At 57.0% G+C, this 141,974-nt stretch overlaps 1 protein-coding gene across 1 annotated transcript; it reads right to left on the bottom strand.

Moving 5' to 3' along the window:
• Positions 1 to 38,481: 38,481 nt before the first annotated feature.
• On the bottom strand, positions 38,482 to 103,438 carry UMODL1 (uromodulin like 1). The gene is made up of 25 exons (XM_076008839.1): positions 103,363 to 103,438; positions 99,649 to 99,891; positions 92,114 to 92,275; positions 91,071 to 91,192; positions 88,383 to 88,569; positions 86,706 to 86,911; positions 82,388 to 82,658; positions 79,885 to 80,044; positions 79,536 to 79,660; positions 76,199 to 76,453; positions 73,707 to 73,819; positions 72,016 to 72,235; positions 66,788 to 66,925; positions 65,593 to 65,819; positions 65,250 to 65,448; positions 63,228 to 63,485; positions 61,212 to 61,324; positions 58,033 to 58,246; positions 56,194 to 56,331; positions 54,115 to 54,434; positions 51,222 to 51,367; positions 50,341 to 50,577; positions 49,939 to 50,098; positions 47,817 to 47,901; positions 38,482 to 38,663 (listed from the first exon to the last, which is right to left on the bottom strand). Exons 1-25 carry the CDS (start codon positions 103,436 to 103,438, stop codon positions 38,482 to 38,484), a joined length of 4,557 nt encoding a protein of 1,518 aa, XP_075864954.1.
• Positions 103,439 to 141,974: the final 38,536 nt, after the last annotated feature.

A 141,974-nucleotide genomic window follows, 5' to 3' on the forward strand; every position in this document is an offset into this window, starting at 1 on the left:
CACATGAATGATGGATGGATAGAGGAATGATGGATGGATGGATAGGTGATGGATGGATGGATGGGTAGACAGACACATGAATGATGGATGGATAGAGGAATGATGGATGGATGGATAGGTGATGGATGGATGGATGGGTAGACAGACACATGAATGATGGATGGATGGAGGAATGATGGAATAGATAGATGATGGATGGATGGATGGGTAGACAGATGATACATAGATCCTTAAACAAGTAAATGCCTAGCCCAGGGCCCTTCTTGCCAGGCTTTAGCTGACCTCCCCTCCTGGTCCAGCTCCAGCCGGCAGCCAAACTCTTCGTGGCGGCAGGTTTGCCAGCACTCGAGAGCCGCCTCCTTCAGGACTGGCTGCCTGGTTGTCATGGTCTAGGCTGTGTGATCTGATCACAGAAAGCGCCCTGGTTTCTCTGTGGCCGTGTGTCTCCAGCACCCCCTGCAGCTGTTCTCTAGCCACAGAGGAGCAGCCCCCGGCGAGGCCGGGCCCTCTCCAGGAGCCAGCGCGTCCGCTGCGGTGGCAGGTGGGGCAGTCCGCCCGCCTGGGGTGCTGTCGTGGCTGCATGTGGCCTCGTTGCTACCTGGACGAGTGGCTGCCGGGAGTGAATTGAAGTTAGAGGGTGCTTGGCCGGGGCAGGAGCGTGCCTCCTGGCCTCACTGTCCTCACAGAGTTAAGTGAGTTTATCCATATGGGTTCTGATGACACACTTAGACTGGCTTGTTTATGATCGCCGATCTGTTGTGTAAACTGATTTCCATGTTTCACACTTTCTCCCCAGCAGATGTCTGCAAACTGCTTCCACCACGAGGAAAATGCGTGAACACAACAACTACCTTTTGCCAAGCGCCTCCCCCACGCCGGGCACTTTACCCCTCGGGACCACCTAGGGCTGTGGTCATCATTTAGGGTGACCAGCGGTCCCGGCTTTGCCAGGACTGGGGCGGGGGAGAGGAGCTCCTGGCACGTGGGACCCTCAGTGCTAAAACTGGGACAAGTTGGTCACCCCAGCATCATCCTCACTTTACAGCCGAGGCAAATGAGGCACAGAGGGGTCACAGCTTGTCCAGGGTGCACGGCGGTGGGGTGGCCAGGGCCTGACCCCGTCCACTCTGAGTCCAGGGCTGTGCCCCGGCCGCTCCGCCTCAGGCTTTCCCCTGCAGGTTCTCATGTGCACGGACGGCAGGACACCTTCTGGAATCGTCGAGACGTGAGCACCCTAAGGCTGGAGTTAGTCCTGGGGATAACATGGAGCAGATGTGAGCCACGCCGGGCAGCCCTCCTATGGGGTACCCACACCCTGTGTTGCTGCCCCCAGCGATGAACACCTCCCAGTCTCCCTCTGGCTCTGACCGCCCCCCTGCACTGTGCCTCCCCTCTATGAGGATGACCCTCCCCTGCTCACGCCCTGCAGCTCCCTCTGAACCGGGCACTGCCCCCACCCACGCCAGGGCAGATGCCAACCCTGCCCAGCCCACCTAACGGCTTTTGGGCCAAATTTCTTGGGTCTCTTTAAAAAAAAGAAGATACATGTACATTATAACAAAATAAAGATATATGAAAAAAAATGCTTATAGCCTTTTTTACTCCCAAGAAACATATTAGATACTAATGCTAAAAATGTAGTGTATATCTGCTACGGACTGTGATGTCCCCTCGAATCCTTGTGGTGAAGCCCTGATCCCCATTGTGCTCGTACTTACAGCTGTGGCCTTGGGAGGAAATTAGGCCAGGAAGGCAGGGCCCCCGGGTTGGGATCGGTGCCCTTACGCCGAAGAGAAGAGGCACAGGAGGGCTCGCTCTCCCCCGCCATGGGAGCATGCAGCCGGAAGCCGGCGTTGGCACGCCAGGACGGGCCGGCCCCAAAACCCACCCTCGCTGGCGCCCGACCTCAGCCTCCCCGGCCTCCAGAGCTGTGAGCAATGGACGTCTGTGGCTTGTAAGCCACCCAGTCCGCGGTGCCTGCCGTAGCGCCTGGGCTGACGAGGACAGGAGCGGGGCCGGGGAGTGCGGGCGCCGCCACAGCGAGTTCTTAAGAGCACGGGTGTGGCTCCGGAGCTGTGACAGGCGAGAGCAGCTTTGGGTTGCAGGAGGAGGAGTTTCGAGGTCCACGCTGGGAAAAGCTGGGATGGCCACGAAGGGACGGCTGAAGGCAGCTCGGGCGAGGGCCGGACAGGGAAGAGGACACCCCGAGAGGAAGCCCGGGAGCGGCCATGAGCACATTGCCGGTGGGAGCACGGACGCCAAGGCCATTTGGGTGAAGTCTCGGGGGAAATGGGAGACGTGTTCTGAGAGGGTGGGGAACACATGGTTTTTGTTACAAAGCAGCAAAGACTTGGCCACGTCGTGTTCGTGTTGTAGGTGTAGCTTCGTGGAAGGGGGGACTTGCGAGCGAGGAGGTTAAATGTCTAGCCGAGGAGGCTTCTGAGCCAAGTGGTGAGGGGGCAGCCGGCTCCTCCTGAGGCTGGTGAGGAATTGCGAGGAGAGCGACGGAACTGAGGAAGCAACTGTGAAGCAAAAAGGCACCAGAGCTTAAAGATTTGGGAAATTCTCAGCCTGTTCACATGCAACAAATGAGACAGCGTGTTCAGAAAAGTCCACTGTGCAGTGCAGGGAAGGGAGTAGACGCTCAGGAGTTAACACACACACTCTACGTAACTCTCGGGTCAAAAAAGAAACTACATGCAAATTAGAAAGCATGTTAATATTTTAGCCATATTAAAACTACCTTAAGGCCGGGCACGGCGGCTCACGCCTGTAATCCTAGCACTCTGGGAGGCTGAGGAGGGCAGATTGTTTGAGCTCAGGAGTTCGAAAACAGCCTGAGCAAGAGTGAGACCCCGTCTCTACTATAAATAGAAAGAAATTAATTGGCCAACTAATATATATAGAAAAAATTAGCTGGGCATGGTGGCGCATGCCTGTAGACCCAGCCACTTGGGAGGCTGAGGCAGGAGGATCACCTGAGCCCAGGAGTTTGAGGTTGCTGTGAGCTAGGCTGACGCCACGGCACTCACTGTAGCCGGGGCAACAAAGTGAGACTCTGTCTCAAAATAAATAAATAAATAAATAAATAAATAAATAAATAAATAAAACTACCTTAAATCTTTAAGGATGTAGATAAAATATTTCTTAAAGAGATATTTAAAATATTAAAAAATTACAATAGAAAAGAGGCTAAACAACAACAACAACAACAACAACAAAAATGAATTAAGCTTCCAGTGTAAGGAGTTAGAAAAAGAACAAGCAAATAAGCACAAAGCAAACAGAAGGAAGAAAATATTAATAACAAACACAGAACGGACACGGAGATTGGAAAGCAAACTGCACCAGACACCGTGTGGACAGCCCAGGTCCACCCGGCTCCGTCTCGTGTGAGCTCAGCCAACAGTCGTGGGTGGGGGCCCTTCCCTTCCGGCTGCGGTCCTCCCCCTCCTTCCTCGGACCGATAAGTCAGAGAGAATCTTGTGCCTTCCTCAACATTCTCTCGGGATCGAGCACCAATTGCCCAGAACAGCGGCCAATATCTTAGCATCCGAGACGTGGAAAATGTTCATTCTTTCATGTGCACATACAACCACTTTAAATAACTGTAAATGAAGTTAAAATTTCAGCAAATTTTTAAATTGCCACCATCCAGAGCATTTCCTCTGACCTCAATGCAATTGTTAGAAATCAGCAATACAACACTTAAAAAGCATGTTTAGAAAACTAAAATGCTAGTTTTAAATGACTCTCATGTTAGGAAATGACACCAGCATGGTAAGAGACGCCCCTCCACCCGCGTGCATGGTAAGAACACGTCATTTTGTCCCAGCTGAATACCATCCCTAGAAGCAATAGGAAGAAAAGATCAACAAACTCCAGGGCTGGTTCTCTCTGAAAGCTGATACGACAGACGGTCCTCTGGCCCGGATGGCAGGGAGGGGAGGAGGGGAGAGAGAGAAAACAAATTATGACTAATAAGAATGGAAAGGGGATTTAAGTGCAGTGAATATTAAAGCATATCTAAGAGATACTGTGAATAACTTTGTCCAATGAATCTGAAAACCGCAGCAGAATGGGTCATCTTCAGAAAGTAAAAATCACCAAAACTGAATCAAGAAGAAATCCAAAAGCCTGAAAATAACCCATGACCATTACATAAATTGAACTGGTGATCAAATTTCTCCCATGCCCCTAGAGATCCCAGACAGATTTTCAGATGAATTTTATCAGTTCTTTAAAAAAACAGATAATCTTCATCATATATAAATTGTTTTAAAGACTAGCAAGGTTTTAAGATGCTAGCGTCAGCTTAACTAGGGGAATATATATGTAGAACTCAACCTAAAAGGCTTAATAACTAGCTTGACTATATAAAGAAATCTGACAAATCAATAATAAAAAGCAATCTGGGACTTTAAATGTGCAAAGTGTGGGAATAGCAAATTCACAGAAGAAGCTGAAACATCCAATAAACACGGGAGAAGCTGCTGAAATTGGTCAGCAAACATGGAGCCAGAGCGTACATGACAGACTGTCTCACCCTCACTCGCTCGCACGCTCGGGCACTGCGAGCCCGTCAGTAACGAGCATGTCCACGCGGCCGAGAAACAGGACTTCCGGCACATTCCGGTGGGGCAGTGGCGCAACCACTTAGCATGGCACATTGGCAGCATTCGGTGAGGTTGGAGATGCAAATCCTCTGTGACCTGTCCCTTCGAAATGGAAAGGAAAGGAGGCGGAGGGTGCCAGTCACAAGGTCATTTATGGCAGTGCCCAGCTCCATCCAAGCCTCTGCTCTGACCATTGGGCCACCCTGCCTCCCAACTAAGAGGCTTCATCATGCGAGGTGACCGATCCCTAATGGCACGTGGACGTTGTCACAAGTCCAGATTCATTTTTTTTACTCTAATGATTTTCTCATAACTCAAAAAAAAAGCAATTTCCAAAGTGTTTAATCCAAGTAGAAAACCTAGCTGTCAAATGTGAGCTCCTTGAGTGTGTCAATATAAGAGCTGTCAGAATTGCAAGCAGAAGGGAAAAAAAAAAAAACAGTGGGTGTATTTTTAGCTTTAATGTTAACACCGAGCATTCAGTGCAATCATGTGAGAATGCTTCCAGAAACGTTTAACCACTTAAAAACGGCCTGCTTTCTAAAAAGAAACCCAGTGTATTTTGCTGGAGGAAATCCATGTTTCTAAGAAGTCAAATTGGATTTTTCCATTATATCAAGACCTAATCACATAAGCGACTGCTTTTAGAGTCGTTCCTCACCAACCCTGCCTACCTGTGCTGTGGGGATTTTCAGCTGAAAGGAGCACAGGACTTATCATGCCCGGACTCTTTGTTTCCCAGATGCAGGAAATCACCTGGCATGTCTCCTGTTTCACTGTGAGTTCCTAGATTTTGATGATAGAGCCTCCTCGGCTACCTTTCTCGAATTTGGGGCAGCATACCTTCATCCCTGGGAGGGGACACCCCGGTAAGTCCAAGCTCCTCCCAGGAGGTGCACCAACACCTCAGTGTTGGGTTTGTATGTTCAGATCTCGAATCTTACAGCACGCACCACTTTGAGGTTCTAGACAGTAACATGCAAGCAGCTCCAATGTCTCCTGCTGGGACCGTGTGGCAGTGGGCAAACCCCCACAGGGCTCTGGGGCTGGAGGGGACTTAACAGCAGGCTTATTTGGGGGGGGCTATGAGCTTAGGACCTGTGAGGGTGATGTGCAGAGCGGGGAGTGAAAATGGAAGGAAAACATATTTGTAAATGTTGCAATAGGTCTTGAGCACATTGAAAAGTGTTTTACTCAGTGCCTGCTAGGAAGTAAGTTCCCGCTCAAGGTAGGTGCTGTGTGGAGTGCAAAGGGATGGAGAACTCGGCCCCCAGTCTCTAGTTGTACAGGCCAGTTCACAGAGCTAAGTCCTGTGCACACACGCACATGCACACACGTACACACGCACATGCACACACGCCTGCTTGTGCATCCAAAACATTACATTTAAGCAGCATTTGATCAAGCGTTGATGTTTTGAACTTGCTGTGAGATGGGGCAGCAGGATGCCTTCTAGAAGGAACAGGGAAGCGTGTCAGGTCTGTGTTGGAGTTAAATTCACAAGCATCACACACCCACCCCATGCAGGGAAGGAGCCACTGGGTGGTATGGCCGAATGACCAAGGATAGGGTCCCTAACTTTTTTTTTGGAGACAGAGTATCACTCTGTTGCCCTGGCTAGAGTGCTGTGGCGTCAGCCTAGCTCACAGCAACCTCCAACTCTTGGGCTCAAGCCATCCTCCTGCCTCAGCCTCCCGAGTAGCTGGGACTACAGGCATGCGCCTCCATGCCTGGCTAATTTTTTCTATATATTTTTAGTTGGCCAATTAATTTCTTTCTATTTTTTAGTAGAGACGGGGGTCTCGCTCTTGCTCAGGCTGGTCTCGAACTCCTGACCTTGAGCAATCTGCCCACCTGGGCATCCCAGAGTGCTAGGATTACAGGTGTGAGCCATCACGCCTGGCCGGGTCCCTAACTTCAAAGATCCAGAGCAGTTTGTCACTGCTTCATAAAGTCCACTTCAAAACAGTGGTTTGAGGTCATTCCTTATAAAAATCTCCAGATTAACACGTCCACGCAGCAGCCGAGACAAGGCACGAGAGCCCAAGGAGCTGGAATCCGTGAGAGGACACTAGAGTGATCAGGTTTCCGAGGCAAACAGGTGGCTTGGCTGAACGTGTGCAAGCAAGATCCGGAGGGTTGTTGGGGAAACAGATAGACGTGTTTGAGCTCATTGCCAGGAAGAGCAGGGACATGCACGGAGTTTCCCCTGCGGGAGGCATCTCCGACAGGTTGAAGGCCAGTCCGTTAAGGAATTCAAGTAGCTGAGGACAGTAGGCAGAAAAGTGGAAGCTGCCGAGACGCTCCAGTGGTAAAGCCCCACTACTGAGCAGCATGGAGGGATGACTTTGCTAAATCTCTGAGAATTCTCGAAGTCAAGTTTGAAGTGAATTGCTAGAACAAATGGGCTACATATGAGGAAATGAAGCCAGACTGGAAGTTAAATACGATGAAAGCACCAGCAACAGAGACAGCAGGCAACGAGGTTTTAAAATAAAACACAATGCATAGTGATGCATTTATATACTGAGACCCAGCCTTGTTCCAGAAAGGACTGGGGTGCTATTTATGGGCCTGTCAACAAACACTAAGGTAATTTAAGACATGAAACAAGGGTCAGAAGAACAGGATCTGGTGGGGTTTGTGTGTGCAGCACCATTTTCTGCCCTTCTGAAGTTTAACCAGCCCCCTCTCCTGGGAGGAATCCTTGTCCACCTGGTCCAGGTGGGGCTCACTTCTTGCCGACCATGTGGCCCAGCCCTGACCAATCAGGGTACCCCACCTCCCGGCCACGGTATTGGTTTAGGCTGCTCATGTGACTCACGCTGGGCCAATCAGAGTCCCTCCTGGGCATCAGGCACTGGAGCCAATGGGGAAAGCTCTCTCCCTCCCTGGGCCCCGTGAACCCAGCGGGGCTGGCAGCCAGGTGCGCCAGCCTCCTCTCCAGCCTGGTCTTGGCAGCACCTTTGACAGGAGGACAGGACGCGGGCAGCGGGGAGAAGACTAAGGGCATCACCAGAGCCCTGCCAGGGCCCACCTGTGTGCGCCCTGGGCTTTCCACGTACGCGGGCGCAGGAACCCTGTGTGTTGCGTGTGCTTGTTGTAGGAGTTGCATCTCAGAGTCCTGACTGACAGAGCCTTTTTTATAATGGGGTGTTAAATGGTGTTTTAAAGGAATTGCAGCTCATAATTCCCCAGAATAGAAACAGAAATAGCTGTTAATTCAGGCCACTGAGAAAGGAGGAGCTACATTGCAGAGGCACAGAGAAAGCTTTGCATTTATATATTATCTCTGCTTCTCCAATGCACACACCCTCTCTCTCTCTCTCTCTCTCTCACACACACACACACACACACACACACACACACACACACCACACTTTAGAGAGTGTTATGAGATGAAATCAAGTTTCCCAGGTGCTAGGATATCATTAAATATTCCAGAGTAGTAATTTACTAAATGGTACCTGATCATTTTGGAAGAGTTCATGGAACTTCTAAAACAATATCTGACTCACTTTCTTGGAGTAGTTTATGCACTGATTGAATCAGGTTGAATATTGCCAGAAAACTCTAAGCTCCAGGGGTGACAGCCTGTTTAAATGCAAAGGCAAGATTGACACTATCTTCTGTGGTGGAGTCACTGGGGGGTCTTTAGATGGTGATCTGGAATATTCTTCTGGAACGAATGTGCAGCTTCTCCTCCCTGATGAGCCATGCGGGGTGCTTCCTGAGGAAAAAGTCCTGCCCACATCCCCTGCAGAGGTTCTCCTAAATTTGCTGCTGCCATCCCTGTGCAACCTCTAAATTAGAGGTCACCTCACCTCTGCTTCCATACTGGGCAGCTTTGCACATGGGCTGGGGCCCAAAGTACCCGGAACGGGCTTTCTCATGGGATCCAGACCCTAGCCTGCAGGCTCAGAAAGGTTCTCAGATGGGGGGCCCCCTGGACGTTGGGAGTCCCAGCCACTCTGCCACCCAGAAGGGCTGGCAGTGCCTAAGCAGCCCCCCTCCTTCCACCCATACCCCTCACTGCCACGGTTCTGTGGAATCCAGGCCCAGCACAGAGTCGCAGAGCAACGACACTATGAGAATTCGAGTGTGATGGAGACGACATTGGCCCAGGAGTCAGAAGACCCCCTTATCGGGGCCTGATCTGCCCCAGCGGGCAGTGGGACCATGGCAAGTCACCAAACCTCTCTGGTCCACAATTTCTCCACGTCTAAATGAAGGCCGGTGGTTTTCCACTGCCCAAGGCTCAGAAGGCCACAGGGCCGGTGGTGAGAGGCAGAGCTGCAAGCCCCTCCCCCACTTCAGCCAGTGGTTCCTCTCCCGCTTAAACCACTGCACAGAGGGTCCCTAAGCTGCAAGAGGATGCTGGAGACCACGGTGCGTGCCCTCCAGCGCCCCTCCAGCTCTGTGCTGCTGCAGAAAGGGAAGCGCCCACACAGGGCTAATCCATCCGTGCACGGGAAGGACAAAAGGAAACCTAGAGCAGCTGGTGATCGCTTGGTGGGAACTGTCCCACCTTGCTTTGGGCATGTCACTGCATCGGCTTCTACCATAGCAATGAGTTACTCACCCCATCCTAAGTGCTTAATAAATATGTGTTAAATCGATGAAATACAAAACAGGAAGATTATTGAACTTAATTTTGATTTTACATTTGAAAGACAATTCTTTAGCTCTTTAAACAATTTTCTGTATGCCTTGAAGATCCCTCTTCCGAATAAGTTCTGTTCTGTAATAGAAGGTTAACACTAGCTGGAAAGAGGGGTAATATTATTTTTGGTTTTTTTACTTATTTATGTTGAAACTTTTATTAAAGCACATTGTGAACATTTTTCTAATCATCCCAGCATCTCAAGGATTAGAAAATGAGAGAAAGGTCAGCAAAGCAGAACGAGAGCCATAATGCCGTGATTGTTCTGAATTCAAAATGCTGGGAGAGGACTGTTTCCACATCCTCATCTTTAGGAGAACTGAGAACACAGTTGCACATTGTGAGATGGCTTTAACTATCGGGTTGCCACACAGCCAATTTAGAAAGCATTCGGTATATAGCCTTGAAGCTTTAGGCACGAAATTTCCACATCCCAAATAATTGATACCACCCACATGACTAAGCATTCAGTGCTCTAGGTCAGTTGCAGAGAAATCTTTGCATTCGATGAAGCTGCTCAGCTGCCTCTGTTTCCCCAGTGAGTTTGGGAACAAGCGTGGGGCTCTGGGCCACTTCCCAGGCCAGCCAGAACACAGACAGAGTGACCCATTGTCCGTTTCCGGACCCCACCTATATATAGGCACATTTGTTCACAACACAAGCACACCCAAGTCCAGACACAGCGACGCACCAAACGGGGCCACGCCCGGCAGCTCCTGGAAGGCAGCCAAAGTCAGAGTTCAGGCCGGTTGCGATTTGTCAGGTCTCTTTAAAACACACCGTGATAGTAGTAGGTGGCTTTCTCTCCCCTCTTGCCAAATCGTGAGTGGGAGGCTGTGTGCGAGAGCTGAGGACCGAGGGGAGAAGGCGCACAGAAAAGTCAAGTGGTGGGGTGCTCAGCTGCTCTGTCTGCTATGGCATGTCCCAGTCTGCATTTAGTATTTGTGTCCCGTGGTCCATCATTCCTTCATCCAGTACGTCAGCCAGTTGGCCAGTCAGGAAGCTAGCGATGGCACAACATTTGCTGAGCTCCTGGCGAGCGCCAAACATTGTGCTAAGGTTGTGAAATGAATAGATATTGTTTCTGCCTCAAGGACCTTATTGTCTAACCCAAGAGAAAGACAAATAAATAACAACAACATAAAAAAATGCTGCCACCCAAGTACAAACAGTGCACTCTGGGAGCAAGAGGAAGAGGCAATGCATTTGCTATGTCATTTTGACATTTTATGTTCATAATGTTTGTATTTAAAAAATATTTTTCCATTAAATTGTGATTTTAAAAGAACTCTTTTTAAAAATGATGACCATGTATTGTGGGATTTCTAACACGAGTAAAATTGAAATGTATGAAGACAACACTACAAAAGAAGGGGTGAAAAAAATGAAAATATACAGTTACAGGTGAAGGCTCTTATACTACCCAGGTGAAGAGACGTCCTGTTGTTTGAAGGTGGACTGTGACCAGTTCAAAATGCCCTAGAGCATGATCATAAGAAACGATAGAGCAACCACTAAATAACAAAACAAAAAAATACAACCCATAAGCTAATTGTGGAGCTAAAATGGAACACTAACGACACAATTTAAGTTTTATGTTATGTATATTTTACCATAATAAAAAAATACTCCATATTCAATTGCTCAAAATAAGGGAGGAAAAAAGGAAAAAGGAACAAAAAAATGATCCCACAAATGAAACAAATCTCCAGATGGTAGACCTAAATCCAGCCACACCCCAAATTATCCCAAATATAAATGGGCTAAGCACTCCAATTAAAAGGCAACTATTGTCAGACTGGATGAGAAAGCAAGACCCAAATATATGCTGTCTACAGGAAATCTACCTTAAATGCTACAATGACACAACTAGATGAAAGGTTAAAAGAAAGGGAAAAAATATAGCATGCATATAGTAGGCATGACATCAGCTGGAGTAGCTATATTAACATCAGGCAAAGTAGACTTCAGAACAAGGAACATTACCAGGGATGGAGAGGAACATTTCAGAGTGATAAAGGAAGAAATTTATCATGAGGACATAACAATCCTAAATGTGTATGTGTGTAATTATAGACACATTCAAAATAAATAAAGGAAAAGCTGACAGATCTAAGAAGAGAGATAGACCAATTAACAATTATAGATGGCAATTGAAATGTTCCTTTCTCAGTAATGGATAGAACAAGTAGACAGAAAATTAGTAAGAATATATCCCTTACTCAGAAACAAACTATCAACCAACCTGCCTAATTTACATTATAGACACCTCACCCAGCTACTGCCAAATATACATTCTTTTCAATTATACATGGAATGTTCACCAAGATAGACCGTATCCTTGTCCAAAAAAGCAAATCATCATCAGTGTAAAGTAGTTTAAGTTATTTAATGTCTGTTCTTTGATAGTAATACAATTAAACTAGATATCAATAGCAGAAAGATATATGAAAAATCTTGTAAATATTTAGAAATAAAATAACACACTTTGAAATCACCCATAGGCCAAAGAACAAATTACAAAGGACATTAGGAAATATTTTGAATTGAATGAAAATGAAAATCACAACATATCAAAATTTATGGGATGCAGCTAAAGTCACACTTAAAGGGAAATTTATGACTATAAATGCTTATTTAAGAAAAGAATAATGGCCTCAACTCAGTGATCTAAGTTTGCAGCTCAAAATACTGGAAAAAGAAAAGCAAATTAAACCCAAATTAAGAGGCAAGAAAGGAGCCGGATATGGTGGTTTACATCTGTAATCCTAGCATTTTCAGAGGCAGAGGCAGGAAGAGGTCAGGAGTTCAAGACCAGCATGAGCAAGAGCAAGACTCTACAATAAAAATAGAAAAATTAGCTGGGCATGGTGGCATGTGCCTATAGTCCCAGCAACTTGGGAGGCTGAGGCAGGAGGATCCTTTGAGTCCAGGAGCTGGAGGTTGCTGTGAGCTATGATGATGCCACTGCACTCTACTCAGGGTGAGAGAGTGAGACTCTGCCTCAAAAAATAAATAAATAAATAAAATAAGGAAGAAAATAATAAAAATAACGGTAGAAATCAACGAAAGACAAGACAGAAAAAGAATAGAAAAACCAATGAAAACATAACGAAGTTCTTTGACGAGATCAATAATACAATTAATAAATCTCTAACCAGAAAAATCAGAAACAAGAGGAGCAAAGACATAAATCACCAATATAAAGAATTATAAAGAAGATGTCACTATAGATACTATAAACTTTAAAAGAATAATACAAGAATTATGAACTTTATGCCAATAAATTTGACAAGTTATTTGAAAAAAAATTTCTTAAAAAACACAAATTACCATAACTCACTCAAGAAAAAAAAAAACCCTGAATATTCCTATATCTATTTTAAAAATTGAATTTGTGGTTAAAAGCCTTCTTCAAAAAAACTCTAGTCCCAGATGGCTTCATTGGTGAATTCTACTAAACATTTTAGGAAGAAATAATTTCAATTCTGTAAGACTATTCCAAAAGATTATAGCGTTCTTTTTTATAGAAACTTATACACTGATTTTAAAATTCAATATGGAAATGGAAAGGACCCAGAATAGCCAAAAAATTTTTTTGAAAATGAAATAATTAGAGGACTTACACTACTTAGCTTTAAGACTTATTACAAGGCTATAGAAATCAAGACATTGTATTACAGTATGGATGTAAACACAGACATAAAGATTCATGGAACAGAATGGAGAGTCCAGAAATACACCTTCACATATAAGGTCAACTAATTTTTGACAAAGATGTCAAGAAAATTCAATGGGGAAGGGATAGTCTTTTCAACAAACAGTCCTAGAACACCAGGGGTTCCATGTGGGAAAAAGGAAATGAACATTAAACCTTCATGCTCATTGAACTATACTCTTACAATGGGTGTATTGTTTTCATCATACCATTCGCTCGACTTTTCTGGGCATTTAAAATGTTTCCATAGTAAAATATTGGGGAAAATACAAAAAGAAATTAATGCACACCACACTAGTTATTCTCTTAAATGCCTTCTGTTAGTACTGTGATCCTGTGTATATCTTCTATCTCCTATAATTTTTACCCTGTGCATGTTGGAACACTTGTTTGGAACATAAGCATTCAGAGCTGGGACGTATTTTTTGTGGATTGCATTCTTTATTATTCTAAAGAATCCTGCTTGGTCTTGCTAGTGCTTTGCTATCGGAACTCAGCCCTGCCCGACCTCGACGGAGGAGGCCAGCCTTCCTTCTGCCTGGGGCTGCCTGTACTTTCGCCCACCCTTTTACTGATATTCCTCAAACTGTCTCGGTCACAAAGACGTAGGAGTGTCTCCTGCACAGGCACAGGGCTGAGGTTTTGGTCGGTCGGGTCATCTGACTTACATTAAATGGCCTGACCTGTGCTTGGTCTTGGCTCTCATGTTTGCATGTGACACGCTTTCTCTTCTTATGATAAAAAGATAAACATCATACCGAGGCCTCCCAGTAGTATGTTTGCTGGATAATTCCTCATTCAGCCCCACGTCCTCCACATCTCAAAACCAAAACAGGCTTGGGGACACACCCTCTGCCTGCACGTGGACCCCAGGTCCCCTGGTGCACACGAGAGCTCTCCCCTTAGCCATGGGATCCTTTCCCGGCCCTTTCTGAAGCCAACAGCTGCGGGACCCTTTCCCATTCCTTCCTGTGCCCTCGCTCAGTGAGCTCCGCTTTGATAACTCTCGCACCTCGCTCCCGGCTTGGGGTCGCAGGTGTAACCTGATTTGGGTAGAGATAGAGTTTGTATTTCTGTTCTTTTCCCTCCGTTGCTTTCTAGGCAATGCTGACTTTAGACCAACGTTTCTAAACCAGAGGTCTTGCAGCACATGTTAAATCAGCTCTGATCATCATTTATATTTTTCCTGCACTTTTTCCTGCTGAAGAAGAAAAACAGATGTTTTCCTCATTCAAAGACAGTCCAAAACCATTCTTTGGTATTGCTGCTACGCTTATTAAAACAAGATAGTCCATAGGTTAAATATAATAAGGTTGGTAACCCAATATTCTATAAGGAACACAACGTGAGTAAACATAATTTCTCAGCACAAATAAGTCAAACGGACATCGTAGACTCCAGGTTAAGAGTTATGTAAAATAAACCATCTTGGCTTAAGTAGCTTCTTTCAGGGAAATTTCTAGCAAATAAATGAGTCAGTGTTATGATAGCAAGATGCAAACTTAAAGTTAAATCTACTTTTGAAAGTACAATTCCCCAGGTAACCAAAGTTCTTTGTTGTCTGCAATGATCTGCACGTGTTTTCAGCTGTCCGCTTAACTGGACATCAGCTCTGCCCACACCAGGGCTGGCATTCTCAAAAGAGCTCATCTGCTACCTCTGCACCTGACCTTCTCATCTACCTGATGAGAAGCAACAACCAACAGGTCGCTGCACCCTCTGGGCTCTGGTTCCAGCTATAATTTTATCCAACACTGACCAAGGTCTGGGGGTCAGATTGGTCTGTTTCCTTTCTCTTCTTCTGCTCACAGCTGCCTGACTTGGGAGGGCTGCCCTTGAACCCTATGCCGGGCCTAGGGGCTGTCAATCAAAGAGCTCCACCCCCTGGCCAGGGGCAGGGCCTGGACACAGCCCGGCCAATGGGACTCTCTGGCCAGGACCCCCACACACCCCAGGGTGACGTCAGGATGGGGGTGCCAGTATCAAACCAACTCCTCCAGGGGCAGCGACCTGCAGAGGCCCACAACCTGGAACTGCCCTTTCCAGACTTGGATTTTCAGCCATGGCCTGAGGTCCCTCATGTCCCCTCCCCCATGTCACAGGCTGACCCATATGCTGCTGCTTGAGACCAACGACCCCCGGCTGGCTCAGCAGGCCACTCGCCTGCTCGCCCTTGGACTCAGAGGCCCGCTCCAGTGGCTGGGTCGGGCTTAAGGATTCTCCAGGTGGTCTGCAGGCTTCCCCATTAGGTGGAAGATGGCTTAGCAGTCAAGGACAGGAGGGTGGGAGGCTCGGCGAGAGGGGCTGGGAGAGCCCCAGTATCAGCCACACGAAGAGCAGCGGACAGGGGCCCTGCAAGGTGCACCCCCTGGGGAAACTGGCGGGCGGAGGAAATACAGGACTCTGTGTCATTTCTTTATAACTATGAGTGAAGCTACAATTGTCTCCAAATAAAAGTTGCTCACAGCAGAAGTCAGCAGGCTCCGGTCCTTCACGCACACACCGCCAGGCCCCTCCCTGCACCGAGGACGGAGCCACCTGGCGCACGTCTGTACCGGCTTCCACACGCCTCCATGGCCAGCGTGTTCCCTCCCTCAGCGCTGCCTCTCCCGCCAGGGTGGCAGGGCCCTCTGCTGACTGCGGCCCCTTTCCACTCGCCAATCCGGCATCGCTCCCCAGGCCCGTGCTCCTCCTCCCGCTCCCCGCAGCCCGCAACTCCCTCCTCCCCTCCTGCCTGGCCTGCCCGGCCTGCACACCGCTCACCTGCACACTGCTCACCTGCTCACCTGCACACTGCCCACCTGCCCACCTGCACACTGCTCACCTGCACACTGCTCACCTGCTCACCTGCTCACCTGCACACTGCTCACCTGCTCACCTGCACACCTGCACACTGCTCCCCTGCTCACCTGCCCACCTGCACACTGCTCACCTGCACACCGCTCACCTGTGTACCACTCACCTGCACATTGCTCACCTACTCACTGCTCACTGCTCACCTGCACACCACTCACCTGCACACTGCTCACCTGCACACTGCTCACCTGCACACTGCTCACCTGCACACTGCTCACCTGCCCACCTGCACACTGATCACCTGCTCACCTGCATGCTGCTCACCTGCACACCGCTCACCTGCACACTGCTCACCTGCCCACCTGCACACTGCTCACCTGCACACCACTCACCTGCACACTGCTCACCTGCACACCACTCACCTGCTCACCTGCACACCGCTCACCTGCGTACCACTCACCTGCACATTGCTCACCTGCTCACTGCTAATGCAAATGTTCCGGAGGCCAGGAGCATTCTCGGGGTTTCCTTCCTCTCACTGCCCAGTTCCCTGAGGAGTGATGGCTCTGAGCCTCACCCCACCCACCCCTGCCCGCCCCAGGCTGCCCCTCACCCCACACTGTCCTGACGGCTCCAGCGCAGTCTGCAGCTGTCCGTCCTCCGCTCGCTGACAGCTGGCCGCCTTCCACCCAGTTGGAATTCTGCAGCGGCTGGAGAGCAGCGTGCTGGGGCTGCACCAGCTGCCCCGGGCCTCACCAGGGCAGACCCGACCTTCTCCACCTCTGCCCTGTCTGCCCTCGGGCCAGTGAGGCTTCCTGGAGAACATTCAGCCGCCAGAACTAACCAAACTCCCAGCTCTGAGAGTCATTTAACAGGCAGGGACAGGAGGCGCCCCACCCACAGCCACCAGGGCTCCAGGGGAGGGAGTGGGGAGACAGAGGGTGTCACAGGTGCAGGGCAGGGGAGGAACTTGCAGGTGGCACCATTAAGATCATGCTGTGAAGAATTTTGTGGTGGCCTCAGGGCCTGGTCAAGGGCTGTCCTGGTGCCAATGGACAGGTGTGCAGACCTCAGTCTTCCATCTGTAAAATGGGCGTAGTCCTGAGCGTGCTCACACGGGCTGGTGCATAAGGAAAGGAAGGAAAGGGCTACCCCAGAGCCTGGCTTTGGAAGTTGCCAGCCAGCGCTGCCGTCAGCACGATGACCTGACTTGGCGTCTCTGGGACCCCATCTGGTCTCTCATCCACCCCCCACGCCACCTGCCCGACAGGGAGCTGCACCGCCAGCGTGGAGTGCATCAGGCCTGCATTGCCTCCTGCAGCGCCCAGAGCCCTGGCTGGGGTGGGAAAAGGCAGCCGCACAGGCTTCCACACCCGGCCCGACTGCCGGGGTCTCCCCAGGGGTCTGTCTCCCAGTTAACTGCCTCACCTGTTTGTCCTCTGAGCACACCTGGCAGCGGGATCTCAGCTCCCAGGACCGCCTTGGGGAGAACCGGGAGAACCCCAATCTGCCCTCTCTAAAACTGGGCCCGGGTCCCCCGTGGATCTGCAGAAAGAAACCCCTTTGTTGGGGTGTCAGGCGACATGGGGGCTGAGCGGGGTGTTCCGATGGCCCCACCCAGGCACCCAGAAGTCCTATGTGCCAGGACTGGCTCTGCTCAGAACCTCATGCCCTTCCCCTCCCTCCTCTGTTCCCTCTGCGTCCTGGGAGAGACCGGAAGGCTTTACCCGGGCAGGAACAATTCCAGCTCCTCACGTGGACGTTTATTAAGCACCTACTATGTAGGGACTGTGCTGGATTCTGGGACACAAAAGGAGAGATGTATGGTCTTGCCAACGAGGCAGACAGCCCAGCGGTAAAGACAGAGAAGTCAGGACAGTTCCCATGGGGTAGGATGGGGAAATGCCCAGGGCCACGAGAACACAGAAGGTCACCGCCCCAACCTGGAGTCAAGGACAGCCTCGTGGGGAAGATGGCCCCCAGGCTGTGCCCGAGCAGCAGGCAGGATCAGCCAGGAAACAGGACGGGGAGAACAGGATGGGCTCACTCCCTGCCAGGTGTGCTCGGAGGACAAACAGGTGAGGCAGTTAATTGGGAGACAGCCCCTGGGAGGACCCCGGGGAAGGCAGGCCGGATATGGAAGCCTGTGCAGGCTGCCTTTTCCCACCTCAAAAGAGCATGAGGATAAGCAAGGAGGATTCTGAAAAACGCAGTGGTGTGCCGGTAAATGTTTAACTACCAGCTCTCTGCAAAAAAGGTGTGTGTAAACAAGTGTGCCTCAGTGCACTCTCTATTTGCTCTAATTGCATTGATATAAAGGAAGCATGCGATTTATAAATAATAATAAAGTTACGGTACTTTTTATTTTGAATCCCATATAGCTGATTGAGTCACACAGAACGTTTTTGTTGATTTTTGCCCAAATCTTGCATTGGCAGCCCACCTACAGTTGCAGTTCAACCGAGATCTGACAACTGTTTGTACTATTCACAATGTCACAGTCACAAACACAGCACACTTTTAGGTTAATCTGCACTAACCTAATGTTTTTGCCAGCATTTTCTTAAGTCTAGACAATCAGTAAAATAGTAAATTAAGCCCTGCTCCGTAGCATGTGCCGACTTCCATGGAGTAGCTGATCCTACGATGGCCGATTCCAAGCTATCGACAGGACGTGGCTGGACACGGAGTTGGGAAGAGACTGCACAGTGGAATTTCTGGGACACGGATCTGACAGAGGTAAGTAACCATAAGAGCATAGATCGTGGTAATCAGGAAATGAGGAGTTTTGAGCATTTGTTACCTTCACCTTAATATATTTACTGATTGCAGATTCCCATGGTTTTTAATAGCAGCTGTTTAACACGGGCCCTCCCCAGGCCCTGCAAGCTGACAACAGCACACCGGCCGGCAGGGACTGGCCGTGGGAAGGCCGCCCGTCCAGGACACAGAGCGAAAGCCACGGAGAGCACAGACCTGAACGCGCCAGCCCCAGCGGAAACCCCTTCCACGTCCCAACCCGGCAAGCTGTGCTTACGTTATCTCACGTGGCACAGCAAAGAAGGCAGAAGGTGGAATAAAAATGCTAATCCACTGACCTTAAAATAGGAGATGATTCTAGATTCTCCTGGTGGGCCCAAGGTAATCACCGGGACCCTTAAATATGGGAGAGGGAGGCAGGAGAGAAGCCCAGAAGCATGAGATGCGAGGAGGCCCCACCTGCCGCCGCTGCCTCTGGAGCGAGGGCAGGCCCCGAGCCCAGGAGTGCGGCAGCTCCAGATGGCCCCCTGAGCCCGGGAACCAGCCCGGCCAGCGCGGATCTTAGCCCAGGGAGACCCTTGTTGGACTTCAGTCTCCAGAAGTTGAGAGAATAAATTTGCATTGTCTTAAATCACCACGTTTGTGGTCGTTGGTGACAGCAGGAAACCAGGACGGGACCCTCCATATGCCCATGTCCTGTTCTGTCACCGCTGCGCCCCTGGGCTGTGTGGGGTAAGAGGGTGGGGACTGGCTGACCCTGACCCTCGCTGACCTGCCCTGGGCCCTGGGCAGGCCTTAGCGTCACTAAAGGGGGAGGGTAAGTATTGGCCTCGTCAGACTGTGGCGGTTAAATAAGATTATGCACAAGCAGAGAGCAGCACAGCATGGGGGGGCTGTCACCGCCACAGAGGGGACAACGAGACAAAGGTGGGGTCCACAGTCTGTATTAAGCCAGCTTCTCTTGGAAGACGGGGCTCTCTTTTTCCAGAAACAGCAGTGATGAAAGCCGGGCTGCACCCTGGGACAAGGACTACTGCGCATTGTTTCCCGGCAGATGCGTCTGCATAATCCGCTCAATCCCCGAGGCGCGTGGCCCGCGGCCAGCCAGGCGGAGGGTGCCTTTGTGTCTGCCTTTGTCCCTCGGTGATTTGGGGGAAAGCCATCTCCGGGCGCTCTTCCCTTCCAATAGATCAACAGAGCAGCAAATGCCCCTTTTCTCGGCCACAGCTGGACCTTGGGTGTCAGGAGAGCCACATCCGGGGTTTCCAGTGGCTCCAGGTGTCTGCCTCCAGGTGTCTGCCCTGCCTTCTCACCTGGGGAGGCTGAGAGAGGCTGAGGGAGGCCGCGCAGGTAGAGCTGCGGTCAGGGCCGGAGGCAGAGTTGGGGACATGGATGAGCAGATTTCATCCTAGCAAAAGCACCTGCTGAGAGAATGAGGGAGAAAGACTAGAAACCAAGACCTTTGTTCCAGGTACCCCATCCTCTACCTTCTAGTCCCGGCCTAGATGGGGACCCCGGATCCTTTCAGGCCAAAGGGACGGGACTCGGAGCCCGGGAAACTCAGACTGGACTTGCTGCCAGGGGCCAGGCTGAGGGCAGTCGGGACCTGGGCACCGTGGAGTCCTGGCCCTCCTCCCCGACCTGGCCTGGCCTCTCCCCACAGTCCCTGCCCCACCCCCGTATGTAATCAGTAAGCATCAAAGCAGACCCGGCGTGGGTGGGGGCATCTTCTCGTCCCCCACAGGGACAAGCACTGTGACCCTGAGTGTGAGGGTCTGGGGCCTGCCTCCCCCGAGCCGGCAGGTCGGGGAACAGCCTTCTCCCCCAGGGCAGGTCTGGGCCTTGGGAAGAAGAGGAAACGACCATCGTTCTGAGCGACCCTCTGGATATCTCCTAAGCAGAAGCCATGCGCTGTGACCACAGGCCGGGCAGCGAGTGCCTGTGTTGGTGGGTCATCCGAGGTTTTAGGGCAGGGTTTCCGTGTGTCTGGGATCCCATGCACGGTGTCCGGGCACCCGGAATTGCAGGGGGACCCGCAGCCTCTGTTTCTGCAGCCTTGCTGAGCACGCAGAAGCTCGCTGCAGGCGGGAGGAGATGCCCCTCCTCCCTCTGCTGCCGTGGAGAAGGTGGTCACAGAGCGCCGGGAGACTCTGATACAGGGCAGCCGGGCAGAGAAGCCTCCTGTCGCCTCAATATGCTCCAGGTGCCTTGCTCGCTGTCTCCAGAGGGCAAGCTCAGGGACCAGAAGGGTCGTAGGTCGGAGTTCAACAGGGAGGGGGCCCGTTAGCAGGGCTGGGCCAGGTGCTCGGGACACCCCGCCCCTGCCCCCGCTGACACTCGACGGGCTGCCCCCCGCAGGAGTGCCTGAGCCCCCGGGCCTCACTGCTCCTGTGGCCCTGCTGCTCCTTGGCAGTGATCTAGTCCCACCGAGTTCTGGCCTCACGCCTGTCTCCTCCGCGCTCTGCGAGGTCTCGGGGAACAGGGCTGCATGTCCCAGGACGTCTGTCTTTGTTCTGGGCGCAGTAGGTGCTCGATAAATGTGACTTCCCCCGGCAGCCCTGAGATTCAGCCCACAACACCCCACAGAGGCGGCTCCAGAGAACAGGCCGCTGCACCTGCCACCTCCCCTTCCTGCCCTCTACAGCGCCTGCCGCCCACACCCTCCTGAGCCCCCGCAGCAATGAGGGTCCCTCTCGGACTTTGAAACCTGCAGAGAAGATTCCAGTCTTGCTTGGGGAACTGTGAGGGGAGCTGCCTGCCTTATAGCTCCCCCCAGACCGGCTGGGCACAACGGCTCACGCCCATAATCCTAGCACTCTGGGAGGCCGAGGCGGGAGGATCGCTCCAGGTCAGGAGTCCGAAACCAGCCTGAGCACTCTAGCCCGGGCAATAGAGTGAGACTCTGTCTCAAAAAAAAACACTCCACCCAGACACTTGTAGGAAGCATGGATAAACCAGCAACAGACGAATTGACAGAGAAATTGCATGTGCATACACCGTGGAATACTGTTCCTAAAAAAGAATGAAATCCTGTCATTCGCGGCCTCATAGACAGGCGGAGAGGACGTTACGTTGGGTGAAAGAAACCCGGAAAAGCAAGTTAAACCCGGCATGTTCTCACTTACACGTGGGAGCTAAAAAATGCTGATCTCATAGAAGTAGAAAGTGGAGCAGAGAACACTAGAGGCAGGGAAGGGGGGAAGGGAGAGATTTGCTAAAGGGTCCGAATCACAGCCGGGCGGCAGGAGTGTCCTCCCGTCCCGTGCCACAGTGGGAGGACCGCAGCCAACAACAGTGTGTCACCGAGTTCCAAATAGCTAGAAGGAGGATATTGCGTGTTCCCAACACCAGAAATGATAAATGTTTGAGATGCCGGATTGTGCCGATCTGATGCACTGTGTGTATTGAAACCTCGCTATGAACCTCATAAACATGTATATAATAATATAATGGCATAATTATTATTGTACATAATAATGCAACATAAATATAATAATTATATAATTATTATTAATATGTGGCCATTTAAAAAATCAAATTAAAAAGCGAGGGCTCCCTCCAGTTTACTGAATGAGAAACACCGGGGGGCGGGGCCGGGAATCTGCGTGACAAGCACCCAGTGGCTCTAGTTCTTGGGGAAGCTTGGGAAGACCCTTCTCATTCAAGGGTGTGATGTGGCCCAGAGTCCTGCTAAGAGTGTCCGAGTGTCATCACGTATATGAACCGTCCTTACTCTGCAGGCAGGAGAACCTGGCCTGAGGAGGAGGAGGGGCCCAAGCCCAGCGTGTCCTGCATTGTCCCACCCCCCATCCCCCCCCCCCCCCCCCCCCGCAAAGCCAGGACAGGCTCCTCCTGCTGCCACCTGCCTCCCTGCACCGCTGCACTGAGCTTATGGTCTCCGCGGCAACCGTGAGCCTGCCCTGTGGACGGCGGGACGGGGCACCGGTCCCCTGGGCCTTCTCCCAGGTTGCTTTCCCCAGGCCTCCCTCAGGCCCAGCAGCGTGCCCAGCCCTGACAACCACCAAGGGTCTCCAATAGCGACGCCCGGGCAGCCTCCCGGCACCCAGCCCCTTGCCTCTTCCTCCATATGGTCTCTGGGCCTCGAACTTTCTGGACTGAGTTTGATGAGGGTTGCAAACGGCAGGGAGGGAGCCGTGCGAGCTTGCTGCTTGGCTTCTCTGAGAATTCTGAAATCATTTCCACAAAGCATTTCTTCAAATGCTAGCAGCCACCCTCCAGCTAAGACCCCGAGACTGGGTGACGATGCAGGTTCCCATCTGAGCCCTTGGGTCAGCCGCTGGCCATGCCCTGCTGGGAGGCCCGGGCTCGCTGGCCACCTGCCTGGCAGGAAGCCCCCTTCCCTGTCTCCTCTGTGGAGTGCCCCTCCCCTGGATGCCAGCCCCACCTACGAAATGCACTGCCCCAGCCAGCTCCTGGGACAGGTGTCAGCCTTGGCCAGTGATAGTCAGAAAGTCAGTGCAGAGCGTGTGCAGGTGCAGAGGGCGAGGACAGCCACCCAGAGGCACCGACTCCACATGCAGGTGCTCGTTGCTCCAAAGTGGAGAAGTGAAGGCTGCACTTGCACAAGCAGAGACAGAGATAACCGAATCAGGGTTACAGGTTTTCCACGGGACACCAGTGCCTGCCTCGCAGGGGTGTGATGGTTGCAGATCGCTGCAGCCCAGGAAGATCACCCTGCCACTCAGCGAGGAGGGGCAGGGATCGGAGGCTCTTACCTCCGTCAGTCTTTGGCCTTAATTATTCACAGGAGAAAGACGGGCCGAGCAGAGGCGCGAGCCAGGGACTCGGGTGCACAGCCGCCATCTTCCTCTCGAGGCTCAGAGTCAATAACATGAAGTTCCAGCAGCTTCAAGTTGGGATTCTTGCAGGTTTGAATTATTTAACTTCACACAGGGCTGAGAAGGTTCGAAACTCGACGTCTGCATCTTCACGGAGGCAGGACGCCGGACCCGCCCACTCCCGGGCTGTCCCCTCACGCCTGCCCTGGCCGCACGCGCGGGCCGTGACGCGGGTGGGACCCGTCAGCGTCTGCTGGCGGCTGTGCACGCAGCTCCCAAACTCACGGATGCACAGAGGCCGGGATCCGGGGTAATTTCTCGCTGAACGTGCTGCATGTTGACTGTGTTTTCTGTCACTTTAGTTCCTTAGAGTCTTGTTGCTGTTGTTTTTCTCTCTCTCTCATCACAAAATCCCACAGAGCGAAGACTAAAGTTAGCTAGGAAATTTCGCAACATTTGGGCTTTTCAGCACCAAGTCTATGAAGCAGAAACCCAGATAGATCGCTGGCCCGGGCCTGGAGGAAGGAAGCCCAGGCCGCGTCATACTCCTGCCCCGGGTCCCCGGCAGTTACAGCCCCTGAGCAGGGCGTGGGACACAGCCCGGGGAGACCCGCTGGGCGCTGTGGTCACTATTGGGGCTTCAAGGCTATGGCCGTGAAGGTTTCCACCTGATCTATTCTGCCTTTTTTGTTATTTTTGGTTTTTTTAATTTTTTTTTTTTTTATTTGAGACAGAGTCTCACTCTGTTGCCCAGGCTAGAGTGCCGTGGCATCAGCCTAGCTCACAGCAACCTCAAAGTCCTGGGCTCAAGCGATCCTCCTGCCTCGGCCTTCCAGGTAGCTGGGACTACAGGCATACGCCACCATGCCTGGCTAATTTTTTTTCTATATGTTTTTAGTTGGCCAATTAATTTCTTTCTGTTTTTAGTAGAGACAGGGGTCTCACTCCTGCTCAGGCTAGTCTTGAACTCCTGACCTTGAGCAATCCGCCCGCCTCGGCCTCCCAGAGTGCGAGGATTACAGGGGTGAGCCACCGCGCCCGGCCTGTTCTGCCTTTAATCAAACCCCTGCACCCTCCTGCGCTCATTTCTGCCCACCGCTGGAAGGCCAAAGTCGCCATGGTTACCGACACGTTTGTGTTTGCCGGGCTGATGGTGATTTCTGCTACAGGAGAATATTTATAAACACCTTCGGAGATGTGTGACATCCATGAGGATTTTGGGCACAGCCAGAAATGGCGAGGACGGCCTCCCCAGCGGCACGCTCTGGCACTGCCTCCAGCAGGCGCGCGTGTGCCCGCACGGCCGAGCGCCAGGAGCTCTGTGCCGCGGCCCTCAGTCCAACCCTGCCTGGGCGTCCGGGGTGGGCCGAGCCCCCTGCCCTCGAAGAAACCAGGCTGGAGGCCAGAGGGCCGGCTCCCTGGCGGCCGACTCGTCCTCGCTGGAATGCAGTGCGCGGAGGCTGCTCCACACACACCCCCTTCCTGCCGGCCATGCGTGCTCTGTGCGGGGAGGGGCCGGCTCAGCGGGGCTGGGGTGTTCAGACCGCACCTCCCACAGGAGTGGCTCCTGCTGGGCCCTGGGATGACTTCCAGGCCCTCAGGACGTCCGGCCCGACAAGGGCATCTCTGCACACCCGGGGCCCTGCCCGGCCCCGACAAGGGGGTTTATGGTGGAGGCTTGGGGCTCCTGAGTCAGGGTGACCTCAGGGCGGTGGGGGCTGCGAAGCCGAGGACAGCCATGTGGTGCTCCCTGCCTATGTGGCTGACCCCAGAAAGAACTCAAGGCTCGGCGGGCTTCCTGGTGGCAGTGCTGTCACCACGAGACAAGCGCTGTCTGGAGACCCCCTGGGAGGGGCTGGGGGCTCTCGCCTGCTCTCTCCTGCGCCCCACCCGTGCGTGCTCTTCACGTGCTGCTTCTGCTCTGCACCCTTGCGCTGTAATAATCCAATAAACCACAGCCGCTGGCTCTGTGAGTCTTTGCAGAGAGTCTCGGCTCCAAACATGGCCCAGGGACCCTGGCACAACCCACTCTGGCCACAGACTGCCCCTGACTAGGGCCTGCGTTGGAACAGGGTGGAGGCGACTCTGTGCCTTGGTGAGCAAGAGGGATTCACGTTGTCTCATAGCAGCGGGCCGGGCAGGGGCCGTGCAGGGCTGAGGAAGAGCACAGGCTGGGCCCGGTCTCCACGGCCCTCCTCCCCTGCCCTGAGACCCCAGGGCCCAGCACAAGCAGCCCAGCTCCCAACCCCAGGGACTAGTCCCCAGAGGAGGGGTCACTGGCCCTCGTGTTCTGGGGCTCAGTCCTGAACAGCCGGTGCCCGGTCCTGGCCACGAGCCAGGTCGTGCTCCCCAGGGGCTTCTGCACTGGAGCTCCCGCGGCCACCTGGCCCACAGGCCGGGTTCAAAGCCTGCCCAGTACCACTAGCCGGTGACCTCGGGCAGGTGCCTGCTCTCCGTGCTCAGTCCCTCTGGCTGCAGGACGATGAGGGTAAGGGTAGGCCTCGAAGGGCAGACTGAGGGGCAGCCCTATGTGAAGCTGCCCAGCACATAATAAAACTCGATAAACATCAGCATTAGAAATCTTGCCTCCACCTGCATCAGGTGCTAAAGTCTGACTCCTGCGTCCCAGCCAGCCAGCTTGGCACCTCACAAGCGATGCCCTGGCTGGTGCCCCCAGCTGCCCGCCTGCCCAGTGAGCTCTGCTGCCGGCCCCCCTCCAGCTGGGGTGGCCTGGGTGCTGCGTGTGGGACACCCCCCTCTGCTGCAGGCCACCTTGTGCCCTCTGCCTAGGGTGGCCTTCTGTGCAGCGGCCACTCTGCTGTGGACTTGTCCTGCCCAAAACTGGGACCAGCCCCAGGGTCCACTGCGATATGGGCTGGTCCGTTCTGCCACCTCCAGATACAGTTAAGCAGGGCACCTGGGAGGGGCTGGGGGCTCGCGCCTGCTCTCTCCTGCGCCCCGCCCGTGCGTGCTCTTCACGTGCTGCTTCTGCTCTGCACCCTTGCGCTGTAACAAACCGCAGCCGCTGTGAGTCTATGCAGAGAGTCGCTGCTGCAGACATGGCCCAGGGACCCTGGCACGACCTTCTCCGGCCACAGACTGCCCCTGACTGTGTCCAACTGTGTCTGAAGTCACCACAGGCTGTGCTTCCCCGGGCTGATGTCAGGGGAGGGGGCCTGGCCTGGGGTCACAGCCTTGCCAACCTCTGAGGGATTCTGGGTGCCCATCTGTGGGATGGGGAGAGTAGCAGTCCCCAAACCACACTGCCACTGGGGCACAACTGAGTGTAAGCTCCTCAGCACAGGGTCTGGCACTGAGAGTGCAGCCGATAAACATCAGCCCCTCTGTCCAGGTTCTGCGGGCGCTAGTCACGCAGCCTGCATCGGCCCCTTGACATGTCCTGGCCCAGTTTCCTCCCCGTGAGACTGCAGGACGCCACTAGCTGCACAGTCTCCATGAGGACCAGCGAGCACACGCTTATGAAGGTCTCCAAAGCCCACAGTCCCGTACGGCCAAGTCACTGTGCTGTGATTTATCAACTCACGTGGACTGCCCAGGAGGCCGGGTTTTAGTTTAGCATGGGCCGTATGCTCTCTCCAGGAGCACAGGTAGGCCCAGGTCGGGGAGCTGGAGACAGGTGCCAAGTCAGGAGCAGCTCAGTGGACACACAAAAAGGACAGGAATGTCATAACCTGACGTCCATGTGGAAGCCACAGAGCTGGGCAGAGCACAGAGCGCACAGAGACTCTACCTCTAAGAGGCATGGCCCCTGCAGCTGGGAGGAGCTTGAAAATAAATGAGAACGGAATCAGAAAAGAAGTAGAGAATTCGAATCTGACCATTGGTGAAGCCCCCAGGCGACGGGCCTGGTCTAACCAGGTGGCAGGATCGGGGAATGACCCACGTGAACCAGGCGCACAGCCGGAGACCAGCCCCCCTGGGTGAGGCAGGGTTCTGTGTCAGGGTGAATCACAAAGTCCCACCATGGACATGACAGAATCATCTGGAAGGTCTGCCATCCCAGCCCTTAAATCCAGACTCACGCTCTGAGAGAGTAGCCCTGTTTGTGTGTCTGTCGTGGAGAAGGTTCTTGGCCGCAGGAAGGTTCAGCATCATTTGCAGAGGATAAAGTAAATCAAACCCATCGTATTAATACTCTCCTGCCAGGTTCCGGAACAGTCCGTGCGTGTGTTTTGCAGCGTTTGCAAGGCTGAAGAAAACGAGGCATGACGGAGGCTCCCGCAGCGCAGATGTTTCTAGTTTACTCCCACAGAATAGCCGATTCTAGTTTAAAACGCGCCGTTCTTTACCGACCAGTGACTCTAAGTTGGAAGGTGTGAAAGAGACAAGCTAGCTGTGCAAACGGAATCGAGGTGCCTGCCGGAATGCCTGCCGGCAAAGTGCCCTTGCTTCTCCCAGAGTCCTTAACGCATCGAGCACGTGGGTCAGGCAGCTGGGGTGTCTTAAAAAGAAAACCAAATAAATTAAATTTGTAAATTCAGTTTGAAATGTCTGAGGGAATTTAACAGGATTACTTGTTTACTAAGAGGGTTTTTATCACTCGAGTTGGTCGAACGTTAATCAAAGTTCCCTTTGAAGGCGATTGCCAAACGTTCCCAGATGAATACAGAACAAATACACAAGACTCACAAGTTGAATTTACTTAAGGAAAACGAGTTTTTTAATTAGCCTCAATGAATTGCATATTACATTTTCGAGCCGCCATGAAGGTGTCTGCTATGTGCAGTGGTGTCTCGGGACAGCAAAGCCCTGACCAGGGCCCCGCTTAGTGCCAGGCAGGTGCCAGGGCTGTGAGGTCATGGAACCAAAGGCTGAGGAGAGAGCAGCCCAGAAGTCCAAGGACGGTGGTGGCCTGAGTGGCGACTGTGACCCTGGGGATCCTCTGCCCCCAGGGTCCATCCCCTACCTGGCCGCAGGTGAGGCACCTGGCTGCAGGTGAGGCACCTGGTGGAGAGGACACAGCAGGCTCAGGGAGTGTCACTATGAATTCTGTGCCCTGTCAACTGCCCAGCACATGACAACAGTCAGGGGGTGTCACCGCGAGCTCTGTGATCTGCAAAGCCACCCATCGGGCACCTGGGGCTGCCCAGAGGAGGAACCAGAAGAATCGTCTCAGCAGCCAACGGCTCCTGCAGGGGACAAGGGCTCTCGAGGGCGCTTGGGGTCCCGTCTGCCCGCACGGAGCACGTGGCCAGCCGCTGTGAAACCAGGGAGGCAAATGTGTCTTCCAGGGAGAGAGGCCGGCCCAGAGGCTGCAGTGGGGAACGCTGTGCCTCCACGTGGGGGTGGGCAGGACGGTGGCAAGAAGTCAGATCACAAGGGACCCCAACAAAGCAAATGGGGAGAAGCAGCAGGAGAGAGGCCTGGGCCCTGGGGACAGCTGACCATGAGCACAGAGCGTGGGCCAGGGGAGCCTTGGGGACCGATGCCTCCCAAGGCAGCTCTGGGGCTCAGCGTGGTGACAGCAGGAGCCAGAGGCCCCAACAGCCACTGCAGTGACGCTGGCTTCCAGGAGGGTGTGAGCAGACACTGTCACCTCCATCTTCTGCCCGGGCTCCAGCCTCTGCCTGGGCTGCCCACCTCCCTGACCAGGGCTCCCACTGCGGCCAGGGGACCGAGGCCCTGGGGAGACAAGTCCCTGCAGGGTTGGGTGCTGGTGGCCACTCGAGAGAGGCCCGTTGTTCCTGGGTGCCTCCATCCCTCTGCCCAGCCCCTGGGAGTCCCACCCGGTGGTGGCCCCGACCCCACCCTGGAGAGGAGCGTCCCACACCAAGGGATGGCCGGGAGCCGACTTCGCCAAGCCCACGGGGCAGGGTGGGGGCGTCGTGTAGTCCAGGTTGTGTCACTGATATGCAGCCCCCGCCCTGAGCCCTGGAAGCTTCCCCCTGAGGGGCTGGAGAGTGAGGTCGAGTGCAGCGTGGCCAGGCCTGGGATGGGCCCGTCTGTCACAGAGCACAAGGGCTGGAAATCCCGCCATCGAAACATGATGGCCTGTCCCCACGGCGCCACTGCTCCCGAGACTGCTTGGGCAGCATTTGCGTGTCATCACCTGGGAAGCCGTGTGCTGGGCCAGCACCATCCTGCATCCTACCGGGCCTGCCACTCCGCCCTGCCCCCGCCAGGCAGGAGCACCCCGGGCAGGAGGAGCCCATTCCTGCAAGGAACAAGGACATGGCGTGGGACGGGACTGGGAGTTGCCAGCAGAAGTTTAATGTTCCCTCTCAGGGACAACACAGGGGCTGAGACCACAGAGGGACTGGAACCGCCCGCTCACGGCGGGAGGCAGGACCAGGAGGCTCCTCCCCAGCCCTCCTCTTTGCCACCTCACAGCGCCAGTTACCTTCCCGCATACCCACCGCTGGCTTCGTTTCTTATTCTGCTACCCTTGCAGGCTCTGCCACCCTCGGAAATAGACAGGCCACCCCAGCATTGGGGCGCCCCTCCCGCACCTGCAGGCCGACTCCTGAGCTGCGAGCCTCTCACCTGGGCTCCCCAAGCACCTGCTCCCAGAGCGCCAGGCCCCCACCGCCTCTCCCAGTCTCCTTCTCTGTCCGCCCCTGTTCTCCCCAAAATAGGAAGCGGGGAAGAGGGTGTGTCCCCGTCTGGGGAAATCCACATGGGAGAGCAGGCGTCCACCCTGCGCGGCCCTCACCCACCCCTGCGTCCCACGCTGCTAAATGACTCGCGTGGTCGCACCCTGGGCGAACAGTGTCACCCTCGGAGCTGTTTACAGGCCCTCAGGGGCGCCAAGGCACATAGGTGCCTCCGACCTAGTAGTCCTGCAGAACCATTTCAGATCGCATTCACGGGCAGTCCAGGGGCTCAAATGGAGTAGAAGAGCACACAGAAGCAGGGCTGGGGCTGCAGGGAACATAAGGGACCACTCAGCTCACAGCACGGACTCTGGCTTCTGTCGCCACCCAGTGGCCAGAGTGCAGAGCTGCAACCCGGGCCACAGGCCATGGGACAGCCCTGGTGATTGTCCCCCTTCCTCAGACCCTCCACCATCGACACGCCATCTACCCCTTTCCATCAGGCTCCTCCATAAGACCCTCCTCCATCAGACCCTCATCCATCAGACTCTCCTCCATCACACCCCTCCACCATCAGACCCCCCTCCATCAGAACCTCCCCCATCAGACCCCCCTCCATCAGACCCTCCCACATCAGACCCTCCTCCATCACACCCTCCTCCATCAGACCCCCTCCATCAGATCCTCCTCCATCAGACCCCCTCCATCAGACGACCTCCATCAGACCCTCCTCCATCAGACCCCCCTCCATCAGACCCCCTCCATCAGACCCTCCTCCATCAGACCCTCCCCATTGAGACCCTCCTCCATCAGACCCCCCTCCATCAGACCCTTCTCCATCAGATCCTCCTCCATCAGACCCTCCACAATCAGACCCTCCACCATCAGACTCCCCTCCATCAGACCCTCCTCCATCAGACCCCCCTCCATCAGACCCCCTCCATCAGACCCTCCTCCATCAGACCCTCCCCAATGAGACCCTCCTCCATCAGACCCCCCTCCACCAGACCCTTCTCCATCAGACCCTCCTCCATCAGACCCTCCACAATCAGACCCTCCACCATCAGACTCCCCTCCATCAGACCCTCCTCCATCAGAACCTCCACCATCAGACCCCCTCCATCAGAACCCCTCCATCAGACCCCCCTCCATCAGACCCCCCTCCATCAGACCCCCTCCATCAGACCCTCCTCCATCAGACCCTCCCCAATGAGACCCTCCTCCATCAGACCCCCCTCCATCCGACCCTCCTCCATCAGAACCTCCTCCATCAGACCCCCCTCCATCCGACCCTCCTCCATTAGACCCTCCTCCATCAGACCCCCCTCCATCAGACCCTCCTCCATCAGAACCTCCTCCATCAGACTCTCCTCCATCAGACCCCCTCCATCAGACTCCCCTCCATCAGACCCCCTCCGTCAGACTCCCCTCCATCATACCCCCCTCCATCAGACCCTCCTCCATCAGACCCGCCTCCATCACACCCCTCTCCATCTGACCCCCTCCATCAGCCCCTCCTCCATCAGACCCCCCTCCATCAGACTCTCCTCCATCAGACCCTCCTCCATCAGACCCTTCTCCATCAGACCCCCTCCATCAGACCCTCCTCCATCAGAACCTCCTCCATCAGACCCCCCTCCATCTGACCCCCTCCATCAGCCCCTCCTCCATCAGACCCCCCTCCATCAGACCCTCCTCCATCAGACCCTCCTCCATCAGACCCTTCTCCATCAGACCCCCTCCATCAGACCCTCCTCCATCAGTCCCTCCTCCATCAGACCCCCCTCCATCAGACCCTCCTCCATCAGACCCTCCTCCATCAGACCCTTCTCCATCAGACCCCCTCCATCAGACCCTCCTCCATCAGTCCCTCCTCCATCTGACCCCCTCCATCAGCCCCTCCTCCATCAGACCCCTCTCCATCAGACCCCCTCCATCAGACCCCCTCCATCAGACCCTCCTCCATCAGACCCTCCTCCATCAGACCCTCCCCTGCAGAGCAAGTCACAGGGATCCTCAGCCAGGAAGATCATGTTCTCAAGTGGTGTCTGAACATGAGAACCCCAGGAATGGAGGACCCCAGCATCCTCATGGAGCCCCTGATCCCTCTCTCCACACCTGGAGATAGCCTGAGTTCCCAGGGCTGCACGGCCTCCTTCCCATTCCACACAGTGAGCAGAGGGTGGCACAGCCAGATGGGCTGGGTTTAGCCTCTAGCCCCTCCGCTGACCAGCCGTTTGGCTTTAGACAAGCTGCACTGTCCCCATTTCTCCTACCGTGAAGTGAGAACCACCATGTGTGAAAGGCTTATACTTGGGATTGTACAGGAAATGTCTGCAAAGTCCATGCACGGCTCTCACACAATCTGCCCCCTCCACAGCCAGGACCCACGTTGCCTGCTTCGTCTGTGAAGTGATCTTCTGGGAGTCTCCACGGCCCTGTAATCTGGCCTCACAGGTTGTGCACTGCACAACCCCGGGGGTGATATCTGCATCGGAGGGAAACTACAGCTGTCCAAGAGCCAGCCTGGGTCCCTCCCTTCCTTCTGTGTCAGTATACTTGATTTCATGCTTTAAGCCGTGCCAGCAGAAGGAGTCTAGGATTGGAGGATTTGAGCTGCCAGCAATATGCAGACTGGGAGTGTTCCTACACAGCAGCTGTGACACAGCCGCATCCCAAAGCCCTCCCGTTGAAGTTATGTGGACACACGCACACACCCACATGCACACATGTGCGTTTTTCTGTTTCTTTCTCTCCCTCTCTCCTGAGACCTTCCTGGCTTTGCTGATCCACAGGGGTTTTTCTTCAGATAGATTGTGAATACTTAAGGGCGAGGACTCTACCTCATTCTTCTTGTCTCCCTTATGTCAGCATATGAACTGGCACTCAATAAACTTTCCTTGGTTGGATGGATGGATGGATAGATGGTTGAGTGGATGGGTGAATGGATGGATGAGTGGGTGAATGGGTGAAGGGATGGAAGGATGGATGATTGAGTGGGTGGTTGAGAGGGTGGTTGGAGGGAGGGATGGGTGGATGGACAAATAAATGGATGGATAGTTGAGTTGGTGGCTGAATGGATGGATGGATGGATGGTTGAGTGGATGGTTGGATGTATGGATGGATAGATGGGTATATAGGTAGATGGAGGGACCAGGTCAGGGGCAGCTCACAGCACACATGCACTCACCGCTCTCATACTTACCGTGGTTCCATTGTCTATCAATCTGGGCATCCCCTCCCCCACCAGACCACGTGCTCTTTGAGGGCAAGCCTCGGTCCCCCTCTCTTACCACTTGGTCCACAGCACCGAGCTCTGGGCCTGTGCACTGTGAGTGCTCAGTAGGTATTTATGGAAGAAGAAACGGGTGGGAGATGTCAGAAGAGGAAAGACAAGCTTTCTTTATTACAGAAACACAAGTGAATGGAGATGGCATGTTTATTAAAACTACGTGATAACTGTAGATGAAATCTGAAGGATGGGACTTTAAAATATACATCAACTACTTTATCTGAAGCCCAAGAAGCCACAGAGTCATGGGGTGCAACACCCGGGTTGATTGAATACGCCACTCTCTTTTTCAAGGCAAGGGTAAGGTCCTCGGCTGATATCGGAGCAGCTGATGTGACTCAGGAAGAACCCGAGACACATTCCTGGTCTTCCCGGAATGCCCAGCGTGGCACCAGCTCTCGGCAGATGCTCAGCGAGCGTGTGATGGGAACCAAGGCAAATGGAGCATCCAACGCAGCCAGCCACGTTCCAGATCATGTGCAGTTTATTCCACTTGATTAGCATTTGTCATCCCCACGTACCACACATTGCAATTCTTCACCGACTCTGAGAACATCCGGTAAATCAAAACACTCCTTTCCCCAAATGTTCTGTGTCAATGGCAGTTAATTACAGTCAACGAAATTAATATCCTGAATTAAAAGCCAAGACCACGTTATAATTCTAAGTTCATTGAGGAAAAACACTATACTTTCAGGTATGAGTTGTCTAATATAATTCTAATCTATTTCAAATAAAGCAAAAAGCATTGCCTCTTAGCTTAGTATAATGGAGAAAATTCTAGACAAAACTACTTAGATTTAGACCCATTTTCCCATTAATTCATTTTGTGACTCTAAGTAAGTAACCCACTCACTCCTCTGGTTTCGTTGTGTAATGGGAGAATGTACCTCCCCCGTGGCGAGACCATATGAACGAACGCATGAACACGCTTGAAAAAATGTAAAAGAGTGATATGTGTATATATTATTTTATTTCTACCGATTTAAAAGATTTCCATATTAATAGAGTACCTTTTTAGTCCCTGTTGTGTAAATAGAAATAATATCTTGGGATGCAGGAGAAAAGTTAAGGAGCATAATATATGTATCTACTAAAGATACCATCAGCAATGTGTTTATAAGGCTGACCTATTTTTAAAAGAGCTTCAAGAGCACTGTCCGTGACTCTGAAAATGTGAAACGTGATGTGTTTGCCAGCAGGTGCGTCGGGTGACGGAAGCCAACAGAGCGTAGGCCTGGGGCTGGGTCACGTGGCAGGTGTGGGAGGTCTGGGTGGGGCTGGCGGCAGAACCACACGTGTGCCAGGTCTGAGGATGCGTGTCTGGAGCCCAGGCGCCCCACACCTCCGACGGCCCCCTCATCCACCTGGCCGGACCTCCAGGATGGTGGACCTTCCGGGGCAGGTGAGGCTGTCGTCGTCCTCCCCAGGGCTCAGGCAGCACGCAGGTAGGGCAGACGGCTGTCATGGCTTGATGGACTGAGAACCGAGCTCGACTCACGGCGACCTGCACGGGGAAGGGGGTCACAGGGTCAGCCTGCAGGAAAGGCGAAGCTCACAGAGGAGCCCCAGGAGCACGGGTAGTGGAGGGAACCAGCAACCAAAGCAGTGACATCTGCGCTCACTGGACAGGGACAGATCACGCCCAGAATGAAAGGGCAGCGGCTCCCGGAAGGCACAGAGGAAGGGGGCTGTGCCTGGTCTCAGCGAGCGCAGCTCCGCACGCCAGCCGTGGTTGCTGCAGACTCTTGAGCCCACGAGCACGCCTGGGCCCTGCACCTGTCTGCAGAGAGCCCACGCGGGGCTTCTGCAAGCGCGGGCCTATCAAGGCGGGGCGGGGGCAGGGTGGGGCGGGCTGGCGGCTGATCTTCCTCAAAGAGCAGAGATTTGCAGGAACTTCAGAACCAGTGGTAGACAGTTTTCACTTTGAGAGAACGAGAAAAGACAAAAGGCCAGTTTTTCCTTGGACGTTTTCATTTCCGGGAGAGGGGCCGTCCAGCCTGACCTGGCCCCCACCCACCTGATTTCCTTAGAAATTTAGCAGGACAAGTGTTGGCCTTGTTGTTGGGGTTCACATTTTAAATACTAAGTAGGATTCACTGGAATTCCCTTAAACCCTCCCCGGGAGATGACTGGCTCCAGCCCTGGCCTGTCTGTGCTGGGAGGGTCTGGGACGCGGAATGATGGGCACGTCAGTTAACAGGGGTCCCCGGAGGAGACGGGGCTGAGATGAAGCTGACACCAGCGTCCTTCTCGCTTCTGTGGAGTCAGGTCCGCGGCGGGTGGCACTTGCTCTGATGAAGTCCCCGGCGTGGAGGGCGGCTTTCGGAGAAGGGCGCTGCAGCCGGGGCGTTTGCGGATGGGGCCAGCGTCTACCACACCTGGCTGAGGCTCAAAGATCCGGTGTCTCAAGAGCTCACAGAGCTGAGCCCAGGGAATATGGCCTTGGCCGGGGCAGCCTCTTGCCCCCTTGCCCAGCGAGGAGGAAGGGCACATTGCAAACCACTGCAGGGGCAGGCTGGTACTGACGGCGTCTCCTGGCGGGGCTGGGACGGAGCGGGGCCCGTGACGGGAAGGGTCCTCATGACCCAAACCCACAGGGCCCAGCCCAGAGGCTAAACGGCACCAAAGTGAGGAGGCTTATTTACTTTTCGTTATCAGAGAGTACGGGTGAACTGAACTCACTGCTGCCCTCCCGCCCCATGTGGGACCCTCAGGGGTGGCCGAGGACCCAGGCCAGGACGGAGCAGCACCTGCCTCCCTGGGACACTTTGGGTATCCTGCGAAGGCTCTCTCCTGACCACAGCAGCGGCACCCTGCCAGGGACGCCTGGCGCCCCACTGTGAAAAGTGAGCACCCCTTACGGCAGCGGTTCCCGACCAACCATTTTTGGCACCAGGGGCTGGTTTCGCAGAGGACAGTTTTTCCACCGATCGGGGTGGCTGCAGGATGATTTGGGTCATCACATCTATCGTGCAGTCAAACCTCTCCGCTAAGGACGATCTGTATTTGCAGCCGCTCCCCAGCGCTGGCGTCACCGCCTCCGATTCTCACCAGGAGCGCACAACCTGGATCGGTCACATGCGCGGTTCACAGCAGGGTCCGCACTCCCCTGAGAATCTAGGGCTGCCGCCGGTCCGGCAGGAGGGGGGGCTTGTGCGGTGATGCCAGCGACGGGGAGCAGCTGCAAGTGCAGATGAAGCTTCGCTCACTTGCCTGCTGCTCACCTGCCCTGCGGCCCGGTTCCTAAGAGGCCACGGACGGGGCCCAGTCTGAGGCCCAGGGGTTGGGGACTGCAGCCTTACAGAACTATTAAAATGCAAATTTCCCAGGTCTCTGATAAGCAGGAAAGCCAAGCGGTATTGTTCTAATTGCCTAGCAGTCACGTGCACACTAGTATAAAAAGGCACTGCACACAGTCGCTGAGAGGGCTAACCCCAGGGTCATATTCTTCCCATCCAGTCCCTGCTCTGCCACTTCCAGGTTACGTGAACCAGGAAACCCACCCTCTCTGCTCCCATCTGTCACATGGACATGACAACAACAAGGCAAACTGGTGGGACTGTCGGGCAAGTTAAATGCACTGATACACGCACGGTGCTAAGAGCAGCGCCCAACACGCACGCCGTAGTCAGCACTCTCGGGGCGTTTGCTATTATCAGTAGAAACACAGTTTCCTTCCCGAGAGCCTGTACTGAGGGGACAGAGAGAGACCTCAATGCAGTGATGGGGGAAGGCGCTGGGGAGGAAGCGGCTTGCGTGTGGCAGGTGCAGGTGGGAAGCCCAGCAGGAGCACACCTGGCCTCCCCCGGCGTGGTGGCACCGCTTGGATGCACCACCCCTTCAGCGACCCACCCTTCCACCATTAGAAGGCATCTAGAACATTCTTCTTTTGAGACCTTGGCGTGGAGGGTGTTTCCTGGGGTGGGGTAGAGGGAGGCCACCATGAGGTTGGTCGAGTCCAACGGAATTTGGCGGGAAAGCCGTCTGCTTCCGCAGGGAGCAGGTTCCCAGCGCTAAGGGAAAAATCTCTCCCCAATCTGCAACCTCCACGGCTCACAGGGCGGGAAGAGACTGGCGTTGCCGTGCCGTCACTGGGGAGGGGCCGGGAAGTTGCTCTGTGGCCGTGGCAGAGACGGGCCAGCATGGCGGACCCAGAACTAGGGGACATGCCCCCGCACTGTCCTCGGTGTGGCGGGGAAGCCAGGCCTGAGGAGGAACGGAACGCCCGTCTTCCCCGCCTGCAGCTCCTGTGAGCAGGCTCTCGCACAGAACGGCGTTTGCAAGCGGAGTGGGGCGTGAGCACGAGGAACGGGAACCGGCGCCGTCTGCGAAGAGACACTGCCCGAGGACGCTGACGGCATGTTCCCTGCTGCCTCCCGAGCCGCCACTCCCGCCAGGTGAGACGCGCACAGGCGAGGGGCTGGCACCTGGCATCTTGGACCAGCCCCAGCCCCCAGAGTCCACGCCGGGCGCCGTTGCCGCCCCGGCCACTGCACCTCTGAGTGCGCCTGGAGGAGCCACACAGCACTGCCACGCGTGGCTCACGGTCTTCCTTCTCCTTGTCTCTAAGCCTCAAAATCTTCACCAAGACAGCAGTCTTGGCGTTTCCCCCTGAAGGTCTACGCTAACAGTGCCGTGCTCTCAACTGCGTGCCACTTTCCCAGTGAGCTCTACGGGCCCGGGCAGTGACAGTCTACGGGGCACCTGGAAAAGCATCTTCATGCTCAGAGCTCTGAAAGCGTGGCTGTGGCGGGCAGCCAGGGCCGCGCGCGGGTGGGGCGGGCGCCCTGCGCGTCCACAGCGGGCACATGACCGAGGACAGCCACAGGACTGGTGAGCGTTCTCGGCGTGCCAGCCACCCTGGAAGGGCCTTTTGCGCATCTCCTCCTGTGGTTCTCACACGGCTGTGTATGATGTGGACTGTCATCACACTCTCTCCTTGACAAGTGAGTAAATTGAGGCAGTGAGAGGCCTAGGACCTTGCCCAGCAAGTGGGTGTTGGAGTTGGGATCTGAGGCAGGGCCCGCAGCCCTGCCCTGACCCCGTGGCGCTGCCCCTGGCTCTGTGGCACACAGTGGCTTACACAGCCTGTCATCAACCGGCCACCTGTCATTCTCCCTCCTCCACTGCTCCTGCTGCTTTCTCGGGAGGGAGGACGCACCTCCAGCAAGGGCCGCACGATGTGTGCCAAAACCCGCTCTGCCGTCACCCGGGGCGGCCGAGGCAGGGCGCGGACCAGACACCCTCCCTCCAAACCCACCTCCGAGCCGGCCGGCACTCTCATTCGGAGAACACTCGGTAGCTGAAGTTGTTGGACCTGATTCTGAAGCTGTATTTTCCATTCATTCTCTGGTAGCGCACGATCAGAAGGGCGGCTGCCACTGCCACCAGGATGAGGACGGCCACCGCAATGAGGACGACGTAGCCGGCGCCCAGGCCTGGCTCTGCACCCGGAGACTCCCCTGGAGGGTGGACAGGCACAAGGTGAGAGTCTGGCCAGACCAGGAGGAACGGGAACAGAGCAGGCTCTCCACCTGCTATCCGGATGTGGCTGGCCCCAAGTACCGGGAAGTGAGGCCCACGTGTGTGCCCATGTCCCTGAGGGTTACCAGAGATGACAGGGCAGGTGTGTGCCTGTGTACCTGTGGGGTACCAGAAATGACAGGGCAGGTGTGTGCCCATGTACCTGAGGGTTACCAGAGATGACAGGGCAGGTGTGTGCCCAGGTACCTGTGGGGTACCAGAAATGACAGGGCAGGTGTGTGCCCAGGTACCTGTGGGGTACCAGAAATGACAGGGCAGGTGTGTGCCCAGGTACCTATGGGTTAACAGAGATGACAGGGCAGGTGTGTGCCCGTGTACCTGTGGGTTACCAGAGATGACAGGCAGGTGTGTGCTCATGTACCTGAGGGTTACCAGAGATGACAGGGCAGGTGTGTGCCCAGGTACCTGTGGGGTACCAGAAATGACAGGGCAGGTGTGTGCCCAGGTACCTGTGGGGTACCAGAAATGACAGGGCAGGTGTGTGCCCAGGTACCTATGGGTTACCAGAAATGACAGGGCAGGTGTGTGCCCGTGTACCTGTGGGGTATCAGAGATGACAGGCAGGTGTGTGCCCGTGTACCTGTGGGGTATCAGAGATGACAGGGCAGGTGTCCAAAGCCCAGGAGAGCACAGCAGTGAAGACAGCTCAGCCTGCCCAGCATCCTGGGACAAGCCTTGGCCAAGAGGGGTCATTCCACCTGGCTGTGTCCTGCTGACCTGGGACACAGCTGGGGTATGAGCCAGAGCAAAAGTGTCCGGTCCATGACCTGAAGTACCCGTGGCCCCACACACCTTATTTTCTTGTTAGGAGGCCTGGTTCAGAGTAACTGAAGATCACTTACGGCTCACAGGCCCAGGCTGGCGTGGTTCTCTGTTTGGGTCACTGGGGACCATGTGCTTGGCTGATGAGTGGGTGGTCAGGAGCACCCCAAAGGGACCACCAGCCCACTGTGGCTCCAGCTGACCTTCAGGTGTTGGTTCTCCGGGTTTTAAGCAGTGCCCAGTCTCCTGGCTTGGAGCCACTAGTTAGCATGTCGCCTGGCTGGGTTACGTATGAACGACCACCCTTGCCGGGGGCAGACAATCTCAGGCTGTTCCTGCTGAGAGGCCCCCCAGGGTGGTTCCCACACAAAAGTTCAGAGGGGCTGAGAGCCACCTTGCTCCTGGGGCCCACCTGAATTCTCAGCAAGGCAAGGCACAGTACTTTGTCCCTGGTTACGTTAGTTTCTTGATTCACACTCATGATGTCAATCAAAAATCTAGTCATAGTTTATTAAAATCTGGGGCACCTGAGCCGGCACCCCAGGAGCTGAAGGGACCAGCAGCGGGAGGGGCCGCTCTGATTGCACCGTCTGCAGCCAAAATCAGCCACAAGCACCATCCCAGCAGGTTCAGGGGCAGCTAGAAATCTACACTGACGCCTAATTATTTTGTACCCGAGAGCCAGTTCACTGTTTCTCCAAGTTCAGCGTTTGGCCTTTTCTGTTCCTGGCGCACCAGTCTTCCCGCCTGCCTGGTGTGGTTCCTCTTTGGTTTTCCTCCCCGAGGTATGTCTTCTAGAACTCTCTCTCTCTCAACTTCCCTGCTCACATCCCACGACATCATCTTCCCATCATCCCTCCAGCAAGCAGCAGGTGGGGTTCTGGCAGAGAGCAGACCTGGGACACCCTAAAGGGTGGCCTTAGATCCTGAGCACACCAGTTTCCCCGGGTTCCACATTTTTGAGCCGGCAGTACGGAGGTGTTGTAAGGAGACAAAAGTCAGCAGCAGTCGTGCTCCAAAACGGCTGAAACTAGGGTTGAAGACCCTCCTTAGCTTGAAGCTCTAATGGGCACAGCCTGAGTTGGGGGAGAAATTCCTGGTTTTCACAGGCTCCACCTGTGCCCTCCCAGGGCCTCCAGTAGAGCATGGCTCAGGGCTGACGTGGTCCAGAGGAAAGGCCAGGAGGGCAGGGCCACTTGCCAGGTGCAGGCATGTTCTGGAGGCTAAAAGGTCACTTGAGCCTGCAATGTAGAAGATCTAGACCCGGCAGTGGGAGAGCAGAGCGCATTCCAGAAAGAATTTCTCATCCCCAATATCAAAAAATCCCAGCCTGTCTCTGCCTTAATTGTTACCCTGGGCCCCAGGTAGCAGATGTTAATTACTGGTTCTAATTCTGGGAGGTTTGGGGAGCCCTGGGCTCCTACTGGTCTCTGTCTTCTGCATGTAGCCCGGCCAGTTGCAGGGCAGCCTCCCACCCCTGCTCCAGCTTGGGCCCTTCCTCCAGCCGAGACTTAGCCTGCTGTTTCATTCCATGCATTTTATTTCCCTTTTATTGCTCTTCGGTCTGAAAAACCCCATAGGCTACTTCAGCCAGGTGAGATACTGGCAAGGTTGAGCCACTTTCCGATTTTTGTGACTTTTGCTCGGTACCAAGTACTTTGACCAATAAAGGTCATAAGTTTTCAGGGTTCTCCAGGTCTACAACTGTGTGCTTCTAAAATTCTTTCTAGAAAGGCTAATGGAGTCTCAACTGCCTCCTGTCTTATTTCTATGAATCCACATTAGTCCAGAAGGTTGTCTGTTTTCATTTGATTCCCTTGTGGGGACCTGCCATAACGGAAGTTGCCCTGCTGGGAACAGACCAAACTGGGCACCTTGGCAGGTACTGGAGGGACAGGCCACGTCCCCAGGTGCCCTCAGAGAAGGAGGAGAGTAAGTCAAAGACTTAATTTAGGCAAAGAAGTTATGAAGACTTGCTATTCTGAGTAATGTAACACCTTTTCTAAGTTATGTAACTATAATAGAAGTTTAGAACACATCTGCATAAAGATGTCAATTAATTAGGTCTCTCTAAAATACCAACATCCCAAAGTAAAATTTGTTGACATGACATCATCTATTATTAGGGAGTACTGAATAAACCTTCAACATCAATCCTTGGACCTTCAAATAATGATCAAGATGAGGCTATTTTAAAAACCATATAAATGGTCTCAAAATATTTGATCAAAGCAGAATCACAGGTCATTGTAAAATAATAGCAATTCATTTAACCAAGAGTGATGATCAAGACTTCAAAGGCAACACAGAAAGGTAGATGCGTATAAAAACCTTAACTTTTTAAAGCTCAGTTTTCCCAAGTAATCAAAAACCTAATAAGAGCATAGGAATTATCTTGATAAAACAAAAATCTTTGTTTCTTAGGCCAGTTACCAAAAGGTAAAGAAAAACATTCTTCACTTGAATTAATCAGACATAAGAACAGTGTGTGGACATTATGAAAGGAGCAAGAAACTAGAAGACTAGGACCTTGAACAGAGGAAAGGTGACTCTAAACCACCTTATAATTTTTAGGAAAACTTCATTAATAATCATTTATATCATTTGCATTCACCTAATTTAATAGTTTAGATTACTTACGAAAACTCAAATGTCAGACAAATCAAGTTATTTTCCTATTAACTCTTTTGGTAGGTTTATACAATGAATGTGAATAATTGTGTCTTTAACAAAATCATTCAATGCCTATACAAATTCAATATCTAAACACCTTCATAAATAAAATTGGGGGAAAGAATTTCAAAACACAGACCAAGAAACAATCACAAAATACAGGTGTAATTACTACTTTTAAACCTAAAACCTACCAAGAAAGCAAACATAAGCATTCAAGTAAGCTCAGAACATTTTCCAACTTATGTGTAGCAAGACCAAAGGCATACCTGAAGCCTCTGCTTTGATTTAAGCTCTTGTGACTACAGCTCCCAAGGCAGCTCTAAATCCCTAACAGCATTGTTAATATCAGATGATAGAGAGCTTATCTACCAAAGATTACTAAATGCATGTGCACTGAAACAGCATTTGGGCTTATTTACTTAACTTATGAGTGCTCTTTCATAAGCCAAGTTGGTACCATGTAGACATAACATTAGACACATGCACATGCACACAAAGTTTCAATAGCTTCTATCTCGGAACACCAGGCATGAGACCCGCTGCAGTTCCACATAACCCTATATACATTATGTCTCCATCCCTCTCTTTCCCTTTCCAACCGTGAGCATCTCTGCATGTCAACCAGGTTGCCTCCATGGATGAGATGTCTATCAATCTCCTAGGCCTCAGGACAGAGATGTCTTCTAACCTTCCAGATCTTAGGACAGAGATGTCTTCTAATCTTCCAGACCTTAAGACAGGGGGGTCATTTAAACTCTCAGACCTTAGAACAAGGCACAAGAGAAAATACCACTGAAGGTATCTTTCAACCTCCTAGACCTTGGGCTGTGAACTTAGCAACAGCAAATTCAAAGCAAGCAGGAAAGAAAAGAGGGACAGAGAACTTAGCAGGCCCTACATTGACATAACACACACCAACCCAGATAAACACCCAGTATAAAGAGAGGCTTCCAACAAACCGCACTCCCCACCACCCACCAAGTCCTGGGCATGCCAACTCAAGACAGATCAATTTCCACTCTCACACATGGGAGCTCCCCTCGGAACCCTCCAATCTGAGAGGGCACCTCTGCCTGGGTGGCACCTGCAAGGGTCACTCGCCCACCCAGACCCACAGCCGAAATTCAGAGATCCAGTCCTCCCAGGCAATCGGGGATGCACGTGAAGCTGGTGATGACGCCGAGCCGGTGGGAGAAACCGAAAGCCACCTCTGGCAGAAACACCGCGGGCAGCGCCGGGAGGCCTGAGGGATTCCCCCCACTGTGCCCACACCAAGCCACCAGCAGCACAACCCCGGATGAGCCCCCCAAATTGTTACCAAAGCCCAAAAGGGGTCCGGCCTAGGTCCCTTCACTCTCCGCACAAAGAGCCAATGATTGAGACAACGAGGACCGCCAAGGGAGAAAGGAAATTTAATGCAAAAGGCGTCTGTCGCGGGAAGGGGGGGAACAGTCTCAAATCGTCTCCCCGAGTGGCTGGGGGTGCGAGGGCTTCGATAGCGGGTTGTGGGATGAATGGGGTCTGCAACAACTTCAGGAGAACTTCAGAGGGTCCTGTGGCCAGTGTCTGAGATGAAAGGTGTCTTAATTATTGAGCTAAAAGCAGGGGTCGCTGGGGTCTGGCGTCACAGGGTCTGCAGGGGCTGACTGGAGAGCCAGCCGTGGATGAGGACGGTGAGCCCGGGCGGGGCCGGTTAGGTCTGCTCGCTAGGCTTGACTGGTAAAGTCTGAGGGAACAAAAGCAGACAAAAACATACGCTGGGGAAAAGAATCCCTTTTCAATAAACGGTGCTGGAAAAACTAGATAGCCACCTGTAGAAGGCTGAAGCAGGACCCACACCTTTCACCTCTCACCTCAAAACTCACTCACCTGGATAACAGGCTTAAACCTAAGGTATGAAACTATTAGAACTCTAGAGGAAAACGTTGGAAACACTCTCCTAGACATCGGCCTAGGCAAAGAGTTTATGAAGAAGTCCCCAAAGGCAATCACAGCAGAAACAAAAATAAATAAATGGGACATGATCAAACTAAAAAGCTTCTGCACAGCCAAAGAAATAGCCATGAAAGTAAACAGACAACCTACAGAATGGGAGAAAATTTTCGCATCCTACACATCTGATGAGGGGCTGATAACTAGAATCTACTTATAACTCATGAAAATCAGCAAGAAAAAAATCAAACAACCCTATCAAAAAATGGGCAAAAGGACATGAACAGAAACTTTTCTAAAGAAGACAGAATAATGGCTAACAAACATATGAAAAAATTTTCAACATCTCTAATCATCAGGGAAATGCAAATCAAAACTACACTGAGATATCACTTATTTCCAGTAAGAATGGCCTTTATCAAAAAGTCCCATAACAATAAATGCTGGCGTGGATGAGGAGAGAGAGGAACACTCCTACACTGCTGGTGGGACTGCAAACTAGTTCAACCTCTGTGGAAAGCAATATGGAGATACCTTAAAGCGATACAAGTGAATCTACCATTTGATCCAGCAATCCTATTACTGGGCATCTACCCAAAAGATCCAATGACACTCTACAAAAAATACACCTGCACTCGAATGTTTATAGCAGCACAATTCACAATTGCAAAGCTGTGGAAACAACCCAAGTGCCCATCAATTCATGAATGGATTAATAAAATGTGGTATATGTATACCATGGAGTACTAATCAGCTCTAAGAAACAATGGTGATATAGCACCTCTTGTATTTTCCTGGGTAGAGCTGGAACCCATTCTACTAAGTGAAGTATCCCAAGAATGGAAAAACAAGCACCACATGTACTCACCAGCAAATTGGTATTAACTGAGCAGCACCTAAGTGGACACATAGGAACTACAGTAATTGGGTATTGGGCGGATGGGAGGGGGAGGAGGGGATGGGTATATACATACATAAGGAGTGAGATGTGCACCGTCTGGGGGATGGTCACGCTTGAAGCGCTGACCTGGGGTGGGGGAGGGGGAGCATAGGCATTATTTGAATAAATTTGTACCCCCATAATATGCTGAAATAAAAAGAAAAAAAGCTGACCTCAGTCATTGTTCTGGACCCTCCCTGCAGGGGCATTTGAGCACTCCACAGACCCAAGCCTCAGACCCTCTACCCTCTGATGAGTGTGACGCAGGGTCGTTCAGTGGAGCAGCCATCACGGAGATTTCCAGAAGCTCAGCGCGAGACTGCCGGTGCTGACATGTCACGTGTCGGCAGCACACGCTCAGGGAGGTGCCCGGACTGCAGTGCACACTATCACATGTTCAGTTGGGTTTCCCCAAAAAAGATGTGCTGAAATTCTAACCCCCGGGGTGTGGCCTTATCTGGAAACAGAATGGTGTGGATACGATTCATGCAGATGATGCCGAACTGAAGCCGCCGGGCCCAGCGCAGTGTGGCCGGCGTCCTGCGGAGAGACGGCTGTGCGAACACAGAGACACGCAGGGAGAGGCCAAGTGAAGACAGAGGCAGAGGCTGGACACCAAAGATCGGCCACGACCCGCAGAGCCTGGCAGGAGGCGGGGGCGGGGGGGAGGGTCCTCCCTGCAGCGTTCAGGGGACCAGGGTGCCACCGATACCTTCATTTGGGACCTCTGGCCTCCAGCATGGTGAGAAGATAAATCTTTGTTGTTTTAGGCCAGCCAGATTGTGTCCTGGGCTGTCCTGGCAGCCCAGGACACCGCACACCTGGTGCGAGGGCTCAAAGCAAAGTCAGCCCAGCCCGTTGGGGACAGAGGTGACGGTTATAAGCAGGTGGCACCTGCACTAGAGACCCCCGGTCCAGGTGCAGCTGCGTGAGCATACGCCTCCCACCCCCACCCCCAGATCTCCGAATTGTCCTCATCTCTTCCCTAGCGTGGAAGGGACGGCGATGGTGGGGACAGAGTGTGGGTGCACAGGGCTGGGCAGGGGCCAGGTCCTCCTGAAGGGGCCTGTCTGCCAGCCTCTTCCCGCCCTGCCGTCCCCAGCAGTGTCTCTGTTAATATGCTACAAAAGCCCCTGTTAATATGCTAGCGAAGCCCCGCCTACTGGGAGGTTCCGCGTGTGAACGATCTTTCCGTGTGTTTGCATGACGGCACGGATCCAGCAGCAGCCACGGCACAGTGAGAAAGAATGATGAGCAAACGAATGATTCAGTCCTCGTCCTTGAGCCTGACCAGTCACGCCTTAGCACCCTGGCGTCCCCTGCACTGGTTATGCCGGCGTGGCCCTTGCTGGTTGCAAAGGACAACTGACACACACCCGGTGACGCCTACGGGGCAGGCCTGTGTGAAGCGGGAATTACCACTGTCCCCAACTCATATACGAGGCAAACGGGGCGCAATTCACACGGAGCATGCCCAAAGTCGCACGATCACTATGAAGTGTCAGAGCCAGGTTTGGAGTCCAGGGAGCCTAGTTCCAGCCCCACGCATCTTAGCCTCGCAAGGACTCTTATTTGCTGTGACCATGTTGGGCACTCACAGGGACACCATGAGGCAGGCAGGGGACATTGCAAAGGAACAGGGGAGCTGCTGACACATACCGTGCTTCCCTGAAAATAAGACAGGGTCGTATATTTATTTTTCCTCAGGAAGACACCCTAGGGCTTATTTTCAGGGGATGTGTTATTTTTTTTAAGTATGGTACAACTATCTACATTTATTCAAATATAGTTAAGTCGTCTTCTTCTGGAACATCACCATAACTCTCTAAAGCCCGAATTCCATCCTGAATTTGTTGCAATTCTATTTCCTTTAGAACCATCGGCCCCAATCTCTCATGTTGAGCAGTAGAGCTCTCACGGGTCGGATGAGAAGGGCTGCTCGTCTTCTTTCCCACTCCGCGACGACATGCACGGGTTGTGCAGACGTGCTGCGTAGCCACGCCCAGCACTAGGTCTTATTTTCAGGGTAGGGCTTCTATTGCACACTTGCTTAGACATCCTGCTAGGGCTTATTTTATGGGTAGGTCTTATTTTCGGGGAAACACGGTAGTAGGTGGAGGACTATGGCAGTGTCCGTCTGAATACCTTAAGCAATTTCCTTCAAACCAATACTTTTTCCAAAGCAATTGGATGGATCATATAGAAAATGAAATGTTTTCCTGGAAAATCAATTCTGAGTTTTGGAAACACATGCAACATAATTGGCTGGTGGAAGTTTTCTACTGAAGGGGGAACAGAAATGCCATTTTTCGGCATCTTCTGAATAAAACAGCTTTTCCGTGCACCCGCACACACACGCATGCCCAGAACTTGACACTGCCTGGTTAGGGCTTCAGGTGCCTCCTCTTAAGAACCCACTCGATGTGTTTATGCAGTGTCAGAAAAGCTCACTGGCTTCATGTTACGCTGCTCAAAGCATTGCATTAAACTTGCACTTGAGCTGTCAAAGCCTCAGTCTTCTCATCTGCAACATGGGATAATAACGGGCACATCACATCCTGCACGTAAAGAACTTAGCACACACTGGCACGTACGGCTCTCGACAAATACTGGCTACCGTCATTGCCACTATTACAAGTCATTTAAGAAAATCTCACGTATCACATTTCAAAGCACGTAACTGCTTTTTGGTTCACGCGACGGTGAAATGGCATCGGCTGCATCGTTTCTTTTTGTTGTCTAGACCAAGTCATCAACTCACCTTCGGACCGGAAGAGGGGTCCCCAGGATGTCTGGTGTGTGGCAGAGCTGTCACTGCTTTTCAGGAGTCGAAAATCACTGCAATCCTGTTTGTTTAAAGGAGAGAAAGTTCAAATTAGGCGAACACTGTTCACGGAAGAGTAACTCACGATGGGGATGATAAGCTGAGTCACACCCATGCATCCTGCTAGAGTATGGAGTCACCGGGCGGATAAGGTTAGACAGGGGAGCGCAGACCTGGCGGGGCCGGCGGGCAGCGGGGGCTCCGCCCAGTGGATGGTGCTCAGTGCAACGGAAGGGAGGCCTGGGCATGGGGGGTACTGGAGGAAGCGGGGTACCCGAGAGCAGCAAGCTGGAGAAAGGCCTTTATATCCTCAGGGACCATGTCGTGGTCCCAGCTCTGAGTCCCCCTGCATTCTCCAGAGGCTACTGCAGCCTAGAGCTCCTCCTGATGCCTTTGCCGTACAGAAGAGGCTCCCTGGCTCGGTGACACTGTGGAATCTGCTACTGTGCACCTGTGATGGGTGCAGCCTGTCCTCCAAAACCACACCCAAGTCCTAACCCCCAGTACCTGTGCATGTGACCTTATTTAAAAACTGGGCCTTTACAGATGTCAGGTTAAGATGAGGTTATTAGAGTGGGCTCTGACCCAACATGGCTGGTATCTTCATAAACAGGGGACCTTTGGACACAGCGCAGGCATGCGCTGAGAGAGGACAATGCCAAGAGACAGGGAGAATGCCACCTACACCTGCGGCCGCCGGAAGCTAAAAGAGAAGCCTGGGACAGAGCCTTCCCTCATACCCCTTTGGACCCCAGTCCAAGACACTGTGACCTTGGACTTCCATCCTCCAGAATATGAGACGAGTGGGGGCTGTGTGAGCCACTTGGTGTGTGGCACTTTGTCACAGCAGCCCTAGAAAACTCATACGGCCTCCAGCCTACAGGGACGTGGAGAGAAACACTGTATGCCGAGACCCTGGGCCAGCGACCGATTAGAGCCCCTCCCTGCAGAGGCGGCCGCGGCCGCCGAGTGTCTTAGGGTTTCTGAAGATCTGAGGGAGCCAGGCACAGACTCCAGGGCACCCCTCAGCCCACTGGCATTGGGGCCCTCCGCCCCCTCCGTCCATTCCGCTCAGGAAGACCTATGGAGTGAGCAAAAGGGACACCAACAGAATCGGCCGTCGTTGTGTTTCTTCCGTCCCCCAGGGCCTGCCCACGCTCCGAGGCGGGTCACCTGGGGAAACTTCGGGGTTCAGTGTCACCCTCTCGGATGAGCTCAGGAACGAGCACATCTTCCAAAGGGGAGAGAAACTCCAGTCGCTGAACAAAAGGCCGGTAGAGGACGCTGCGCTGGCCTCTGGCTCAGACAACATGTGACGGCACGTGTGGTCACCTCACATGCTTGTCTGTGGCACAAGGGACAGCTCTCCAACCTCAGGACCACAAAGCAGGTTTCGATCCAAAGGTCTTAGGAAACGAGAATGCAAAATTATTCCTGACCCCTACAGGAATGTTGAACTTAGGGAAGGAAAAGACCTTGTTAAATATGGCAGCGGCTGATGCTTGGTGTGTTCCGTCAACGTTGCTAAAAATCACATTAAACTGAAATAGCATTTTTCCACCTAAACATCGATAAACCTCCTGAGGAGAGGCACCACGAGGGGCAGCGCTGACTCAACAGGCAGCGAATGTCACAGCCTCAAGAAGCACCTGGTTTAGCCATCGCTGAATCCGAAACGCCCCACAAGTCACACCGGTTCTCCACCCAGGGGCTGCCTGCCCTGGAATGTCTCAGAGGCCGAGGCTGCAGGGCACGGCGACTCCTCCCAGAAGTCACCCCCAGAGCCACGCAAGCCTCGGCTTTCATTGTCAGGGGGACTTTCCCTGTGCCGATAAGGGACGGGAATCCATCCGGTGGTAAGTTGAGGATGGGAGGCACTTACTATTTTGCAGGTGGCCCCCGGGGACTCCATGTGGGAAGTTTAGGATGCAAGGCACTTACTATTTTGCAGGTGGCCCCCGGGGACTCCATGCGGGAAGTTTAGGACGCAAGGCACTTACTATTTTGCAGGTGGCCCCCGGGGACTCCATGCAGGAAGTTTAGGACGCAAGGCACTTACTATTTTGCAGGTGGCCCCCGGGGACTCCATGCAGATGCGCAGCTTGCAGTGCAGGTAGACGATGGAGTTGTTGATGAAGGAAAAGATTTTCAGCTTGAACTGGGCCCTGTTGGAGTTGCCGTTCTCGATGACGCTGGTGTACGTGTTGGGAACAGGGCAGCTGGGAAGGGGGACGGGCTCCTTAGCTGTATATAGGCGGCCCTGCTGTCCTCGTGCTCGGACGAGTTTGCTCACAACTGCGTCTGAGGACGCTCGAGCATCCCACGGGCTCCGTGGCCGTCGGGGGACCGGCCACCTCACCAGTCCCCCCAAAACCCAGGTCCCCTCCACTGCCGGCCCGGAAATCCCACGGCGCCCAGAGCAGGCGCCACGGCCAGGTGAGGGGTGCCGCCCGAGCCCCACCTGTTGTTGATGAATCCGAAGGTGACCGGGTCCCTGGCGTTGCTGGAGGGGGTGGCCCAGCACTCCGTCAGGACCACCTTGAGGCCGCTCTTCTGTCTGTAGAGCCCCACTTCGATCTTGACGTCGTCGCTGGCAGACACGCTGTAATTTTGAGGTATGGGAGAGTCTCCAATAAATAACTGCATTTCCGTGACGAAACTTCCGGCGCCGTGCAGGTCCTCGATGATGGTGTAGACCCTGCAAGGGGAGCGGCGTTCAGGAGGCTTGTTTCTCCCATCCCTCTCGTTCCTGTCCCTCCCCCAAAAGCTCCTCCAAGGGAGCGCGGACATGCAGGAAGACCACCTAAGTGGGACATCCCTCTCGTTCCTGTCCCTCCCCCAAAAGCTCCTCCAAGGGAGCGCGGATGTGCAGGAAGACCACCTAAATGGGACATCCCTCTCGTTCCTGTCCCTCCCCCAAAAGCTCCTCCAAGGGAGCGCGGATGTGCAGGAAGACCACCTAAGTGGGAGCACGCAGGGGCTACTGGTTCCAGCTTGCAGCATGGTGGGGTGGCCTCCCCCACTGTGCTGGCGCAGGTGAGAGGACCTGCGGGGCACTAAGGGCACCTGCTCAGGTGTGCCCCGGAGGAGGCGTGGCCCGGGGCCTGGGGACACCCTATGGGATTGGCGAGGGGAGTATATTTAGCTTTCTCTGCTGGGTCCTGAGTTGGAAGCGGGGACAGAAATTAGGGAGTGACAATTATTAATCAAGTTCCGGTCACTGCCCATCTGTGTGTTCCGCCTCAAAGAAGGGTTCGCAAGTGGTTGAAACCCCAAAGAACCCCCAAAGTAGCACTGCCCGAGAGGAGCCGGGCTGGGGAGAGGGGCCACCTGTCCACTTACCCCCACTGTGGGGTGTAGCCCGAGGACGCCAGCAGGTCGTTCTGGAAGGCACAGCGGATGGGGCTGAGGATCTTCAGCGAGTGCATGACCACCTCCGGGGACTGGTCGTTCCGCAGCGTGGTCCTCACCACCGTGCTCGTCATGTTCTGAGCACAGACGGGGCCTGAGTGGGCTCCCGGCCCCAGCAGGCCCCGCGCCCAGCTGTGGACCCCGCTCTAGGTGCAGGGGGAGGGGTGGGGAGACTCTTTGATAAGCCTTTTTCCTAAAGTGCTGAACCCTGGCCATTTTTCCCTAACATAAACTGCCAAGGGGTGCGCGAGGTCTGGCTTCTGCTCCTGGCCCATGCCCTGGTCACTGAGAGGAGGCAGCACCTGGAACCGGGTGTATTCCGTGGTTTCTGCACAAACACCTCTCTGGGGAAGCTTAATTCTAACAAGCATCCAAAGCCAGCAAGAGCGCCTGTGGGTTCCAGGGCTTGGACGGCTCGAAAGAGACAAATTTCCCTTTTCTGCCTCCCTGCCCCAGACCCCTCGGGTCTCATTGTCAGGCCAGGTGTCAGTCCCGCTCAGATAAACAAGGAAGGGGTGATGGCTGCGGGCTCCATCTGGGGCCCCCACCCCGAGGGAGGGCCTGACTCCCCCTGGGACGGCGCCCTGAGCACCCTGGGCAGAGACTGTCCTGTTCCGAGCGTCTCGGTGCAGGGGGACTGTGGGGACCGTGCCCAAGCACAGCTCTGGCTCACACAGACCCTGGGTAGGAGCTGTGCTGCCCACTGACGCTGCCACTCCCCTCTGGAACAGCCCTGGCTAACCCTGTCTGTCTCTCCCCCAGAGCGTCTTGGGAATCTTCAGGGAAGTGAAGCAAACGTGGACAGTTGTTTCTAAGTTGTGTGAGTTTAAGGGGTGGCACGGAGAAGACTTGGGGGTTGCTCCTTCAACCCAGGGACCCGTCTGAGGGTCCAAGACCTCCCAAGGAAAGTGGACTCTACTCTGCAGTGCACGCACCTGCTCTGCCACGGCCTCCGGCGCCCCCACGTTGACCCACCACATCCTGACCCACCCCTCGGAGCTGCCTTCCGTGCCCCATCTCCTGCCTGCGCCCCTCCCCAGCCTCTAGGGCCCTCTCTGGGGTGGGCTTCTTTCCTCAGCCCCGGGGCCCATGGGTCCCTGACTGCGCCCATGCTCAGGACGAGCCACATTCCCACCCATCACCCATCAGCCTCCAGGCGCAGCCTCCCTGTGCTGTGGCTCTGGCTTGCGTCTTCATGCTTTGCGCCAACTCAGCGAAGGCCCACCTGTCCCACCTGTTCCACCTGTCCCACCTGTCCCCCCAACCCACCTGTCCCAATTATCCCACCTGTCCCACCTGTTCCACCTGTCCCACCTGTCCCACCTATCCCCCCTGACCCACCTGTCCCACCTGTTCCACCTGCCCCACCTGTCCCCCCGACCCACCTGTCCCCCGACTCACCTGTCCCACCTGTCCCACCTGACCCACCTGTCCCACCTGTTCCAATTGTTCCACCTGTCCCACCTGTCCCACCTATCCCACCTGTCCCACCCGACCCACCTGTCCCACCTGACCCACCTGTCCCACCTGTCCCACCTATCCCACCTATCCCACCTGTCCCACCTGTCCCTCCGAGTGAGTGTGTCCAGAGTCCACCCAGAAGAGGCAGAGCCACAGGGCACAGGGCACAGGGCCAGCTCCCACTGGCAGAGCCAACTTTGAACCTGCCCCCTGTAGACCTTGCTGAGCTATTAGGGGACCAAATGTCATTGCGCACAGACCACCCAGCCCCAGCTGGTCCGCAGAGGGTTTGGGGTGCAGCACCCTTCCCCACCCGTTTCTCCAGAATGCAGGGCCTTGCTTGCTCACAGGCCCTCAGGGATACAGGTGCAGCCCCCTGAGTCCCTGCCAGCCGCCAGGGGTGGCATCTCTGTCCGGCGTCCTGGGGGAGGACAGCCTTCCTGCCCAGCCCCCTGGCCAGGCACTGCTCTCTGCCAGCCATCCCCACAGTCCCATTTTTATCACACACCCCACACCCAGACCCTTCCAGCCGCCCATCTGGCCCGAGCCTCTGGGGCAGACCCCACGTCTGAGCTCCCGGCCTCCCCAGTCTGGCCACCGCCAGCTTGTTAACCCAGGGCACACTCCTGGGTCTCTCCACTCGCCCCACAGGACCACTTTGGCCCCTTTTCTAGGCGGGCCTCTCCCCAGCCCCGTCTGCAGCCGACACACCAGCTCCCCAGCACGGCCCGCTGCCCCGCCCCCAGCCGCAGCCCCCCAGGCCGAGCGGTCCAGGCTGTGGCCTCGGCACAGAATGGAGCCCTGGGCACTGCCAGGTCAGCACTGCGTCTCCACGTCCTGCCCCAGGCCAGCACACTTCTCCAGGGGATGGCCACTCGGAGGCTGCTTCTGCCCCGCCGGGGCCGGGCCCTGGGCTGGACTCGTGGAAGGGGCTGGTTTTCTCCTCCTCCTGCCACCAGCCCAGCAGGGCCCTGGAATACAGCCCTTGTGCTTGGGGTGGCCAAGCTGGGCAGGTACTGAGGGCACACGCAGGAGCGTTCATTGTGACCCAGGCCTCTCTACCTGTCTGTGCAGGGGGGATATTTTAAACCTGACTCTGAGGCCTGCCCCAGGCCCTCTGCAACGGATTCTGGTAGGGTGGGGCTCACAGCCCCGGACAGATGTCAGGATGCAGCCGAGTCCCTGGCGGAGGACGCAGCCTATCCTGACCCCTGTGCTGGGTCCCCGGCTTAGCATCACAGATCTTGGGTGCAAGGTCCTGCCTGGTCCCCGGCCAGATGCGGACCCTCCCCGTATGGATACCCCTGCAGCCCAGAGCCCTGCGCCCCGGGCTCGTCCCCAGCCTGGCCGGCCCAGGCCTTACGCTTTGCACGACGGTCCCGCACTCGCCCCAGCCGGCCACCAGGAGCACGTGGGTGCTGTTGCTGTCGCTGACGTTGCAGGAGGGATGTCCCAGGTACAGCGAGGACTCGGGGATGGATTCCTGCTGCAAGAAGCGCTTCTGGATGGCGATGGCCACCTTCTCGATCTCGCAGAGCACCCTGACCGCCCCGGTCAGGTTCAGCCGCTGGGACAGGCCCCGGGGGGTGGGGCTGGCACCTTGCAGGAGCGCAGCCCCGGTCCCTGTGGGGGTTGGGGTCTGCTCTGGGCTGGGGGCCCAGGTTGCATTGCCAGGAGAGACACCTGCAAGGCATGAGGAGAGGAAAGCAAAGGGTGGGTCTGTGTTTGGGGCTGGCACGGAGGGGCAGGGGAATAGCAGGTAGGAGCTGCCCCGCACCCTGCAGCAGCCACGCCTGGGAACTGCGTGTTTGAGACACGGCTGCACACATGCACACACACGTTACATGTTTCCACCAGCCCAGGCAGCCCGGGTCGCCATGGGCTCTGAGGCCTGAGAAACCGAGCAGCCAATAGTGGGCACGTGCCAAGCCTGTGGGCATCGGCAGGTCGTCTGCCCTCAGAGGCCCTGAGCCTACCTCTAAGACGGGGTAACAACACCTCTCGGGACCCTGAACCCCAGCTCCCTGCTCCTGCTTGCACCCGATGCACGCTCAGGTCCAGTGTCTAGGACTGTGGTCCCCACCCCCGGGCCGCAGACCAATACTGGTCCGTGACCTGCTAGGGACCCGACCACAGAGCTCCACTGCCCACCGCTGCCCTGCAGGAAAATCGTCTCCCATGAAACTTGGAACGGAACAGGGGCCACACAGCGGCAGCAGGAGGTGAGCAGTGGGTGGGGGATCGAAGCTTCGTCTGTATTTACAGCCGCTCCCCGTCGCTGGCATCATGCCTGAGCTCCGCCTCCCCCACCCCCTTCACGAAACCTGTCCTTGGTGTCGAAAAGGTTGGGGACCGCTGGGAAGCACAAGGAGGCTCAGTAAAGGCTTCTGATGCACCTGCTGGTTCTCTAGGGCCCCTCCTGGGTCTCCAGGGAAGACAGGGCTCGGGGGCACCCCGCCCTCTCCTTGGGCGGCAGCTCTCCCCAGCAGGCCTGGCCTGCACCCTCTGTCATCTGCCGGCAGGGCCTGTCCCGCCCTCTGCAGCCCCGCCCAGCTCAGCCCGTCACTGAGACACGGCCCAAACCACTGGCGGCACCTGCCTCCCCGCTGCCTGCCTCCCACTCTGCACCCGTCTCCTGCAGGCTCCAGCACTGGAGACCGTGCCCTCCACCAGCTCTGTCCTCGCCCGGCACACACCCTGCCTTAGCCATCCCTTACGGCCAGCTCCAAGACACCACTTCCAGGAAGCCCTCCCAGATTGAAGCAACCTAGCCTCCTCTTTGCGTGCTGTGGCTACCTCAAGCAGAGCGTGTTCTACACTCCCCGTGACACTAGGCTCACTGGTATAAATGTCTGTCTCCCCAACTTGACTGCAGATCCCTGATGGCAGGGGTCATCTTGGGGCCATTGCCAAATCCACTAAGGCCCCCTTTACTGGGAAGCGTGCTGAGTGGAGACAGTGGCCAAGTAGAACCACTGCCCTCGTGTTGCTGTCACATGCGCTGTTTTGCACCATAGTCCTTTAGCACCTGCTGGTTCACACCTAGCGTATGTGCACGTTTCCTCACCACAGAGCAGAGCCAGCACCTGGAGATCACGCACCGTCCAGAAGCCCGCACGTGTGACAGAATGGGGAGGGACATGCACGCACAGACACATGCACACACATGTACACACACTGACACAGCACACACATGCACACACATAGCCAACACAGCACATGTACATGCATCACACCTGTCCACATGCATGTGCGCATGTGCACACACATACACAGCATACGTGCACACACATAACAGGGCACACACACCACATACATGCACACAGAGGAAACTTGCCCAGGACATGAAAATATGCTGACCTCATTCGGACAAGAAGCCCTTTGCCTGCCAATGAACAGATCGTGGGACGGTATTCCAGAAAAAGGACTGTGAGAATATTACCTTCACAGGGTCTTCCAGAATATTCCACATGGAAATCGGGGGCTCTGCCCTCACAGCGGCAAGTGAAGGACCCGAGGGTGTTCTGACAGGACGTCCCCGGCACACAGTCATCCTCATTCCTCTCACACTCGTCGTAATCTGCAGGACATTTAGGAAACAGAACAGGAAAGCATGCCTGGGGGCCTGCAGGTTGCTAGGGGGAGACGCAGTCAGGCGACTGCCACACGGGCTGGGGGAGGCGCATCTCAGGAGGCAAAACTGGAAACTCTCGGACGAGATCAGACCGCATGACAGCCACTGGTTCTGGGGAGTTCAGGAGACTTTCTGCTGTTGGGGCTGGGAGCCAGCAAGGGACGCCCTCAAGGGCTGTTCTGGAAGGAGGAGTCTGGCCCTGGGGCTGGGCGGGGGCGCTGGGCAGAGCAGGGTCACCCGTTCAGTCCCTCGAGTGACCAGGAGATAAGCAGCCCCTCCCCCACCACAATCCAGGCCTCGGGACCCAGGTAAGGGACCGACCCGGGCAGAAGGCCCTCAGGCCATGTTCGTTCCACCTGTGGCTATGGACAGGCACGCAGGTGTCCTGCAGGAGAGGGGTGGCGGCCAGAAAGCACCACAAAGAACACAAATCCCCCGCGTGGGCGCTGATCTACTTCCTTCTGGTCTTTTAACACACAGGCACCCTCTGACCAGGAGCGTGTCCTGCCGCGGCCACCGGCACTCTCCGCCTGGGCAGACCGCCGTCTCACCCCTGCACAGCAGCCCACGGCAGGGACAGGCCGTAACTTAGCTCCTCTGCTGGTGCTAAATGGCCGTGAGTCATTCCCAATTCTTTTGCTTTCAAAGTAACACTGAAGATGAACATCTTTGTATGTAAACCGTGGTCCAGGCCGAGATCTATTCCCTTAGTCTTAGAAGAGATATTCCCGACTCCAGATGAATGAACAGTTTTCAAGCTCTTGGCATATATTGCCAAACTGGTTTCCAGGCAGCGTGAGCAAATTCTATTTCTACCAGCAATGTATGCAAGCGCCTGCCTCACTACACTTTTGTCGGTATTAGTAATAGCAGAAAAAAAAGATCTTCTCTTTTTTGCAATTTGATGGGCAAAAAAGAACAATCACTTTAATGGGAATGTCTTTGATTATCACACCTTAGTCATTGTGTCTGCTTTTATGTACCATCCACTCTGGCCTTTTGTGCATTTAGCTACCAGGCTCCAGGTATTTATCATCCATTTGTAGGATCTCTCTGTATATTTAGGATACAAATTCCTTATCAAAATTTTAAAAGATTTTTTTGGTTTGTTGCTTGTTTTATAGTGGTGCCTTTACTTTGATTGACATAGGAGATTTATATTTTTATGTAGTCAGTATTTCACCCTGTTGCCCTGAAAATCTGGTTTTCCTTGGGAAATCCTTCTCATCTCAAAAATCACAAAGTATTAATCTTCAATTTTAAAGAAGTCTTCAATTTTTTGTGCATGTAACTATAAGCCATTGATCATTTATGCTCCAGTACGCCATGAGAAAAGAATCTAAATTGCCTTTTTCTCCCTGCTTTCCTCTTTCATTATTTCTGCTAGGATCTCCTTGGAAACGGTGCCCGGGAGAAAGTCTGGCTGCGGAGACCCGAAGACGTGTTCAACCCTTGCACCTTAAAAAAAAAAAATCATAGTTGCTACGAAAGAGACGAGGAGGCTGTTAATATTTCACGTTTTCATCTAATTCTGGGGAAAGCCCACGGGAGGGGCACACGGCACATCTCGCAGGGCAGTCGCTGGGCTCCAGCTGCCCCTGGCTCCGGGACGTGGGTGAGTTTCCGCCAGGCCCGGCCTCCACCTACCCCATAGGAAGGTGTCGCCTCTGACCACCTCCAGCAGAGACGCGTTCTGTAAGGCGGCTAGGAACGTGGCGGACACCTCCCGGACATCCAGGTCGGCGACGATCAGCAGGTGAAACTCCACCACGACGCTGCCGTTGGTGACGCTGGCCACCTCCACCCTGACCCCGCCGGCGTCCAGGTGCCGGAGCAGGGTGTCCGGCAAGGAGTCCCGCACCTTGGGAGAAATAGACCTCGCAAGAGACGTTTCGCACTGAGGGGAAACGGTGTCTGTCCCAAGGTGGCCCCTCCTGGGACCCTGCCCGGCAGCAGGGCTGGGCCTTGGCACAAAGGTAAAAGCCACAGGTCGGTTCTGGGTGCCTTTCCCGCCCGCCACGTCTGCTGGCCCCGCACAAGCGCCTGGGAGTGTCTGTGATGCTGAGAAGGGTCCTTGTCCCCCACAACCGGCAAACGGTCACAGAGGGGTGTCTGCACGCCAAGTGTGGGGCTGGCGGGCTTGCAACCTGCCCGGGCTGGCGAGGACATCCAGAGCCCGCCACTCTCAGCTCAGAGTGGTGCGGGGCAGGGGACTGAGAGAGTGGCTATCGGGAAGGAGACCGCCTCCCCCACTGTGTTTTTTCTAGAACAATCCTTCCACTCCTTAACATTTTCCCTGCCGTTCTCCCTCCCCAGCTGACCCCAAACTGCTTCCCTGCGAGCTTTTCCCACATCCCTATTAGGCCGGGCGGCGTCTGCCTCTAAAAGGCTCGGCCACTTTGCACAGAACTGCGGGGCACACCCGTGTCATTCCACTCCTGCCAGTCACGGTCAGAATGCCCAGAAGGACACACAACCTCGCAGCGAGCTTGGAGAGCCCACATGATGCGAATCTCCTAGGGGACAGTGCGCCTCCAGGTTTGTCCTTGCAGAGAAAAACCGTGAGGAGCGACGGCTCAAGTCACAGGCTTGTGGACTCTAACAAATTTGTGGAACAGATTGAGTATCACCTGTCAGAGGCTACGGACCCCAGAGAGACACCCAGCTGCCTTTGGTTGACTCAGATGGCTACTGTCATTACTGTGTGTGTGTGTCTGTCTGTCTGTCTCTCAGAGGGAGTTGTCACAGTCCTACATTACTGTCACCTTTAGTTGCGTTTCAAGCGGGTCTCAAAGCAAATTTCCAGGCCCCTTGCTAGGTAGTGACAAAGAACCAAGTGCCACATCAACCCAGCACCTCCCAGATATGTGTCTTAACATCCTATTTGTGAAATTAAGTTGCATGATTATTTCCTCTCCTGAAATTCTAAACAAATTGAAAAAAAAACAGCTATCCTCAAAATTGGGCAAAGGAGAACTGGTTCAAAGAGGAAAGACGTATTGAGAGACTTGGGATGGAAACGGAGCTGCCTCATCTGACCACTAGAGCTAGGCAGAACCATTTACGCGTGATGTTACGCGTAACTACTATTTAACCTAAAGAAGATAGTGACGCACATTATCAATCTAACCATCAGTAACTCTCGAATCCACACACTGGGTTAGGAGCCGAGAATCCCAGAATAAATAAGGTCAGATCCCAGATCCCAAGGGGCCCCTTGGGGACAATTCCTGGAGGCAGCACGATCCAATTTATCAGCGAGAAAGGCCGCGGGGTTTGCACCTGCCATCGTGTTATCACAGCTGGCCACTAGGTGGCGACGTCAACTCCCCCATTCTGTACCTTACAAACTGCCACTCTAAGGGGAAGCTAAAACGTCAGATCTCCACCATGCAAACAAGATCGCCAGATTATGATAAGTGCATTCTCTATACTTGTGGTCCCTAACCCCTGGGCTGTGGACCGGTACCAGCCCGTGGCCCGGTAGGAACGGGACACAGCAGAAGGTGAGCTTCCAGCCAGCAAGCAAACCTTCACCTGTGTTTACAGCGGCTCCCCATCACTCGCATCGACACTTGAGCTCCACCTCCGGTCAGATCAGCGGGGCTATTAGATTCTCAAAGGAGTGTAAGCTGCCCGTGCGAGGGTTCTAACGCCTGGTGATCGGAGGTGGAGCTGAGGCGGTGATGCCAGCGCTGGGGAGCAGCTGCAAATGCAGATTTATCATCAGCAGAAAGGTCTGACTGCACAGAGACCATAATAAATCACTGTCTCCCGTCACCTGCAGGTGGGACTGTACAGTTGAAGGAAAACCAGCTCAGGGCTTCCTCTGATTCTGCATTATGGAGAGTGGGTTGTATAATTATTTCATTATACAATGTAATAATAACATAAATAAAGTGCACAATAAATGTGATGTGCTTGAATCATCCTGAGACACACCCCCCCCCCCCCGCCTCTGGTCCATGGAAAAATTGTCTACCATGAAAGCAGTCCCTGGAGCCAAAAAGATTGGGAACTGCTGCTGTATACCTCAAAAAGTAATCTAACATCTATCAAAAAGAATATTTGTTACTAATTGCAACAATATTGCATCCCAAAGAATGTTGAGGGGATGGAAAGAGGAGGAGGAAAAATAATTTTTTTAAGGCAGGGACCATACCAGCGTTATTCCTGACAGATAGAAGAGGAAGCAACCAAATGTCCATCAATGATTGAATGGATGAATAAAAATTGGTATGTTCATGCAGCGAAATAGTATCCCGCCATAAAAAGGAATGAAGCACGGACGCATGCTACATGGGTAAACTTGAAAACATTATTTTAAGTGAAAGAAGGCAGACGCAGAAGGCCACATGCCACAGTACCCCATTTCTATGATATATCCGGAATAGGCAGATCCACGGAGACAGGAAGCAGAGTACTGGCTGCCAGGGGCTGGGGAGGGTGACTTCCAATGGGGCAAGGTTTCTTTTTGGGGTGGTGAAAATGTTCTGGAATCAGATAGTGGTGACAGTTGCACCATTTTTCCAAATAGTCCACAGCACTGAATTTTACAGTTTACAGGTGTGGATTTTACGGTGCATGAAATAGCTCGCAATTTTTTTAAGTTTTTTTAAACAGGGAAGGGGCTGTGTGCTCCACAGGGTCCCACAATGGACAAAGAAGTTTCACTGGGCGCAGAGCAGCGTGGAGCACGAGTGCGCGAGAGGAAACGTCGTCTCCGTCTGCTGGCCTGCCTTTCCTGCTTGGACCAGACCAGAATTCTGCCCACCCCGCCCTCCTTCCCTCCCAAGAGGAAGCAGGCTCTGCTGCCGCCCACGTACCATCCTGAAGAACAGTTCTAGGAAGTCCCGATACTCCCGGCTGCTCGTGTTGCGGAAGGAGTCCGAGAACCGCACGTTCGCTATCCTCACCTGCCCGCTGAGCTTCTGGGCCGCTGCGTGGGGGGGGGGGGAGGAAGCATGTTTGCAAGGGCGCGCGTTAGCGACAGACCACGGTTTCCGTCTTCATGGTCCCACTTCCACGTTGGCCAGGGAGAGCAGCGCACTGGCTGACCTGCCCTGCGGGAAGGAGGCACGCCGCCTCCCCCCACCCCGCCCCCGACTGCAGAGGACACAGGACAGAGCTCAAGCGCAGAGGGAGAACCTTCCGGAACCAGCTCAGCCTCTGCCACTGTGCTCCAGCCCGGCGCAGCCTCCCTCCCTCGCTGCCGTCACGCGTGCTGGGGTGCTCAGACAACGGGCCAGCGAGCCGGGATGACTTTGAGATCAAATGATCTTGCCAGGGTCACAAGTGCCACCTGGGCTGTCCCTGGTAGACCAGGACGCAGGGGCGCCTGACCCCACACCACAACAGGGTGCCCGGGGTCCCCTTCAGAGCCAGGCCGGCTTCCCCCTCCCCCCACCCCACGTGCCCCCCAGACCTCTTGCAGGCTAAGGGCAGTCCCGCCTTTGGCATCTTCTGTTCCATCTAAATCCTGCCCCCACCACCACCACCCGCAGAGGGATTTTAGGAGTACATGGGACATGCACGTAGTCCAGGAACGTCACCGCTGCATCCGGCCCCCGGCAAGGTGGCCGCCTCAGTTCTCAGCCCGCCCCTCACCAGACAGCCGGGAAGCACCTGCCACATGCCCCAGGTGTCCTGGGCAGGGCAGGAGAGCAGCGAGGCTCTCCTCCTCCCAGGGGACCTAGAGTCCGTCCCCCAGAGCTTCTCACTCAGGCTTCAGATGAGCCACAAGCCATCCGGCTAAGCTGTCCCACTACGCACTCCTGGATGAACCCTGAACCCCAGGTCCTTGGGGCCATTGCTGTCGCTGCACCTGAGGCTCTCGGTCCAGCGCGGCAGCAGCTGGCTCAGGCAGCCTAATCCCAAAACCGCAGAATCAGGGAGGGAGCACGGGCAGGAGCACGCTCAGGATCACGCAGACAGCTTGTCCCTTCCAGGGTGGGTGGGACCGTCAGGGCCCAGCACCGGCTCACAGCCCCCGGGGGCCGCCCTGCCTGAGCGCCCAGCCAACGCCAGCCCCCCACTCTCCAGCTGGCCATGAACTTGCACGATTAGCGTCACCCTACTCCGTCTGGGTCTCCAATTCCCCAGCCCATGGCTGAGTAGTACTTTAAAGTACATAAGTAAAAGTCCTAAACTTTTCTCACTGCGCCCCAATAGGTCATCTGTGGCACCACCCCCCCAGGCGTGTGCTCCCCGCCGAGGAGACCAGGGCTGTCAATGCTCAGTAAGGTGCCTGAGGCAGACCCAAAACATCAGACGCGCCCTTGGCCACTCAGGTAAGGTACACATCTAAAAGGACACCCAGGTGACACTCGAATGAGGAGGAATGAGGAGTTTTACCCAAATGTGTGTAACCAAACCGCTGTCAGTGATCAGCTCCAGCTTACTGAGTCTGTTTGATTTGCTGTCTCCCGAGTCTGCCACCACCCTTTCCTCGGTGGCCTCGGGCTCTGGCGGGCCGTTCGCACGGCGTCCGTCTGGCCGCCAGTCCCCCGCCCTCCCCGAAAGCCAGGCGTCGGGGTGAGGAGGTCGGAGGGAGTGGACTCTGCTCAACAGACCAGCGCCACGTGCGTTTGCCCAGTCACGTACCCGAGGACGGGGACGAGCCCGCCTCTGCAGGGGCGGAGTCTGGGGCACTCGCGATGCCACCTGTGTGCGCACCTGCCTCCCGGGGGGGTGGGGGGGGGGAGTGAGCCAGACGCCCCCACGCTCAGAAGACAATGCAAGCCCAGCAGCCCACAGAGAAATCTGGTCGTTGAACCTTAACCCGCTGGAAACCTTTCCCCATACTCTTTCTCCCGCCCTTTAAAGCGCACGGGGCCCCGTACCTGTGCGCACTTTCAGGCGCGCTCTGGCGCCTTCCACCCCGCAGGCCGTGGCCACCACCTCCACCTCGTGCAGCACGCCGGGCTCCAGCCCCGACAGCAACACGCTGGCGTGCCGGGTCTCCAGGCCCACCGAGGCGCCCCGAGGGGAAGTCAGCATGATCCGGAAAGTGGGGCTCGGGCTGGGACCCTCTGCCCACGCCAGGCGGAAGCCCGTGCTGGTCACGTTGGAGACCGTCACCCTCCCGAGGGAGACGGGGCCTGGCGGGCGGAACAGAAATTCCAAAAGTCAACCCCGGCTGCTCAGAGGACGGAGGGAAGAGAGGCCTCGGCCAGCCAAGGCCGAAAATCAAGCACATCTCGACGTGGCCACGAGGGGTTCGCAGGTGACACCAGCCGAGGCGCGTCCTGGGACGGCTCCTCCTGAGCGAACCTCCCAAGCAGGGCTCCTGAGGGCTGCAGCCCCCGCAGGACGGCGGGAAGCAGTGTCTGCTTTGGTTTTGTTTTAGAGGGGGACTGAACTCTGATCTTTTTTTCTTTTGCTAAAAACTCCTTCCTAAGGAGGCCGGCTGGGTTAGGCTGACAAATGGTAAATTCCCACTCAGCGGGGTTTATTTCCCAACCTCATTCCGGTGTGGCATTAACAGCACTGAAAAGATAAGAAGCCCCTGTCTTAACTCAAGCATCCTAGCAGGGGCCTATCATAAATTTAAAACGTCCTCCTGTCTGGACCTCCCAGAGTGCTCACACCCTTATCTGAAAATAAGCACATCCTTTCTGGTCTTCTAGATAAAGTCTAACTCTCCCAGCCAATTGCCAGCCAAAGAATCTTTAAACCCACCTATAACCTGTAAGCCTCTCCGCTTGGAAATGTCCCACCTTTTTAGGCCAAACCAACCTCTCATATATTGATTTGTGACTCTGCCTGTAACCCTTGTCTCTCTGAAAAGGTATAAAACTGAACTGTAACCCAGACACAGCGAGTCCACCTGCTCAAGGCTTCTTGAGAGTGGCTCCGGGTCATGGTCCTCAAACTTGGCTCAGAATAAACTTCTTTCAAATATTTCAAGGCTTGGATTTTTTCCGTCCACAAGAGGACGGCTCAAATACACCCCGGAGGTCCCTGCACTTCCAGGAAGGAAAGCCCCTCGAGCAGGCTCTGGGGGTCTTCAGAGCGTTGCCCACCACGCCTGGCGGGCTTAGCAGGGGTCAACACAGAGGTCTCTGCTGGCTGCAGAGCTGCCTGACAGGGAGACCAGGTCCCTGCCCAGTGCTGGCCACAAGGGCGTGAGAGTTCAGTCGGAGGCCTGTGCTGTTTGGCGGGAAACGCTTTGATGGGGCTCACATTAACAGTCCAGGTGGGGGCAGCCAGGGTGGGGCGAGTGCTGTGAGCTCCCGGGAGAAGTGGCCAGGCCAGGCCCTGCACAGAGCTGCCCTGACTCCCCTCGGTGATGGCTAACCCCTCTCTGTGCAGCACGTGCACCTGGGGTTCGGGCATGGCTGGGGGACAGGACACCCGTGGGGGGTGTCCTGCACGGAGAGCTATAGGGGTGCAGCACAGCTGGGGATGCAGTTTTGTGGGGTGGCACGGCTGCTGGAGGCTGTGGCAGGCTGGGGCACAGCGCTGCTGGGGGCAGGACTGCAGGGGTGGCCAGCACCCCAGGGACTGCTCCAGCACCTGCCTCTACACGGGCACCCAGACCCAGAGTCGGCTCCCGAAGCCTGAAGCCTGACCTCTGCCCCCGCTGCCGCCGGCACGGAGCCTGTGAGGGGGAGGAGAGGGCTGGGACAAGCCCGGGACAAGCTTGCCTCCTAGCTGGACCAGAAACCAGCCGCCAAGGGACAGCTGCTCTGCTCCTGGTTTCCCCGTGCATGGGACAGGGCAGACGGCCCGAGTGAGGGACGGGGCAGACGGCCCGAGTGAGGGACGGGGCAGACCACCCGAGCGTTGCTAACAGGCTCTGACCCGCCTGCACCTCTCAGGGTCCCCTCCCCGGGAGGTACCACTCCACTCTAGGCACTCACCGCAGGCGGCGGGTGTCAGAGGCGTGGGGGCTGACGGCAGGTCTGGGGGCTGAGAGCGTCCAGGATCCTCCCTCTGCAGCCACGTGGAGTTCAGAGGTGTCTCCCGCGTGGGGAGGCTGGCGTGCCACGCCACGTGGCCGGTGGGGCCCTCGGCAGGGATGGGCCAGGAGGGGGGCCCCGTGCTGGAGTTTCCCAGGAACTGTCCAGGGGGGTCCAGTGGGGCCCCTGTGGCCCTCTGAGGGGAGCTGTGGGCTGGCGCAGGAACGCTGGGGGAGGAGGTGGCGCCAGTCACCCCACCGGTGCTTCTCTGGCCTGTCCCCAGGCCTGGGGCCGCGCTGGGTGCCTCCTCCTCCACTCCTTGCCCTGTGCTGTTCCTGTAGTGCCCGACGGTGCCACTGCCCCCTCTCCCGGGCGGGGGCCCTGGGGTCTGGGCCTGGCCTGCCGCAGACGTGGCCCGCAGGAGCGCGGGGCTGGGTGACGGGGGGGAGGTCTCCGGGCCGGGGAATGTTGGTCCTGTGCTGGGAGCTGCTGCCGAAGTCAGCACATTGTCCGAGGGGCTCACCAGGTCACCTGCCAAAACAGCCGCCGTCAGGTGGGGCGCCGGGTCCAGCAATGTCTGCACAGAGCCTGCCATCCCCCGCCCCATGAGCAAGAGTGCCCCTCTCAAAGCGGGCACTGCTGCTCTGGCCCCGTGGCCCCAGAGCCCAGACTCGAATGCAAGGTTTGGTTCTCGCAGCCTCAGACTAACCCATCGGGGCTTCGGGAAAATGGGGCAATTCCCCCCAGGTGTGCGCTCAGTGTGGGACTCGGTGCTGGATGTTCTCATCAGCTTGCTGGACATCAGGTGAAGACAGGCTGGGGACACGAGGAGGCAGGGCAACACACCCAACGTTTAAGGAATATTTTCCCCGGGGAGTAATTCTCAACTGCTCCTTCCAGCCAGAAAGGCCCGAGCTGCGGGTGGCAGGCGTGGGCCGGGCACCTCTGCCACCCGCGTCCAGACAGACGCTGCGTCAGTCACGGCATGCCAGGTCTGCGTGTGGCCTCCTGCCACTCTGCTTGACACCCCGGGTAGCACCCACCCACCAATCAGAACTAGCCCCTAAAAGTCACTTGGGGCCAAGACGTGGCGGGCCTGGGGCCCAGAAGACACCCCCCCCGGGTCCCTCTCCAGCACACCTGGGCCTCCACACCCTCTCGGGCCGGGCGCAAGGCCACCTGGGGAGAGAGGGACCCACCTCCCGGGGCCACACCCTAACTTTTGTGGACCCCCAGAACTTGGCCTTCACGGCCCAAGCATCCCTCCATAAAGAGTCTAATAAAAACCATATCCACAACAGCAGCATGGGGATGGAGATGAACAGAGTCCAAGCTGGATCCTCGGTTATCCATGTGCGCACTCTCATCATGTTAATTTCCTTCTCCTGACTTTAAAAGCAAAGGCTCACACTCTCCTGGGCCCTTGGCCCTGCCTCGTCCCCGGGGCCCCAGGGCCAGGGCCCGTCCCAGAGCTGGGGAGGGGGGAGGGGGACACGCACCCTCACAGACCCGGCCGGCCCTGGAGGGGTTGGCGTCCCTGGCCGAGCGGCACTGGCAGGTGTAGGAGCCCTCGAGGTTGACGCATCGGGCGTTGGGCGAGCAGTCGTGCTCCGAGCTGTCCGCACACTCGTCCCAGTCTGCGGGAGATAGGATGCAGCGGTGAGCAGCGGGCCAGAGACCAGCCGGGAAACAGGCGGCCCCAGAACAGAGCTCTTCCGACCTCGCTGTGGTGGCCGGCCAGGAACAGATGGCCCTGCAGCAGGGGTCCTCAAACTTTTTAAACAGGGGCCCAGTTCACTGCCCCTCAGACCGTGGGAGGGCCGCTGGAGAGTGCGGGCACATTCCACACATGCGCACTGTGGGCCCAGGACTAGTCGGCCGCTAAGCAGGACTGGCAGCAGCGGCAAAAACACCCAGCGGGCCGGATAAATGTCCTCGGCTGGCCGCATGTGGCCGAGGGCCGTAGTTTGAGGATGCCTGCCCTACGGGGTGGGAGCCTGAGTGCACCTTCACCGTCGGCTGGCTTACATGGGGGCAGAGCTTAGGAGGGGCTGCTCCCGGGGTGGGTGAGCACCCACAGGCGTGACTGTGCCCCTCCCTCGGTCATTCTGTGTCCTCACACCAGCAAGTGGAGCTGCTTTCTTCTCTTTCATGCGCCAACACCCCCCAATAAATAGTGTTTTGACCAAGAAACAGAAAAACAACTGAGCCGGGAGGGGCCAGCTAAGTATGGCACGCACTTCCCATGCCACTCAGAGCATCCAGGTGTCCCAACAGGTACAGGAATGGCCTTGACACCTCCTCTTGCACCCCAATATCCCCGTGTGATGTCAGCCCTGGCAAGCCCTGGCCACTTAGACTCGGGGAGGAGGAGTGGTGGGTCAGCCACCCCTGTGGCCCCACCCCCCAGTCCTCACCAAGCCTGCCCCCACCCCCACTGTGCACACACGCCCCACATTTCCCGTCAGTGTTCACGGCACAGAACTCACCCGCGACGCCATTCCCTTCCCCTCCCCCCATTCCGCTCTTCCCCTCTGGTCTCCGTGGTGACCGCCATGCATCCCTGTACCTGCTCCAAGAAATGGAATGCGATGGCCCCGTGCACTTCGACACATGACTGAACAGTGTGTGTGAGTGACGACTTAAGGGAAAAATACTGCAAGCTGCACTTGAGGCCAGGGGAGCCGGGGTGGGGGCAGCTTCCCGACAGCCCCGAGAGTCCCCCCGCCCCACCCCGCAGGGAGGCCGCTGGCACAGGGCCGGTATGTGGCCCCTGGGAGGAGCTCGCTGGCTGGCGGGGGGAGGCTCTGGGGAGCTGCCCCTGTTGGAGGGGCCGGTTGGGGGGCGAGGGTGGCTCCCTGGGGGGCGGGTGGGCTGAGCCAGGCCAGGGAGGGTCGGGCTGCCCCAGGCCCTTCTGTGCAGCTTCTAGCGAGGCAGGTGGAGGTGCCGGGAACACCCCACCCACGCCCAGTGTGCCGGAGCAGCTCCGACCCAGATAAGGGACTGGTTCGGTTTTGTGCTGAGAAAGCCCCACAGGCAAGGGCTTGAGAGGCTTGTTTTGTGGTTTTCCTGGCTTTGCCTCATGAGCTCGCTCCAGAAGCAGCTTCCCCAGAAACCAGCAAGCTGTCGGCTGCTGCAAAGGCCAAGCCGGCCCCCGCACATGGCCCGGGGCTGCCGTGCCACCAGGGCACCGTCCACACCTCCTTCCCAGGCGCTGCCCGACCTCCAGCTGCAGGGTCGGAGCCCAGGCTGTGGGCAGCAGAGGCTCCCGCCAGACGTTGACTCAAACCGCGAGCACCTGGCGTCTATTTCCAGCGCCGGTGATTCACCTAGCCTCCGCCCCGGCAGACAGCCCAGGGTTTTATTTAGCCTTGCGTTGAGCCCCGAGGCCAGCAGTCTGCAGTTAGGAGGAAGAGGCAGGTGTGGGAGCGGGAAGAGCTGCCGGGACCTCACACCCTCCCAGGCCGCCAAACAAGGCCGAAGATGAACAAGAGGGAGGCCAAATTCTGCTCCCACGGGGACAAGAACAAAAGCTATTCCCAGAGGAGCGGGGACAGCTGCCTCAGAGCTGGGACTGCCCGGCACAGGTGCCCCACCTGAATTGGCCCCGCTGGGAACGAGCTGCAGGTGCCCAGAGCAGGCGCAGACCCCAGACCTCCTGGGCTCCCCGTCCCAGCAAGGCATGGGCTCCTCAGTGGTCACCTGCTGCCCGGTCCAGAGCCCTCAGCTCTCCTGTGGGCTGTGTCAGATGCACACCTGGGACAGAGGCAGAGGACCAAGCCCCTGGCTCTGACGCAGGCAACACAGACGCCAGGCACAGAGCACCTGGCTCTGATGCCACCAGCACGGACGCCAGGCAAAGGCAGCAGCCCTCAAGTCTAAGGAAAGAAAGCCGCCCACCGTGCCAGCCTGGCCAGCAGGTGAGGGGCCCAGGCCGGGCAGCCTCGCCCGGTTCCTTCTCCCACGGCTGCGAGGGGACGGACAGGCCTGTGTGGCAGTGACGCCGTCGGGAGCAGGCAGCTGAATGGAAGCTTCCGGCAGCTCAACTTGACCTGCTCTGTCCCCTCCCCCGGCCAGGAGGAGGTGGCCGCCCACAAGGTCCCACAGACCCTCTCACGCAGAAGACGCTGTTGGTGCCGAAACATAAACGCCAAGCTCTGCAACGATGCCTGCTGGGAGCCCAGATTCCCGTCCTCGCCCAGAAGGACCGAGGACTGGCCGGAGCCTCTCCAGAGAGCCGGGTTTAAGAGAGGGCAGGTGCGGGGCCGCGCTGTTGAGGGGGAGGTTGAAGGGGAGCGATGGGAGGGCCGGGAGAGGGGCCCCAGGAGGAGGAAGGGCCACTGGGGACCCGGGGTGCCGGGGGTACTTCCTGGACAGTCACTCTTCCTAGATTTGAGAGCTGGCCCAGAAGAGGTGCCCTGCCAGCTGGAGGTGACACAAATGCGCCCCGCTGTGTGTGCCAGGAGTAGTGCTGACCCCACCCGTGCACCGTCCCTGAGTTTACACAACTGACTTCGGTGGGGGGGGGGGTGCTGCCCTTGCCTTCCCATTGCACAGACGGGCAAACTGAGGCCCAGGGAGGTGAAGTCACTTGTGCCAGGCACGTCCCGCAGAGATCGAGTGTCAGAGCTGGGATTCCAGCCTGCTCCGCCTACCCTAACCTCCGCCTACCCTAACCTCCGCCTACCCTAACCGCCACACTCGGCCTCCTCCCGTGGGGCGGAGACGCGGCCGTGACGACCTGACCCCCGGGCGGGCCGCCCTCGGCCTCCTCTGTCGGGGTTGGGACGTGTCGGCCCGCAGACGGTGAGTGTCCAGCACCATCCGGGGACGCTCCCACCACGCCAGCCGCATCGTCTCTGTGTGAGCCACGGAGCAGAGGACTTTTCTCATCTTCCCAGGAGCTTCCCGCGCTGCGGCTGGCTGCTTTTCTGCAGAACAGCCTCGTACGTGCTGCTCCGCCAGGTCCCCGCCCTGGAGCTGGGGCCCTCGGGGGGGGGGGGGACGTCTCCCCACAGCTGGCTCGGCCTCACGCGCTCCCGGGAAGGGGCTGCTCCGCTGGCTCTGGTGCCAGGAGACTGCAGGCGCAGGGCCAGCCCTGCCAGCTGCACAGGGCACCCGCCCGCAGCAGCAGCCCAGCTCCGAAAAGTGCCACGAACAGCCCGCTGCTGCTGGCGGGAACTCGGCCGGGCAAAAGCCAGCTGGCGGTGCTTGGCGACCCACGAGCGGCTCGGACTTCGTGGGGAACGGGGTGGCGGCAGCACTTAGGCTGACTTAGGGATCTTAGACCCGAGAGGCACATCTCCCTCTGCACGCGTGTCCTGCGGCTGCCGGAACACAGTGGGGCCGGAACAACACGAATTCGTTCCCACGGCTCTGGCGGGACCTCCCAGACCAAGGCGCCAGCAGGGCCGTGCTCCCGGGCCCAGGCAAGACCCTCCTCGGCTCTTCCATCGCCGCGTGGCTCCGGCGTTCCTTGGCTTGCGGCTGCGTCACTGCAACCTTGGCCTCCGGTGGACATGTGGCGTCTCCCCCTGTGTCTGTGTCCCCTCCTCGGTCTCTTGTAGGGACCCTTGTCATTGGATTTAGGGCCCACCTAAATCCAACTGCAGGATGATCTCATCTAGAGATCCTTACCTAAATCACTTCTGCAAAGAACGTTATTCTAAATAAGGTCACATTCTGGAGTTCCAGGTGGACCTGTCTTTTGGGGAGGGGGCGACACTCAACGTATACCTCCCTCCTGCCCGAGAGCCTTACGTGACAAAGATCTGGAGTAGCACAGGCCCTGCTCTGCAGAGGAAGGGGGGGCAGGCAGTGTGGAGGAAGGGCAGGGCTCAGGGGTGCCGGGGCAGCACCAGGGAACTCCCCCGCAGCACCCCAGCCCCTGCCCGGCCCCCACGCTGGCCACCCAGCCAGGTGGGACCTACAGGTGCAGACGCCACTGCAGCATCTCCATCCTTACGGGCTTAGGGATGTCTCATGAACAGAATGACCCCAGGCTAAGCACACAGGGGCACACGTGCAGGCATCCCCGGCCTTCCCTGGACTCCTAGGTGGGAGAAAGTTGGGACCTCGAGCCAGAGACAGTGATGGAGCTAATGCTCAGACCCAGCACTTCTGGGGGCCAGGGGGCCCTTCCACAGACGAGCCCCAAACGGAGGCCCTTGACTTAGAGACTGTGTGTGCCCCACCGCTAGGAGAGCAATGCACGCCTGCATTGGAACCGCAAAACCATCTTGCCGTCTCTGTCTCTCTCTGTCTCTGGGACTCTGTCTCTATCTTTATCTCTGTCTCTCTATTTCTATGTCTATCTCTGTCTCACTCTCTGTCTGTCTCTGCTGCGTCTACGACCTCCTGCTTCAAGGCAGAACCACGTGAAATGCACTAACACGGGCTAATGAAATAGACCTGCAAGTGGGCAGTGGTGCACCCACCTGGCGGTGCCGGAGCCCTGACCACGGATCCCCTGAGCTCCCGTCCCCTCACCCACATGGACCCTCCAGCCCTGCCCCGCTCAGTGTTCTGGGCCTGAGGAGACCAGCCGGTGGCCGTGGTGTTCCTGGGCCACTGCCCTGGGCCTGGTTTGGGTGGAGGAACCCAGAGTAGGGGCTGTGTCTCCTTCGCTCCACCTCTGGGATCAGGGAGGGACCGGCTCAGAACAAAGCCGCCCAGGCTACCCGTGACCGGAGGGCAGCACGCAGCGCCGCCGGTGGGGAGAGTGTACCTTGCACGCGTGTCCCCCGAGGGTCAATCTGGAACACTGTGCTCGCCAGCAGGGGCTGGAGCATGGGGGACAGCGTGGAGACGCCCACCGGAAACTCGGGGTCCCACACCGTGAGTCTGAGCCTGGCGACCACGCTCCCCGCCCGGAGAGACTCAACCTGCATCCTCAGCTTCCCACGTCTGTGCAAGTCAGCGACCGCCGGCGGGAAGGAGTTCTCCACCTGGCCGGGAAGAGGCCACAGCCACTCAGACAGAACAGACATCCGTCAACGTCATCAAACCCTCAAGCGGGGCCCAGGGTGACAGAGCCGCTTCTCCCGTCCTCCTCCCTGTCTGTAGCCGACCTCTCGGGCAGCAGAGACGCCCTCCCGGCTCCCAGAGCCCTGTCCAGTTTTCCCTGGGACAGCTGGGACCAGCCTGGTCTGGGGTGGAGAACTCTCAGTGACCACCACGGCCAAGCTCCCAGTCTGGGAGCATCAAAGAACGAGCTACCCTGGGTGTCCTGACAGCTGGCACCAAGGCCATTTGTGCGGGTGCATGGGAGGGACCATTGGGTTGATTGACGGACGATTGATTGATGGGGAAGGACCACAAAGGCAACAGTCCCGGTGGCTATTTGGAGCTGTCCCCTCTTTACTGGGCTGTATCCCTCATTAAACACACAGAGCCAGGTGCTGCGTAGGGTCACCTATGCCCAGGTAAGGGAGACGCCAGCCTGGCCCCTGCCTTCCTGCCAGTCTGTTCCCACACACGGGTGAGTGAACATTGGAAAAGAGAGGGACTTACTTCTCTAAACACGTGCAAAAACTGACTCCCCTGCAGGAGCATGTTGGAAAGGAACCCTTGGGTCCTGGCATTTCTGCCGACTTGCAAGCAGGAGCACTAATTGTCCTTTTGTTCCAGAAGATCTTCCCAAGGATGCTTGTTTAGTGAGCAGCCTTGGGAGATAGGGACAGTGGCTCTCTCCAGGGCAAAGGGCTGGTGTGTTTACTGCCAGATATGACAAAGATAATGTCTCCTCCTAGAGCAAGGTTTAGGCAGATTTGTTTGCAGCCCGTTATAAAAGATCTGGGCTCCCTGAGTTTGGGGTTCCTCGGCTGTGACACAGACCCGCTTTGTGTGTGCATCACCTTGGGCCCTCCACATCTCCTGTGGGGCTTGAGGGCAGGAGGGGGAACTGCACCAACACGACGCCCACGTCACCGGCTGGGCTGTGAATAAGTCAGTCCTGCATCCCTGACCCAGGAGTCTTGTGTCTTCTGCCAACATCCATGAAGCTGTGCGGACTGACCTGCTAGTTTGCAGGGAGGGTCAAACCTCAGACCTTTCCTGATTCCTGGCAGTTTAGGAAGTCCCTTTTCCCTCCAACTCACTATTCACGGACAGATGGTGTTTCACTCTGGCTTGGTCTCCCTTTAGCCGCAAGGGAAGAGCGGATGTCGAGATCGTTGGTAAATGTCAATAAAGCTACACCAGCTCAGGAAGACGGAAAGTTCAACAGAAAACCAGCCGTGGGGACCATTTGAATAAAGATGCATATTCTAAAGCTGGACCTGCCCAGTATCCAGGTTAAGTACCCCATACAAGGAGGGGAAGCTTTTGAGCAATTATGGTGTGATGTGGCTTCCCTACCCCCACCCCTGGGGCTGCAGCAACACGCAATCTTGCCACGCACTTGGGTTTGGGCTTTACCTCGTGCAGCAGCTGTGTAGCAAAGTCCTGGTGCTCCACACTGCTGCGGTTGAGTAGCTGCTCCGTCCAGTTGCGGTTTACGATCCTTATTGTGACTTCAAACACTCGGGCATCTGAGACAGACAGTAATGAGAATTAGCCGAATTCCTGTGGTCAGAAGTCACAGGCTTTTCTGTTAATGTTTTCCATGATGCCTATTCTTTGGCAGGGAAATTATTCTCAAAAATAGATTGAGACGTGAATCTAGATTGCGGCAGCCAAACTGGGGGGAATGAATGTAAGGAGCATCTCCTCTGTGCTGGAGGGACAGGCACTCGTGACATAAACGCACTCTTCTATGTCCAGGGCAGGACGTCGAAGCGGGGAAGGTGCAAACGCCACACGCAGTCCACAGCAGCAGGAGCTTGCAGGATCCAACCAGCGCGTGCAGGGGACAGAGGCCCCTCTGACAGTGCTGTCCTATGAGGCGGCTGCTCTTTCCTTGGTCACAAGCCTGGTTCTACCAGGTCTCCACACCGCGCCCTCGCCCAGGCCCTCAACATCAGAGCGCGCGTCTGCCCAGGACGAGCCGGGCCCTACGCTGGAAGTCCCGCCTCTCGGCACTGTGCCCCGCCCCGGCACACTGGGCTGCCCACCTGCGGGGGAGGCTGCCTCACCTTTGGACACAAGCAAAGCAGGAAAAAGACTGAAGATGGGACAGGGGGACACATGTCTCTCTCACTGCCAAGCGCAAAACCCGCACGCACAGCACGAGAGTCGGTGGGCATCACAAGCGGACCCCGAGGCAACTCTGCACGTTTCTCTGATTGTGTCTGGTGGGCGCTCAAAGAGGTGCCCCACCCTGCCCGTCCCCTGCCTGGCAAGCTCCGGGCCCGTGGGTCAGGGGCCATCACACGGTGCACCCCCTATGCATGCCACACAAAAGGCCACAAAAGTGTCACCGACATTGCACAGTGTATGTTTCCAGGTCGGGCCAGGCCCCTCTGAATCTCCCAGCTCAGCAAGAGGGACCCCCGTGGCCGCTGATTCTCAGACAGCGGCGATCATAGAGCCTCGGGGTGGCCAGAAACACCGTGCTCTGGGCATTGGCCACGGCCACAGCACCTGCTGCCTCCCAGCGTTGGTGGCTGAGTCGGATGGGCCTTTAAAGCAACCAAGCTGTTCGTACTGTGTTTACAGTATGGAGAAGGGAAGCAAATCAAGGCAGGGGTGGCACAAGCCGGTAGCGCAGGAGCCTTCTGGAACCTATGTCTGGCAGGGGAACACAGGTGTTGGTTCCCGGGGACACGGGTTTGCTGGGGTAGGAAGGAGCCACAAGTTCCCCTTGCCTGTCCCAGCAGAGGTCAACGTTCGTGTCTGGACGATGGCCCTATACACCTGACACCTGTCAGGCCTCAGCTTCCTCAAAGGAGAAGACTGTTCCTCCACTTAACCCCTGGAGTGTTTGAAAATAAAATGGGCAGATGAGGGACATCTGCTGGGAAACTGGAGGCCTCGTGCAAAGTCAAGGGCTTGCGTTTTGCTCGGCAGGGTCTTGGGGTGGGGGGACGGGGCAGGGCGCCCGTGCTGGGGCTGACAACTCAGCATGAGGCCCCCTTGGGCGCTAAAGGGTTAGGGCCGAGTCACAGAAGGCCTGCTCCTTCCGACGATCATTCTCTGCCACCAGTCCCTGGCACTAGCGCTGATCTTTGTGCGTGAGACAGAGCCCAACAGGGTGTCACTCGGCTGTGCTGTGCTGTGCACGCTCTGCCCAGACACAAGCCTGAAGGCCCCTCCTGGGGCGCCCCCTGCTCCCCACGGGAGGGTGAGGCCGCTGCCCCGCACACGTTCACACTTGCGGCACCAGGCCAGCCCGGGGGACTTCCGCCTACCCTGACCGAGGCTGCTCACCACCCGGCACCCCGGGCAGCAGGCGAGACCCCAGGTGGGCTGCCCGGGAGAGAGCCGGACGAACCCCACAGCAGCCTTCCCGACACGCATCCAGAGCACACGCGTGTGTCTTGTTTGTTTCCGGAAAAAAAGTCTTCTCCCGGCACACACGCGGCGGGCAGGGCGTTAGCTTTCCCGTCCGCCCCGTGGGAAGCAGGGCGTTCTGCTTCCTGCAGACACCTGCGGCGCTCCGGCTGGCTGTGGGGAGTCAGACGGCCTCGGTTTTGGGGGGTCCGGGGTGGCAAAGGCCTTCACACGCTCCGGCTGGCTGTGGGGAGTCAGACGGCCTCGGTTTTGGGGGGTCCGGGGTGGCAAAGGCCTTCACACGCATGCCGGTGGCTGCCACCTGCCGAGTCACTCTGTGTCATCGCCCGAGACGTGAGAGTGAGCCCCAAACAGGAAGAGGAGCTGGGCGGGCACACACAGGCCAACACGACACCCTGCCAAGCCGGGAGATCGACGACTTCCCGCCCTGCTTGTAGCAAGAACGACACGCAGGGCTGGGGCCAGGGGACTGGGCCGGAAGACACTGCCAGCTACCTGACTCTGACTGGTGGCCTTACCGGTTTTGACGGCCAGCGCAGCGGAGACGTTGGCCCCGCAGCCCTGGTAGCTGGTCTTCACCCCGTACAGCGCCCCGGCCTCCAGCCCGGCCACGGCCAGGCCCGGGCCCTCGGTCTCGGCACTCCAGAGCAGCTCCTCGCCCCTGAACACCTGCACATGGAACGTGCGGCTCCGGGTGGCGTTGACGCCCCAGGACACACGGAAACCGCCGCTGGTGACGTCGAGGGCCATGTAGTCGCGGATTGGAGGACAATCTACGGCAGAGTGAGGAGGACGCACGGGTGTCGGAGGGGTTCACCTGCAAAGCAGGTGACACAGCCTCGACTTCACTTAGCCTCACCGATTTATCCATCAAGTTGACCAACCGATTCTCCAGCGATTATGAATCCAACCCAGCCTTCCTTTTCTCAGAACGCCTGAGTAATTTCGGAAGGTAGTTTAGGGTTGCGGGGAGACCATGGGAGTGTTGAGGTTTAACGGAGACGGTAAAGATGTCTGAGGCTGAAATCTCAGCCCCCCACCCCATCACGGAATGGAGTTAGAGGGGTGGCTGATCTAAGTGTGCCTCAGTCTACCCAGTGAATAACTCTGCCTTGTGTGGCTTTTTATGTGATCCAGAATGGGTGGTCACCAGGAGGTCAGATGTGCTCTCTGGGGACTGAGTCACTGCGGGGAAAGCATGTGTGGCGATGGCCATCACAGTGCAACGTGTCTGTGCTGCGTCTACAATGACCGCCTGGCCACACACTCACGGGCCCCGGGCCACCCCGATGCATGACGAGCGTTTGGTCGTTGGCTCAGGGACGGCTGCACCCCCTGACACGGTCCCCACCAGGAAGCAGGCTCGACTCGGGGTTCGGGCTGAGCTTCCTTTATAGCCCTTCACTCGCTCCTGTTGCAATCCACGCTGCAGACAGCAAAGCTCAACCGTACCAACCCGTATATATCTCGTACTCAAATAGAATTAAAGTTCTTTTTTGGGTGGAAAAAGTCTGGCTCCACGGCACCTATCTGGGTGGTATGAATTATGTAAAAAGTAGGTGGCCCTCGGTCTAGGCACCAGAATTTTCACATCAGAATTTCAGTTCTATAAAAAACAAGCAGTGAGGAATTTTTTTAAAACAATCTTTTGCAAAACCATAGTAAAGAAAAAATGATTTCAAAGTATGTGTTTTCCCATAGCCCTTTATGTAAGGATTCATGGGACATAGACTGCCTAGTATAAGGAAAAAATTCTGTGTTTCCAAACACATGTGTATGCATCCTCTCAATAACAAATGCATATATATATATATATACATATATATATATATATATATATAAAGACAGTATAACCCAACTCATTTCCCTTTTTGCTTTGGCTGCCAAGAAGCTCAGAATCCAATTTAGTACCCAATCCTAGTCATGTGACATAGCCCTGCTGCCTCTCCCTGCAAGCCAAGTGCTGAGCTGCCTCGTGTAACTCCTGCCTCCCCGTGGCTGCCCGCATTCTCTCTGTACACCCTGCCGGAGCCACTCAGAGTAGATGGGTACAAATCATGGGAAGCTCAGCCCTCCCTCCCTCCCTGCCTTACTTGGACAGGATCAGTGACATCTGTCCAAATTCTGGCTATGTCCTAATAAGACTTCCAGGAGAGAGAGGTAGGGTGCATTTTTGAAAAGACACATCTGCACTTTTTACTGAGTTGTCCAGTATTTTTCTGCATATTGGTTATAGAAATCAGCGTGGACACAGTTCATTCTTTATGGTGTTTTCCTCTGTGGCAAGAGAATCGAAAACATTTCAACAGAGGGTGGCCCCAAGCTTGGGGCCTAAGACTATGGGCCACGCCTCCCTCTCCAGGGCCACCTAAATCAAAAAGTTCCCCCCCTTCCCCCCACTTTCTGGCCTAACGACCACACAGCTTTTCAGTCTGTTCCTTGGGACCGTATGTCTCATTGAAAAAGGAAGGAAGGGCCACGGTGTCTTTTCTAAAAAAACCCTCGAAAAGCGCTGGCTGTTGTACTTCTGTGCAGCCGAGACTCAGCACCAAGCATGTCTCATCCCCGTCGGTGGGGGACAGTGACGGCCCAACAGACTGCAAATAGGAAAGGCCTGCGACCTGTCTCCCTGGTGCCATTCAGAAACCATGTGACGTGGAGACAGCACACCGGTGGGCTGCAGACGGCCCCCCACATCGTGGGCCGTTTAGAGGCACATTCCGTAAGGGGTGCTTCCGAGCTGAGTGGAATTAAAACTAAAAGGGTGCCCCAAGTATTGGAAAAGAAGGCAGAGGGTTGGCGTTCAGGGGGGGTGTGAGAAGGTGTCGGGGATGGCAATGCATGCATTACCTCCTTTAATAACATGCATTCACTCTTTAAGGTGCCAGCGGGTCCTTAGACCATTGGATGGAGGAAATGCAAACCTGGCATTTCAAAGGCTCCGGAACCCTCCGAGGCATCCACAGAAGCTGGCCTCAGCGGCTTCCCCAGCTAAGAGAGATAGTGAACATTTGGAGGAAGAGGACCCCTTCTGATCCAAAGAAATGAATTCCCCGCGAGGATAATGCTACCGCTGAACGTTCGTGTGGCTCTTTCTCCAATTTATTACCTGGAGACATTTGAGATCGCCCATATTGGACTATTTCTGACCAACTGCAGCGGCAACCTCATGTGGCTCGACGTTTACGGATCGTCTATCAATACTATGCACCTGGCATCGCCATGGACACTGAGGAAACAAAAGCGAGTCCACGCCCACAGCGCCCCAGCCGGCGCACCTGCGTCGGAGCGGCAGGTGCGATGAATGAACTCCCCGCTTCGTACACCCAACACATAATCCCAGTTACTCCTTACGCCAATCCCAGGTAATAGATTCTTCTACTAATAACATCCCCATTTTACAGAGGCTGAACCTGAGACCCAGGAAGGACAGGTAGGCAATCAGTGGCAAAGCTGAGTGACAGCGCATGACCAAGGTCACCTGCTCTACCGCTAGGTCGTCCTACCTCGGGCAGTAGGCTGAAAATGACCTCCAAAGACACCGGGTCCTAGTTCCCGGCACCTGTGAATGTGACCTGCTTTGGAAAAGCGCTCTTTGCAGATGTGATTAAGAGAAGAACCTTGAGATGGAAAGATTAGCCTGGATTGGCCAGGTGGCCCTAAATGCATCACAAACGTCCTTATAAGGGAGTCGGTATCAGGACAGTGTGTGGTTTAAAAGAAAAAATAGAGAATTGGTGGGGGTGGGGGGATTGTCACACTCGCACACAGGAGCAGGCCATGTGGAGAGGGACAGACAGGACGTCGGGGTTGTTGGCCTCGCAGGTTGGAGCAACGGGGCCACACCCCACGGACCTTGCAGCCGCAGCAAGTGGGCGGGCGGGGAGGGCGGGGAAGGGTCCTCCTGCAGCCCGCAGAGCACGCCTGGTCCTGCCCACACCCTGATTTGGGCCCCGTGGCACCTATTCTGGGCTTCTCGTCTTCAGGACCGTGAGAAATCACACTTCCGTTGTTTTGAGCCCCCCCATCCCCCCAGAGTTTGTGGCAATTTGTTAGGGAAGCCCCGGGAAACTCACACATCTCCCAGCCCTCCTTTAACCGGCTTTCGAGGCGGCCATTCCCGCGGCTGACGGACGCCGCGGCCTGCTGGAGCGGTTTCCTTTGCACTGTGAAATTCACAGACTCTTGACACACTGACGCCCACCCCTCTTCCATCGGACAGACCTTGGGATATTGGAAAACCCGGAAGTGCTCTTCTACCCCGGCCCCTCTCCCTTCCAGGGTGGGCCCCCGCGACTGGGTTTTCAGTCCTTCATCAGCCAGGACACCCTTTGGCTTCTCAATGTCCCCCTTAAGCTGTGACCCTAGAAGATGACACTCACGTCTTGACTGTGTGTGACCCGAGGGCAGCGGCAACGCGGATAACCTGAAACTCAGAAACTCCGGAGCCCTGGTCAAGCCCCCGCCACCCACGGCTGGGAGCCTACATCCGGGACTTCACGTGCGTGTGGGTCAAGCTGGACTCTGGTCTACGAGGCCAGGCCCGAGGATCTCCTGGGCAGCCCTGACCCCTCCGCCCAGCAGGAAAGGCCTTTTCCCCACAATCTCGTGGTGCCGGGCTGGAGTCCCTGCCAGCTGGACACCTGAGCCTTAGCAAGGCAGAGCCGCTGAGGACTTGAGCCAGGATGCTGAGTATCGAGTGGTGAAAAATCCTGCTGGGGGGTCACGTCAGAGGTCGTTAGGATGACCGTGAAGACAGTTTCAGTCCTTCCTAAAAGCAGAACTCGCTCCCAGAGCACAGAGCGCAGGCGGTGCCATATTTCTTACGGTCTCTGGCTTGTGCAAGAACCCAGCTGCCCGTGTGTCACACGGCCCGTGTGTCATTAATTAGGTGACTAATTTCACCAGAAAAGTATCTGAGATCTGCGCTGTATTTTCCAAGGGCTTGTGCCTCAGCCACTCCAGCAGATTGCTCATTTATATTAGCTTCTAAATCTGAAACACATGCTGTTCCCTGTAGCAATAGGCAATTGGAATTCACTCGGAATATCTGATCTGCAGACGCTGGCCTTGTCCCTCCTGCGCTATTAGAAGGGAAGCCAGGCTGTGCAGCTTTCCCCGCTCGTGATCAGCAGTCGGCCGGGCGGCCTTTTATCCTGATGCAATCCTGCAACTCTTCGTGCTGGGGACAGGCCTGACTGTAAGGCGAGTCTGATAATCTTTTCAGATGGCGGACCAGAGTGAAAACAGCTGCCTTCTAACCTTCTGTTCTTACTATCGGGACAACAGTCTCACCCTGGAGGCCACAGGAAATCCACAGACAGCTCTGAGCAAAGCTCCGGGGGCACCTGTGTGGAGGGAGGTGCCGGGTTCTGACCAGGCCCTGAGGCCACGAGCTGCCGGGGTGGGGGTGCGGGCTGCCGGAGCCCGGCTGGGCGTTGCCTGGAGACCCAAGGGATGGCCCACTCAAACTTCTCTTCCCACGCGTCCATCCGACAGACGCCTCTTCAGTGTCTCCTGTTCGCCAAGTACTGGGGCCCGTCTGCCAGTGAGCAGAAGGCAAGGCCCCTTCCCCCACGAAGCTTCCTTCTGATGCGAGCTGGTAGAACATTCCGGCGGGAGCGATTGGGCCCCGGACCCCTCCACTGCGGACTCCGGGAACCCGCCCACTCCCTCCGCCCCTCGCCCCTGGGGGATGGCGAGAAGAGTCCGTCCGCAAATAAGAACCTAACGTCCAATAAGAACCCAGGTCGGGTTCCGCAGCGTCAAAGAAAATCGCTCCACTCCTCTCAATCGCTGCTGACTCCCGATCCTGGGTGCTGGGGGAGGGAGGACAGGTGTGGCCGGGTGGCACAGGTCCAGCGGTTCCCTTGGAGCACCGTGACAGACGGCAGCCACTGGGGAACCGGAACCCGGCGGGGATAGACCACCCACGGTCTCAGGGATGGCCCCGCCGGAGTGCGCCTGGGGACCACGGGCACAGGACAGGGTCGGACAGCGAGTAATTAACGGCCTGGTGCCTGTAGGTGTCTGCACAGAATCAGCTTTGGGACCTTGTGCAAGAAAGTTCCCTTCCTTTGCCTCAGTTTCCTCCTCTGAGAAATGAGATTGATGACCAGCTGCCAGGTGGAGTTGTTCTGAGAATTAAATGAGGCGACACCCACGAAGTGCACAGAGCAGAGCTCAGCGCGTGTAAAGAGCCGGGCACCTCCTACCTGTGATATTACGAGCCAGGGTGGGGTGAGTCCTCACTGTCGGGTCCCTTTAAAGGGAAAGGAACGTGCAAATTAGATTATTAATTAATTCAAACTGGATCTAATGGTTCTCGATAACCATGTCACTATGTTCAAGTTCTAGACTGCTAAAGTTCAGCCTAAATGCACCACCCCACACACCCGAGGGAAACAGCTCAGAGCATTGATCATTGCTCAGAATATCACTATTATTCAACCACCTAGCATTACACTGGTGAAGGCAGGTTGCTTCTTGGATATGTTGCGTCCCAGAATGGTGAGCTAAGAAACGGGGACACAGAATTCCATGCACAGCAGGGTTTGCACAAGGGAAAAGCCTGGGAGGGAAGAAGGGACAGCTGAAACTGCTGGACTCCGGGACAGGAGGCGACTTATCCTTCCATCGTTGCTAGAATGTCGCTAAAGTAATGCAGCTAATCCCAGATTGGCAAACGAGAGGCTCAGTGGCCAAACATAAGTCGCTGCGTCCGCCGTCCAGGCGAAGTGTTTGAGAGGAGGCTCCGAATCCGTGGAAGTCCTGTCCCCAAGCAAGGCAGCCACCGTGAAGTGGGAAGAAGGGCTGTCCCGTTTCCTGATGGTTGACAAGGACACGGCAGCTCCCTGAGTCGGGTGTGGGCCCTGCTGCCAACGCTCCGCTGCGGTTGGCACCAATGCCCACGCCCTGCTGCTTGGGCAGGCCCCCGTCTGCCCCCAGGCCCACTGTGCCGCCGGCTCCCAGGGACCCCTGCCCCGTGTCAGCCAGAATCAGTCAGAACAGACGACCCCAAGTGACAGGGGCCAAAGCCCCCGGGTGCCTCCCTCACGCAGAGAACGTCTGCGATCCTCAGCCACGGCTGCGGCCGCCTCTGTCCCTCCCTGCCACAGTCCGGGCTCACTCGTCCTCAGGCCACCTCCTGGTCCAGATGGCGCACGGGGCCTTGGCCGTCACATTCCTGTCCCCAGAACATTCCCAGCAGGGCTTGGAGTCCCTGACCTGAGCAGTCTCCCTCAGCCCCACAGAACGCTCCGCCCTGTCTCTCGGCTACAGCCAGGGCGCATGGCTACTGCCGTGTCTCCTGGCTACAGCCGGGGCGCATGGCTACTGCCATGTCTCCTGGCTACAGCCGGGGTGCATGGCTACAGCCGTGTCTCGTGGCTACGGCCCTGCCTCGTGGCTACAGCCGTGTCTCGTGGCTACAGCCCGGGGGCGCGGCCTCCGTACTTGCGAGGGCAGGAGGGAAACGCAGCCTCTCCGCTGGGCACACTTGCACGGGAACTCAGAGGACGTCTGTCACCCAGGAATCAGCTGGTGGATTTAGTGTCTCTGCCACGGCCCCCCAGCCTGTTCTCCAGCCAGCAGCCGGAGCGCACCTAGACGAGGGTCTGCTGCAGGTACGTTATCTGGGAAACCCGGGGAGTGGGGGGCGACGCAGGGGAGGGGATTCGGCCAGCGAGGGTGCGCTCTTGAGGCAGCGGCCACAGCTGGTCACAGCCGGCCACGGGAGCGAGATCCCTCAGGGAAACTGGGAACGATGCCCCACGCCTCCCCCCTGTAAATGGCGACAGAGCCAGCCGGGGCTGTCCAGAAGCCAACTCCGCGAGTCCCGGGCTTCCCGGGCACCAGAGCTGCCCTGGGGGCAGGAAGGGGCAGGCGAGGACGGGCTGGACAGGGTGGAGGGGCCGCAGGACCGGCCGCCTGTTGCTTTGCCACCATCCAGGGTGCCGAGGTTTTGACGACTGTGTCTAGGGGAGGCGGTGTGCTCTGTCCTGTGCACTGGACACGCCTGGACACGCCCCGTGCAGGGCACCGTCGCCCTCGCAGATTCCAGGGCGTCCAGGCACCGTGACGGGAAGACGGCCGTGGTAACTGACACCCCAGGGACGCCGTCACCAACCCCAGCCCCAGGAGCCCACTGGGCGGCAGGAGCCAGACTCCCCAACGATTCCAAGAGGCAAAACGAGAGACGGAGGAGAAACCTCCAGATTAAAAAAGGAAAATAGCCGGGAAGATGGCGTGGCTAATCGGGGACCCCGTTTACACGCCGGCTCTAACAAACTGCTGGAATAAATGACTGTGGAGGGAGAATTAGGCATGTCAACAGGCTGGGTATTCCATGGCATCGTGGCATGGCTGGCTTCTGTGAGGAGTGATGACGGCGCCATGGTTTTGGCTTTTATCATCTGGTAGAGAAGCGCTCTGAAACTCCACAGTGACGGCGGAGGCTGCAGCGAGGCGATTTCGAAATCATGGGGGATGGAGACGGAAATCGCTACGGTCCGTTGTGCTCTCCTGTCTGTTTACACGAGCCCACAGGGCTCTGCAGTGGAGTTGCTCGCCCCGTGGCCTCCCGTGGCCGCAGGCTGTGGCCCAGCTGGCCCCGCCTGTCTCTGCCCCCTCCTCCAGCCCGGCCTCTGAGGCCCGGAACTGGGTCTCTCGCTACTCACGGTGGCCGCTGCAACAAACGACCACAAGCTCCTTCGGCTTCTAGCAACACGGATCTACACTCTCTGCAGTCAAGCCGGGGCCGGGGCTTCGTCCCCCAGGAGCCTGCAGGGACCGTCCCTGTCCCGCCTCCTCCTGCTTCCAGCACCCACCTGCACCCCTGGGCTCCCGCCCCTCCGCCACCTGCAAAGCCGCAGCGCTGCGCCTTCTCCCCTGGACCTCCACGTCCACCCTCCTTCCGCTCCTCGCCTCTGACCCTCCCGCCTCCTCTTACAAGGGCCTCTGTGGTCGTTACATTGGGCCACCCCGATTATCCGGGACAACCTCCCCATCTCGAGACCCTCAGCTCAGTCCCTTCTGCAGAGTCCGTTTTGCTAGGTCGGGGAACACAGTCACAGGTCCTGAATGAGGACTCGGATGTCTTTGGGGCCATCATTCATCCCAGCACCCTCTTGCTTCTCCCATGAGTGCTGGTGCTGCAGCCCCCGTCCACTCGCCCCCTCTGCGAGGGTCTCTGCCCCGCTCACCCTGCCCCCGGGACCTGGCCTGGCCCTGACACCTGGCAGCACCCCACCCTCCCCCTGCCCTGCACTTCCCTGTGACATTTCCTTTGTATCCTGACCACCCTCTCCAGATTCCCAATTGTCCACGTCTCTGTCATCCGTTCTCACTGAAATGTGAGTCCCGGGAGCAACGGCTCTTGGACACTGTCGAGTCCCACCTAGGACAGTGGCTGGCACATCTCAGGCACTCACTGAAAGTGCTGCATGACGTGAGCGAGTGGATGAATGAATGCAGCAGGACCCCAACCCCACCCGCAAGGTCGACATCCTGTCCTCAAGTGGAAAATTCCACCTGCCCATCTCCTGCGCACACCCCAGCAGCCAGGCCGTGTGCAGCTTCCTGCCACCCAGCAGCCTGCACCTGCAGCCTGGACACCTGCACACGGCCCTGCAGGCTGGCCACCTGCACACGGCCCTGCAGGCTGGCCACCTGCACACGGCCCTGCAGGCTGGGCACCTGCTACACACTAGGTGGGCTCCAGGAGCCAGGAGTCAGCCGGGATCTCTCCGTCATCAGCGTCAGTGCACAAATACGTTTTCGGGCCAGGTGTCTTTAGAAAGACCCTCCTGGGAGTCCACACCCACTCTGGGTTGGGCTCTTGTTCTCTGAGGTTCTTCACAGTGAAACCTCCATAAGACTCCCATTGCTGCCCCTTCTTTCTCTCCTCCAACTGCCCCTTAAGCCATGCCTACGGTTCCTTCCCCACCTCTCTTCCAAAGGGCCACACTGCCCCCACAGTGCCGACAGCCACCTGCCCGCACCCTGTCACCCGTGCACGGCCCTCCCCAGCTGGCCACACAGCTCACGCTCTGGACCTCGGGGCCCTCCTGTCCTGCCCTTGCTGCTGCGTTCCCGCCCCCTGTGCTGACCTCTGACTACCGGGGTCCCTTGACGCAGGCCAAGGCCCTCTTCCCTCCTCTCAACCACGCCCCTACTTTCAGGGGCTCCCCCTGACCCCCCGCCGTGTGGATGACCCTGATGCCCAGGCGCAGCCCGGCCCTGCCTCCCAGCTCCGCATCAGCGTCCAGCTTGGGCAGCGTCCGGCGTCCACCCCGTCCAGCTCCGTCTCAGCTCCCACGGCCACTCAACAGTGACGGTGGTGACAGCCCCGTCTTCCCGCCCCTGCAGGGGGACACCGTCTATTCACCGCTCAGTCAAGACGTCTGCATTCTTGAGTGTTGGCAATGAAATGTTACAAAATAAAAAGACATCTGGAACCTTTCTAATTTTCCTTTCCTTTTCCTCACCGAATCAATCAGTAGGTCCCAAAGGTTCCGTCTCCAAGATGTTGCCTGAGCCCACCTCCCTGCGTCACCGCCTGCACCCCAGACCCTGCACTCTGTTCACCGTCTTCACAGCACTTTCCTGCCTGGCAAATTATCCAGCATTTTCTTACTCGAAGCCCCTTGGTGGCAGAAGCCCATCCCGGGGGCCAGAACAGGGTGCATGCCTGGGGCCCCTGCCCCCCGACAACTTGGCCAGAGCCAGGCACTCCCTTCACGGCGTCCCCCTGACACCCAGCATTCTCTGATGCCATCCAGGTTGACCCCACAATGCCAAGGACAGTCCCGGCTTGTCCCTGTGGTCCCAGTGCAAGCATTAATCACGCCACTTCACTCGCCGGAACGTCTGCATTTAAACGATCAATCGCACAGGCGGAGACCACGCTCTCCTCTCTCGCCCGGTGCAGTTGCCAGCGTCCGGCACGGGGAATGGCACATAAACAAGCACGGCTAGATGGAAGGATGAATGCAAGAGCGGACCGCTCTGAGACGGTCCACGCACCATCTCGCCTTGCAAAGGTCCCTTAGGCCGTCCCCTCGTCATCCGGAGCGCCCAGTCATTACCGTCACTCGTGTGGTCCGGCTCCTGGGATGCCACCGAGGTCGGAGACTCCTGGGCAGGGAGGCACCGGTACGAGCCCTCCAGGTTTGCACACAGCTCTCCTGCAGAGCAGGCATTGAGCGCGTCGTAGAAGCATTCATTCACGTCTGTCGAAAGGAGAGCAGGCAGGAGCACTTAGCACAGCGGCAGGCGTGGTTTCGCCCACGTGAGCCGAGGGAGTGCGCGGGGCGGTGCTCGGGGAGGGGCCCGCGGAAGCCCTGCCTCCTAGAGCTCGGACTCCGTCCCAGCAGCGGCCCCCGCCAGGGCGTGCAACAAAGGGGCCCAGACATCCTGCCCCAAGGGTGGATCACGTGCACGGGCTATGTCCGTGCAAAGAGACCAGAGCCCCTCCCCCGACCCCGCGTCCCGAGGCTGGGCCTGGCACTCCCAGCCAGAGGCCAGCCGCACACAAGGCCACTGCGTGATGTCACCTAAGACAGGAATGAGCTCACGTGTCACCCACAAAACACCGGCCCTCTCCTCTTGGCCAAAATGAGTCATTATTAGGTCTTTACCAATGATAGCTTATGGGGGGGAGGGGAGGCATAGGCAATATATGTAACCTTAACATTTGTACTCCCGCATTATATGGTGAAATTAAAAAAAAAAAAGACTGTAACCCACCAAAAAAAAAAAAAAAAAAGATAGCTTATCTTCCTGCAACTTCTCCCTCCCTGTAGGGAAGATTTATTGAGCTGCCCAATCATAGAATCACGCCCACTTTCCGACAGCACCCAATCTAACAGAATCCCACTGCCTTAGCCCCCAAACCAATCAGTCAAAACCCACGTCCTATAATCGGTTCTTTCTAGCAGCCTCTCACTGAGACACCCCCGTTCCCTGTGGCGTGGGTTCTCCCTCTTGGCCACCAGTAACAGACCCCCTTTCTCACGTACAGATGCACTCCTGCCACCTCCGGCATGGGGACAGTGACAGAACGGATGACAAGGTGAGCACTTGCTTATTGGCACTAGAGCAACACAGCTGGGTTTAGAGCATCCGTGGATCTGAGGGGGGATGCCTGCAACCACTAGAGCTGCCACGGGCTCCAGCCCTGGCATTGCCATACGCCACCTTCAGAGTCAGGCAAGAAGCTTCACCAAGAGCACCCCCCACACACACACACACACATGCATGTAGCCCCAGGGGTTACACGCAAGTTCAGCTCCCAGCAAACCTGCTGAAAGGGCCTCCCAGGCACAGGGCGTCCCGGCCAGGCGGGAAGGAGGCAGAGGGGGAAGTTCAGGAACCCAAAGAACCGAAGACATAGGCTACTGTGTGTTGCTCTGGGATTCGGACCTGGTACCTGCCTGGGGGAGGCAGGTGGGAAGGAGCAAGGAGAAGGGATGTGTGCAAAGAAAGTTCTGGAATCTGAGCCTGGGGACTCGGAGTTTGCTGGGGACTCAGAGTTTGCAGGACGACCTCGACATGGGTCAAACCACCCACGCCTGTGGGATTAACACACCTAACATTCCTCCCCCCGGGACGGAAACCTGCGTTAGGGGTAAAAGGACTGGCCTGGCTGTGGGGGCCTCCCGGAAGCCGCCCCCAATGGCAGGACGACGAGGGGAGCACAACCTTGCACCTGGACGCGGATCACTTCATACACCCGCCTCACGACGTCGTCCAGCATGGCAGAGACCTTGGCCACGGGCAACAGCCGCGGCAGGCCCAGCAGCAGCCGCGACACGGTGGTGGAGGTGTCCCCGCCGGCCGAGTGCAGGTGGTGGACCGTGGAGCCCAGCGGCTGCAGCGCACTGGTGACCTGTGAAACCAGAGTCAGAGGGTCATACGGTGGAGGCCCCCCTTCCCGTCAGACAGACGGGAGGCCGAGGGCCGGAGAAGCTGAAATGAACTGTGCATGCTCCGTCTGGCTCCAGACAACGGAACCGCTATGATATTTGTGCGCCTGCCATCGTGCCAGCGAAAGTCCTGCACACCAGAATTATAAACACCTTTGCAACAGCGGTGGTTATGGGCCGGACTGTGCACACCACACACACACACACACACACACACACACACACACGCACACACGTGCGCACACACACACGCACACACACAATTCATATGTTGAAGTCCTGACCTCGGGTAACTCAGGATGTGACGTTATTTGGAAATGGGGCCACTGCAAGTGTAGGTGTCATTAGTTAAGGTGGGCTCTAAGGCCACCGGGGGCCCTAACCCAATATGGCTGATGTCCTTGTAAAAAGGGGACGTTGGGAAGCAGAGACAGCCATGCAGGGAGGAAGATGCGTGTTGACATGGGAAGACGCCACATGCAGCCCACCGGGAGGAGCCTGGACTCCCGGTGCTCAGGAGGAACCGACCTGCCAACACCGCGACTTTGGACTTCCCGGCCCCCAGCACCGTGAGAGAATAGATGTCTGTTGTTTTAAGACCCCCCAGTCGGAGGTCCTTTGTCACGGTGGGCCCAGGGAGCTCACACGGCAGTCATCCCAAGACCCCTGTCTCCCACCCTCGACACGACCACAGGGCTCTTGCAGCTAATGGCAGAGAGAATCAGAACTAGAGTCAGAGAATTAGGGACCAAAATCCATGGTCTAAAAAATAATCTGTTTTCTCATTTCATGTAGATTCTTTTTATTTCAGCCTAACATCTTGAAAGCTCAACCGTTGGGAGGCCAGGCAAATCGGTGACTGCACCGCCAGACCAGCGTCACCAAAACAGACTTGCCAGCAACCCCCAAGGCCCCACTGGGAGCCCCAGAGGAGGTGTGGGGTGGGCTGGAGTCCCTGTCCCGGGGGAGGGGGGCCCCAGCTGAGGACCAGCCCAGCCCCGTCAGAGCCCCGAGTTCCGCAGCAGGAACAAGCCGGGAGCCCGGCACCAGCCTGTCCGAACCCGGGCCGGGCAGGTGCTCTCATGGGCAGTGCCAGTCTGGCTGGAGAAACAAAAGCCCCACACAAGGAGACACGGCAGCACGCAGCAATGTCTAACGAACCGGCAAGCGCAGCCTCTCACTCCCCTCACCCATCGGGAACCTTGTCAAGCTCTTTACCTGTATTTAAACTCACAGCCCCTGTCTCAGGGAGGATTATGATTATTTCTATCTGATGGAGGAGGTATCCAAGGCACAGAGAGGTTAAGTAACTTGCCCAAGGTCACACGGATGATGACTGAGTACACCAGGGCCAGGCACTGTGGCTCCACAGCCAGGTTCTTACTGGCCACCTGGGCAGCCCCTCAACGAGCTAAGAGGAAGCAGAGGTCACCCCCAGCCGGGTAGTTACGGAGGCTTCTGGGCAAAGGCGAGGCTGCAGAATCTCTCCCAAGCAGTCTGCTGTGTGCACCGTTCACGCGGGGCCTGCCACGGCAGGCTTACTCTGACCACTCAGAGTAACAGTCTGGGTCTGACACCGTGACACCCAGGCACACGAGGGCCACACCCACAAGACCCGGAGAGCAGGCAGGACCAGCTACAACAGGCGCAGAAGGAAAACGTGGGCCCTCGTTCAGATAGTTTTAAACATTCCCAGGCACAACAGAGCAGTAAACCCAGCTCGGGGCCCTTCTGAGCACAGGTGGCTGTCAAGCCAGCCCTGAGGTCACACACCACCCAGGGAAGGCCACCTAAGGGGGTGCACCGCCCTGTCCATGCTGGGAAGCCCAAGACTGGTGGTGACCCAACGTGGGACAATGTCCTCGTTGGAAGTCGCTGCTGAGGAGTCAGAAAGAGTGAGCTGTGTCATCAGCAGTTCTCAGCCATGGTGACATCGCCCCAGGGGGCAGGGGGCCGTGTCTGGAGACCTTTCTGGTTGTCACGACTGGGAGGATGTTCCCGACTCCCTGTGTGTCCAGCCAGGGAAGCTGCTGACCGTCCTCCAGGTGCAGGAACCTGCCACACAGAGCTGCCCCGCCCCCCGGGGCCGCCGCAGAGAGCCCCGTCTGCAGGGTCCCATCTCAGCACTTTGCAGAACAGTGTGGAATTCCATAAAGCAGGAGCTCGAAGTCCAGGCTCTGGGAGCGAGGTTAGCGAGGGCAGTGGAGGGGTGGGTAGTCCTCACAGGTGTGCACCAAAGCTCACCTCACTGCGCCCTTCAGCTGTGTGCATCGTATTGCATGTAAACTGCACCTCTCTGAAGGTAAATTTTTTAAGAACTCAAATTTGGTTCACCGTCAATCATTTTGAGGCCACTTGTGGAACGTCCCCATCCCCGAGCCCAAGTTCCCTTCCTCCTCCCACACCTGGGTCCATCTGCCCTGGAGAGGAGCGTGGGGGAAGCCCCCCCTTCCTTCTCACCTACCAGGGAGTACAGGAGGCGCATGTGGTTCAGGAGCCCGGGGTCCACTTGCTCCAGGTCCTTGAAGTCCATTTTCACCAGCACGGTGACATTGTACCAGAAGCTCCCCGAGTTCCTCCCTGGAGCTGCACCAGGACAAAGGCCAGTGAGTTAGGGCTGGGACAGGGCAGGGCCGCCGGAGTCCACTGGGGTGGGAGCAGGGGATGGGAGGCCCCATCCTGCATCCACCTCCCTGCAGCAGTGGCAGGGAGGCGTCCCCACTTCTAGTCCAGAGGTGGGCTGGGCAGGGTCAAAAGGCCTGGGGCCCACAGCGGTGGGCCTTCCCTTGAAGAGATATACCCAGGATGTAGATATATCCCATAATGCTCATTACAGTGTAATGCTATATTGATGCATAAAATTGTTTTATACTATACCATGACTTTATTTATACTATAAATGTCAAATACTATAATAATATGGTGCATATAATACTACATATACTACATGCTATATTATTATATATAACATATACTGTAAACTATAGTTTAATAGTATAGCTAACGTAAATATTATAATGATACTTGATATTATTTATATTATTACTTTATTGCTATATATTATACCAAAGCTATGATAATATTATATATGATACATAAACACACACATATATATAGGCTAGCCGGGTGCAGCCCCCGGCCTAGAGAGAACTTTCCAGACCATGCAGGAGGCATGCAGGCCGGGCCACACCTGCCAGGGGGGCTGGTCAGTCCCCCGTGGACCCCTAGCCTCACCCTCCCCCTGCCGACATGTCACCCCCGACCACCCCACTGGGAGCTCCTGGGGTTCCCCAGCAAACGGGCGGTTCAGGGCTCTGCTCCACCAGGAATGTCAGCTGTCACCTCTTCCCCCCAGACGTCAGGGGCCAGACTTTGACAGCGACATTGCCAAGAGCAGACTGCTCCACGCACCCCCTGGGGACCCCAGCGACATCCAGCCCTAGAAACCCCTCCTCCCACCTCCCCCAGACCACAGCTGAGTGGGGGCCTCCTCTGCTGCAGCCCTACCTGGGGGCGTGGGGACCAGGCAGCGGCGCCCCCCTGGCCGGGGGCAGCATTTCTGAAGTCCGGGGCAGTCGGTGTCCAGGCTGCACGGGGAGCTGGGCGTCTCAGGCCCCGCCGTGGGGCAGGCCCCGGGTCTCGATGCGAACTCCCCGGACCGATTCAGGGCTGAGGGGGAAACGGCACAATTAATGATGCTGGCAATTAAAACACAAAACGAAATGAAACAAAACCAACGAGCGTGCAGGCACTGCGTCCTGGCGCTTCCTGGCATTGCATTCAGCCTGCGGTTCCTGCAGGTGCCAGCACAGCCCGCTGGCAGCCGTCTCCAGGCCTGGGCAGCCGCCCGACCCGCCACAGGGCCGCTGGCTTTGGATCTAATCTCATCTGACTGTCCTTTCCGCAGGGCAGTTTCAGCTGAGGCCCTGGGTGTCTCCTTTCCTGCTGGGCCTCAGGAGCCCAGGTGCAAGAGCTCCACCTGGCCCGTAGAGGTGCCCTTGCTGCTTCCAGTCCTGACAGCTCACTCGCTCACTCGACAGTTGTTGGACCCAGCAGTGAGCCAAAGACAAAGTCTCTGCCTGCAGGAAGCTTACATTCTGGTGGGGACAGGTATGCAGGTGGACCTGCAGCAGGCCAGACAGTGACAGCCTGGGGGGCTCACTGGGGCGGGGCAGGTGGCGGTCAGGGACCCCCCCCCCCCCAGAGAGGTGCACCTGCCAAGGTGGGGGGAACTCAAGCAGCCCTGCAGACATCCGCCCTGACGCCCGGGAGGCGAGAGTATGGAGAGGGAGGAGCCTGTGGGCCTGGCGGGGCGCAGTGGGGGCAGGTGGGTCTGGGCCACAGAGAGCCCCTTCCTGTGTGGGAGGTGGGCCCTGGAGGCTTGGAGCCGCCCAGCGGTGACAGGGACACTGTGGTGCACCGGAGACCCTCTGATCGCTCTGACCAGCTCCGTGTCCTATCTACCAGGCCCTTCAGGTTGCCGCCGGGGCTGGAGCTGCCCGGCCCCATGTGCAGAGCCGGGGGACCTGCAGCCGACGCCGTGGAACCCCCCTCGCCGCACTCTGCCGTCTGCCTTCCCCTCTGCTGTCCTGCCCGGAGCATGGGGTCAGTGCCAGTCTGACTTGCACGTTCATAGCCTACTCTGAAGGCTGCAAACAGCCCGTGGGGGGCCACTCTGGGGACCTCTGGTGACAATCTAGGCGAGAGGTGGTGAGGCTGGACAGGGTGGCGGTGCAGGCAGTGAGATGTGCAGACTCTCGTGGGTAGGTGGAGGCACCCAGAGGATGTGCTGATGGATGGGAGGCGGGCAGAGGAGAAAGAGACGCTTCCAAAGGCCTCCAGGCCCAGGCCAGGCGCCTGCTGGCTCCATCCCGAGGGCAGAAGCTGCGGGAAGAACCGCCTTGGTGGACGCAGGCTGGTGGCCAAGCAGATGTGAAGTTTGACACGTCTGCCAGACGCCACTACGGAGGTACACAGCAGCGTGGTCCGGGGGGGCAGCCGCAGTCAGCCCCCGCTGCTGGACACACGACTCCAGGGCCCGCACGGCGTGCTCTGCGTGAACACAGGGAGCTCCCGAGGGAGGAGAGGACAGGAGGGGCAGGCGGCTCGGCGGCCGAGTCACCATGGAGACAAGGGGCTGCTGGGGAGGCCGTGGGGGCTCCTGAGCAAGAAGACGTTTCGAGCTGTTGGAAAGCGCCGGAATCGTGTGAGGCTCCAGGGTGCAGCCGTCAGGGCACAGAGAGAGGAGACCGCTCCCCAGGGGACAGGAGACACCGGGAGTGTGCCCAGCGCTGGTCGGCACGGGCGGATCCCAGGGGAGCGTGCCGTGCGCCCATGGCGAGACGGCGGAGGGGGCTCCGGGCAGGAAAGGACCACCTCCAGGACGGAAGGAAGCTGAGAAGCCATGAGCTCCTAGAGGCTGAAGGCAGCAGAGAGGGGGTGCGAGGGGAGGCGGGACCCCAACATCGGAGTCCAGGGAAGGCTCACCCAGCCCTGCAGCCCCCAACCCCGGCCAGCTGCCGGTGTGCACACAGCGGCCTGGGGTGTGACCCAAACATGGCCATGCCCTCATGCACCTCAGCTTCCCCCGCCATGAACGGCCCACAGGATGCCGAGAGCACAGCTGCAGACCCCCAGGGCCCAAGAAACCGACCAAGGCGGGAGGACAATCTGGCTCCGGACCCCCACAAAGACAGGAAGACTCCTGAGTCCTTGGGGAGACTCGTGGCTCAGCCACATGGAACAGAAGCCACAAGGAGCTGCAGGCCCAGGGACGGCCGTCCTCTTGGGTCCCCTAGGTCTCTGCAGAACGCTGCACCACCAAGAAAGAGGGTGGTGGCCCCTGCTTCTGTTGGGAACACGTCACCAAGGACAGCGGCATCAGCCAAGGCAGAGCGGGCCCAGACAGACCGCTGAACTCAGGGAGAGCCCACCCCAGTGTTCTTCCACCGAGAACCGGCCGCCCTGTCGTGCTGTAGACGTTCCCCTCGGGAAAGTTCTCTCTTCCACGCTGTCCTTGTCTTCATGTCCTGGTCACGAGGGTGGCTGTACCCATGTCTCCGGGTCCCAGAGGAATGGCCGTGCAGGGAGTGAGTGGCCTCAGGCGCCTGAAAGTGGACATCCGGTGCGGCCGAGGAGGGACGCACCAGGCCCCGGGGGCCTTGCCAAGAGCCTGTAGGTCCCTGCTGCGTCTCCCAGGCAGCACGCCCGGGCGGGAGGCTAAGCGGGCTGCCCTGCACGTGGGGTGGCTCCAGGGCCACAGAGACGTTGGGGGGAAGAGCAGTGACATCCCAACCAAGTGTGGCGTTCAATGAACGGGGATGCCCAGTGTTGCCCCCTTAGCTGGACAAACGCACCCTAGACGTGTGAGACACCAACCTCGGGGGCAACTGCGGGGAGCGGGTAAGGGGACCATCTGCACTGTCTTTGCAACTTCCTGAAAATCCAGAACTATTCTAAACTAAACGGTTTATTTAAATAAGAAGAAAATACAGTCTACCTCCCCCCTCCAAAAAAAATATTGGCTTCCAAATATGGTTGCCTGATCCCAACAGAGGTGTTTCCTAGTTAAAGTTCTTCTTCGTCTTAATGTGGAGGCTGCTGGGAACCCCCTCGTGCTGCAGATCTGGCAGCCGACTGGCGCCCTGAGGGGACTGTCAACGGTTCCAACTTTGTAGAAAGTCACAAGCCTCCTCCTCCTTCCCCGGCTCCATCCGAAAGTGAAACGGAGCTGCCCAGCGCTTGGCAACCCGGTTGGTCCTGGTTCAGTGAGACAACAATGGAGACTTCTGTTGGCCGAGCCATCCCGGGCTGGGCGCTGTCGTTCCCACCCCCTCCTCTGCTCAGCGTCCCTCCGCCTGGCCGGGACAGGAAGTTCACACCGAGGGCCTCTGCTCATCAGCCTATGGGGACGGCAAGTCCAGGGGAGTCTCCTGGCCCAGTGGGGTCCTGGGCTTGCCCGCCGAGGCAGAGCTGCCAAGGAGTTGGCACCGTGGGGAGACCGTGCAGAGCCAGAACTGTCACTGGAGTCGGGACATTGGCTCGGAGTCTCCGCCCCGGTTCTCAGAATCTGTCCTGAGCCTGCAATCCAACTTGTGCAACTTGTGCATAGCAGTGTTTGTGCCGTGACTGTTCATCACTGCATTATTTACGATAATGAAAAATTAGAAACAACTACATGTTAAGTGGCAAGAGGCTGCTTAATAAAAGCTGGTACATCCATGTGACGCAGGGCCGCGTGGCCACTAAGGCACGCAGTGGGGTGATATTTACTGACGTGAGAGATGTTCTGGTTAAATTGCTACGTGGAAATACCATACGACAGAAAGTCCTGAACAAAGTGACCCTCCTCCACAAAACACCTGCCCTGGATAAAGACAGTGGTTTTCCGTGGGTGCCAGGCTTTGGGGTAACTGCTCCATGTTCTTCTCTGCGTTTCCGAATTTTTTGTAGGGCTTGTGAGCTCATTTTTGTCACCGTATTAAAAAAAAAAAAAAAAGAAACTTAACGTATGACTTTTCACTGCATTCCGAATGCTGGATGTAGAAAGTTGAAAAGGTCCCTTAGACTGAAAGTGATGTCAGGTGCGTGTTCACGCTTCTCTCCTTTCTTGGGAAGCCGGCTGAGTGGAGGAGGAAGGAAGGAAGGGCCTGGTGTCTTCTGCTGCCGGCGCTGAGACTCTGAGTCCCAGCCCGCCTGGTGGCAGAGGTGCCCGTCACCCGCTAGAGGCAGCCTCACCTCTGCCTTCTCTCCTGCCCGATTCCCAGGCCGTGCCCGACGTCCGCCGTGCCCAACGTCGGTCCCCGCTCCATTCGTTCTTAGCCGATCACCCGCTGAGACCGTCCCACCTCTTGCTTCTCCACGGAGCCAGCTCGTCACAAGCCGTCTCCCAGTACGTTTCCACGAAACACTCAGGCTCTGATGGGAAGAGCCGAGCAGGGCTGGATGAGCCGGGGCTGCCAATACCCGGGGTGTAAATACCCACCCTCCACGGGCACTTCCTGGCCACCGACGAGATGTCTCTGACCGCAGAGTTGGGAGGAGAGAGGCGCTCACGGCCGGCCCTCGCGTTGGCAGGAGCCACAGCTGCCCCCGGGGGTCACGCGGTTTGTAGAGGATATTAGAAAAGGCACAAAGGCCTGGGAAAAGGACCGTGAGAAAGGAGGAAATCTGGCCGTCCTGCAAACAGGACTTGGGACATGAGAGCTTACCAGCCGGCTGCACACAGCAGGCTTTGGAATGCAGGGGCGTGGCTGATGTCCCTCCCGGCCCTTTTCTTGATAGCCTTAAGAAGTCACAGGGAATCCCAAGATCAATATGGATATGTTGCATATCACTAACTAGATTCCTTTAGAATAATGTGTTTACGGCACCAGAGATTTTATCTATATGTTCTTTCCAAACATTCTCCCTCTCTCTGTCCTTTGCTTCGATCTTGCATGCCTTTCTCGGCAATGAATACGGAGGCTTGGAGAGGTGCAGGAGCTCTTTGAAAGGAAAAGGGTCTCTCCTCTCCCTTCAGCCTGAGATCGTGGTCTAGAGCGCTCTTCATTGCACAGTGACACTGGTAGAGATCTCTACACTGTTCACCGGGGCCCCAGCAGCAGCCACAGAGCCAAGCCCGGCCCTGGCACGGCAGGGACCTTCCTGAGGTCCTCAGTGCCCTGAAATGTTCCACCTCCCACCATTGCCACAGCCACCATCCTCAAATGCCACAAACTCCTCCATGCCCACGTGCAGCCTGGTAAACCAAATCAGTCTGCCAGGAGGTCAGAGAACCTGCCCCCATCCTGGCCTCACCATGGTAGAGGTGCTGCCTGTCCCAGCCGGTGCCCGTCTGCAGAGCCGGGACCTTTGGGTGCCCGAGGGATCGAAGAGTCCTCGGTCCAGCTCTTCTCTTCCTTCCTCATTCCTCGGGGTTCCTGTCTGCCTTCCCCCAACTGCTGTTGACCCTTCTAAGTCCCGAGGGGCCCCTAGGGCTCACACATGTCCCCTCACTCCCAGCACCCCAACCTGGCCCCACCTTCATCTCTCCCTGCAGCTCTGAGTAGCCCCCCCCCCCGCCCCGCCCTCGGGACTCCTCGCACCCTGGGACGCCCTAATCAAAGGCGCCATCGCTCCACAGGTGGGGCTGATCCCCCAGCGGCATTGCCTGGTGGCAGGTTCCTTGAGAGACAGGTAGTAGGGAAGAGGCCTTAGCCCCATCCTCCCCCAGGAAAATTAACTGTTTATCACTGCAGGGCAGCCTCTCTTAGGGAAAGTGGCTGTCCTGTGGGCCGCTGGTGTGGCTGGCAGAGCTGGGGGCAGAGGTGGCACCAATCAGTCTCCCCCAAGGCCTCCTTCCCCAGCCCACCTTGGCCACGTGACCTCACTGGTCCCAGCAACAGCCAACAGGTAGAAGCAGCGTGACCCTCATAGGTAAGACGGGATGGGGCAGGAGACTCTGGCCTTCCACCGACAGACCCAACTGCAAAGCCCACCTGCTCGTTACCAAGGTGGGCCCAGCACCTGGGGTCCTAAGGGCTCCCCACCCCCACCCCCAGGGAGGGAGGCTGCTCCCAGGGCTGAGAGCAGCAATGCAGCTCAGCGGGCCCCTCTGTGCGTGGCTCCAGGAGACAGGGAAGGGGAGAGCGCTGCGGGTTCCGGGACAGAAAGGGTCTCCTTGGTGACACCCTGCACCTAGGCAGGACGGCCAGGGCACAGCCTCTCCCTGCCAGGGGCCCAGGGGAGAACCCACCGGAATACAGAACCGCCACTGCACCTGCGGTCAGCTGACCCTGCCTGGTTTCTGTTGGTGGCGTTTGTGATGGTGGTGTCCTTTTAACACGCCTAAGGTCAGGCCTGATACTTGCTCAACCCGGAACCGCCAGGCGCTCTGTGCCTGTCCCCCTGCACCAGACGTCAGCTGGCCCCGTCCTCTGTGAGGCCCCACTGGGGTCTGGGGGAGGGCACGCTCAGGACAGACAGGGCGCCCAGCCAACGCAGCCTCTGCAGGCCTGCACTGACCCGAGATGCCACACCCTGTGGCCCTGCTCTGGGGTCTGTGCCCCAGCCTGCTGGCGTCCTGGCTCAGGACCCCCTCGGGGCACCGGGGAGCTGGTGCTCTCTGCACTCCGGGACTGCAGCCCTGCGTCTAGCAGCGACCCCAGCGTGCACCTAATTGGAGTCACACCTGTCCCACCTCCCCTGTACAGCGGGGTGGGAAGCAGACCTTCTAGAAGCCTGTGCAGAAACTCACCTTCGACCTGGTGTTGACCCAACATTAACACTCACCACCCCATGCACGCCACACGCACGCTGGAAGGGGCCATCTGCGAAGTCTCCCGCACGTCAGGAGATGGAGCTCTGAGCCCCCCTGGCGTAACCACGCTGGTCACCGTGGGAACCAGCCCCCAGCGTCCCACACCACGGCAGCTGCCAAACTGCAGGAAGCCAGAGGACGTGGGGGTGCTCTGCAAGCATGTGGGAGGCCCAGGGCCCCCCAGCTCTTTCACATATCGGGGTTCAGATTAGGATTTGGGTTGAAAAAGAGTTTTGCTGCAGTTTTTAAAAAGAAAAGTCTGACCGCAGCTGCAGAAGAGGTTGCAACGCTGGTTCTCAAACTCAGGTGCTTGTTAGAATAGCTCAGGGCCCATGAAAAAGTCCCGATGTCCGAGCTCGGCCCCAGACCAACCCTGCCCCGGCCTCTGAAGGCGGCACCCAGGCATCCGCAGTTTTAAAACTGCCCAGCAACCTTCGATGCAGCATCAAGTCTGAGAACCACGGAGGTTCTCAGAGTGGGGCCCCAGACCAGCAGCACCAGTGTCACCCGGAGCTTGTTAGAAAGCTGAGTCCTGGAGGTCACCCTGACCCACTGAGTCAAGAATCTGGGGGTGGGGCCGGGGACGAGCCTTCTAGACAACCCCCCGCAGGCTCAGGGCTGGGAGCCAGAGTTCTCACAGACCTCGCAGGTTCGGGACCGACGGGCATGCACAGCGACCACCACCAGGAGCCCCGGGGGGCCTGCCCCGCCCGCCCCCGCCCCGCCACACGCCCGGACTCACGCAGGACGCAGTAGAGGCCCAGCTGCTCGTAGCCCGTGCAGCAGTCGGTCACGTTCCTGGTCTCGGGGACTTCCACCACCACGTACTGTGTCCTGTAAACCGTCTTGGGGCAGCGCCTCCAGGGGACCCAGCCCCCGCAGGGCTCGTAGGTCACGCGGGACGTCTGCACCACCTCCACGCTCTGCACGCTGCGGGTCACGCGCTGGCTGCACAGCTGGTAGCCCAGCAAGGAGAGGCCTTTTTCTAAGAGGAGGCAAGAAACGAGGGGCACTGAGGAACCGGCCAGAGAAAGGCGCCAGGCTCGAATCAGTATGAGCGGTGGCCTGAAAGGCGTCCGGCTGCAAGAGGGAAGCGGAATGGCCTGCACTCAGGCCTCTCCTCGGACCCGCCCGGCCCTGCCCACGGCCGCCGCCTCCCCGGGCACCGGCAAGGTGTGACCCACAGGGGTAGAGCGTAGCCCTGCGTGCTGAGAAACCCTCTTTCACCGGCAAGAGAGAGGTGCCGCCCTGGGCCGGCACATGCCTGCTGAAGCCGGGGTCTCGCTGTGGACCAAGGAGGGAACACGGGGTGGAAATCAGGAGTCGGGGGCCCGTCTCCTGCTCTCTCCTATCTTCCCTCTCTCCCGCTCTGCGTTTTCCGATTCCACAGGCCGTGGAGTCTCAAGCACGCCGGTCAGCGTCCGGGGGCCTCAGGTCCCCACGTGGGAAGTGAACATGCAACACGCAATGCTTCCCACCACAGACACTTGCTGAAGGCCCATGCGGTCCAGGCAGGTGGCAATGACAATGACAGCTTTTGTTTCAACAAGGTGGGAGATGAATAAGTAGGTGTTTATGGAGGTCAGCTCGGCTGTCATCACTGTCATCGGGAGGAGAAGGGCACTGTCACGCCCACCATGGGACGAGTGTCGGGTTCACCTTCTCAGTCCCCGCACGGCTCCTGCGGGAGCCTGACTCCTATGCACAGACGTCAGCCCTCGTTCTCGAGACCCGGCTCCGCGGCATTGCCAGTGGACTGGCATGGGCCCCTGCCGTGGACTGCACCATGCAGTGCCTGGGCTCCCACCTCCCCGGGGAGCCTGTTGCTTTCTTTAAATGGAATCACATTCCAGCCCCGCCCCAGAAACTCAGAACGCGGCCTTATTTGGAGGCAGGGTCCTACAGAGGCATCGAGTTAGAGTGAGGTCGTTGGGGTGGGCCCTCATGCGGCGTGCCTGGCGTCGTCATAAAGAGGGGAACTATGGAGACAGACGTGCACTGGGAGAGGAGGGCAGAGACTGGGGTGACGCGTCCATCAGCCAAGGAACGCTGAAGGTCACTGACAACCACGAGAAGCCACCAGCCCGGAACAGATTCTCCCTCACGGCTGCAGACGGAAGCAGCCCAGCGCCGCCTGGGTCTCAGCCTCCAGAGCTGCGAGACGTTTCTGCTGCTTGAGCCGCCGGGCCCATGCGCCCCTGTCCCTGCAGCCCCAGCACACCAACACAGGGGCCACAAGGCGTCCCTCCCGCCCCCCACCCAGCACCTGGCAGGGGCTGTCTGCACGCTGGGCCTCAGTGCAGGGCGGAGGAATGGCTCGCACACGCAGTATTTGCATTCCGGGCGATACTGGGCGATAGGTAGGGCTCGAGTTATCGGTCTGTCTCACTAGGTGAGTGGCCGGACAGACTCTGGACGGGACACAGAGGTGCAGGGGGGGCAGTGCACACGCGGCTGCCTCACCGCCACACCGGGCGGCACCGCTGAAGCCTCCCTGCCCAGACCTCGCGGCAGCCCACACTGTGCGGAAAGCGAGACTCGGGGCTTGTCCCTTTTCCCGGGGATAAACGGGCAGAACCAACCCTCGGGGTCAGGCGGAGGGAACAGGCTGCAGAGACGGTGGGGACCCCACGCTTGTCCCAGAGCAGGCTCACTCCATAGCAACAGTGCCCTGAGCAGCAACCCTGCCCGGGGCCGGCTGTGTCCCGGTCACCCCAGGGCTCGGCAGGGCCCCCGGGGAGGGGGACAGACTGCTGCCCACCTTCAGCACAAGGGCGGGTACAGCAAGCTCTGGAAAGGAGCAGGAGGGCCTGGTCATACGGGGTGGGGCGGGGAAGTCAGCTGCAGGGCCCAGGGAGGCTCGGCCATGGGCTTAGACGTGACTTGGATGATGGATGGCAGAAATCGGCCACCTATTTAGTGACCGTGCTGACAAGCAGACACCCAAGGACGCCCTGCGTGAATTTAGAGAGGTAGATCTAGAAGTTGTTTTTCATCTTAACCTAAGAAGGGACCCAGCCACGTAAACAGAGGTTACAGCTCCTGGTCTCTAGAGAGCCACCAGGCCCGGCTGATCATTACACAGTGCCAGCTGATCCGCAGCCGGGCCCTCCACACGCACACGCACACGCACCTGCACTCATGCACACACACACACACACACACACACACTCATCTCCTGTGGAGCTCGGGAGAGGTCTGTCTTGTTTTGCTTTTTCCACTCTATCCGAGGCCACACGCCATCCCAGCCTGGCTTCTTGGCAGAGCCCAGAGAAGAAGCCTTCAGCAGATCCGACCACTCAGCGAATCTCTGCAGGGGCCGGGACCTGGAGTCTATGCCCAGGGGCGGGAAAACGCCACGGTCTGGAACTGGCAAGGTCCTGGGGCGGGCCAGCCGGCAGGCACGCTAGCCTCATGGACGCCGCTGCATGGTTCCCTGCAGGTGCCATGCCCTCCCGGTGCCCTGGCCCTGTCATCTGTAAAACGGCGGCTACGCCCCACACGCCACAAGGCAGTGCCCGGCACGAATGTAGTGAGAACTCAGCACAGACGCCGAGGCTCCATGGCAGGAGCAGACAGGTGTGGGATCGCTGAGGTTCTGCCCTGGCTCCTCACTGGCACAATGAGGGGGTCACGAGGTACCCCCAAGAGCCCTCCAGCTTCCCAATATTCCCGTTGAGCAGTGTGGTTTACACATTACCCATTCCAAAGGAAAAAGCAAGTTTAAAAATCACAATTAAAGCAAAATCCTGCTTCTGGGGTGAAAAAAATAATTTCAACTAATACAAAAATGAAGTTGATTTTAGAAAGAGAATGGATCTCTTTAAATTCCAACTGAATAAGTCAGATTTTCAGAGAAAAATGATTAGGAAGTTTGCAGTTCCCTGGATGCTGGGGCTTCAGGAATCCCAGGTGTTTTGGCAGCTCCCCTGCTCACAAGGCGTCCCCGGCCCGGCCCGCCACTCCCCAGGGACTCCGGCCCTCGGCGAGCGTGGCCCCTGGCCGGTCCCTAACCACGCTGGCCTCCCCTTCCTTATCTGTAAGGGACGACTTGGGTACACCAGGGTCCAGCAGACCTTCATTGTGAGTCCGTAGGAGCTCGCTGTTCTCAGCAGGGTCCAAGGACCTGCCAGGTCTGCATCACCCGAGGAAACTCGGAGTTCTAGACCTGCCGACTAGGAGTCTGCGTTTCCCCCCACTGACCCCCAGGCAATTCACACTGGGGGAGCCAGGAGCCTCCTTTCTGGAAGCTTGCACGGTGCTCCCACCCCACCGCCACCGCAGCCTGCTCCTGCGTGAGCTCACGAGAAAGCCAGGGCAGCAAGGAGCAGGTGCCACCTCTCCAGGCAGATGTGTCCCCGCCTGCGCCGGCCTCAGCAGGGCACCGTCCTCGCAAGACCTGCTCCCAGGGAGCCCCTTCCCCAAGAATCGCCCATGCCGAGCCCAGGCCCCTCACCTGTGAAGCCGCTGGCCTGGCTGGGGCCCACGGTGCCGACCAGGGCCAGCAGGGCCAGCCCCAAGGCCCTGCACATGGTGGGCGCTGGCGGTGCGGGGCTCTGGGTCTCCACCGCAGAGGTCCGGGCCTCTCCCAGGCAGAAGCACAGAGGGGCCTGAGCCGCCTGGGCCTGGACGGAGAAAGGGCCCTTCTGTTCCCTGCGCCTCTGGCAGTGGCAGTGGCTTCAGAGGGAGAGCCCGGGAGCAGTCCCTTATGCCTGCTTCGTCACCGCCCTCCGCCGCCACGGCCGTCTCCCTGGGGGCACCTGTGTGGCGCAGCCTATTCTTGCTCCGAGCAGATGGCATCTCTTAGGAAAGGTGAGTACCCAGCAGCCCGGGGCCGCATCTCGTGGCTACGCAGAAAGCACATTTCAGACCCAAATCTAGCTGACCCCGTCAAGCACAAGGTGTTCTCTCACCCTCCCGCTCTGCACTGGCAGGGGAGACAGCCTCCAATCAAAGTGGTCCATCAGATTCAGAAAGGCACCCTTCACACAGCGAGACAATGCGGTTCAAACGCCGCCGGCGACGCCCGTGCCCGTGGCCCAGCACCGTCCTCCTGGGGGTCGGCCCGAGGGCGCGAGGCTGCGCGCACAGAGACGGGCACTGCTTGTCCTCGCCTAAAATGCTAAGCCACGTAACCGGACCCCCAAGGAGAGTGGGACAGTAAACTACTGCAGAGCCTCTGCCGTAACATCACAGGGACGCTGGGAAATGCTCGCCGGGAAGGTGCTTTGTCAGCATTAAAAAAAAAAACAACCCACATAACAATGTGAAGTCAAAGCCGCAACTTGTACAACTCCATCTCCATAAAGACGACAACTCCGTGAGGTCATATAAAAGCGGACAAGACCCAGAAAGGGCCAAGGGAAGAAAAGGAAAGGTTTTGAGGGGTGATAGGGTCACAGGTGATTTACTTTGTAATCCGATAGCCATCATGGCAGAGGTGGCATGTGTTTTTAAATTCCATATTCGATTCTTTCTAGGTCAGGGTGCCTTTGATGGCCTTTCATTGCTTTGTCTTGAAAGCTGAAGCCCTAATTTTTAACACCAGATGAAGAAGATCTTGTTGGTTTTGCTGAGAAAACTCTCAGGGAGGTCAACAAAGCTCCATCTTGGCTGTGAGGTTCGGCAGTCTATTTCCCTTGTGCTCAGAACACAAAACAGTTCCTCCAGAGGGGACCACTAGCCTAACTCCCGCATCCTCGTTGCTACATCTTTGATTCCCTTATTCTCGGTAGGTTAATCTCCGAGGTGATCAGCTGCTGCATTTGGTCGGCTGACGACTAAACGCCAGATGCCAGGACAAGAACGCAGCAGAGAAGCTGGAAGTAACCAGCCAGCCGAGGGGGCGGCACAACTCATCTCCGCGGGAGACGACACTCTATACACCAGGGGTCCTCAAACTTTTTAAACAAGGGGCCCAGCTCACTGTCCCTCAGACCGTCGGAGAGCGCGCACTGCGGGCCCGGGACGAGTCGGCTGCTAAGCAGGACAGGCAGCGGCGGCAAAGACACCCGGCGAGCTGGATAAATGTGCTAGGCGGGCGGCATGTGGCCTGGTAGTTTGAGGACGCCTGCTATAGACAATCAAAGCTCCGTGTAGGACTCACTCATTTTTTTAAAAAATTATTTTCTAGTAGGAAAAGAATAAATGTTAAAGCTAGAACATAATATTTAAGAAAATGAAATTCGACTCGCACCAAAAGAATAAACAGAAAGTGTTACAGTTCAAGTAAATGCGGACATTTAAAAATGCAAGATTCCGCATTGTATTATATTACAATCGGTGTTACAATGTTTTATACATCATCTCTCAGAACTCCCGCTACTGTAATAATGTATGAATGTTTCTATAAAATATGAAGGTCAAATCAAGGAGAATAGTACAGTTTAAAACTCAGAATTGGTCCCTTGCTTCCTGTCATCTTCACCACCCCCTATGCAGTAGGCTCTTTGTTCCCATTATACAGATAAGGAAACTGAGGTTCAGGAGGGTGCACAGCTGCGCGTGGAAGATTAAACCCAGCTTGTCCAAGCCCGAAGCCCCCGCTCTTCCCGGGCCACCCACCCCTGCCCGGTCACGGTTCCACGGGGAGCATCCAGCGACAGACCCCACGGCAAAGGAGCAAAGCCGAGACACTTAACCAGCGGAGGACACCGTGGTAATGTGGAATTGCCCATAAACTGTCATTCTAGCATGCTTCCTCTTTATGTCACACTCCAGTGATGAAAGGAAAGCCTCGACATTAACAGTCTGCTCCTAGCCGGGTGGCTCCTTCCGTCCAGCCGCCTGTCACAGGGCACAAGGCAGCGTGTGTCTCGGCCTCAGGGAGGCATTTCCTCCGGTTATCACGTGTGCGTGTTTCTCTGCATGACGGCCAGAGGGAATTTCCACGCTTGCACTTTCCATGTGAACACTCGGGGGAGAAAACAGCCGCGCACCGCAGCCACCAGGAAGAGAAGGCTCTAGCCCTTTGTGACCCACACCGCCAGGCCCGTGTCCAGCCACAGGGCCGGCCGTCGAGGAGCCTGAACTCACTGTCCCGGCAGGGCCGCCACGCAAAAGCCCAGCACCTGCCTGACGCAGCGTCCAAGGACCGGAGAAGCGGAAGCCACTGGCATGCAAGGCCAGATTTAAGGACATGCTTACACTCGCATCACACTCACATGCCCACATACATGCACTCACAATGGGATGTGCACACATATGCTTACAGGCACACACAAGTCCACACATAAACTGGCACATGCTCACACACACACACACACACACACACTCACAAATGCACATCACTCTCTCATATGCACACTCACAATGCTCCCCCATATATACGCACATTCACACAATCACATGTGCACATGTGCACACACACATGCAAACAGACACGTATTCACACGCACACATGCACATTCTCACATGTGCACACTCAGTCTCATCTGCACACTCACACACGCTCACACTCAATCACACACATGTAACCGCACACTCACATCCGCGCACCCACACACGTGCACAAAAGCGCGAGTCTCCCTAGACGTGGACTGCGCGTCCCGTCTTCACGGCGCTGCCTGAGCTCGTGGCTGCTGCGTGTTTCCCACTTGCAGAGGGAGGGCTCGAACCCGGGGACCTTCACAGGCCCTTCCCATCGCAGGCCAGGCCTGTGGGACCCCACGTGGACAAGCACATGCAGGTAATCACATCTGCCGTTACACCCTACGGGCCAAACTGCGGCCACCTGAGCTCTGTCCTGGGACCTGGCCATGGTGTCCAAGGGGCGCAGGAGCCTGGCCACAGAGCCGGTCACAGCTGGGCTGAAAAGCTGCGCGTTGCGGCATGCTCACGGCGTCCTCCCGGAATCCTCTCGCTGTGTGGCCACTGGAGCGAGAACTGCAGGGCAGCTGCAGCGGGCAGGGAGGGCGGGGCGGGGGAAGCCCTGGTCTCTGAGGGCCGGGGGTGGGGGTTCTCAGGGAAGGCCAGCCGCGTAAGGCGGTCGTGATGAAGAGCTAGGGAGGAGAGTCGCACAGCTGCACACACCTGGGGGTGGAAGAGCCCCTGGGTGACCCGGTGCAGCTCCCACCAACCCAGGCAGCCGCCCACAGTGGCAGCAGCTTAGCCAGTGTTTCCCAGGGTGCGGGGAGACCGCCTGCGCGGGGAGGGCGGCCCGAAAACTCGGCCCCGCGGCCCCGCCCACACTCACTCAGGGTGTTGGGTGACTCAGGCGCGCACAAAAGCGTGAGGACAGCGACATCCTTCCGAATGCCAGAGGATGCAGTCCTGGGCGACGGTTGTGCTGGGAGCTTCCTCCTGCCGTGGGGTGGAAGCTGGGCTCCCTGCCGCAGCCACCACAGCCGGGCACGGTCCCTCCTCGGCTAGGTGACCACACACCACTCCCCGGGACAGCCTGCATCTCCCGCCCGCCCTCCCTCTCACACGCTTTATGCCCTGGTCTGTTTCCATTTTGTGTTTGCCTCTGCAGATGCTCAGCATCTTAAAATCACAGATTCCCGCTTTGGGTGCCGCTGCCCTCCAGGCTGGGACGGACGGAAAATGAGGACACAGCCCCATGTCCGTGCCGTCTCCAAGCCCTGGGGAGCATGGCCGCCTCACTGCCTCCTCGGGTTGGAGCCAGAGCGGATGGAAGGTGAGCAGGAGAGAGAGAGAAACTTCTGGAAGAGGCGCGAGGCCATCGGAGGGGCACCGTAAGGCCTCCACCGGGCGGAAGGTGGAGCTAGACCGGGCGGGCGGATCGGCACGTGCCGGCTGGTTTGCACCCCGCAGCCCTCGCAGTGGGGACGAGCGGAAAGCCCTGGATCGGGAGCCAGATGCCCTGGGTTTGGCCCTGGTTTTCCCAACAGCCAGAGGGATTCCCGTGGGTTGCACTTAACCTCACCTCTCTGTGCCTCAGTTTCCTGAATAGGAAACCACCAACGTGAAATAATTATGCCTTCTAATTTAGTAGTGTTTTAATACCTCCTGATTTTGTGGAGATTAAATAAAAATAATGCCTGGAAAAGCCTTCTAGAATTCTAGAGCATTTTTAAGGAGCCCATCTTTCACTATCATTAAGTATACAAGAGGCATTGTTGGGGAAATACAATCCAAAACAAAACCTGTTCCCAACCCAGAAAACCTCTCCACAGGGTAGAAGAGAAACAACAGTGTCATCGCTGAGTAAGCACCAAACCCGAAGGCTCGCCTCACGGGCAATCTCGCAGAGAAAGAAATCTCGCCCTGTTATACAGCCAAGCAGATGCGACCGCTCCCTGTTTTCGGGGCGATCAATAACAACTCGTGAAGGAAGAGGACGTGGCGGTACCGTTTGTCCCACATCGTGGACCCTGGATTCACCTGGCAATTGGGGCGACTATTTGTGTTAGTTAATTGCCTTTATCCAGAGGAAAAACAAACTTCTCACGTCTTTATGACAGGAGATAGTTTTCCTTTTAAATTGCAAAGATAGTTAGAATTATGCATGTTCAACCCTGGTGCCAGTGGTAGAAAATAGGTATTTATTGGTTTTTGTTTGTATTTATGTATGTATTTATTTTTTATCTCAGAATATTGCAAGAGAGAGCTTTGCAACTGGGAGCAAGCCGCCCACCAGAGTGAGGCTCTTACCTTCCCCCAGCCACTGGGAGACAGGGGTGCTACCTCCCTTGGTGTTGACATTGCAAAGAGACGGCTTCCGGCCCTGGAGAAAGACATCTGTAGGTCATAAAGCCAATAGAGTGCCAATCTAGTCTTCCAAAGGATTTATTTAGATACGTTTCAATGAGAGGAGAAAGTACTTACAATTAGAAGCTTTCTAAAGTACATGCTTAAAGAAGGAGGAAGGGAGGGAAATCTCTTCCCTTCTTTTCAAGACGGAGAAGAAGCCTCTTATTTTTAATTGGTGTTTGTCCTGCAGGTTGGGGTGTGAAGGAGTCTGACAAGTGCTCAGGGTGACGTAACAGGGGGATGAGACTGGGCGCCTTCCGGGGTCTCTCCAACTCCAGGATTCTGAGCCTCAAGGACAAGCTTTAGGGTCTGGTAATAACAGCGTAAGTCCTGCAATCGGGAATGATATTTGTCCTCATAAGTAATGTTTTGATGAAGAATTAGCAGTTCTTGTAAAGAAGCTAATGCAAGTGCAGAAACAGAAACATATCCAAAGCGGGGTCCCAGGTCTCAGCCGGGGAGGGCAGACTGGTCCAGCAAACGGGGTCTCGGCTAAACCTGGCATCCTGACTTCTAGGTGGCACTCTGGCCTGTCCGTGCGACTGGGGCCGTCCTCAGCACTCTGGACTTTAGAGCTTTGGTTCCATGTAGTTGGAGGGTAACCGGCTAGGTCCCTACCAGCACCAGCACTTCATACTGGATCACCTCTCTAGGCACATGTTGAAATATGGTGCTTCTAGAACCAATAATTTATATTATCATGTGAGCTTGAAATGATGAAGCAAGACCGATGCAATCTGAATTAAAACACAATAATTACATGAATGAGTTTACAGTGTGGCGTAGTGGAAACCTTTCTGCCGAAGGATTCCAAATAAGTTCCACCCAGAACAGAGCGGAAGGCTCCAGGCAATACCCATCACTCTCAGCAGCTGTGTCCCTGGGATCACCCCCGGAAAACACCGTGGCCCGGGGGCCGGGAGTCTCTCCACCCGGTGGAGGTGGGAGTTAAAAGCAAATTGCAAAATTATTTCGCACTAACTTGAGTCAGCCTTTTATTTTTAAGAGGAAAAGAGAGGACGTTTGCACACCCCCACCATCAAGGATTTTAGGAATTAAGAAGAGAAAACAGTTGATTCAATAAATGCAATACATGATTTTTACATTCTCAGATTCGCGCTGTGTGCGTCAAGATTTTCCAGAAAAATAGAAAATTTATAATAAAAGAAATTTATCATTAGGAGAAATCGGCTCACACAATTACAAAGACTGGCGAGTCCTGAGATCTGTAGGGTGAGTCTGAGAGCCCCGAGAGAGGGGGCGGTGCAGTGCCAGGCCCAGGGTGCAATCTGATACCCTCAGTCCATGGATTTCAATATTAATCACATCAGATTGAAGGGAGGGGTCTTCACAGGCGTGGCTGGCAGAGAAAGGACTAGGCTGGAATCCTCCAGAAAGCCAGGGACCTGACTCATTGGTAACGGTTGCAGACCTTCTGCCTGGGCTCCGCAAACTGTCGGAAGCCCCGGGCCCAAAGGCATTGGCACGTGCCCGTGTTGCTTCAGACTGACACCCATGGTCCTGCACGTGTCATCTACAGACCCCACATGTTCTGCGTGTCTCTCTGTTCATCCCGGATAAACTCTGCTGGAGCCAGGGTGCTCCAGGGGGCAGAGACGAGGGGAGAGGGACAGAGGGCAAGTGGGGGTGGTGGGCAGAGCCGGCTGAGGGACCCCACGAGGGTGACCCACAGGTGTGAGTGTCCTGTGGCTGCCACAACTAAGAACCGCAAGCCGGGTGCTCCATCCCCTCACAGCCCCGAAGGCTGGGGTCTGAAGTCACCGTGTCAGCAGGCAGGTTCCTCGGGCGGGGGGCGTACAGAAGAAGCCCCTCCCTGCCTCCTCCAGCCTGTGCCGCCCACACCCTGCCCTCCTTGGCACGGGGACCCATCGCCCCACTCTCCACCTGGCGTCTCATGGGCTCCCCTCTGTGTGTCTCAGCTCTCCCCTCCCTTCCCAGTGGGGCCAGGATGGTCTCACCGTAAGATCCTCGCCTTAATTATACCTGCAAAGACCCTATTTCCAAGTAATAAGTTCACGTTCACAGGCACCTGGGGTTAGGACTTGGACGTATCTTTTTGGAGGGGACTGTCATTCAATCCCGTTCATGGGGTGGCCTTGGCCAAGGGCCCTTCCTTCCTGTCCTCGCTGGCAAATGCCCTGGGCAGAACTAGGCCTGGGCTGCCAGCCTGGCTGCCCCCAGGGTCTAAGCCACCTTTCCCGGGGCTGGGCTGGGCTTTTCTTAAGGAGCTCCCACAACTGAGCAGCGCATCCCGGTCTCATGGGGTCCAGGTGTCGCTGGTGGAGGTCCTGCCTCCTGAGAAACCCCTCAGTCCCAGCAGCCCGGGGTGGTTGGTCACATGATACTTAAGGCAGGGATGGAAGCCTCTGGACTGGCCCCCCTGGAGCGCCCCCTGCCTCCAAGACCCCAGGTTGGCACACATCACCTCCCCCCCATCCCCCGGAGCACCACTCCATCGGGCCACCTGCTGGTCCTCTGCTCGGCCCGGACGAGAGGAAGGCGTGCACGCCACCGTGCCGGTGCCGTAGCTGAAGCAGGAAGTCCTTTCGGAAGCAGCCCGTGCACACCTGCCTCCCATGGTCGGGCAGACCGAGCCCCCTCTTGCCCTCTGACCCTCTCCCCTTGTCTCTGCCCCCTGTAGCCCCCACCCCCCGGTTCCAGCAGAGTTTATCTGGGGTGAACAGAGAGACACGCTCAGAACATGTGGGATCTGTGGATGACACATGCATGAGAATACGTGTCAATCTGAAAAGGCCTGGCCACGTCCCAGTGCCTGTGGGCTTGGGGGGTTCCGACATCTCAGCGCCCGGGGGACGGTCTCCAGAGTGGCTGGCGAGTCGCATCCCTCGGCGTTTCTGGACGGTGCAGCCCGATGGTTTCTCTGCCAGCCACGCCTGCAAAGGGCCCTCCCTTTGAGCTAATGGGTCTGTAATGCTTTTATCCCACTAAAAAAAAAAAAATCTCCCCCCTCCATTCTGGCATGCGAGAGCAGCGCTGGGTTTGGCTGCATTATCTCAGCCGCATCTGGTTTGGTTTCCCTGCAGGGCGGCTCAGTCGCTGGCACTCGGCATTGGCCGTGCACAGCCCTGACTCACCTCTTTGCAAACCTTCCCCTGCTTTTATTTGGAAATTCTCTGTTTCTTGTAACCTCCATGGTGAGCTGTGTTCAGAGAGTGTTATTTTTGTCCCGAGGCCTTTGTCCCCGTGGGATGGTCCCTAGGTCTGGCATGGCAGCCTCAGCAGGGGAGGGGGAGAGGCCTGAAGCCCAGCACTGGGGGAGTCCAGAGACCGCCGCCCCCTCCCCCTCCCCGCTCCGTCTGTCGGGACCTCACACGGGAAAAGCCGACTTGTCTGAGAAAACGACAGTCCGAGGTGCTGACCATGACGCTGGCAGCGGTGACTGCCAGCCCTGCCCTGCCCCGCCCCTCCCGCACCATCCAGCATGCTGAGTTTCTGAGGCAGCTGAGCGAGCTCAGGGACTCTTGGGCCTTGGTGGGGGACATCTCCCAAGACCGAGGCCAGAGCCGCCCTCCCTGGGCGCTGCTGTGTGGGACCCGGTCCTGGGCCAGTGGAGGAAAAGGACAGTCATGTGGGCCCGAGAGTGTCCGAGCACGTGGCTTGCTGGGCCGGGCTGGGGCGTGTGGGACCAGAGCACAGGGGGAGGCCTCAGGTCCGGGCCTGGGACCTGTGGCTGCTTCTCACTCGGAGGAGCAAACTCGCCTCCCCTTGTCGTGGGCAAGCCCCGGCAGTTTCAACTCCTGAGACAGCTCAGACAGGCGTGGGAGACAGGAAGTGAGAGCTGGGGGAGGGAGTCAGTGGCGGGGGTTGGGAGGAAGGTTGATATAGAAAATGCACATTAAGAAGCAAAAGTACAAGAAAGGAGAGGGAGAGAGAGAGCAAGAGCGACTGCCCGCACACATCTGTGCTTGGAGCGTCCGTTCTGTCCACCTGCCAACCCGTGTGCAGAGCCGGAGCCCCGCCAGCCCGCCCACTCCTTCCCCACGCACATTCCCTGTGCCTTCCGCGGGCCACCCCAGCCCCAGAAAGCCTTAAAGTCTGTTGTGGGTTAAATGGTGTCCCCCAAAATGATACGCTGAAGTCCTAGCCCTCCGTGCCTGTGGATGTGACCTTGTTTGGAAATAGGGCGAACCCTAAGTCCCACAGGGCTAGCGTCCCCCTAAGAAGAGGGAAATCTGGACTCCGAGGAGAGAAGGCCGTGCACAACCGGGGCAGAGACTGGAGGGACGCCGCTGTGAGCCAAGGAACGCCAGGGCCTGCCCCAGCCACGCCGGCTCCAAGAGGCGAGGAAGGGCAACACCCGGAGTCTCACGGCCCTGCCCACACCTCGGCTTGGACCTCTGACCTCCAGAACCGGGAGAGCCCCCCAGTGCGTGTGCTTTGTTGGGGCAGCTGTGGGGGACCAACACAGAGTGTAACGGGAAGACAGCAGTAAACATGAGTCCACTGCTAACCACGCCAGGACCACGAGGCACAGGGGGGAGGTTGAGATCTGCAGGAGAGGAGGAAGCCGGGCCTTCCCGAGGGCTCGGGGCCGGGAGCTTGGTTCACCCAGGACTGAAGGAGGACGGGGACGCCAGGGCGCAGAGCTCCCTGTGTCCCCACCCTGCCATGCCACCCCCTCCTCCCAGCTGCCCGCCAGGCACTCCCCCTGCCCGGCCCCAGGACATGGGGCATCTGAGAGCTGCACCTCTCTCGAGGTGATGTCGGGGCAGAGCACCAGCCAAAGTGGGCCCCGTGCCCTCCAGTCCGGCGTTCGAGGTGTGACCTCACAGGCTCCCGGTGACCCCGGGCTCCGTATCGCTCCGGGCTGGATCAGAAGGGGCCGACTTAGATTTCAGCGGGAGGAATTTGGGTCAGATCCCGAGGACTGTTAAGCCCTGGAATGCCTTGTCTGGGGCGCTGTGACGAGGGAAGCTGGCGTCGGGCGAGTCTGCCGGCCAGGTGGTGCTCCCCCGTCCCGCCCGGGGGTCTGTCCCCATCCGGGTCCCCCCAGCCCCTGTGCCCGAGAAGACAGCCTCGGAGCAAGGGAGGCTGTTCCCTTCCCGAGTCGGTGGCCTCAGCGGAGGCTGAGGGACCCGCTCTGCAGGCTGCAGCCCTCAGGGTGCAGAGACGGCTGGGCCCGCTGGCCGCCTAGAAGACAAGGAGGAAGAAGGCTGCCACGGGCCTTGGGGACCGCACAGACCCAGGTCTGTCTGCCTTCTGAGTGGCCTCGGAAGGCTCCCAGCCTGGGTCCTCGCCTGCAGGCAGGGCCTGGCAAAGTGCACCCACGGCGGCAATGTGAGCGCACTCGAGCCCCGAGGACGTCACCGCCGCTTGGCGAGGTCGGTCCCCTTGCTTGCCCGTGTGAGGACCGGGTGTGAGAGTGACCTCGCTGGAGCGGGCTGCACGTCCACCACAGCACCGTCGTCCAACCTGGGACCCGGGGCCAGAAGGTCCCCTTGCCCTTGGCCGTCTCTGGAGATGTCCAGGCAGGCAGCGAGGGCCTGGCCCCGGACCCCCACTGGTCCCAGATGAGAGCCGGCTGGCGCTGGAGGAGCCGTCCCCACAAGGCAGGGGACTCTCAGCCTGGGCCAGGGCAGGGCTTCCAAGGGGGTCCCCCAGTAGCCGGTCAGGGTTGAAGTGAGCATGTGGCATCGTGGTGGGCAGGACAGTGTGGATCACAACACATGTCAGATAAGGACATGGGGCAGGGGACTGTCACCTCTCCCGCTGTTGGCCCTTTTATCCTTTATGGCAGCATGAGTGAAGGTCATCCCTCCCCGACAGATGACAGACAATGCAGAGGGTGGAATCAGGACCTAAGGCTACCTCTTCCTGATACCCGGCATACAGTAGGCACTCAGCAGGTGCTTGCTGAACCAACGGCCTGGGGTCGGCACGCATGCACGTTAGGGGGTCACCAGAGACAAGCAGGCAGAGGAGTACTCCCCTCCGCCACCCTCCCTGATTCTCTCCCCGGCTGCATCTTGTCTTAGGGACCCGTCAGGGGCCCAACGGAGCCACGGCCGCGCCTCCCAGAGTAACCACAACCGGCGGGAGAGTGCCTCCTCCTGGTGGTCGAGGCGCAGACCGGTCTCACGTCCTTTCCTGAGCAAATCTCGGATGGGGAAAGTCGCCGTTTCTTCACCTCCTTCCTGCCAGGGAGTCCAGGAGAGAGAGGAAGTCACTCCCTGCTGAGAAATGGATGCCCGTGGTCCCTCGGTCTCCGAAATACAATTAAATGTCGTGCTGTCACACATTTAAAATCCTTTAGAGGCAGTTCCCTCTAAAGCGACGGGTTTACAAACCACTGGCCCAGAAAAGAGGCTCGCTGCTGTGCCAGGAAGACGTGGGGTGACTCGGAGCTGGCCCCTGCCTCCCTCCCGGCTGCTCCGATTTCCGAGCGCCGCCGAGGGCTCAGGGAGAACTGCAAACTGCCACTACCAGGGGACTCTCTTTGGCAGGAAACGGGCGATCGGGAAATCCTGGTGGGGAACTTACGCTCTTTTTTTTCTCTCTCTTGTCTTTTTTTTATTTCAGCATATTATGGGGGCACAAACGTTAAGGTCACATACATTGCCCTTGTCTCCCTTCCCCGCTGGAGTCAGAGCCTCAAGCGTGTCCATGCCCCAGACGGTGGGCACCGCACTCACCATGTATGTATATACCCGTCCCCCCCCCACCTGCCCACAGATGCTGGCGAGCATGTGGAGAGACAGGAGCACTCTTACACTGCTGGTGGGACTGCAAATTAGTGCAACCTCTGTGGAAAAGGATCTGGAGATACCTCAAAGAGCTAAAAGTAGAAATGCCATTCCACCCAGCAATAGCATTGTCAGGCACCTACCCAGAAGGAACTTAAGCTCCTAACACCAACGCGGCACAAGGCAGAGACCTGGCTGGAAGCCCGCCCCGGGGCGAGACAGTCCCTTCCCCGCAGCCTGGCGGGCAAGGCGGCCAGTCGCCCCGGCGGGTCTGGTTGCAGGTCCCGAAACTTGGCGTTTCCTTCCAGATGAGTAACTTGTTCCCCATTTTCCAGAGGTTGGGAGGTTTTTGCTGAGAAATCCACTTGAAGCGATGTTAGGAAAAACATTCCCTTCCCACAAACCTCAGAGCACGCGGAGGAAGCGGGTCGGGGTCAGCAGCGCTCGGCCCCGCCAGCGCGGCCAGAACCCAGGGCGTGCTTACCCGGCAGGGCCGCGGTCCGGGCTCGGGCTCCTGTAAACAAAAGGCAGACGAGGAAGCCCAGATGGAAAAAGAGCGGCAGGGCACGTCTGCTGGCTGGTGGGGCCATGAGGGCGTTTTCCGTCCCAGAGGGAACAGGAGAACGCGGGCTCCCGCGTGGCGGCAACGTGTGCGCACTGGCCGGGTGAGGCGAGGCTGAGCGCCCGGGAAACCGCCGGTGCTCGCGTCCCGGCAGGGTCTGAGGGGAAGCAGAACAAGGAAGAGATCTGCACCGAGGCGACAAGGCCGGCCCCGTCGTGGCCCGAACAGTGTCCCCTCAGAATTCACGGCCACCCAGAGTCTCAGGCTGCGGCCGTGTTTGGAAACAGGGTCTTTGTGGTTGTCAGGAAGACGGTAAGCAGGGACATGGGACCATCTGGACTATGTGGGCCCCGCATGCAGGCGGGGTGGCCTCGCGGGAACCAGCAGAGGACACACGGAGGGGGCAGAGGTCGCAGGGACGCAGCACCAAGCCAAGGACACTGCGGTTTGCGGCAACACCAGCAGCTGGGACGCGCCAGGGAGAGCCCCCCTGCGGCCTTCGGAGGCAAAGCGCGAAGAAGAGGGTCTCCCCCGTGCCAAGAACGAGGTCTGCTTGCGCCCCGAAGATGACGCCTCTGGCTGCCAGAACTGGCACGAATGTTTTCGGTGATTTGCCCTCAAGATGGCCCAGGCTCTTTTGAGAAAATCAGATGAGGACGGCATTGGGCACGCTGGTGGCGAGAGCAGAGGTGGGAGCTCAGGGGTCCGGAAACCCTGGCTTGATTTAAGTGGAGACGTGTCATCCTCTCTGGCCTGTCCCTCCCCTGGTCTATAAGTCAGAGGGGAGGGAGCGATGGCTCTCAGTCGGCGGGTGCTGGAGAGAGGATTCCTGACCAGGGAAACGGTGCCAGAGACGCCCGGTGAGGTCTGGCTGGGCCATGGCCTCGTGGGTGTGGACCTGCAGTGGGATCGCACGGGACCTTCATGTCCACCCTGGCAGGGCAGGGCCCCCTGCACCTCAGGGCCTTCCAGAACCGAAACCTCGGGATGCAAGAGGCAAATAATTGCAGGTGCTCCGTCAATTTTTATAAAGAAGACATAAATTGGCCTTTTGGTCATCCAATTTATCCTCTTGGAAATACCTTTCTTGAAAGAAAAGGAAGGATGGAAAGGGGAGGGAGGGAGGGAGTGGCCGTCTTCCCAAATGCCCATCCCGTACCCCCGGTGCCCCGCCCCCACTGCCTTTAATCCTCGGTCCAGCTCTGGGCCTGGGACCTGCAGAAGGCTCAGCAGGGGACGTCTGTGACTCTGTCCCCTGCTGTAGCTCCGTCTATTGCTGAAGAGCCACTAGGATGAGAGCCTCGCAGGACCTGCCGCCCGAAACCCCGCGACTTGGAGCAGGGGAGGGGCGGCCTGCTCAGCCTCACTCACTGCTCATGAAACGTCCCGAGTGGGGACCAGGGCCCCGACTTGACCTCTCGCTGCAGTGACGTCTTGGGATTGCACTAGCGGTATAAGGGACACCATCCTCCCAAGAACAGACGGGCAGAGACCCCATATGGGATGTGAGGTTTCACCCACTGTTGCCCCTCCTCCCCCATCCCGAGGCCCCTGGTGGCCCAAGCTCACCACGCCCACCACCCCTCATCCGTTCCACCCAGGGAGCCAGACCCGTCGTGCGTGTGGGGCGAGAGGTGCAGCAAGGCTCGGTCCTCCGCCCGTGGCCTGCCCAGCGTCTGCTCCACCCCGACGCCCGCTCCAAAGCCCCCTCCACCCTGGTCACCCCCAGCTCAGACGCAGGGTCTCTGGGCCCGTCAGGCTGCACCACTCACTGACATCCACACAGTGCTACGGAGAGGGTGGGGCCGGGGTCCAGTCCGTGACTGTCCCCATATGCAAACAGCTCCCTGAGAAGACACAAGGCAGGGTGACAGCCGGCTACAGGTGTCTGAAAGGCTGCCTTGGAGAAGTCGCTCCTATTTATTTGGCAGAGTCAAAACTTAGAACAAGGGGCAATGGCTGGAAGTTTCTTCCAGGTGGGTTTCCCTCAGCACAGGAAGAAGTTTCTCATAGCTGGAAGTGAGCAGCAACAGGTAGTGACCTGCCCGACATCAGGAGTATGCAAGCAGACCAAAGGCCCGTGCAAGGTTCTAGGAACTGGCACGACAGGCCAGGTTTGGGGCATTGTGAAGGCCCATCTGTGCTGCCTCCGGGAGCTGACTGCTTGCTAGGGACACAGGGTAGATTCCCAGACGTGGCAGAAGTCCCTGGAGGGAGGAGGGAATCTGTCCAAGGAGTGGGAAGGAAGCTTTGGGGACAGAGGACAGCAAGAGAATACTCTGAACTCGGATCACGTAAGAACATTCAAAGGCCAAAGCCGTCCTCACGCGCCCTCCTGCTCTGGGGAAGGAGCGGGCCCAGCACAGGCTTGGAAAGAGGCTGGGGCTGCCTGACTGCTGGGGCAGGGAGCCAGGTGGGCCGGGCCGTGCCCAGGCTCTGTGCCCTCGGCTCCCTCCACCCGGACGCCTTTCAGCCCACAGCCATGAAGGATGTGGGACGGGCCAGGGAGCCAGCCCAGGAGGGGTAGGAAGCACAGTGAACTCTCTGTCCACGTCTCCAGGAGCCTTCTGCCCAGATGGTCTCTGCACAAGACAGGCCACCTCTTGGAGGTTTCCTAAGGGCTGAGGGAGAGACAGAGGCAGAGCGTTTTCTAGAAACGCTTCTGATGATGATGCCTGAGGAGTAACTGCCGGTGGAGCCGGGCTCTGCATCCCCTTGGGCTCGTACCTTTGCTTGGCTGCCTGAAAACTCTGCAGCTAGGCTGGGCAAGGTGGCTCACGCCTGTAATCCTAGCACTTGGGAGGCCGAGGCGGGAGGATCGCTCAAGGTCAGGAGTTCGAAACCAGCCCTAGCAAGAGCGAGACCCCCATCTCTATTATAAATAGAAAGAAATTAATTGGACAACTAAAAACGTATATATATAGAAAAATTAGCCGGGCATGGTGGCACATGCCTGTAGTCCCAGCTACTTGGGAGGCTGAGGCAGGAGGATCGCTTGAGCCCAGGAGTTGGAGGTTGCTGTGAGCTAGGCTGAAGCCACGGCACTCTAGCCTGGACAATATAGTGAGACTCTGTCTCAAAAAAAACAAAACTCTGCAGCCAGCTGGGATGACAAAGCTCCCAGTCTATCTGCAGTAGAGAACTAGGAACTAGGTAAGGTGGGACGGTGAGGAGGTGCTGAGCACCTTGGCTCTCGTGCTTATGTCTCCAGGGCAGCACTTCCTCCTGATGGAGCTGAGCCGGTGACAAGCTCATCCATGCCAGGATATGCACAGCTGCTCCCTGGACATGCCCTGAAAACAGCAGGAGAGATGACAGCCAAACTCCTGGTGCCCAAGAGCAGGGCAGGAGTGCTAGCCAGGGGGACCTGGCAGCAGTAAACATAAATTTTAGACTTTACACAAGTTTAGGAGAACTGGCTCTGGGTTTATTTATTTGGATAAATTTAAACAGGCCTCCAAAGATGGATGGAAAAACAACAGAAGAGGACATTGAACTTTTTGAAAGGTTACTGAACTTGGCTGACACTCAAAAAGACAACACAAAACGCTGATGTGGAGCAACTGGAACTCACAGACATTGTTGGTGACGTGTGGTGTGGTGACACCACCTGGAAACAGGTCTGGACGTCTCTCACAAAACTAAAAGTACACCCCGGACCCAACACTTTCAATCCTAGATATTTACCCAAGATAAAGGAAAACATATGTCCACAAAAAGATTTGTTCGTAGCATCTTTATGGATAGCCAAAACCTGGAAATTGCCCAAGTGCCAATTAACGGGAGAATGTATAAACAAACTGTGGCAGATTCTTTGCGTGGCATACTACTCGGCAACAAAAAGAAACGCACTACTGATGAATCACAAACAACTGGAACACATCGCAGAAACATTATGCTGAACTGAAGATTCCAGATACAACCGAGTCTGCAGTATACCATTACATTTTTATAAAGTTCTAGAATCTATGGTGGAAAAAAAATCAGAGCAGTGGTTGCTACTGAGGAGTGGGAGGGGGAGTAGTGCTTCGAAAGGGCGTCGGGGAACTTTCTGGGCTCCTGGTGATGTTCCAAACCTAGGAGGAAGCTTACACATCTGTCAAAACTCAGTGAATGCACGCTTAGCATTTGTGCATTTCACTGTATTTAAATTTTACCCCCAAAAAAACAAAAGGAGTAAACAAATACTGAGCTCTAGCTAGCGATATGTGTGGTGGAATATTTAGGGAAACGTACAGGAATCTGCAGGCTACCCTGAAGAGCATTAACACAAGGCGCCACCGGTCGACAGGTGAGAGAGAGAAACAGGTGTGCAGATATGCAATAAGGCAAGTACGGCAAATGTTAATTGTAGAACCCAGGATGTCTACTTTACATTTATTCTACTTTTCTGTGTTTGGCAATTTTTCATAATACGACGTTTAGGATAAAAAACGTTGGCTGCTGGGAGGCGCCTATGCCTCCTGGTCACCTCCCGGGTCCCTGAGCATGGGGAGCTCTCCGCAGCTTGCAAACCTCTCACTCCCTGCCTGTCTGTCGCTTGCTCTGTCATTTTTACCGGGCACCTGTTAAGCCCCCAGCAACTTGCTTGATGCTTTTATATGTGTGGCTTCATGAAATCCTTAATATAGCTCCCTGATGATGCCATGGTGCACGCCTGTGATCCCAGCACTCTGGGAGGCTGAGCAGGGAAGATCGCTTCAGCTCGGGACTTTGAGGCTGCAGTGAGCTATGATGATGCCACTGCACCTGACCCAGGGTGACAGAGCGAGACTCTGTCTCAAAAAAAAGATGAAACTCCCTGAGCCGAGAGGAAAGGTGCTGATTCAACACTAGTCTCCCAGTGGACCACGCAAACCCGGTCACCTGACCCAGCTCCCCACCCCGCCCCAACAAGGACTCAGGTGCTTTTTATAGAAACCTGGACTCAGGGAGTGCCAGGTAACACATTCCCCCTTCTCTGGGAACCTCCAGTGGCCGCCAGAACTGTAAGGGAGAATTGTTCCACTCCCTTCCTAGTATTAGCATAACCACATGCAACTTAAGAGTGACCTTCGACTAGATTTCAATCTCATGCATAGCTGCAAAACAGCATGACTTTGTAACTATAGAGTAACAGGTGACCAGACCTGAGCTTGTGCAGACTTTGTAACCATTTGTTTCTGTGACATATAAAAGCCAGGATGCTTAGACCCCATTTTGCTCAGAATTTGGAGGCGAGACCCCTCTGAGCCCGCTGGCATAATAAAAGCCTGTTTAGCAGTACTCTGGCGTGGCTCTCAGTTTGTTTCCCGCTCCGGTTTGCTGTAAGAGAACCAGGGGCACTGTGGCGACCTCTGAGCTGGTGACCTCTGGGGCATGACCTCTGGGGCGGCCTCTGGAACAGCCCGGCTCTGCCCCTTATTGGCTGGGTCACTTGAACAAGCTTCCTATGCACTCTGCTCCTCATCTTCCCTGCCCTGCAGGTGGGGACGAGTGTTCCAGAAATGTCCATTCTGTCATGACCATCACAGCACATTTAGGAAGGTGACACCACCTCGAAAGCCCCACATGAAAAAAATCAAACGTGTGACCCGTGTCCAGTCAAGTTCGCTTTTAAGTATCTCCTATTGGCCCGTGAAGCATCCTGGACGTTTTGCTGTGACGTAGTAAGTGTAATAAACATTAAAGAGTCGGGGTTTTCCCATAAACGCCAGGCTGGACTCGTATCTCGCTGGGGCCCGCAGCCTGCTGGTGGGGCTCACCGGCCCCGGCGCAGGGCCCGGGATCTGAGGCCAAAAGTCGCGTCAGGATGCCGTGGTCTGAACCTGCCGCGGGCCCGGCCTAGAAAGCGGCCGCGGGCAATCTCGCCATCGCCTCTCTCTCTCTCCTCATCTGCCCTGCACAGGCCCCCGGAGAGATCAAGTCGCCCACGAAAGGGCCTCGAGATCAGGGGTGACCAACCCTGCCCCAGGACAAAGAATGGCTATTCGGTTATGGAGAGACGGGCCACTCACGTCGCAACCTGGAGACCCGGCGCTTTCATTTAGCCGGTAAGTTCTCACTCCTTCAGAGTTAGCGCAAAATTTATAATTAATTTTAGGATCAAAGAGCATGGCCAGAAATCTGCCTTTGACAAACAGCAGCTTCTAAACCCAGGCTCGAGACCGAGGACCGGGACTGCCTCCCAAATAGGGCAGCCGGGACAGGCTGGCCGGGTCGGGCTGCCTCACAGACAGCAGACCTGGAAACGGGCCACTGCGTCCACCTGCTCCCCCGAGCCTGGCCGTGTGCGGAGACCCGCCCAGGTGCATTTTGGGGGAGGATTTTATTTGCGGACTGATGGAAAGGATTTGTGGATTCCCATGCTTTAAATAAAAGCAGCTTTTATACCATTGGTTCTAGATGTATGCGTTACTAAAGAAAGTGAAAATAATCCTTCCTTTCAATATCGCCGTGATCATGACAACTAAATGCAACCTATGATCCTGAAGAGGACCCCGACTGGGACAAAGTGGTTGTCAAGGGTGTTAAATGTGAATAGGATGAGGATTACAGACTAGGAGGCAGCTGAGTTAGTGACGCCAGAGATCGTCCTACTCTTAGCAACACACACCCAGGTGTTTAGGGGGAGACTGACACCTGCAACCTCTGTCCAAATCATCCCCCCCAAAATTAATATGTACGTGTTTGTGTATATACACATACACGCACATATATACATGCACACGTATACACATGCACGCACATATATATACATGCACATACACAGGTTTATATCCACATGCATACGCACACATATATATACACGTGCACATATATGTACATGTACATGCACATGTTTACACCCACACAGAGACATACACATGTATACGTGTGCACCTATATGCACATGCACATACACATGTTTACACATACATACATACATATACTATTGTGCACGCACACACATATATTTATACACACACATATACACATCCACTCAAATATACACACATACACATATGAAAAGACACACACAGAGGTGATACTATATATAAGAGGAGATGAATGCACAGATATCTTATGAGAAAGGACGTTAAGCAAATGGGACAAATACTAAAGATTGACGAATTGGTTGAAGGTACAAGAATTCTCCATACTATTTTTACAACTCTCTGCTAAGGCTAAAATCATGCACCACAGTAAAGAATCTCTGCATCATTATGAGGGTGATGCACTGCCCTAACCGCAGCAGAGTTGGCCTGGGGACCCCTGGCCTGGGGCTGCGGGAGTTACGGCAGGAGTGTGGTGCCTGGGACACAGCGTGTGGTCTGCAAGATGCCACTGGCGTGTGCAGGCTTACAGAGCACTCAGAGCCCAAGGCCTAACCGAGGCCCTGTCCACTGCTCCCCGCTGGGCTCCGCAGAAGACGCTCCCTTCCTGGGGCACGTGGGCGACCACACGCTGCACAGGGAGGCTGCGGTACACACCTGGGGAACCGAGGGCCCGGAACTGGGGGAGAACACGCGAGTTCCTTCTCCAGGGCCCTCCTAGAGCCCTGGGAGCCCACCTTGCTTCCCGGCCCATGCAGGCTCCTCCGAGTGGGACACCCAGTCCCAGGTCAACACCATGCTCAGGGAGAGGCAGTGCCCCAACCCTGCAAACAGCAGGTCGCACCCGCATATCTGGAGGGGACAGCCAAGCCGGGCCGGGTGCCTGGCTCTGAGCCCAGTGCAGTCTGAGCCCCACAGCTATGGCCCGGTCCCCTGGATTACACAGCCGAGAGCCGCCAGGCCTGCACCCGGCCCCATCGCTTCTCCTCCAGAGACCCACACTCTGAACCCAGCATCTTCTGAGCCCCTTCTCCCCCCAGCAGGCCCGCAGAGTGAGGGGAGCAGGCACGAGCTGCACCCCTAAACTCGGTGCACCGGTCCTCTTCCCGGCATCACGCGCCGGTCAGGCTCTCATCTCATAATCCCACAGATTCCCACTCCATCTCAGTCGTGCTGACTGAGAACCACCGCTGTCCTGGCCCCAGAGTCGGCTGGGGACAGCTCGCCGAGGGCCCCGTGGTCTGCAAGAGGCAGGGTCATCTCTGCACGGTTCTCCAGGGCTCAGCCTCAGGTTCAACCCGGATCCGTCACCAAGCTGCCCTTGATGTGCCAACAGGGGAGCGGCCCTTTCTCGGGGGCCCCTGCCCAACCCCTCATCTCACCCCATCCTCGGCTCCTCCCTGCGAGCCGGGCCCTGGTGCCCAGCTCGTTCTGCTTGCTGACCCCTGGCCTCTCCACGGCGCTCTCTTCTTTCCACATCTGATGGCCCTGTCCGTGCCTTCGCCGACGGTGAGCCGTCGGACGGGCTTTCCTTAGGTTCCCGCAGATATGAACCCACGTTCACACAGACACACACACCCGCGTCCATGCCAGGGCGGTGTCAGTGCGTGCTGGCGTGTCACCCTCACGGAGCAGTGCTCCGCGGCACCCGGCGTGGGCTTAGCGCCATGCCAAGGGGAAGACCGTGACAGCAGGCCGGTTCTAGACGTCCCCCGGAGTCCAGGGAGGCTGCATCTCCTGGTCACCTGAGCTCGAGGGTCAGGCTGACTCCGGGGCCCCACCCCAGACTTAGGGATCCGAGTCTGCACTTCCACAAGGTCTCCAGGGATTCCCACGTCTGCTGGTATTTGGGAAAAGTCGGTTTGGAGCATGCTTGCTGGGGAAAAGGGGGAAAGGAGACCAAAGCTGTCGTTGAGGATGTCAGCCCAGGGAGCAATCGGAAGGTCAGACACGGTTTCCCCTGCCAACTCCTGCCTCCATCCATCCCTGGCCTGGGAGCGGTGGCCGACGCACCTGTCGTAGGAACGGCCAGTTAGACGCCCTCGGCAAGCGGCCAGAGCAACCTGCTCGCTGTTACTACAGAAGAAAGAGAACAGTTGGTCGTTTTCCTGGACCCTCCCGGGAATCGGCCCGTTCCCTGTCCGCCTGCGAGTTCGCTCAGCTCCTGTTCCCGTCCCTGCGCTCCCAGCGCCCAGCGCCTCGTAGCTGAACCCCAACAGCACAGGCGAAATACCCGTGCAGCCATCCAGCCCGGGCAGAGGATCCGCCGCTAAGGGGTCCGCTGCGGGGTCGTGAATCTGCCCTTGGCAGCTGCCAGCCCGTGACCACACACCTGGCCCTCACGTCCGCTTTGTGGCGGTGACCTAAATAAAGCGGGAGGGAGGCATTTCCTCCCCAGTGTCTCCAAGACGGGGCACATTACTCAGAAAACACAGTGCAGCGGTGATGACTTCAGAATCCTAAAATAAATTCCCTTCGGCCAAAATAAGCATCCCAAGGTCTAACCAGATCGCTTGGTATTGCTTTGCGCGCCCCCTGAGTCCTCAGGTGTGCAGCGGGTGTCTGTCCTGCAGGTGAGAAAGGGTGGGGATTTCTCCCTTGAAGCAGAAACCTCCCTGCGGCTCAGCAAAGTCACTCGGTTGCCCCGCAGACTTGGAAACCAGCGGCTCCCCGCTGTTTGGACTAGAGACGCTCAACCCCAATTTCGGTTTCCTGGAATTCCTCCCCCACCCAGCGTAGTCTCCGGGAAACCAAATATTTTTTTTTCTCCCTGAGACAGGTTTTGCATAAATACTGCCATTGAAGATTCCATTGAACCTAGAATAAACATTGGACAGTCAGTTAGCAATGCCTTAAGTCCTGCCTGGTTGTTTTGAAAACAAATCTTAAAGACTGTGATTCCCCCCACCTCCAACCCTGGCCCGAATCTGTTGAAACAGCCCGTCTTTTTTCTTTGCATTTAGAGACACAGAGAAAGGGCGAGAGTCAGAGGTGGCGGTCCTTGCCCTGCAGCGGTGCCGCCGAGAGAGAAGCAGGTGCTCCTTCCTGAGCCACCCGCCTGTCCCTGGCAGGAGGGGGAGCGTGTGGATGCTGAGCTACCCTGGCTTGCCCTGCGCGGTTTTAGGGGAGCCGTCAGCAGGAAACTCACAAGGTGCCGTTGTCAGACTTGCTGGACAGGAGGCCTCCGTACAGCTTAAGCAAAGGTAGATGTGAAGCTGGGAGTCCTGTGTCCCTAAGAGGGCCCCCACAGCCACCCGACGCCCCCGGCCAGGTCCCGAGCGGTGGTAATAGAGCCACTTCCAGATCCTTTGGAAAAAAGGGCAGTGCTGTCAGGTGGTTGTCCCCTCCAAACCGCATGTTAAAATCGGATTCCCAATGCCGGAGCGGGCCCTCCCACAATGCGAGGTGGACCCCCCCCATGCATAGATGAACACCCCCTCGAGAGCCAGTGCGTTCTTGCTCTGCTAGTTCCCGAGAGCGCCTGGCCCCTCCCCGCTTGTGCCCTCTCCCGCCACGTGCTCTCTGCACCCGCCAGCTCCCTTCTCCTTCTGCCGCGGGGGCCGGCGGGACTGACCTGCAGCCCACCCGAGCCAGCCAGACAGGCCGGACCGTTAATCACCGCAACAGGCAAGATGCATTTAATGACATCACGTCGAGCAGCTTAGGCGCGATTCTGCGTTTGGCTGCAATTGCGTGGCAAACCTGGAGCCCTGGGAGGAAGGCTGGCACAAATAGAGTCTCTGCCTGTCCTCGGCACTGGGTGGGGTCGGCAAGGCGTCTTCTTTCTGGGCTGACCCCTGCTGTCCGAGCCCCGTCACTATGGATTCCAGCCCCGGGCGGAGCACAGGATGCCCACAGACACCGCTGTCTGCCGTCCGCAGCACCCGGCGTTTTTCTGTGCGATCCAGGTGTCGCCCTGGGGGAGGACGAGCTGGACTAGCTGGTGTGATTTGAAAAGTGCCAGGAAGGTCACCCGCCCCAAATCCCCCCCTGCTGGATTTACCTCTTCCTTCTCCTCCAACTGAGTCAGAGAAGGATGACAGGGTGCAGCTACGTGCTGAGTTCATGGGGCGAAATTAATTTAGATACAAATTTTTAAAATGTCAGAAAAACCGAGCTCCAAATGCTTTGTTCTTATCCAAAGATCGCAATAAATAAATTGAACTCTTCATGACTCAATAAAATTTATCACAGAGCATTCATTACCCTGTGTTGACATTTTCGAAGTTAATATTTTCTCCTGTTGAAAAATAACATGCCCTATCAACTTTTCGCGCAAATGGACGTAACTGATCACAGCACGTAGGAAGGACCTTCACAAACGCCTTTGTTTCATCTCCCTCCCTCAAAAAACCCCAAGACAAGAATCTGGGTGCAAAGGGTTGATTTGGGGGAGTGACCCCAGGAAGCGCATTAAAGGAGAGAGGTCAGGTGCCCCAGTGAGAGGGCTGCGCTATGGGGACGTCCCCTTGAGGGAGGAGGGGCTGCGGCATTCACCCTCCAACCCCAGGCCTCGCTGGTTAGGGTCACTCGGGGACCTGGCCTTGCGGTCCTCCAGCCTGCCCTGTGAGCAGGGCAAGAGCGGGACGTGCTCAGGAGAGCCTCGGGCAGAGCCCCATGTGCCCACCCGAGCAGCAGGGGACCCCGGGGGTGGTGGGTCCAGGGGACGTGGCTGGACGCACAGCCCCCGGCAGGATGGGCGCTGGCTGGCTTCACCCTCTGCGCACCGCAGCGCTTCCACCTGGGCGTGGGCCGAAGACCTGGCTTCCCCGCGTTCCCTCTTCCCCACGCTCCCCACCCGTGGGAAGTGGGAGGGGAACCCCTGACATAGGAACACGTGGACCCTCAGCCCCTACGACTCTCTTCTCTGTGCCTGCCCTTCTGCTTAAAGGTCCCCCACACTTCCCTGGTTGTCCGAGCCAGAGACTGGGTCCCCTGGGGCCCCCTCCCATGCCCCCTGCCTCACTGTCCACCAGCCCCCGGTCCTGGGGAACTCGGGACCGCGGGTCCTTCTCCGTGTAGCCTCTACGCGCTCCCAGCCGCCGCTGCCTTCCGTGGCTCCGGTCCAGGACACAAGCAGACACTTGCTGCTGCTGCCGCTGCCTGTTGCAGTCCACGCTGCGTCACACAAGCTGATCTGTCCCCGGCCCGGCCCAGGGCGTGGCCTAGAGGCGCCCCGTGAGCGGTTCGAAGGCAGAGAAGTAAGCGAGCACATGAACCTTGTCCTTTCAAAGGCGTCTGGAGTCCAGCGCCCTGCCACGGTGAGCACACGTCCCCGCCCCCCGCGCGCCTGTCCAATCTCAGCCTAGACGTCACTCGTCACAGATGCTTTCCCCAGCCTGAAACCTCATGGCATGGGGGGCACCGAGTCCCCCCTCCTCCCAGCAGGCCAGGGCCCCTGACACTCTGGAATGGCTGCAGGAAGGAAGCGTGGGCACCCGGGGTCACAGGGCACCCGGGGTCACAGGGCACCCGGGGTCACAGGAGGAAGGTGGGTCGGGCTTGAGACAGGTAACGAGAGCCGCGGGGATCCACCGGGACAAGTGGCCAGGCAGCCCTGTCAGGCCGCAGCCAGCCCAGGTCACCTGGCCACATCGGGCAAGACCGACCCCCCCCCCAGGTACCTGGGAAACCACCTGTGGGAACCGCAACAGAGTCACGGCTGTGGCTTTGGAAAAACAGAGCGGGCCTGTTTCTGCTGGGGGAGCCACCAGGACGAGGCATCTGGGGTTTCTCACAGTCCCTTTCGTGCTAAACCTCGCCCGTTTCCCTGCCTTTGCCAGGAGTAAAACCCACGTGTGTTTCCCACCCCTGCTGTAACGAATCACACAGACTCGGGGGCTCGAAACAACGCGTGTTTATTACCTGCCACAGACTAGAGGTTTGTGTCCCCCCAAAATTCACGTGTTGAAGTCCTAACCCCCAAGATGACGGTGTCAGGAGGTAGGGCCTTTGGGAGGTGACCAGGTCATTAGAAAGGAGCCATCGTGGATGGGATTTAGTGCCCTTATAAAAGGGAGCCTAGAGAGGCCCCTTGCCCCTTCCCCCAGGTGAGGACTCAGCCAGAAGGTGTCACCTATAAACAGGAAGCAGCCCTTGCCAGTCACCAGATCCGCCAGTGCCTTGATCTGGGACTTCCAGCCTCCGGAACTGGGAGGAATGGATGTCTGTTGTTGATAAGTTGCCGGCCTGTGGGGTCCGCTGCAGCGGCCCAAATGGACTAACACGTTACCTTACAGCTCTGGATGTCAGCACTCTAAAATCCAGGTGCCGGCAGAGCTGTGCTCCCTCTGGAGGCTCCGGGGGAGAATCCACTGCCGTGCCTTCTCCAGCTTCCAGATTCCTGCATTCCTGGGCCCCTTCCTCCATCTCCAAGACCTGCAGCCGGCAGCTTCCTTCCTCTTTCCGGCTCTGACCTCTGCCTCCTTCTCTGGCCCTCCTGCCTCCCGCGTTCCCTAGAGGGACCCTTGTGATGACGTTGGGCCCCGAGGATAGTCCAGGAGAATCTCCCGTCTCGAGTCCCTTCACTCAACCTCATCTGGCCCTGGTGCTCAGCCGGCAGGTGGCTTGGACGTACCGGCTCGGAGAAAGGCGGGATTTGGGCAGCACGTTCTGGAAGGCCCTCTCCACCTGCAGGCCACCGTCTTCCTAACGTCACAGCGAAAGGACTCACTTCCCAACTGCTGAGGACTTGGAATCTCAATGCATCTGGAGCTTTCAGACCCGTTTCCATTCCCTAAAATCCAGGGTTATATGGCTCCAAACGGAGAGGACAAGGTTGGATTCGTGCAGAGAATTGCAGCGACTGACCAAGCTCAACGCCGGTTCAAGATGAAACTTGTCGGCAGGTCGGACCACGTTCCTGCCCAACCTTGAAGCAGAAACGCTGCACCTGTTTGCTCTCCTGCCGCCTGCCATTCAGCGGCGCAACAGTGGCTCTGCCAGGCCCAGCTGAGGCCCGAGACCAGCTCCGGGGCGCGGCCTCTCTCTTCCGCGCTTCTGCCAGGAAGAGCGGCTGCCATGTGGCGCTGTGGCCGCCTCTCCCGAAACTAACCGGCAACACAAGAGTTAATGGGGCGGGGCTGTGGCCACAGGTCCAGGGAAGCAGGAGGACCCCCAAGTGGACCTAGGGGACTGTCACCCTCCCCGCTGCCTCCAGAGCCGGCCACCTAAGCTGGCCCCCTTTTGCTTGTTTCTACGTGTTTTCTGTTGTAACGGCTTTGCTGGGATATAATTCCCATGCCATACACGCATTAAAGTGTAAAATTCCATCACTTTGTAGCATGGAGTTGTGCAACCATCCCTAGAACCAATCTTAGAACATTTCACCACGCCAAAAAGAAGCCCCGTGCCCTTGGCTGTCCCTTCCTCCATCCCCCCCAGACCCTCACCACCTCTGCCCTGGGCTACCCGGACCCCTGTCCGTCTCTGTGACTTCCCCTCTCTGGACCTCTCACGCTGGGGGAACCACTTGGCATCGGCCCTTCATTCCTGGCTCCTTTATGTGGCAGGGTGTTTGCAGGTTCATCCATGCTGTAGCCCGTATCAGCTCCGCACAGCGTTTTATGTCTGAGTGACACTCCCGTGCGGATGTGGCACACTTTGCTTTCCCGTTTCATCCGCTGATGGACAGGGGTCCCCCTTCCTGCTGCTGTGTGCAGCCCAGTCACCTGAGTTCTGCTTCCCCGGCAACAGAGCTGGGTCTGGCTGCAGAGCACAGCTCCTCTGCCCCACCGAAAACCAGCTCAAAGCTGCCGCCAGTGGTGCCTTCCGTCTCCCTAGGGAGAGCTGCAGGGAGCACCCTCATGCCCCAGGGAGCACCCAGTGCCCTCTTCTCTTGGAAACTGAGGTGGGTGCCTGTTTCGCCCGCTGTCTGAGGACAGCCGCGGGATGGGGGACATGGGCCCCGCTCCTGCGCTGACTGCGCTGGGCCGCAGCTCAAGTCCCGTGTGAGGATGGACCCCGCTGGCTCGCCCCAAGGACGCTGGGGTGAGTCCTCCAGCCCACGGCTGCCCCCAGGCGGGAGGACAGTGGCCCCTGTGGCCTCCACAGTGCCATGGCTGCTCAACTTAAACCAAGACGGGAAGGCTGGCGGGTGATCACACCGGGAATCTGGCAGCCTGTGAACACTAGTGCCTACAGATGCGCGGTTCTCATGACCCTCCTCACATGCCATGTTTCACGCCGCTGGGCACAACGTCCACACCCCAACACCAACGCTGTAAAATTCCTGGGCCAACACCGTTCTCCGCAGGGTAATGCGAAATTCTCTCTCGTGCTTTCTTTACTGAGACCGAATTCCCCTGAGATCAATTTATTTCTTCTTCTGCTCCCTCGCTGGGAAACAAGCGGGAAGCCTACCTGGCGGCCGTGCAACCTCAGCCCAAGGGCATGAGAGAAACGCCGGCAGACAGAAGGGGAAGCAACCACCTGTGTGCAGATCACAGACCGCGACACACGCGCGCACACACGCACACACGCACACACACACACACATGCACACACATGCACACGGCCTTGGCTTGTCTGTCTGGGCCACCAGGGGAGCCCAGGGTGTGAGGAGAGGGGGACGGAGGGCAGTGGGCCTGAGGACGCTGGAGCAGACGGTCAGCGGGCCCGACCAGACCACGGACACCTGGAGGGTATTTCAGCGCCCATAGGCGAAAACACACAGGGAACCCAGGGCTGAGTTAGCCGAGGGTTGGAACCCAGGGAGGGAGGTTCTGGTGATTGGAGGGTAATTTAAATGAACCAGCAACTTCACCTGGACGAGAACACAGACAGGGGAAGGCCCTGAAGAAGGCAGAAAAGCCACGTTCAGGAAATGCAGAATGTTGCTGGAAGGGGAAAGAAACCAGAGAAAGGAGGAAGCCGCAGGCGACCGCTGGAGTCTCTCCAGGTGAGTAGTGAAAGGTGACAGGCCTTAGCAGACGGGGACGCCCCCAGGGACACTGGAGCGGGGACACCCTGGAATCTCTCGCAGAGCTTCTGGGGCGTCTACCAAAGGACCAGCAGGCAGCGGACGAGGCGGCCCGGGCAGCTTCGGATCTCACTCTGTCCCCCCGAAGAAACAGCAGGGCAGCCTCTGCCCTGCACTCTGCAAGGCCACCGTGAGCCTGTGAGGGGCTGCTGTCACCCGGGCGCTCATGAGGACCCTGCGGCTCAGAGCCAGGTGTGCCAAAGGCTGCTGCCCCTGACGACCCTGCCAAGCACACGTGGCTTCGGCATGTCTGGGCCCTTTGGAAGGGCAGGCAGTGGGGCCCCGACCCAGCACCCACCTGCCCTAGCTGTGCCCGGTGTCGCCATGGCAGTGGCTCAGCCCGGGTGCACGCCAGGATGGCTGGGGGCTCAACACCCACCCCAGAGGCAGGACTAGGGTGGACCAGGGTGAAGGCTGGCATCCGGCTTCTGGAAGGCTCCCCAGGCAACTCCATCCGCAGCCAGGATGAGAGCGAGGACTGTGGCCAGAGGGAGGGGAGCACTCCCTACAGCAGAGGGGCTCTGCGTCCCCATCCTTGCTCAAGAGAATGCACCAAGCGACCAATGACAAGCTGAGCATAAAAATTAAAAAAAAATCTTTAAGTTGTGCAAACCAGTGACATCTAACCATCTGTGGAACTCCATGTTCTTTGTTTTAAAATGAGCTTTGAGCCAAAGGCCACGTCTACAGTAGGGCAGGTAAGAGCACAGGAGTGGAGCAGAGGTTGGGAGGAGCAGGGGCTCCCACCAGCCCCCCCCTGAAGACTCCAGGTGGCTCCAGGGCTGAGCAGCCCCGAGGAGGACACGGCCCCTCCTTCCAGGCTGTGAGAGCCGAGAGCTCTCTGCTGGGCTTCCCACGAGGGCCAGCGGGTGGGCAAGCTGTGGGGCCCGGCTCGTTACGGACCAGACATGGAGGGGAACTCTGGAGTGGCCAGAGACAGAGTCCACCCCTCCATCCCCCGGAACTAAGCTTCAACCAGTGCAGGGACCCTCCCCAAACAAACACTAAGACCAAAGACGACCTCCTAGGGCCACACCTCTTAAGTACCCCCCCGGGGCATGTGCCAGACCTGAGCAGCCTCTGGAAGCCACTGTATGGCCCCAGCCTCTAGGCCCTGCCCGTCTGTGAGCACGTTAGCCCTATGTGAGCAGGACGCCAGCCCTGCAGCCCCTGTCAGGTTGCTACTTAGGCACAGATCCCCAAGTTCGAGCACAAACTCCATCCATCAGCCAACTGCACCGTCCCCTGAGTGCCCTCCACCTCCTGGCGCTGCCCCTCATCTGGCACGGTCCCGTGTGTAACTGGCCCGGGTTCCAGTTCAGCCTGCAGTGGGTCTGCTCTGTGGCCACATGGGACCACACTGCTGCTCTCGGGTGCTTCAGGGTCTCCTCGGCCCACCAGCCCCACCCCGGCCGCACCCGGCCTTGCGTCTGCCCATGTGACCAGCTGTCAGAGCTGAGGCCCTGGATGTGGGGACCATCAGGTCGCTGTCACCAGTCCTCACCTGTCCTTCCCCCACTCCTTTTCCAGTCTGCCACGCTCTGGCGTCACTCGTTTTACAGAGAAAACACATGGAAATGCTCATAGGGATTAAGATTGAGCTAAAGCCAAGAACACACACACACACACACGCACACGCACACGCACACACACGCACACGCAAGGCGGGGAAAGCTCACCATGCTCGCAGAAGCAGCTGTCTGCACGGCCCCTGCGGCACACGGCTGCCCGGGTTTCAAGAGCGCTTTCCCTGTGAGGCAAGCGCGGGTGTCGGGGCTGCTGGCAGAGGAGTGTGCTCAGGGCTTGCTCTTCGCCGCGGACTGAGACAGTCGCAAATCTGGGAACCAGGAGGACACCTCATTTATCTGAGCGCACCAGACCCGGGAAACCCAGCGGTTCTCATGCCCTACGGGGCCAGCAAGGAGGGAGGTAGTTCTAGACACCAAGTGCACACTCATGTACTTGTAAAAAAAAATCTCTTTGGACTAAGGTACCTTCATCCATCTTGAACCACGGAAAATGTTAGGGTTAGGTTCTGCTGAACAGAGCAAAATGTTTTGACTACAGTGGCTTAAACACAGAAAGGTTTGATTCTCACACACGAAACATGGCTGGGATTTCAGGAGGGTACAGCAGCTTCACGAAGCCATAGACACCCAGGCTGCTTCTGCTTTTCTGTTCTGCCATGTGTGCCTTCCCTTCCTGGAGTCAGTGCATGGAACAAGGTGGCTGCTGGAGCTCCAGCCACGACATTCGTATTCCAGGCAACAGAGCAAGAGAAGCAGAGGGATGAAAGAGAAGTGCCTCCTCCCTTTGAAGAAGACCTCTTAGAATTCTCACAACACACATCTGTGGACTTCTCTTTGGCAGAACATAGGAGGGCCAAGAAGAACAAGAGGCTGGGAAGGGCTGTCTCTCAGCTGAGCACATTAACTAACTATTACACATAAAATTGGAGCTCTGTTGCCAAGAGGGACAGGGGAGTGGAGGATGGATGTTGCGGTGGGCACCAGCAGTCTCTGCCACGGGTATTTATTATGCTGTCCAAAGGGACGTTTGCATAGGCAATCACCATCGAAGGCAACCACCATTCCTTCACTTCCATAGTTAGCAGGTGTAGTTGGTGACCATAGCATCGTTTCCCAGACAGCCGAGGGCGGTGGTAAAAACAAGAGCAGTTCCTGCGTCACGGCCCCATCTGCTAGCCAGTCAGCAGTCACCGGGTGTTTATTGGCACTTACCGAGCCGTGCAGCCTCCCACCTTGACCCTGGGCCTGCAGTCTGCAGCATTTGTAAGGCTTTCTGTTGAAGGCAACACCACTTCCGACTGTTTCACCCTCGGGTCAACTGCTAGAGCTTCCATAACAAGACACACAGACTGGGCGGCTTAGAACGGCAGATGTTTCTTTTCTCTCGGGTCTGGGGGCTGGAAGTCCAAGAGCAAGGCCTGGGCAGGCTGGGTTTCCTCTGAGGGCTCCCTGCGTGGCTCACAGACGCCGTCCTCCGTCCGAGAGTGTTGCGCCCTACTCTCTGCTTTGCATAAAGACACCATTCAGATTGATATGGGGCCTCCCTTAGTGACATCATTTAATTTAATCATGTCTAAAGACCCTGTCTCCAAATGTAGTCACATTCAGAGGTACTGGGGGTTAGGAATTTAACATATGAATTTGGGGGGCACATTTCAGCCCGTAACACCCCTCAAAGCCTGCCCCCTGCCACCGTGCTCTGTTTACGACAGTGGTACTGGTTGCAGGGAACTATGCTTTGACATTCTGCAAAACGTTCTTCCGTTTGTCCCTATTTCTCCAGAGCAGAGGAACGCCAACATCTACGTCAAATGGCTGGTCCCCGGAAGTCGCGATGAACAAGAGTTTCAAAGCCTCAAAGGACAGTGCATCCCACCACCAGACTTTTGTTGTTCCTGCAGAAACAAGCGGGCCGATTTTAGGGAATCTCTCATTTCCTCCGATGGATGCAGGAGCTCCCGTGTGCAACCGCCTGTCCCGAGACAAGCTCTCGAGCAAAGAGACTGCTGGGTCTGCAGTTTGACCAGCTCTGGTTTGCGTTCCTTACGCAAAGCCAGCCCGGGGTGTGGCCCCCGAACTGACAGGAATGGGGACACAGCTGACCCCGGCAGGTCCTGGGGAACCAAAGGCTGCACCACAGATCATGCAGCCGCTGCCCGCACTGTGAGTGTCGGGGAGGAAACAGGTGGAAGCCACGTTGCAAGGTAAGGAGAACGCTCTAACTCCCAGGACCTTGGGGACAGGTGGCACCAGGACCGGTGTCTGCAAAGAGATCCAGAGCTGGAGAAGGGCCACAGAGGGTGAGCCAGCAGCCAGACAGGGTCCGCCCACTCCCAGACACTGGCGGCCCCCCACCCCCTGACACCCAGTTCACCTTCCCCGGGGAGGCCCTGCCTGTGCCCTCCTCCCCCAACTGTTCCCCGCAGGACAGGAGGGGACTTTCCCAGGGGACTGGAGACAGGCGAAGGGCCTCTCCAGCCCTCCCACCCTTGCAGCCAAGAGCCCCGGGGTCAAGGGGTCTGAGTGCAGATTCCGGAGCTGCCCCGGCGTCTGGGAGCTGAGCTCCTCATCTGGAAAGTGAGCAGACTGAACCGGAGACCTTCCTTCCCGTCTCTGAAGTCCATGGACCCACGAGGAGCGTGGAGTAGGTGCTAGAGGAGCAGACTCGCTAACCGACTTTGCGGGGAGGCGCCGCAGTGCTCTTCTCCTGCAGGCACCCACACCCCACGCCACCCTTCAAACGCCTGTCACCGCCCGGCCACAGTCACCACCCAGACGCGCAGGCCCTGGGCCCGATGTCACCCAGAGACAAAGCAGCTCCGGCATTGCTCCGCCATCTGCAAAGTGTTATTTAGTAAAACATGAGCTGCAATAGGAGCGTTGGAGGAGTGTGTGCTTCCTTCTCTCTCCTTAAAATAAATGTAAGTTTACGCATACGTTCTTTAAAAAAAAATCTTCCTTTATCCATCTCAGTTTGGAAGAGACTAAGAAATATGTGTGTCCTGTGCTTTCTGGTTGATTCAAGAACAGCTTGACCTGAAAAATGGAAATTTTAAGGCACTCGCGGGCCCTGCAAAGAAGTGAGGACGCCCGTTCGAGCACAGAATGAAATACCATCTGGGCTGGGCGGTGATGAGTAACACGCCGGCTCCTCCGAGCCCAGACGATCATGACAGGAGCAAGGAGTGTTTCTAGCCTGCTCGGCTAAAATGGTGACAGATACGTGGGGATGAATAAAGAGACAAAGTCATCACGGCGCCCCCGCCCTGCGCACACTCGCCCACCGGGCCCCCCCCCCCCGCGCACACTCACACACCAGGAGCCCCCCTCTTCCCAGCGCCCCCGCCCTGCGCACAATCACACACGGGGAGCCCATCTAGTCCCGGCACCCCCACCCTGCACACACTCACACACGGGGAGCAACCCCGCCCTGTGCACACTCACACACAGGGAGCCCATCTAGTCCCGGCACACCCCCTCTGTGTGCACTCGCACACGGGGAGCCCCCTCATCCCGGCAACCCTGCCCTGTGCACACTTGCACTCGGGGAGCCCCCTCATCCCGGCAACCCTGCCCTGCGCACACTCACACACGGGGAGCCCATCTAGTCCCGGCACCCCTGCCCTGGGCACACTCGCACTCGGGGAGCCCATCTAGTCCCAGCACCCCGCCCTGCGCACACTCGCACTCGGGGAGCCCATCTAGTCCCGGCACCCCCACCCTCCGCAAACTCACGCACACGGGGAGCCCATCTAGTCCCGGCACCCCTGCCCTGGGCACACTCGCACACGGGGAGCCCATCTAGTCCCGGCACCCCTGCCCTGCACACACTCGCACACGGGGAGCCCATCTAGTCCCGGCACCCCTGCCCTGCACACACTCGCACACGGGTAGCCCCCCTCGTCACAGCGCCCCCTTCCCCTGAGCACACTCTCACACGTGGCGTCCCCCTCGTCCCAGCACCCCCTGCCCTGGGCACACTCGCACACAGGGAGCCCCCTCATCCCGGCACCCCGCCCTGTGCAAACTCACGCACACGGGGAGCCCCCCTCGTCACAGTGCCCCCTTCCCCTGAGGACACTCTCACACGTGGTGTCCCCCTCGTCCCAGCACCCCCACCCTGCGCACACTCGCACACAGAGTGCCCAGCACATCTGGAAACAGGTTGGTGTAGACCCCATCGTCAAGGCGTCTCTCGTCTGTGCGAGTGCAGCATGACATGAGCTGTGTGTCAGAGTCCACGGCCACCCGCACACCCCTATCTACCAGTGGAGAGGGGTGAAGCCAGGAAGCCTGTGATCCACACGCTATGTGCCCTTTCTCAAAACATTTGAACTCTTAGCTCGAAACACCATGCAACCATGGGGAGTGCCCTTGACTTAGTCCACGTGGGGGCTTCAACCGAACACCAAGGACGGGGTGGCTTATAAACAACACTCAGGGCTGAGGTTTCAACATACGCACCACACACACACACTGTCTTGCAAATATCAGTTCTTTCTGATTCAGCCTGAGGCCTCTCTCTTGAGAGTGGCTGTAAGTTCCAGCCAGGAAAGAAGGCAGGTCGGGGCATTGGTCAGGGGAGACCCAGCGGAGGCAGTTTGATGCCTCACAGGCCCAGGGAGGAGAGGGCAGCCCCCTGCAGGGCCAACGGGAGGGGCAGCCATCAGGGACACAGCGCTCAACCCACCAGGGAGGGGGGAGGAGGAGAGGGGAGGAGGGTTTCCCCCTGGAGCTCTATTGGTGGGTTTGGAGCCAGCAGGCACGAGCCCCGTGGGTCACTCTGGGACTAAGAGGGGGTCACTGTGGCAGATCCACCCTGTCCCTATGGGGTGTGGGGACAAGAGGGATGAGATAAGTAGGTGGCGTCCAGCTGTCCCATAGGAGGTGGGGGAGGAGTCCCCACGAGGGGTTGGTGTGAAGCAGGTGTCTGGATCAACCACCTAGAGGAACTGGGAAGAGAAGGACCGGAGACCAAGTCAGGGTGGCTGAGCCGGGCCCTGGTGAGAGAGTCCAACTTCCAAGCAGATTTGAACAAACAAGAAACTGTACGAATTCACTACACACCCAGAGACACCCACGCAGGCACAGTCTTGATGTCCTATCTCCTTCCTCGAGTTCTTGAACCAACTTTAATGAGGCTGTCGCCTCCACTGCCCCGTGAAGACAAATCTCAAAGTCACCCAGGGCAGCTTGTTTCTAAGCACAGTGCCCAAGTCTCGGTCTGCCCCTTTCGTAACTCCACGGCACTGGGCACCACGGAACACCCCCCCTTCTAAAACGCCTTTGTTTACTGGCCACTCCTGGCCTCTGTGCCACCTTTGTGTGGGTGAGGAAAAGTCTGCTGTGGGCAAATGCAGCTCCGTGGGCATCTAGCCCACGAGCAGACCCAGCACTGCTCCCTTCACCTGGAGCCTTTATGCAGCGCACTGACTGCACCACAGTGCAGAGTGGCTCTGCAGGGTACGGGCCCAGGAGGGGTGCCATCTGATAATCAGAAGCTAGAGACACAGAACGGGGAACTAGAGCTCACCTCAGAAGAAAGAGGTAAGCAGAAACAGGACGTGGCTTGTGGAAGAAAGAATCCGGATGAGAAAGAGAGGGGCAGCCCCCTGCTCCAGCAAGCTGGGAGCCTTCTGCTGGTCGCTCACCAGGAACCTGACCCATTGCTTATGCAAAACCGTGCTCTTATTTTGAGGAAATGCACACTGGAGGACGTAGTGATCAGGGGCATGGTGAACACCGCTGACTCGCAAATGATCACAAATGGTGCACATGGGGTGTAGACAGAGACAGGAAGAGCAAATGCCAAAGCAGACTAGCAAAGCTGGACAGCAGGTGGGTTGGGGGAAAGACAGACAGACGGGCAGCCTATACTCTCCTGTGCCTGAGACTTTGCTATGTTTGAAACGACTTCCATAAAAAAAGCTGCCTAAAAAAAAAAAACTTAAGTCCAGATGTCACCAAGCTAACAACCTGAAGAGCTACAGTCGTGGAACTCCAGATGGACAGTGGTCAGGCTGTGCTGTCCTCCCACCGCCCAGGGCTGTGGCAGGCTCAACTCCCCTAGGGGCCCCTGGGTGGGCCACGCGGCAGGGAGGCGCTGTGATGGACAGGACCCCGGACACCCCTTCGGAGGGAGCTGTGTGCGAGGGACAGAGGCCACGCTGGGCAGGGCAGCCGGAGCACCGCTGAACCAACACCTGGAGAGGGCTCTTGATGCCCCGTCTCGGACACAGGGAGCTCTGGCAGATGCTGGGGCCTGGGGCTGACCTGAGCCCCTTCCTCCCAGACCCCCCTCGGACTCGGCGGGGCCAGTGGCAGGGAGAGGGAGGGGACCCAGCCGGACTGCATCTCCTGGCCTGCCCAAGGAAGACAGCCTGGCTCCGCTCCCAAGGAAAGATCCAGAAGGTGGCAGGAGAGGAGGCTGGGCCAAGGGGGCACGCCCGAGCAGCGTGGGCTCCCCCAGGAGCAGGTCTGCCGGGGCCCGGGGCCCCGCCCGCTGGCAAACTGTGCCCAGGGCCCGCCAGAGTGGCGGTTCTTGCCCAGGGCTGGGCTTGGGGCAGGGACAGGAAGGGTTTGGGCACAGTGCAAATGTCCGAGGGACCGCACAGGAGGCAGAGGGCCTGCCCTCCCCCCGCCCGGTCCTTCACAATTACAATCACAGTCGCCTTCGTTTCCCCAGCATTAACACCGTGTTAAACCTAACGGATACAGTTTTCAAACCCGCACTTTATTTCAGGGCATATAAATATCGTAGCACTGGTCGAAGTTTTGACTTTTCACTTCAAAAACATTCACCAAAACTAGAGGCTGATTTCACCATTCTCGCATTTCTGCTTATAGAAATATTCCAAAAAAAAGCAAGTTTCCACAAGCAATGCTTGCCAAAAAATATTGTTTCCTAATATCCTTTTTTATAGAGAAATAAAGTGTCTGGACTAAAGGCTCCGCAGAGAGCTGGAGGGCTGACCCTTGCATGAAGGGACCAGCATGAAGTCACAGCAAGCTTTCTTATCTTTGAAGAGATTGTGTGAGTTATGTCCAAAACCTGAGGCCCAGAAATAAAGATCCTGGGAGTGATGGCTCTAAAATTGTCATCCTTTGAGCTTTTTAGGGGAGTACACAGCACGATTTCAGAAGCCTTCAGGGCCGTGTGAGCTCGGGGATTTTTGTTTTGCATTCATTTTTTTTTTTTATTTTTTGGTCTCTTTAAGGCGGATTTATTGAGGTGGGAGGCACATGAGGCGTAACTCATTGTCTTAGCTCTGTGCTCTGTAAATGTTGGCAGGTGTAGCCGGGCACAGTAACACCACCACCACCAAGACGGATCGTGCCCATCACTTTCAAAAGCTCCCTCCTTTGACTGGCTGTCAATCATCTCCCCCACCCTCAGCACCCCTGATCTATGCCCTGCAGTTTTGCCTTTTCCAGAATGCCACACAAATGCAGTTGCACAGTTCGGAGCTTTTAGCGTCTGGCATCTTTTCACCCAGCACGGCGCTTCTGAGAGCATCCGTGTTCTCGTGTCGGCAATCGTTCCGTGCTGAGCAGTCTTCCACTGCGTGGACATAGTGCTATTTCTTTATCCAAGCACCGGTCAAGGGACCTTCGGGTGGCTTCCAATTTGGGTGATAAGGCTGCGTTTTCTGTGTTTTCTTTTCCCTTGTGTCAATATCTAGGGGTGAAATTGTTGGGCCATGGCATGTTTCACTGCATAAGAAACCACCAAACTGTTGTCTCAAGGGGTTGCACCATTTTACATTCCCACCAGCGAGGTAGGAGGAGTCCGGTTGCTCTGCACCCTTGTGGACATCTGACATTGCATATTCGATCGAGGCGCGTGCGGTGCCATCTTGCCGTCATTTAGGTTGCGTTTCCTGAGTGACTGACGGTGCCGAGCATCTCTGACCGTGCTCACCTGCCGTCCGCATCTCTCCTGCAGGGAAGCGTCTGTTCAGCCCATTCTCGCGCCAGCTGCTAGTGAGCGCCGGGGGCATCTCGACCTGTCTGGCACGTTCACCTTCCATCGCGTCACCCCTAACGCTGCGCGGTGGGGCACGGAGTGAGGGCCCCGGAGGGCGGTGGATCCCAGCGCTCCGAGCACGCTGATCAGCTGTGAGGTGCACCGACGCCATAGGGGGCGTCCAGTAAAGGGACACATGCGTGGCGCACACATGCTTGCCTGAGTGGGAGCGAAAGTGCAGTGACCGCACAGTTGGGGCATTCAGAACCACCCGGAACCTGCGGCCCGCCTGATGCCGGCCTGCAGGGCTGGCAAGATCTGGATGGTTGTAACCCCGTTCTCACGGTGGTGAGGGCAACCGGGCCTCGCTGACAAATGCTTCTGCAGGGGTGGGACGGGGAGAGCAGGGCTGGACCCCACGGGGATGGTGGCAGACACCCGGAACGGCCTCCTGCTGGGGTGCCACCGAAGCAGCATGCCACGCCGCTCCTAGGCTCCTGCCCCCATGTGCCCTCCGCCACCCTCGGCTGAGCTCACGGTCCCTCCGCACAGCCTGTGCTGCCTCCCCGAGTGCGCCTGCCGCGGCCTCCCCCTGGGCTCCCCCCGACCTCTGCAGCCCACAGTCAGGGGCACCGGGCCGGCATTTGTCAACTCGGGGCGACTCTGCTCCCCGCCTGGGATGTTGGGTAATGTCTGGAGTTATTTTGGGCTGTTGGGACCAGGAGCCAACGTCACTAGCATCTGGTAGGTCAAGGCTAGGGATGCTGCTGGACACCCTCCTGTGCACAGGACACGCCC

This window comes from Microcebus murinus, chromosome 1, assembly GCF_040939455.1.
Source record: "Microcebus murinus isolate Inina chromosome 1, M.murinus_Inina_mat1.0, whole genome shotgun sequence".
Lineage (NCBI taxonomy): Eukaryota > Metazoa > Chordata > Mammalia > Primates > Cheirogaleidae > Microcebus > Microcebus murinus.

Coding starts and splice junctions, on each gene's coding strand:
- UMODL1 (XM_076008839.1), bottom strand. CDS start 103,438: ATGTGCAGGGCCTTGGGGCTGGCCCTGCTGGCCCTGGTCGGCACCGTG. Junction 92,276..99,648: donor GGGCCTCTACTGCGTCCTGC/GTGAGTCCGGGC, acceptor TTTCCCCCTCAG/CCCTGAATCGGTCCGGGGAG. Junction 65,449..65,592: donor GGCAAGGAGTGGAGGAGGAG/GCACCCAGCGCG, acceptor CCCCCTGGACAG/TTCCTGGGAAACTCCAGCAC.